At 40.9% G+C, this 134,483-nt stretch overlaps 1 protein-coding gene across 5 annotated transcripts; it reads left to right on the top strand.

Annotated features, from left to right (window-relative positions):
* Window positions 1–35,064: 35,064 nt before the first annotated feature.
* ENPP2 (ectonucleotide pyrophosphatase/phosphodiesterase 2) lies at window positions 35,065–130,935 on the top strand. Of its 5 annotated transcripts, none has more exons than XM_054590435.1 (26): window positions 59,893–59,979; window positions 60,176–60,278; window positions 68,056–68,211; window positions 72,120–72,245; window positions 74,798–74,858; window positions 76,635–76,732; window positions 76,953–77,032; window positions 77,808–77,927; window positions 84,889–84,944; window positions 89,851–89,916; window positions 90,596–90,668; window positions 97,414–97,522; window positions 100,315–100,440; window positions 103,791–103,822; window positions 104,532–104,659; window positions 106,696–106,783; window positions 106,932–107,019; window positions 108,080–108,264; window positions 110,754–110,805; window positions 116,563–116,637; window positions 117,929–118,065; window positions 119,074–119,209; window positions 119,889–119,966; window positions 123,628–123,760; window positions 125,207–125,363; window positions 130,342–130,935. In XM_054590435.1, the coding sequence occupies exons 1-26, from the start codon at window positions 59,947–59,949 to the stop codon at window positions 130,510–130,512; spliced, it is 2,667 nt and encodes an 888-aa protein (XP_054446410.1). In that variant the 5' UTR covers window positions 59,893–59,946; the 3' UTR covers window positions 130,513–130,935. The 5 variants fall into 5 exon arrangements, with proteins under 5 accessions (XP_054446408.1, XP_054446410.1, XP_054446409.1 ...); XM_054590434.1 differs by lacking the exon at window positions 116,563–116,637 and adding an exon at window positions 95,293–95,448; XM_054590433.1 differs by lacking the exons at window positions 59,893–59,979; window positions 116,563–116,637 and adding an exon at window positions 35,065–35,242.
* The last annotated feature ends 3,548 nt before the right edge of the window (window positions 130,936–134,483 follow it).

Raw genomic sequence — 134,483 nt, 5'->3', positions numbered from 1 at the left:
AGTTCTCTTGGCAGAGGAAACAGTATTTCCCAAAGCATAGAAGAAAGCAAGGGACGTTCAGGAATTGTTAGTCAGCACAGCTGGCCAGGAGTGTAAGTGCAAAGGGAATGTGAACAGTTGTTGAAGAGCCTAAAAGGCAGTGATTTAAAGGTTCCTAATAGCTAAGTGTTCCCTAACTGAAAGTTTGTTTCAGAAAATGGAATATTTTGTATTCAGTGTGCAGTCATCGAACACATACATGGAACCCCAACTTTGAAAATAGTAATGATGTATTTCAAAATAATAATTAGTGTTGTAGGGAGACAGTGGCAAATAATAGCTACCTGCATAATTTAAGCACCTCTTACATACCAAGCATTGTACTAGGAGCTATGTTATTTCTAAATTACATATTTATACTGTTTGTTTCTCATGAGGAACATCTTTTATGGCAAACTTTCAGTTATTTAAGCTGATGGTTAGGGGAAGACAATTCAAAAAATTCATATTTTTGAAATAGAATTCATCCGGAATTTATTTTGATAGGTGGTAGGATGTAAGGATCCAACTTTTTATTTCTCTTCCAGAATGCTACTCATTATCATGTATTTCAAACACCTTTTCTCTCTAGATTTCAAGTGTTATATACGGAATTCCCTAATACATTTGGGTCCATTTCTGGACTTTGTATCTGTTCCACGGATTCATGTACTCACCTGCTAGTACCACCCTGTTTAGATCATTGTAGCAATAGATACGGTAGAGCTAGCTTCCCCTCATTTCTTTTTCAAGTTTTTTAGTTATTCCTGAGGGTTATTTTCTTTTTCTGGTTGACTCATTGCTTTATATACAGAGATGCTCATTCCTTGTGGTGTGCGTTTCTGTGGGCGTGACAAACGCTTGGACTTGTGTGTCCGGCCTGCGCAGTTGCATCGCTCCAAACGCCCCTGCCGCCCCTTGGTCGTCAGCTCCCCCACCCCCCGGCCCCGGGCTTCCACTGGCCACTTTTCCATCCCTGTAACTGCCTTTTTGTGGGTTTATTTTCCTATTTAAATACTGGCGTCAGTCTTTTTACTTTCTCCTTGGAATTGTTTTAGTAGTGGCTATTGGTTGTGTATTAAATTGAGAGCTAACTTAGAATTGGTATCTTGATATTCCTCTTAAGGATGTTGATGTTACTACATTAACATAGTATTGCTTTTTAACTACATTTTTAATGTGGTTTATTTTGTTGTTGTTTGGCATTCTGTAAGGGGTGTTTTTTCATTATAAGTTTTATGTATATTCCTTTGGGCTGGTTTTGTACTTAGCTATTCCATTAATCAGGGTTCTCCAGAGAAACAGAAACACACAGACACACAGTGGTTACAGAGTATTGACTCACGTGATGTTGGAGGCTGAGGAGGTCTACAATGTGCTGCCTACAAGCTAGGGACCCAGGAAAGCTCGTGTGGAGTCCGGAGGCCTGAGAGCAGGAAAGCCCCCAGTACGGATTCCCTCCTGGCCCTGAAGGCCTGACGATGCAGAGTGTGAGGGCAGAAGGTGGATGTCCCAGCCTCCTCCAGTCAGGTAGACGGGGATTTAACCTTCCTCCACCTTTGTGTTCTGCTCAGGCCTCCAACAGGATGGGCGATGCCCACCCTCACTGGGGAGGGGCGCCTACTTCACTCAGTCCACCAATCCAAGTAAATGCTGATGTCTTCCTGGAACACCCTCACACACACACCCAGAAATAAAGTTCAGCCAGCCATCTGGGCATCCCTTGGCCCAGTTAAGCTGATATATAAAATTAACCAGCATAGCTATATTACTTCTTTCTCATTATTTGCAATTTTTTTATTGTATTTTTTCTATTACCATTTATCCCTCTTATACCTCCTCCCCTCCGTAATCGGCACGTTGTTGTCCCTGTCCGTGAGTCCTTTTTCCTTTTTGCTCAATCCCTCTACCCCCGTAGCACTCCCTGCTCCCAATAGCTGTCAGCCTGCTCTCCATGAGCCTGTCTCTATTTTATTAGTTTAGTTTGTTCATTAGATTGCAACATATGAGTCAGATCATGTGGCATTTGTCTTTCTCTGACTGGCTTATTTCACTTAGCATAATGTTCTCCAGGTCCATCCATGCGATCACAAGATAAAATTTTGCAGAATAGCCCCAAAATAAACCCACACCTTCATTGTCAATATCTGGTAGAGGACACAAGCACATACAATGGGCTAATGAGAATTTATTCAATAAATGGCTTTGGGAAAATTGGACAGATACGTGCAGAAAAATGAAACGACCACCTTCTTACACCACACACAAGAATAAATTCAAAATGGCTTAAAGACTTGAATGTTAGACCCCAAACTGTGAAAGTCCTGGAAGAAAACAGGCCACAAAATCTTGGTCTTTGCTCATAGCAATATTTTATCTGATAAATCTCCTCAGGCAAGGAAAATAAAAGAAAAAAATAAATGAGACTACATCAAACTAAAAAGTTTTTGCACAGCAAAGAACACCAGCAACAAAAAAAGACAACCCACTGAATAGGAGAACATATTTGCCAATACATCTAATGAGGGCTTAATATCCAAAATTTAAAAAGAACTTTCAAAATTCAGCACCAAAACCCCAAATAATCCAATTTAAAAAATGGGCAAAGGACCTGAATAGACACTTCCCCAAAGAAGACATGCAATATTATTTATGCATTTCTTGGGTTTTACTTGAAAATTATCACATTTGTACATGATGTTAATTTTCTCTTGCATAGCTTTTGTACACTTAGTTTTCTTTTTCCCTGGAAAATACAATTTTTAATTTATTTTTATTTTTTAATTTTTTTTTTGTTCAAATACATTTGTCTCCATTCTCCTGCCACCCACTTTCCTCTGCTCCACCCATCCCCACCTCCCAAGTACATTTAATTTTCTAATTTCTTCTGTCTGACTTCTTTGTCTTGCTGAGTGTGCCCGAGAATGAAGGGAAGGTGCCGCACCCCTTTATTCCCTCTGTATTTGGTTCCTGTTCCCTTGTGTGTTGTGGGTTTGTGTTTCAAATTTGTTGGAATTTGTAGTTGAACAGTTTTTGTTTCCTGTTCGCTCTTTTATTTATTTATTTATTTTTTGAGAGTTCATTTATGTTCGCATTTCTTTTGGATGATTCTGAAGGAGAGAATGGAGAAGTTACTTTACGACCAAAGTCTTGTAAACTTAAAAAGACACTTTGATCACGGTTATCATCCTTGCATTGAAATCCTTGTCTGGTAGATAGCTAGGAAATGACTTTGTTTTCCCATTCTCTTCTAACCCATCGCTTCTGCACCAACTTTTTAGTGTAAACAAGTGAAATTTCTTGGTATCAAATGTGCTCCAGCCCACGCAGAACTGTTTTTCAAAGCTCTTGACCTCTGTCACCCCCACCTTTGAGTGTGGGCCAGACTTAATGACTCACTTCCAAAGAATAGAGTCTGGAAAGGGGGAAATGGTGGCTTTACAGTTAAGACAGACCTACCTTAACCAAGTGACCCTGGTTAGGCATCGCAGTGAGAAGTCATGTGAATACCATGTCCTCCCTCCTCGTGAGGATGTGACGAAAAGGGCGCCTCTGTGGGGAGAAAAACCCACAATCCCAGTCTCCCCGCTCTAGTCATGAGAAGAAACATCAGACGAACCCAAACTGAGAGAGATTCTACAAAATATTCCTCAAAACTATTAAACTTATGAAAAACAGGGAATGACCGAGAGACTTTCACAGAACAGAGGAGACAAAGAAGATGGGGCAACAGTGCAATGCATTTTCCTGGATCGGGTCCCACAGCAGAACAAGGACGTTAGTGAAAAAAGCTAGTGAAATCCAAATACATGCTAGAGTTTAGTTAATGTACTGATGTTGATTTTTTAGATTTGACAAAGGTACTTTGGGAATGTAACATGTTCACAATAGCAGAAACTGGGTGAAAGACATACTTGCTGAGATGGAAATTTACTAATCGAATTGTAATCCTTCTCGCTACGAGTACATGTTCATCTTTTCCGTAACCTAAATTGTTTACTGTGATAATGTAGTCAAAAAGACAGGCAGTCCCTGTCCTCAAAGATCACACCACTGAGAACTAGTGCTTTCTCACTTTTTTTCCTCATGTCTAACTCACATCGTGCTCAAATGGTGTATTAGGTAGTATCCTTTGGTGTTTTACTATGATGGCATTTGTTTGGAACATCGATTAGAGTAATGCTGATGTGCATTCACTTAAGTGACATTCTTAATTTGATGAGATAGCTGCAAGTTTGCGTGCTGGTGTATACAGACTGATGTGCTGAATTTTGTACAAAGGAAAATTGCGTGAAGTACGTTATTTCATTTTCCTACTCTAAGAAATCAAGAAGCAGACTCTAGAGGGCTTTGCTTTATCCATAGGAGTATCTGGTTGCCTGTAGCAGATACTCTATGTAATGTTAAATATTATAAATGCAATACAGAAAGAGGAAAGGGCTCAGCAAATTGAGTGGATTGAAAAGTTGGAAAAACTTTATTATTTCTCAAGATATTCCTTTACCCCCAAAACACATTATTTGGGTGTGTGAAGTCCTTCTTGTTTATGAGTCACTGAGTGAGGGCGGAGTCGTCCCATTCCTGTTTATGATGCTTATTCTCCATTAACAGTCTTGTGTCACTGCAAGTGACTATTGGCACGTAACAGGCTCAGTTTTTATTGAATTGAATATAAAAGTAGAAGGTGATTTTATCAGCCAGAGAGTAAACAATATTGTGGAGAGATCATTGTTCTGGAAAACAGTAAACCCAGGTTTTATGTCCCAACCTCATGGGTGTTCAGTGAATAAATCTCCCAACCTCATCAGGACAAGTTTCCTTAAACATGAGAAGACAGAGTAAGGTTGTCTTAAAGTTCTCTTGCCAGATACCAAAGTCCTGTGATTATTCTGTTACCATTCCATGGTAAACATGTAGAGAAGTTCCACATTGTGGAAGAAAATCTAGGTAATAAAGTCTTTATTTCAGTTTTTACATTTTGAATTCGGTTTTGAATTTTCCAGAAAGAACTTGTATTTCAGCCTCAGACCATCTGTATATGTCCAGAGCATGTGCATAAAACATTAATATAGTCAGATACATGACCCTCTTAATATAGGCATGAATGTTCACAGTGATGTTCATCCACTATGCTTGACCTTTAGCACTTTTCAGATTTCATTATCTTCAAGGTCACACCAAGACAGTAGGTATCCCTGGGTGCCTGCTCAGGGTGCGATTCCAAGGATGATTTAAGGCCCTGCCTTCAAGATGTCTAGGTTCTGGTAGTAGACTTCAAGTGAATACCTAAGTAGCAATAATAAGAACTCGAACCTAGAGTCTACCCACAGTGTCCAACTTTTTGGTGTCTTGGGCCATAATGGAAGAAGAAGAAGTTGTCTTGGGCCACACATTAAATACATTGCAACATGTAATCACAAAAAGATCTCATAATGTTTTAAGTAAATTTATGATTTTGTGTTGGGCCGCCTTCATAGCCATCCTGGGCCACATGTGGCCCATGGGCTGCAGGTTGGACAGCCTGGAACTATCACGGTACTTTAAGGCAGGCAATGGGGGGAGTGGGGAAGCCTCGCCAAGTTATCAGCTCCGATTACAGATGCACTGTAAACATTTCTAGAGAAGACTTGTAATTGCATGAAGCCTGAAACTCTTGGGCCCTCCTGTAATGCCATCACACAGTCCTCTGTCCTTAAAGTCCAGGGTCCAGAAAGTCTGGGACTGAGACAAAAATGCTAAGATGGACACTATCATTCATAAATGTTAATCCACGCATATCAAAGGAGAAATGTTAGGATGAAGGAGTTTTAATAAAGCTCATTCCATGTAAAAGTACTGCCTTTTACTTTGAAAATAACCATGGCCACCCTAGTTGCTTGGTGTTAAAGAGTCCTATTATGAAATGATGACAATGGTAGGTGGTTTGTTGGCTGGTTGGCGGCTGTTATGACTGTCATTTTAATGTTCCTGGTTTGCAGTCAAAGCTGATAACCCTTGAATCCCCCAAGTCCAGCAAGAACTGCCATCAGTCCTTTGTTCCACAGAGCCTGGGTCTTTATGGAATGTGTCTTCTGCTCTTTTACCCTGTGGGAGGAAGTGAAGTCGGTAATACTCTGCTCATTTTATGGTTGAGCACACAGACTTGGAACCATGTGTTCTACATTTTCCATTAATGCAATACAGGCTTGTTCTGGCATTGATTAAAAATCTGCTCTCCAGATACCTCTGTGCACAGTAATTACATGCGTAGAGTTATTATATATGAGGTCACCAGACCTCACATGTTCCTTACACCTTGCAAATAGGGAACCAAGTCCTTTCATGCGGTAGGGGAGACATCGTTCTTTAAATATTGTGGTTTTAATTAGTAATGGTAAATGTTTATAACTGAAAAATAGAGATGTCTATTTTCCTGGTGGAAGCTTCTAACATCTTTCGAATCTCTCGCTTTGAGGGGACACTTCACACATCAGGTTTTGATTCTCATGCAGTTGTTTTCCATTTCGAGAGGAGCCAACCCTTATCCTAAGAGGCCAGTATTTGGTTTCCATGCTTCATCAAACAATCGAGCTTCACGGCTATTTTTCTATTAAATACAGAGTTTTGTGTTAAATACAGATGTCCTGCTGCCTTTTAGGTAGTTGCCTGGTGATTCGGAAGACTTCACAGGAGAGCTGGCTACCTCTTCCCTTCTTTTTCCACTAATCCCTGTGGGGGCTCCAGCCGGGGCAGACCTCAGCCTCCCGATGAAGGGGGCAGAGCGTGAATCTTCAGGAGAGTACAAAAAGCGACTCAGGAGTAGGGGAGCCCTTTCAAAGCATCTGCCCAGTTGTCCTACTGACTCTTTACACTGTTACTGCTTTCTAGTCCATGAGGCTGCCTTCCTTCCTTCGAACCTCCCCTTTCACAGAAACTGTGTGAGTTTCGAGAAGCTGTTTAACCTCTTCATTTACAAAATAAAACAGCTTCTGCTGGCCCTGGATGAGGACGCCAGACTGTTTTAACTGCTTAGCAGGGATTCTCTCACGTTTCCCAACCCCACTAAGTAGTGTGGCAGGAACTATTGATGTGATCACCCAATAATATTCATTCTCTCATCCCTCACTTATCGAGCCCCAATTTTGTGTGGATGAAAATGTGTCTCCTATGTATTTGCTTTTCTTTTCAAAATTTTTTTAAAAATTTTATTTTTGATTCTAGCCAAAGGGGAAGGGAAGGAGATACATAAGGAGAGAAACATCAATGTGGGAGAGAAACATCAATGTGAGAGAGAAACATTGATACACTTACCCAACCTGGGACTGAACTTGCAACCTAGGCAAGTGCCCTGACCGGGAATCGTGCTGGTGACCTTCTGGTTTGCAGGACAATGCCCAACCTGCTGATCCACCAGCTGTGGCTCTGTATTTGCTTTTCAAGCTTCCTGTAGTTCACGCGGCCACATGTGACAGAGTTCTGGCCATGCAGACATAAGCAGAAATCTTACGGGGTTCTGCTTTAGCTTATCTGATCAAGAGGACCTCTGTGGCTGGTACCCTCTTCTGCTGTCCTTTTCACCTTGAACAGTAACATGATGTCTGAAACTGCAGCAGCCATCTTGTGCTCCTGAAGAAAACGTTGAAAGAGTTACAGAAGCCAGTCCTGGCATTATCGAAATGCTAAACCAACATCTGCATTCACTGTTTACTACATTTCAATTATGTAGAAGAATAAATCCTAAAACCACTATGGCCAGAAATTCCTATACGTGTGGTTGAATACATTTCTGACTGCAACAGGAAAATACCATTATGGTCTCCAATCTCCAGATGAGGAAACTGAGGGCCAGAGACCTTAAATTATTTGTCTCATTTTTCCATCTAGTTATTAATGGGACCAGAATTTAGACCCCACGAGCCTGATGTAGAGCCTGAGTTCTTAAGCACTTACCTTGTGATTTGGGGGGATGAAATGTAATTACCTACATAAGGCTTTTTAGCTTAGCATGGTACCCATCTTCTTGTAAATGCTCATTGAAATTATCAAAACTTTCCTGCAACCAGAGCTTCATGTGAGTGTTCAACAGTGTGACTCCATGTCAAAACTTGAAGTTATTTTCCATTCTGAAAGGAGTCAACTTTTATCCTAAAAGGTTGGTATTTAGTTTTCACGCTTAATTAACTTCATTGAACGAGTGAATGAATCAATCCTTCTCTTAAAGAGAATTTCCTAAGCATCACTCTTAGGAGGTTACTCCATGCATTTTTGGTAAGGAAGTCAAAAATTTAAAAATATCAATATAGTACTAAGGTTCAGTGAAAGTTCTAGAAACTAACCTGTCTGGATTCCAATGCAGCCTTCACCACTGATGAGCTATGTGATGTTAGGCAAGTAACTTAACCCCTCTGTACCTTATTTGCTTCATCTATACTATAGGGATAGTGATAATCCAAACTGCCTCATTGTAATGTTGTTAGAATTAATTGGAATAATACATTTAAAAAGTTTTTTAAAAGGCCTGGCGTATGCCTTTAATAAATGTTAGCTTTACAACAGTAACTGTTAATTATTTTATTAATTCATGTGTTCACTACCAAAAGTGTATCCAATTATTGAAGCTGTGTTGAAAAGAAGCCCCTCATGTGATAAATGTGGAAAGTCCAATGTGTATTCATAGTGACTGACCCGCATTCCACTAGAGTCGAGTCAGAATAAACACTTGGGGTCTCGGCTTGGTAACCAGTGCCTACATGCTTGCTTTCCTTTGTGAAATATTAATTCACTTTAAGTCTCGATGTTTGCCTTTTTAAACTTAAAAAACAAATGTGTGTACTCTTAACTTGACAAATTATAAAATGTTGCTCCGAGTTGGTCCCTCTTCCCACTTCTGTTTTCAATTTTGCATACAAGTTTGTTTAGTTGAGAAGAGTCAAGTTAACTTGATCAGGAAAAAAATAGCATCTCTTTACCTTACTAGCAATCATTATAACTTAAAAATGAAACAAACAGTCAACAACAAAGACAACAAAAACTAGCAACTCCCATGTTAGCTTATGGGATTCTAGGTTTTGAAAGGGGCTAAAACTTCTGGAAAGGTATGGAGAGATCAGCAGACACCTCTCTAATGAAACAACCATAGCTAGCAAAAATGATCAAACAAGCAAACAAAACAAAACAACAACACAACACAACTATTTTTAAAGTCTCAGGACATTGTCCTTAGAGTGCACAGCAAATGGAGACTAGATGAAGCCAGCGGCACTCGGGCCATAACCCCACCCGCTCTCCCTCTCCCTGCCACCTGAGCTCGATGGAAACTCCACTCCAGGCAGGTGTGTCCAAAAAGAGCTCCTAGTCCTGTTAGTTCCCAGTATGCAAGGGACCAACAACCTTCCTGTCCCCTCCAACTCCCAGTCACAGAGGCAAAGTCCCTGGTGAACACAGTCATGAGGTGAGGCATCTCCTCCCCGGCAATGGTCCCTCTATATCTATTCCTCCCTTTGTTTAAAGTAGCCACCCCTGATGTTTCAGCAATGGATCTGTCCACTGAGAATAAAGCCATATATTTCAGACTCACTTGCAATGATTTGTGGCCATTTGACTAAACCTGATAAATTACTTTTTGTAGGATCTTTGCGTGATAGCTTCTGAAAATCTTTCCGTAAAAATAGCTGTTAGGCACCCTTTGCCTCACTTTTCTTCTTAGTTTTTTCCCTTCCTTTCTTTTGGAAATGAAGACATGTCGGCTGGCTTTCTACCTGCCATATTGGATCAGGAAGCAAGACTTCGTAAAACAGAGCCGCCGCCATACCTTCCCTGGACTGCTTGGCTCTAAACTTTGTGGTGAAAGGGAAATAAACATCTTCCTGGCTTAAAGTGCCATTTTTGGACACATACACATCACCATCCATTTCAGAGCAATTCAGTGGCTTCTCCCTAATAATTTTGCTTCTTCAAACCTTGATTATGGTCTTAAGTCTATATAAATAGTGTGATGTATTTGTTCATTTAGTCAACAAATACTATTGAGACCTAGGCACTGGGGACGCAAGAGCAAATTAACTGTTCAGTAGTCAAAGCTTACATTTCAGTGGGGCAAGAAGAAATAAAAGAAGAGGTCTAGAATTCATAAAGGGTGATACATGCACAGTTAAGGAAATTGAGAGGATAGGATTGTTAGTTTACATGGGGTGGGAGAGGGGAACTTCTTTTTGATAAAACAATATTTGAGCAGAGACCTGAATGAATGGAAGGTGTGTTGGTTAGTGTTGGGTGTTGGCTTGGCTGGGCCAGGGAATGCCCAGTTGTTTGGTTAAATGTTATGTGTGTGTCTGTGAGGGCGTCTCTGGATGAGATTAATATTTGAATCAGCAGACTGAGTAGAGCAGATTGCCCTCCCCAGAGTGGGTGGGTCTTATGCAATCCATTGACCGCCTGACTAGAGTGAAAGGCTTAACATTCTTTTTCTCTGCCTGGCTTTCTTCTAACTGGGTCATCATTTTCTCTCCACTTTGGACTTGGACTGGAACTTACACCATCAGCTCTCCTGGGATCCTAGCTTGCCAACTGCAGATCTTGCACTTCTCAGCCTTCATAATCACATGAGCCAATTCTGTAGAATAAATCTCTTTTTGGGCATGGGAAGGTGAGTAGTGGTTTCCAAACTTTTTCTTCCTGGGGCCCCTTTGCACTCCTGAAAAGTATTGAGGATCCCCAAGAGCCTTGGTGATAAGGATTCTATTGATATTTGTCACATTAGGAGTTAAAATTAGAGAACATTTACAAATATCTGTTGATGTGTTTAATATTGCAATAATAAACACATTACATATTAATAAAATATTTTTATGAAAAATAACTATATTTTCCAAAGCACAACAAATTTAATGAAGAAGGTAACATTATTTTGCATTTTTGCAAATCTCTTCAATGTGTGGCTTGCCAGAGGAAGCTGGGTTCTCATAGCTGCTTCTGCATACAATCCATTGTAGTATGTTGTTGTGGTTTTAGTGTATGAAGGAAATCTGGCCTCATTCAAAACTCAAACATCAAAACTGAATAAATGGTAGTCTTTTGAAGTGTAACCTAAAACTGTATCAATAAAGACTTTGTTCTGTCTACCCCCATGAGAAAACGGGCATGAAAACATTAAAATCTTAGAATAATTAAGATATTCAAATAAAATTAATTTTGATCTCAAGTCCCCTGAAAGAATATCAGGGACTACACTTTGAGATCCATTGCTTTAGAGAAAGTGAGGAAAGAATGGATGAGGAGACTACATGTGGGAACTTGCAGGTTGTGATAGGGACTTGGAAATGTATTCTGAGTAAAATGAGAGGTCATTGTAGGATTTTGAGTGGAGAAGGGAATTGGTCTGCCATTGAAAATGTTCATTCTCTCTGTATGTGGGGAGCAGACTGTGGAGGACGAGGGCGAAGAAGACAGGTCAGCCAGGGGGCGGCTGCAGTAGTGCCGGTGGGAGACGCCCGCAGCCTGGACCACAGAGGGCATGGTGGAGGTGGTCTGGCTTGCCAGGCCAACGGTCGGACTGACCTGGCGCATCTGTCTTAGGATGACCTTTTGGCAGACGTGCGACCTTGGAAGTAGTGTCTCTACAAGCCTCCATCTACACACCCCCAGGTCCTGGGACATTAGGTGCTTAACAAATGTTTGTGTTGCAATTGGACAGGGTCACACACAGCTAGTGTGGTGCCAAGCTGGAAGATTCTCTTCATCCTGAGGAAGCCGACCCCTGCACTTCTGGTCAGTCTGTGTGTGCGCGCGTGTGTGTGCACGCGCGCGCACATGCCGACGCTGCTTCTACGGCATAAAGAAGAGGAGGAGGATAAGGGGAGACCCAGGCAGAAGGATGATTTGAATTAAGGGATAGTTTGTGGCAGGACACATGCTTCCCTTTAGCCTGATGTTGTTTCTCAGGAGCATCTGTTTTGTCTTAAGCACGGGGTCCCTTTAGGGAATGTTTTTAAAGGAAGTCGATCTTTTCCTCGGGTTTCCTCCAGCCGTGCCATGGGCTTCGGCGGAGGCCAGTGGCGTTTGGAGTCTGTGCATAGGTGCATAGGGCGCCCTGCCTCCCGGGAGCACCAGCATAGCGAGAATGAGCGTGGAGTGCCGAATGGCTGTCAGGAGGGAACGATTTTCCATCAGTTCAAATCTAGAACAGATTTGAACTAATGCCCTGGAATTAAAAAGCCATCCTGTCTCTGGTTGAGTAGAGAATGATGTCTGCAAATGCAGTTTTAAGCATGTGGCTCAGATGGGTTTTACGTTGCAGTAAACCCATTTCTAGAGTGTTAAACACGTTATGAATATCTGTTGGGTCCAGTATGGTTTTGATTAAATGCTATTCACAGTTTGTGAGAAACATAGTCCCTGACATACCCACATAGTGTGGGCTTTCGGTATCTGAAAGGATATGCTTCTATAGAGTGTCCGCTCTGCCAATTCAGGACCTTGGTACTTGCAAATCAATCACTTATAATTATATAATTTTTAATGCACTTAAGGGCAGAGGCAGAAGATGGATGATGAAGTCAGAAGGACAAATTTCAGCTCTCAGCCTTCCAGACGTGCGACTTCAACAAGTCCCTTAACCCCTTCGAACCTCTCATTCTCCATCTGTCAAGTGGGCATAATAACATTTCTACTCAGGGCAGGCCTGTTAGGAGATTTAAATTGCATAGTGGAGTGTTGAATACTTAGCTCAGTGTCTGGGAATTAGTGAATGCTCTGAATACCAGATCACCATCCTCTGCTCTGTTAATGGCCTTGGGCAAAAGAAACAACTCACATTTATCCCGTCTGAATCCGCAATTCACAAATTAGACGCCTTCAGTTCAGGGGGAGCCATCTTTAGAAGTTTCTCTACCACGTGGCAAGTGCTGGGAGGCAAATCCTTCCAAGAACTGAGGATACCACCTTTCTCACTGTCCGGGCTTGCCAGGGATCAATGATATTTTTTTACTGGAAAAGTGAAAAATAAAAACGACAACAAAGGAAATTAATAACCAGCAATGCTAAAAAAATCAAGCCTGAGTCACAACTTTAGTAGGTAGAACATGGGCTAGGAGACAACTTCAGGGTGAGCTTAAGTCTCCTGAGAAGCTTTGAGAGCTAAGAGAGGGAGGTTTGAGATTCCTGGAGAGATAGGAAGAAAGGCCAAAGGGCCAGGCACAGTGGTTCCCTCAGAGGTCTGGGACCCAGACTGCCTGGGAGGATCACAGCCCCCGGCTGCACTGGGAGACCTGGGCGTGGGCTCTGTGTTCACCTGTTCTGCTTAATGAGACGGCGCCTGCAGGATTTATGAGCAAGTGCCTCCCAAGCTATTGAGCTCAGCCTCCAGTGCTTGTGCTGAAATGCTCCTGATTGCCTTGGACAGCCGCCTGTCCTTTACATGGAAGTGTTTTCTCTGAACCAGACACCTACGTCTCTTTCCCTCGCTACATTTCTGGGAGAGAGAAGTTCCCTGGTTCTTACCTCCTTCGCTGTGTTCGACTGCTGGTTCCCAGTGAGACAGCTAGCTGCGGAAAAGGATGCCTTTTGAAAGAGGAGGACGTGGTGCCCGACACACTGTCCTGGCAGTAAGTGTGGTCTGAGCATCTATATCGCAATCCCACCCGAACTGTTTATTAAAAATTCAGATTTTTGTGCTCAAAAGCCAATCTTTCAGCAGTAAGTTCTGGAAATCTGCATGTTTAACAAACACTTGGGGTGATTCGATCCCAGTGTAGTTTGACAGTGCCTGTTCTGGTGGAGAGACCCTGGGGTGAAGCACACGTAGTTTTAAGCAGCAGAATAAATGATGGATTGGCATACATGGTTGCTGTTGAAGACCAAATCCATCTACTGTACCTCACCATTTTGCTGGAGCACATGCTGGTACTTACTTCACCACGTGGGGACTGCCTGCACCAGAGGGGTTGGATAGAGGTGGGAGCAGAAGGAAGGATGCATTTTCTTATCCCCTCTACACTCCTTATTCTGCACTAACAAAGGCATCACTCGCAGGTAGAAATATACATGTCCTCTGACCCCAAGTGTGTTCGGTAGAGTACCACTCTGAGCTTATCTGCATTGTTTTGTTTGGAGAATCAAGGAGGAGAGAAAATATTCCTACAAGATCATCAGGACCTGGCAAAATGATTTCCAGTGATCGAGAGTTAACAAGTCTGCTGGAATGCAGAAACTTACTAAATCCCTGTCCAGTTTTGTAGGACTCACTTGTGTGGGTCTCAGATTCTGTGGTGACCTTGTTTCATTTTTGCTTTGTCTTGGCAGAGCTGAAGGAAAACTATAATAGGGTTGTTTTCCACACTTTTACCATAAATTGTTATTCTACCAGGAAAGAAGAAGAGCCATAAATTAAATGTTCTGTTCTTCAGAAAGACTCACACAGGGAGGAAGGAAACTCAAGTTCTTAATGACATAATTTACAAAAGGAAGTCTTTAGAAACCTTCTGTGCTGCCAATGGGACTTGACTGGTTGGTGTCTGAAGGAAATTAATTGATTCCTGTTTCCACATGAGAGTGAAAAGGGGATTAGACATAATGAATATTGGCTTTCACTTCAACGCCTGTCCTTTAACCTTGCAAACAGAAATAAATGCCTTAAAGCATTTTCTGAGTAGTTTAATTCAGAAAGCAGTTTAACTAAGTGAAGGGGTATAACTCATGGTCTTCATTTCTGGTTGGAAAGGGAGGATTTTTGTATCTTTAAACAATTTTTTAAAGAAAAGTAGTAATATATGAATTCTGAGGTTTAACTGTGTAGTTGTGTATGAAGAGTTCACATGATGTCTTTATATATTGTGATCTCCCTTAGAATTTTTATCTCTGTTTTTCATGTTGGTTAAATCAAGATCATATCAAAGCCTATGTATTTAAGTTGCAAATGTATTGAGCATTTACTTTATGCATTATACTAACCCTTTACAAGTCTAAGAAAGGTATCAGAAAGGTATGTGCCCTAATTTTTATTTTATAGATAGAGAATCTGTGGTTTGGAGATACCCAAAATTAACAACAACAATAAACAAGTAGTGGAAGATTTGTGATTTGAACCTAGACCCTCTGATTCCAAAGTCTATGGAGTTAGCACAACTCTAAGCTTATAGTTTTCTACACTACTTTGCTATGTATGTACATATATACATACATACACACATATACATGCATGTGCACTCACATGTATGGGCATTCACACAAAGAAGATGATTATTCCTTAGGGACAAAATATTCCTGTATTGTATTTCATTTTATAGGACCCAGGTTTGAGAGAGAGACAGAGGATATTAGAGGAAGGAAACAAAACACCCAGAAAGATGTTCGCACTTGGAAAAATAGGTCAGGACTCTCAGATGCCTGCTTCAACTCATCTTGGCTTTGCATTTTAATTTTGTTCCTTCATTAGATTAGTATACTCTTAGGAACAAATGCTAGTATCCTGGACTCTGGGTTTTCTCACCTGTAAAATTTGGAGTTGGATCGATTGATCATTACATTGCTTCAGTTTCTAACATTGTATTAGTATACAATACATGGTTCCTGCCTTCAAGGAACTTGTAGTCTCTAAGCAGGTGTAAAGTATAAGCAATGCGTGATGCAAACAGAAGCTCATGTGAACAATTGAAGTGTCTCTTAGATGGTCTTGGGATTGTTGTTAAGTGACTAGTAAAGACTGTAAGGAAAGTGAAAAGACAACATAGCACAGCTGTCATCAGAAAAGATTTCCCCAAGGGGGATAAAACTTATGCTAGACTTAAATATTTTTTTTAAATGAGACTGAAAAAAATTTACAAGATGAATCTATGCTCTCTGTGATGAGTCAATGTTACATAAGTAGGTGAAATTGAAGACAAGCTAGGAAAGGTAAGGAAAAAGATGAGAGCCCTTGCCCTGTAATAGTTTGGCTTTTCATTTGCGGTCTGCCCACTGACTCTTCACACACACTGCAGCCAACTGCATGTCCTATCACTGCCAGTCACTCAGGCACTCCCATGGGACCGGAGCTCCTTGTGACATGTCTGTATCACCGTATCTGGCACAGTGCCTGCATCGATAATGCACTTCATTAATAATTGGTTGAATGAATGTTGGCATATTTTCGAGATGCTTGTTCATTCATTGAAACAACAACTCTATTGAGTACTTTGTGGGCCAGGCACTGCCTGCAAAGATTAAAGTGATATTGATCATGTAGCCCTATAGTCCCATGGAGATGCAGTCATAAATGGTTGAAATGCAACGTAAGAAGGGAAGTATGTCCCAAGAGAAATTGTATAATTGCGACTGTGCCAATGTGGATGGGCTGGAAGGAGGAGCTCAAGTAAAATTTCAACCCAATGAAGCTAAAAGGGAAGACATGGAATGGGCAAGTATAGTCCCAAATGACTAGGTGATCGTTTGCTTGCTTGATCAGTTTCTCAGCTCTCAAGGTGAACTAGTTTCCTTAGGCCTTGGTTGTTGACTCTTAAATTTTCTCCACTATTCCAGCATCTTATAAGGCTATATACAAGAGGCTATGATCACATCCTGACTTTTGGGTAAAAGTGTGTCTAATTCTAGAAAGATCCAGAACATGTATGAAAACAATACAATAGGAGTATTGGTTGCTTTTGCAGACTATGCAAGCACTCAAATGGAAATGCTGGCCTGAGATTGAGGGGAAAAGGAAAGAGGAGGATGGAAGAAAAACCAGCTGGTCTTTTCATCCCCATTTATCACCTCTTGGAGAATTAAGCCTGGGAAGACTAGGTGAATGGTGGTTTCACTTTAAAATTAATTAATTTTGTTTGACAAACCAATGGAGTGTTTGCAATCCAAGGCAATGTGCTAAGCTCTGAGAGACGCCAGAGACTCACTATTTGTGTAAGTCTGAGATAATATGAAAAAATGTATTAGACTGTTAAGGATGCCATCGCCAAGTACCACAGCCTGGGTCACTGGAACAACAGACATTTATTTCCTCACAGTTGTGAAGGCTAGGAACCAACATCAAAATTTCACCACAGTGGTTTCTTTTGAGACCTCTGTCCTTGGCTCACAAATGGCTGCCTTCTCCTTATGTCTTCACGTGGTCTTTCCTCTGTGTCCTGCTCTATTCTTCTTACAAAGACACATTGGATTAAGGCCCATTCACAGGACCTCATTTCACCTTAACTGCCTCTTTATAGGTCCTCTCTCCAAATATAGTCACATATTGCAGTATTAGGGGTTAGGATTCAACATATGAATTTTGGAGGGACACAAACTAACCCATAACATGAAGCTTCACACTTTCAGCCTCAATTCAAGAAGGGGAGATGCTTAGGGGGTGTTTCTTTTATTAAAGCTTACGTTTAAAAGGTAAATAAACATATGTTCTTCTGGAAAATTGAAAACCAGCTTGAGAAAGCCAAAATATTAAAATTTTCCATTCACTCAGGATTTCATTGTTTGATAGAGATGGTGATTTTCCAACTTTTGGCACTAAGCTGTGTTAACCACCCCTGAGTGTTTTGTTTATTAAGTCCTTAGTTACAGCCTAGAGTTGACGTAGAATGTCTTTCTCTGGAAATGTGTACACATTGTACAAGCCCTAAAAGAGGGAAAAACATCATACTTTGCTGTCCTTAGCCTGAGTTTTAGTATAGAGGAGGATTTCAAGGGTGCTCAAAGAGGGGACAGATGATGCTGAACAACTTTATTCCAACGGATGGAGATGAGTTGTTTAGACTTGGAGAAGAGAAAATATTTTGACTTGAGATCCAGGGGAATAACAGGACATTAAGATTGTTGGTTATGCTTATCAACAAGAACTTCTGTGCTTGTTAAAGGCACTACTGTTTCTGTACATTTTTCATTTGTGATCTTAATCATGACCTATCAGGTCCTATGCAAAATAATGAAAGATAATGCAAAATTCCATCTCTGAGCCAATATTATTATCATCACAGGGTGATAACTTAAAAAAAAATCCTTATTCTGTGCATGGAACACTGGATTGGGACTATTTTAAATAGTACAACCTATAGATTTAAAATCTAATAATGTTATTAACTTGATTTTTTTCCCATCCAGAAAGAATAATTTTGCCTAAAGCACTCACAGAGTATTTGAACTCTACAAAATATTATAAGGCATCTTGTTCGATTCCCTTAACTTACAGGTGAAGAAGCTGAGGTTGGCTGATGTTGCACAGCTCTCTTGAGGTCATCAACTGAAATGAATCCAACATTCCCCACCTCCCTACAAAGGGCTTGTTCTAGCTGCAGAGTCACAGAGCATTTGTGATAAATGAGGCCTTAGGAGCCATTGAGTTCAGCTCTCTTGTTTTAGCTAATTAATTGTTATTAGTTAAGGACTCTGCAGGCCACAAAGGTGAGAGAGTCTGCTGGGGTCACAGGGAACTGAGGGCAGAGCCAGGACCTGTACCCTACATCTTCGTACTCCAACTGCCTGAGGACCCTCCCCCAGATTTCTTGCAGGGCACCCTGAGTTTATATTGTGCAAAGAGCTGGCAGAAGGAGTCCTGGTTCTTTATCTGGCAGGGGGAGGGAGCTTAGGGTTTGGTGCTCCTCTTCATGGATTGTCCTCTTCCTTTTGCACAGAAGGAACATGGGACAAGGCTTAGGAATTCCAACCAGAAGTCAGCCAAAGTGCCAGTTTTACTTTGCAGTGGATCAGTTAGTTAGAGTATTGAGAATCTGCTGGTTTTCAAGGATAAAAAACAAAGGCAACAGAAAAATGAAGACTCTGTGCTTTCTCTCTTGTCCATGTAAGGACAAGATCTATATTTAGTTAGATATAAAAACTCCAATATGCATTAAAAATGCACTATGCATAGAGCTTTTCTAGGTATACACCTGGTATTCCCTTTTTTATTGAATAAAGTTTTATTTTTCAAGATGTACAGCTGATGGGACCTGTTGTTCATGCATCTCCACCCCTAGCTGGGGCTTGTTGATGCGTCTGGTGTGAATGACTTGACCACTGTGCTTTGGAACAAGTTAAATAAATCCTTTACTGGACAATGCCCAACCTACTGAGCCACACCAGTCAGGGCCAGAACAAGTCCTTTACTGCGGAGCTCCTGAAAAGTTGTTCTGGTCAAGGAGCTGTGAATCTTCAGTCTCTCACAGACAACAGCCAGGGTTATAAGGGTTTAGTTGGGAACTTCGGTACAGAGTTTGTCCAATGTTGCTTTGTCAAACAAGACTAGGTTATTGGACTTCTCCTGAACATTGCTTTTGGACCACTTCTTCTTTTTGGTCTTGTCCCTAAATTTGTTCACTGGGTTTTTGTCTTCTTTGGCCAAATTCCCAGCATCTTTCTTCTTCTTGTCCTTGGGCAGCAGAGTGGAGCTCAAAGAGCAGCTGCTATGCCTGCAGCCTCACTAAGATGTTAGACAAAAAAGAAAAAGAAGAAGAAAAGAAAAACCAGGTATTCCCTTTATTATAGTTTCATGGACATGTCTCTCTCCCCTTCCAAACTGAAACCTCTTTGAAGCAAGACTGTATCTCAGTCATTTCTATCTACAGTACTTAGCATAGCCAATAGCAGTTTAACTTACATTCAACAACAATGCAAGATGTCATAAAACACAAGATGTCATGAGACTCCTACATTGGTTAGTATTAAATGCAACTGTGGGAAACTGAAATATATGCAGTAGCTTAAACAAGTAGAAATGGTTGCTACCCTACATGCAAACTGCCTGTAGGCAGATGCCAGTGCTTCATGGTGCAAGTGACTTAGACACCCTCTTTCTTATTACACTGCTGATTATGGCTTCCATTCTAAATTGGCTGCTAGATTACATGTAAATTCTAGCCGGCAGGAAGGAGGAAAATGATGAAGAATGATATATCCCCTGTCTTTAGGACTACTTCCAAGAAATTGCATATACCACTTCTACTTATATCGTATTAGCCAAAATTTAGTGATGGCTGTAACTAGCTGCAAAGGAGGCTGGGAGTGTAGGTTTTTTTCCAGAGGCAATGGGGACAGCTATGTCTCAGGGATTCAATTACTGAAGGAGAGAGATCAGGGAGAAAACTGGCAGGATCTGAACTAACTCCAGGCTCCTGAAAGAAATGTTTCCCTTCTTTAGGGCAACACTTTAGTTTATTTTTTAAATTAGGGGAATATCATTGGTTTCTAATCTTGTAATTAAGATTGCAGGTTTAATAGTAAACAGGGTTGTTCCAAGAATTAAGCCATGGTCCTGACACATGGGCAATGTGCAATAAATGATGGCATTTGTCATCGTTTTTCTTCTTATTAATGTCCCTGTTCAGAAATGTATATCGAAAAACATGTCTTGTAAAAGATACACTATCCACCAGCTGGAGGATGCAGGCTTTACAAGCTGCTATCACCATAGTGCCAAACACAAGGAGTTATTTTTTCCTTCTGATTAACTTGGCCTGGGGAATTGTTGCTGTGGATATTCTGTATAGATGGGTCTTGGTTCTGTGGCCCCAGGGCACATGCGATTGTTCTCAGGATTCTCCATGTCTGGGAGCAGGGTGCCCTGGATGAAGACGGCATAGGGAAACTCTAGAATTTTTAAGTATTTTCCCATTATAAGTATGTCCAAAAAACATATCTTTTTCCGATGTTGAGAGAAACTCAAAAGTTGCTGGTACCCCCTCCAGACAATGTCATTTGTTGGTTGGTTTTGAATTGAGCAACAAAGTCAGGCACCAGATATGTACCCCAGCCTCGGTGTTTTTAGGCTCTGTTTCAGAGAGGCAAGTGGGTTTTAGAAGCACCCACAGTGACCTCAGCCTGAAAAACGAACTCAGTAAAGCAAACAATCATTGAGCACTCACTATGTGGCAAGCGCGGTACTGGGTACTGAAGATCAATGAGGTCATGTGGCAGAGATAAAATCCAAGAGAGAGGATGGTGTCCTGAGAAAGAGTGATTATAGCACAAGGTCTCAGGTCCAGAAAGTTTGTACTGTCATCTCTCTACAGCGTATTTGGAAATGAATATACAGAACTCAGGATGCAGAAGTTTCTATTGAAGAATGAGCAGGGAAAAACATAAAAGATACCTGAATTGTTGCTTTTCTTTTGCCATTAATTTTGTGACCTTTGCTAGTTTGGTTACTATTTATTGAGCACTTACCATTGCCAGGAGTGAAGCCAATGAAAGCAGCGGGCAGGTGGCAAGTTAACATTTTACCAACTAGTCCAGGTGCAGTGACTATGTTTTGCACGACAGCCAGTATTTATAAAAGGAATCCAGAAACTATGTTCTAATAGGAGTCACTGAGAAACTATGCTCTTGAAGCATAGTTGTTAATTTACAATAATCTGGATTGAAAATTAACTTGGTGGAAACAGGCTGGTTCTTTGAATGCACGACAGGCTTATATGTAAACCTAATGGCAGCTTAGCTTCTGGGTGATGGTGCAAATCTTATTTCATGTCTTTTAGTCTCTGTATCCTTTTCTGGGGGATTTTTGTGGAGACTCATTGGGATGATATGTGCTAAACACCAGTGCATTTCTTGGTGTGTATTACATGCTTACTGTTAGTTTGTCATCTTCCCTTCCACTCTCCTTCCCACCCCTGCCCCCAGATTGCTGTCACCCATTGCCATATTCAGTGGACAGCTTTTAGTGCTTGCCTTAAAACCCTCTTCAACATCTGACACTGCTGACTACCCATCTTTTTATTGGTCCTCTCTTCTGTTGTTTTTTTTAAAATTCCACTGTGTCTTGTTTTCTTCTTACATTTACGAGTCCATCCTCCATGGACTCAGCTTTTCCCAGCAGCCCCCTGAGGGCAGATGCGCCCTCACTTCCATCTCTGCCATGGCTCCAGCTACCCCAGCTTTCAGTCTGCTGGAGATTTCTCAGTCCACACCAATTGCCCTGACTCCTTCCTGAATCTCGGTCTTGTGTTTCCAACAGCCTGCTTTGTACCTTCCTGTGAATGTCCCAAGAACTTCAACATACTGCAAATGGAACTTTTCCTTCTCCCGTATTCCCTCTCTTGACTGGCGCATGGCTATCCACTAAGTCACCTCTTCCTTTTCTACTTCCCCAACACTTCCCTTCTAATCAGTTACAAAGTCCTATCAGTTTGGCCTGCAGAATTCTTCCCAGGCTTTCCTTCCTCCCCATTACCGCTACCAAAACCCCAGTTCGCATTTGCTTCATCTCTCCTCTCTTTCCAATGACCACACTGGCTTTTCTGCCTCCCTTCCCCGCTCCAGTCCCGATGCCAAAATGACAATGAGCTTTATATCAATATATTCTCTCCTGCTTAAATGTCTTCAATGGAGACATTCTGGCTAAATGAGGGAGAGTGAGGCTGGTGTTTTTTGTTTTGGGTTTTTTTTTTTGTTTGTTTTGTTTTTACCTCAACTCTATCTTCCAAAACTAACTGAAAAAAAGGAAATTTTTATCTTCAAAGAACTTAGCAAATACAACCCCAAACTCTGAAGAATAATTGCTGAACACAGTAAATTCTGGAATTAATTGGGAGAAGACATAGTAAGTCCACGTTTCCACAGTGGTCTCCAAAAAAGAGGTAGTACATTATTGAAAAGCCAGCTGGGCTGGAATCAGCTATGCTGGGGATGTTGGGGAGACTAGGAATGTGTCCAAGGTCCTGTTTCACACATGCATGGTGTCATGGCAAGTGGAGCCAGAAGGAAACCCCGCAGGCGTGCCATCTTCCCAAGAATTCCCTGAATGAACAGGTGAGGTAGAGATTGTAGGTGACAATAATCAGAGTCAGCTGATACCTGCGGGAAGACCAGTCTACTCAAAATACTCAAGACAAATGAGGCTTTGTTGTGTGCCAAACAGGCTCCTTGTTCTCCCATCAAATAGTTCTCCATACGGAAAAGAGAAAAAATACAGATATCTCGAAGAAGATAAAAGCAAAAATGAGAAGACAGAGGAAGCATTAAAAACAGGAAACATAAGGAAGAGAACAGAGCTAAAAACATATCTGTCACGTTAATAGATTTAAATGGTGTTACAATGATCCATAAAAAAAACACAAGGAATGAATAATAAAATAAAATACACATCTAATAACTTATAGCAAAATTAACTCATGATTGATTGAAAATGTAAACATAAAATAAGTCAGAAAAGTAAGAGAGAAAACATAGGTTCATTAAAAAATAATATCGGAGTGGAAAGGATATTTCTAAAAACTGGCTAGGTCCCAGCAACCATAAATGAAAATCGTGGTCGGCTCGCCTATTTTCTTAATATATAAAGAGCTCTTATAAATGAGCAAGGAAAAGACCACAGACTAATAGAAAAATTGGCAAGGGAAATAAAAAAGCTCTTCCCAGAGAAAGAAGTACAAATGGTTTATAAACATATTAGCAGTTGCTCATCTTCACTCAGTTGTAGGAATGCAAGTTAAAACAAGGGAATTAAAAGAGGTTAACTTAACATATTGGCCAAGACTTAAAAGTTTGATAACAGAGAAATGAGAAGGGTATAAGGAAACAGATATGGTCGTACTCTGGGGCTGTGAGTCTAAAGAGGCACTTTTTAAAAAGGGCAAGTTGAAAATCTCGAATTTTAGAAGTACAAACCCTTTGATCCAGCAATTCTGCTTTTACTAGGTTTTTTTTTTTTCGCCCTGAAGGAATACTCATGAATTTTCAAAGATATGAATACAAGGCTGGAGTCCAGCCTTGCAATCGAATGTGTGGCCCCTCATACAGCTATTTAAAATACTGATGGTATTGTATATGCTGAAATGGGAAGATCCCTGTGATACACAGGGCCCGGCACAAATAACGCCCCCTATTTTTACAAACTCTTTTATTACAAAATCATAAGCATGCAATTCTGTAACATAACACTATCACACTCAAGCACACCATATGACATTTTAGGTGAAATGTTCCAATTAAAACTATAAATTATAACACCCATATTATTACCCTACCAACCACACTCAAGCAGGCATTACTTCTGCCGGACCCTGCATTGTAAAACAAGAAAGAGGCACTTACAGTCGAGTGTATAAATATTTATTCACAGGAAGATTTATAAGAGCATTTACATGTAAAATTTCTGCAAGGGAAGAGAATAAAGATTTACTACAGAGGAGCAGATCCAGTAGTCTGGGATAAAGAGAGAGATTCGTTTTTTTATTATACCCTTTTGTACTGTTTGAATATTTTTTACTATGTATGTGGTTTTCATAATAAAAATGGAAAACATTAAAAACAAAATACAGATGGTTCCTGACTTAAAATTTTTTGACTTTACGATGGTACAAACGCGATAGGAGCCAGAGGTCCCAAACCTGAAACCAAGGTCAGTAGACACTGTACTTCATATTTTGGATTTCGATCTTTCCCCGGGCTAGGCATGGGCTGATGCTCTATCTTGTTTGATGCTGGGCAGGTGGAGAGCTCCTCGCCCAGTCAGCCACATGACCGTGCAGGTAAGCCACCCCTGTCTGTGGTATACTGTGCGTTTGCCTGAGTTTTTCAGAGATTGTGTTCTGAGCAAGTCTAAGCAGATTAGATGTCTTGAATGCACTTTCAACTTAACGATATTTTCACTTAGGACGGCTTTATTGGATGTAACCCCATCATAAGTCTAGGAGCATCTGTAAAATAAAATGCAAAAGAGAAATTTTTAAAATACTTTAACGAGCCTGTGTTATTTATTGGATTAAGTCCGGAAGCACTGCCTCGCGTGGTAAGCTCTTGGGAGGCTCACCCAGCTGACCTCACCAGGCCTGTCTCCCAGCTTCTCCCTCGGATGCCTTTCCTTTAGCCACACGAACCAGTTCTTGTTTCTTGAGTACATCAGGGCCTCAGTGTCTTTATTCACTTACCCCTTCTGCATGATATGTCCCTGATACCCTCCCAGAAAATGATATTCATTGGTTAAGGGCCAGTGCAAAGGACGCCTCATCCGTGAGGTCTGACAAGACTGTCTGGCCAGATGGAGCTTCTCCGTCCTTGCTCCTGTAGCACTTTAACTGGAGGGAAGTCAGATTTGTTGTGATCTTGCCTATTCTGTGACAGAAGAACTAGGTGAATCTGAGCCCTTTACGGAGCACCCTCGTCAGGTCTCCAGTTACCGGGTGATTCGGTCCCATTGCCTCAGGACTTCCGTGAGTGGGGGCTGTGTTCAGTGACAGTCTGGGCTCCACACTTGCTCCATACAGGTCACCATACAGGAGGTAGGGGCAGGCAGGGTCCAACATGTGGCTGCCAACGCCACGCACCTGTAATGTGTTTTCTGTAAATTACTTCATTTGGTCTTCATCCTTCAAAGTAGGTCTTATTATCCTCATTTTATACATGAAGAAATCTGAGGCTTCAAGAGGTTAAATAAATTACTCAGAATAAATGGTGGAGTTTGGTTTCAAATTTGGGACTTGCTGGCTCTAAAGCCTGCGCCTGTTCCATTCTGGAATCTGTGTTCTGGGGAGGGAGGGAAAGAAGAAGGGAGAGGGAGAGAGAGAGGAAAGGAAGAAAAGAGGGAGGGAGAGAGACTCTGAATGAAACAGCAGTGTCCTCACTTGAGAGGCTAAGTGGCAAACTCCCTCTTCCTTTGTGAGGTGGAGTTGAGCATGGACGGGGCCAGGGTGGGGCTGTGGAGGGTAATGCAAAGAGCAGGGCTGGGGGAGAGGCGGAAATTGGGTGTGGCAACCTCCCCTCTGCATGGCATTTATTTGCCAGTTCTCTGTCTCTGGAAGTCCTGGGTTTGTGCATGTTCTCCCGACCCAGGTCCTGTCCTTCCAGAAGGCCAGCTGGAGTAATTCTGTTTTCTGGAATAACATGGGGAGGAGGATGATTAATACTTGGCAAACTTCAGCTCAGGAAATGGGAAACACGTGCCTGCCTGGGGTCCCTTCAAATGTTTCTAATCAACCAACCAGATTTCACTTGAATCTTTTATGGCTTCTCTGAAATTTGTAGTGAAATTGAAAGCCAAGCGTAGCCCTGGACCAATTTGTGGTTGCTATAATAACTATCCCCTTCCCTGACTCCTTCCACTGAGCAGTGAGAATTATTATTGCAGTGAAATTATTTAGTCATACTTTCCAGGGGGTTGACATTTCTTAGCTTGTCATATGGCTAAATCTTATGTTAATATCAGAGCTGTATGGTTGCATGGGTCCTTGCATGGAATTTGACAGAAGACACAGTTGAAATCATATATTGAAAATTCTGTAAGTAGGAGATACTATCCCTTCAGTTCAGTTCAAGAAGCATTTTGAGCACCTTCTATGTGCACCTACGATAAGGGATGCAGTTCCACCTTTATTTCTTATGAAAGTCTGTAACATAAACTGAACACATCTCAAAGTGACTCGTTATTGTTCTAGTCCCGAGCTCAGATGACAGCACCATTAGCGATCCAGTTGCTGAAGCCAGAAACCCTGGAATCATCCCTGATTTGCTTCCCTCCCTCATTTACAACTGTACTTAATCAAATCCAAGAGACCGTTCCTCCTAAATGTTTCTTGACTTTGCATCCTCATGGTCCAGACCTTCCTCACGTTCTTGCCCAGACTGTTCTAGTGGCTTTCCTTCTCATTTACCTGCCCCCAGACTCTCATCTCCCTTACCCTTGCTAGAACAGCTACTCAAAACACAAACAGGAATACATCCCTCCTCTGCTGAACACCCTTCACGGACTCCCTGTCACCCGCGGGACGAATGCCGAACTCCTCAGCAAGACATGCAAGGCCTTCTGCTGCGCTGCCTCAGGTGCTCTGCTGGGGGAGGTGGGCAGAGGCAGGAATGAAGACACTTTAGAAAGACCGGCATCTTTGCACTTGGAAACATCCATCAAGACTAAAAGGAAAGGTGCCTGGCATTTTTAGTCTGTAAAATGGGAAAGCTGCGGTTTCAGATGAGCTGAGATGTGTTCCCAATACCTCAAGGTCCATCTTTTCAAGTGCATTCTGTGAAGGCAGAAAATAAATACGTTTAAGTCAAATGCAATAGTCCCCCCCTTTGTCTTTAGGGGAATTATTCCAAACCCCCCAGTGGATGACTGAAACCACAGAGAGTACCCAATTTTCACCTTTTAAAGGAAGCACCTTCCGGCTTCTCTTTGGCATATCCAAATTGCCAGTATCACTAGTCTTGCACTTTGGGGCCATTATTAAGTCAAATAAGGGTGACTTGAACACAGGCACTAGGATACTGCAACAGTCGATCTGTTAACCTGCATAGTGGGTGGGAAGCACACATAGCCTGGATATGCTGGACAAAGGAATGAGTCCCATCCCAAGTGGGACGGGGCAAACTGTACAAACTTTCATTACACTACTCATAAAATACATGCAATTTAAAACATGAATTTTTTCTGGAATTTTTCATTTAATATTTGTGGACTGCAGTTGACTGGCTATGACTCATACCGTGGAAAGTGAAACCGTGGATAAGTGAGAACCACTTTACAGGACAGCATACAATAAGCTTTTGGAGCTCTTTTAGTCAAAATGTGATGTTCATTGGAAACATAAGTTCAAGTGTTTTCTAAGAACCTATTTATGTAGCTATACAGTTATTTATGCATTTCTTTGATCAACAGATATTTAATACCCAGATAAGGAGTATTAAGGCAGTTACAAAGTACGAGGGTACAGCCCCTGCTTTTAAGAAAAGACAGTTAGGCAATTGTAAAACGGTAGAGTAAGGGAGGGGGGACGGCGAAAAGGAAGGGAAGGGGAAAGTCAAGGAACATATAGCAAGGACTCATGGACAAAACCAAAGGGGAAGAGCTGAGGGAGGGAACGAGGGAGGGGGCAAGGGAAAGTGGTGGGGGGGAGGCAGAGACAAATGTATTTGAAAAAATAAATTAAAATAAAATTAAAAAAAAAAAAACCATGGTGCATTGAGAACACCTGTTAGAAGCTCTTAACCCAGTTCAAGAAGGTGAGAGTAGATGATGCCGAAGTGGATAACAGAAAGAAGAATGTGACTTACCTAGGAGAAGAGAAGAATAAAAAGAAGTTAAAGTGGAGGAGAACATGAGCAAAGCATCAGAAGCAAGACAGAGGGAGAATTTTGATAGGCTAAAATAGTGGGATTGTAGTGCTAAGGTTAGGGTGGAAGCAGGTGTAGAGGGGATTAGACATGAGCCTTTACTGTAGGAAGTAATGGAAGTAATAGGCCTTCAGGGGACACCTCTAGCCACTTTTAAAGGGTCGTAGGCAGAAGTGGGCCAGTGCCAGGGCTCATGGATTGGCATGTACAGCATGGACTGGGTTCCAGCTCACTAAACTCCTTAGCTATAGGCCTTTGTCTATAGGCAGCAACCTAGAGGAAGTTATTGCTAGACTATATTAAGGAGTTAATGCTTTAGCTTCAGGACAATCGGGATACCCTGCAGGGCATTAAGCAGACAAAGTAGGTGGTCAGGTTAGAATTTTAGGATGGTCTCTCTGAAAATCATGGAAGATGTGTTAGAGGACTTCAACCTGGAGTCAAGGAGGATGGCTGGGTGACGGTCCCAGTGGACCGGATAAGAGATGATGGTGGCCTGACCGTAGTGGCATTTGTTGGAGTTAGTGCCCTCATGAATAATTAAGAGAAACTCAGCAACAGCTTTCAAGGAGCTAGGCAGGAATTATAGTCCTGCTCTTTCTTATCAAAAGCCTGACTTTGTGAGGGACACAGAACATTGGGCGTGCTAGACTGTGGTTTTGACTCAATGAGGAAAGAAGTTCTTGTTTAAAAAAAAAACACATATTGAGGTATAATTAATATTTTATAAAACCACATCTAATGTATTTAGTTTGATGAATTTGGACATTTGCATACACCAATCAAAGTAACAAATATCCATCACCTCCAAAGGGTTCTTAATAATGGATATTCAACAAAGCTGTATGAACAAAAACAGACCAAGATTCTCTTTGTGCTTCAACCTGGCCCAAATAAGTGTCCCCTATGTCCCTTACTTATCTAATAATCTCACCTGAGTCAGATGGGGGCGTTCATGTGTGTGACAACTTGTTCTGTTTTCCCACCCACGGGACATGTTCTCACAAGGCAATTGAAGAGTCTCATTCATTACCCCCAAAAAGCAACTTGAGCTTTCACATGGTTGTGCAATTGCACCAAGTTAAATTTTTACAGGCCCTTGGTTGACCTGGTGTGGGTAAGAGCCAGCAGGGTGGGGCTATAATTAGCACAGAGTCAGACAATAGTGCAATTAGCCACATTGCAGATTTGGGTTGGTCTGTGTTCCTGTCTTCAGCCATCAACTCGAGAGGCTTCGAAGGCTAGTGCTTGAACTGAAAAACCAATAATGAACAAATACTCATTCACATTTCCTCCACTATTCTAACCACGTTAAAAAAATCTATCATTTCAACCAAAGGAGAAATCCCTGCCATAAAAGAACAAGGTGTCAGGAGAGTTTGATTCTATCCCCAGTATTTTTCCTTCTCAGGCCTTGGGAAACTTTTTAAGATATCTTCTCTGAGCCTCTTTTCCTTGTCTCCAAATTCATTTCAGACATAAAAATCCCCTGTCTCTATGAAATGTTTGCATTTTGAAGTGTCAGCTTACAGTAGGCTCTCATTATATGTCTCTAGAACGGGAGGCATGAGCACTGTGTCCTGGCCCAGGGCTATTTGTGGGAGACACAGAGGTAAATAAAGGAGGCCCCCGTGTTTCCCTCATTCACAGTGCAGCAGAAGAGAGAGTCATTTGTGCAGGAGATAACTGGATACCATCCAGGCGCTGTGGGATCGCAGAGGTAAGGAACGCAGGAAAGAGAGATAGTTGAGCTAAAGCTAAACAGAGGGTTGCCAGATGTGCAGGAAAGTCCATTCAAAGCAGTGGAGGTCTGAAGAAGTCCCACTAATTACCCCCCATGTCTCAGCACAGACTCTCATTGCTCACGGGGAAGAACAGCTCCCCTGGAGCTGGCACGGTGTTTGCGCGATCAGTTGGTCTCAGAGTCAGTGTATCCTGTGGCCACTTGCTAGCAATGGCATGTCTGACATTGGATTGCTCACTCAAATTCTGATTTCAGTTGTGCTTCAGAGACACCCCAGGAGGGCTCAGTGGAGACTTCCCCAGGCAGGTCTACCAGACAAGAATAGTAGAAGGGAAAGAAAGAAATTGCTGGAAAGAAGTGTAGGTGAACAGGCAAGACCCAAGGTCCATGAGACAACCTTTTCTTCTGATTAGTGGCACTGATGAACTTTTGGTGGAGAACACTAGGTGTTTTCTATCAGCGCTTACGCCAGGTATGGTCCTAACCCATCTCCTCCCCCCACTTTTCATTTACAGTTGCTCTCCAGCTTCAGCCAAATTTTGCTCATCAAGCAGAACACACATGACCATCTGGCAGTAGATATCAGGTGGTGTGTGAAGTTTTCCTAGCATATCCATTTGTCTTATTTTCTTTTAAAGCACCCTCTTTCGTAGTACATTTTACTTAGAACAACAATATATTAACAGTTGCAGTCAAACGTCAACAACTACAACAGCATAAGTATTTATCAGATATTTACAGGCATTTATAATGTCCCAGGCACTTGATATGCATTCCCTCATCATTTAATTTTTATAATAATATGATGACGTGGTGCTTGTAAGGTAAGGATTGTTTTTATCCTCTTTTTAGAGATGAGGAAACAGGGGACAAAGAGTTACAGCTATCTAGGCCAACCTGGAGTCTGACCCGGCTAGTTTGCCCTCAGCCCATGGTCCTAATGGCAGGAGGCGCTGCCCCTTGGTCCCACTGGGACGGGGGCTGCTGAGGCAGAGCTGTGCCATCCTCGGATCTGCCCCCTTTCTCTTCATCCTGTGGTAGCAGGTGTCACTAAGCTGCCCTATCTTCCTTCGCCTAGCTCAGGAATTTGGATGATTTACCAGGTTTCTGTGTAAACACGGTCTAAGAAAAACCGCCCTGGTTTGTGCTCGTAGGTCTCCACCAGAGCCCACATTCTGTCACACTGACTCAACATGAAAGGGATGCTTACAGCCAAATATGTCTTCACCAGTGGAACTAGATGCCAGTTAAAAAAAACCCAAACAGTTATTATATGATTCCACTTACATGCAATGCCCAGAATAGGCAAATCTGTAGAGACAGAAAGTAGATTAGTGGTTACGTAGGGCTGGGAGCCGGGGGAGACATGGGGAGTGACTGTTAATGGGCTTCTTTTTGGAGTGATGAAAATGTTCTAGAATTGATTGCGGTGATGATGAACTGTGACTATCCTATCAACCACTGAACCATTCAATTGAAACAGAGGAATTGTAACGTTATGTGATTTATAGCTCAATAAAGCCGTTAAAAAAAGAAAAAAAAAAACCCCAAACTGACCAACAAAAGAAACAAACGAAAACCTCTAGAGCATCTCTTTAAAAATTCATTCAGTGGGTTAATGCATTAATTTATGAGTTCATTCCACAGCATCTGCAAAATGCCGCCTCAGGCTGGGCCGTCTGCAGCACGTGGGATTCAAGGGGACGCAGCAGCAGGCGGCTGCATGGCCGCCCTAACAGGGACATGTGCAAGGAGAGAGGAGGCCAGGGCCCCGGGGCCCCGGGAAAGGCCCGGCAGAGAAGAGGGTCTTACGCTTGCACCCAGGTTTTACCAGGCCGTCCAGCAGGAGTCTCCTTGGTAGCCGAGCGGGGGGCTGGGTGTTCTGGGTAGAGCTAGCAGCCTACGGAAACTTGAAGAAATGAGACTGCACAGCTCGTTTGGGGGTTCGCAGGCCTGAATGACAGATCATGTGTGGAAGGATGAAGGAGAGGAGGATTGAAAGGTAAGTGGGCGCTAAATGATTTCATCCTTCGAATCATTCATCTCGCCGCTCATTTCTCTAGCAAGTGTCCCCTGGGTGTCAGGCAGATGTCAGGTCAGTGGCCTTAAGCTCGGCTTTTAGAATTGCCTGGAAAGCCTACAAAAGCGGATGCCTGGGTCTCACCCTGCAGATCACTGGTCTGAGGGGGTTTTGGGCATCAGGAATTTTCAAAGCTCTCCAGAAATCCTCTTCATAGTCAATGTGGAAAGCCAGTAGGCTGTGTGATGGAGACTTAAAAAACAAAAACAAAAACAAAAAATGATTAAAGCAAAGGTGGTCCTGGCACTTGGGAGCTGACAATCAGCAAATGTTTTGTGGATGTACTAGGTGCACCCTGGGCCCTGGGGATACGGCAGTGAATAAAAGGCAAGAGTCTAAACCCTCAGGAAGGTTCAGACTGGCTGAAGCAACAGAAAATAGGAAGTAAGACAACAGAGGGGTCTCCCACTACAACAGGGGGTAAGTGAATGATATGATGGAAATAGAGAAGGTTAACAGATACCAACAAGGGAGAGGATAGTTCTTTTTGCGGTTATTTTAAGGCAGGTTCTGAAGGAAGGAACCAGCCTTAGGAGACCCATGGGAAGTATGTTTCAGATAGTGGACACATACAGGGTATGTCACAAGGGACAGGTGCAAAAATGTAGTTCATTATATGGGAGAGACTTGAATGCGTTTATAGGATGTGGTGTTATATTTATCCTTTCATGCCTGGAATCAAAGATGCTGACTGTACATCGTTGTTTTATGAATGTTCACTGAGTAAATGAACTAAAAATGAAATCAGTGGAGAAGAAATTGGAAGCAAGGGGGATGGTCGATGAAAGAACATTCTAGATGGAATTACTGAGAGGATTCCAGAGCACACAGGAGGGACACCTCTGGAATGGGGGGAAGGGATGGAGACTGGAGATGTTTTCCCATGGGGGCCGGACGCAGAGTGTTCCCTTCTGCTGGCGCTGAGCTTTTCTCTGGGGAGGGCGAGGTGGTTTGCTGAAAGGGAGCCAGCTGGGAGTGGGCGTAGTGTCCTGAAGACCAGGGAAGAGTGACGGTGTGTGCAGCAGAGGTGGACTGAGCAGGGTCACTTGTACGGAGCACAGTGGTGCTGGGCACCCAGCCAAGCCTGCAGACCACACGTACAGGCGGTGACAGTGTGCACGGTTGTGTGATGGTGTGTGGCTCTAGCAGATAACTACCTCTTGGGCGGGGGGTTTTGCAGGTGGCTATGGCAGTGGTGGGACAGGAAATGAACAAACTGAGATGGAAGGAGAGAAAGATTGAAACGGATGTGAGAGTCTAGACAGGGACATAAAGGAAGTAATGTCGCGAAGGAGCCGGACGGTAACGAGTGGAAAGGGGCCAAGGACAAACTGTAATGAGTCAAAGGCCAGAAGTACGGTAGGAAGAAGGGAGTGAGCAAACTGGGAAACAGAGGGATTCCTTGTTACTCCATGGTAGGCACCGCACACATTAAATGACTGTGAAATGTAATAGCTACTCCTGACCAAGTGCTATGGTACGCCAGAGGAGAGGCAAGGGGTTTTACCTAAAGAATTTCACTCGATCCTCATAGCATAGCCCATAACCCCCATTCTACTGGTAAGAAAACTGAGGCTTACTGAGGTTAAATATACTGCTCACATTTTTATAGCTAGGAATACAAATAAGTTGCACCAAGCCGATGAAGCTAATGTGCCTTACCGCCGCCTTAGGTTGGTATATAAATATATATATGTACACATATATAATTTTTTTGTTGTAGAATGACATATGACTCCCGCATCGTTTTCTTGTGAGTTGATACTAACAGTTACATTAACCCACTGGGTGCTGCCGGGTGAATTCCGCATTCCTAGAGTGGCAGAGGGGGCTGGTCACAGCCCAAACACTTACCCTCCTGTCTGGACGCAGCCTCCCACGCCCTGTGCTCCCACCCACAAGGACTATTCTCAGGCCGCCCAAGGCTCCAGGACAACTGTTGTACTTGGTGATCCCTGGCTTGGTGATGTCCGTCTCCTCTTGGCAGACTTCTGCTAGTTCTTCCGCACTGAGTGTGAGCCTCACTCCCTTCCCTTTTCTCTAAGCTGAAAAAAAAAAAAAAGAGAAGGACACCACCTGACACACCGGGTGGCCCTCTGGCGTCCCTGCAGACTTCCATCAGGGCTTACCCGTGTCACATGGAAGCTCCGGGTTGCTGACTCCAGGTCGGGGCTCTCTTTCCCATCCCACAGCCCCATTCCCTTCCCGTTGGTGTTCGCCATCTGGAAGGACCCAGGAGAAAAAGGGGGAAAAGCTTTGAGGGTGGCTAGGGATGGACTCTGGTAGCAGCCTCAGGAACCCCTGGCTTGTAGCCACATCTCTGAATGGCCAGTCTGGTTCCCATGGCATCCTTTTAGCAGCTAGCGAAGAGGAAAATTTAGAGAGTTAAAAAAAAAACAACAAAACAGGGTAATCAATAAATTCAAGATATCTGTGGGTATCGATAACCAAAACAGCCCTTCTCTTAAGACAACTTCTGACCGTCGCTTTCATAATTCAAAAAATTAAAATAATTATAGCTATTCTTGCTTTGTATTATGCGCTGTAATTCTATGTTCTGCTCTAGTTGTGTTATAATCGTTAGTGTGGCCAGCCACTCAGCAGGGAGGAGGGTCGCTTGTGCATGTGGACAGGATGGTGACGGAGAGGACCCAGATTTCACTTTATGGTTGGGTGATCGGGAAAATGTCTTATTTTTCTGGAGCTTCTGTTTATTTATGTTGTGAAATGGCAGTAACCGCAGAGCCTCCCGGCATTGTTCCGGCAGCCAAATTACAGCATGACTGTGAAAAGCTCTTTGTAAACTGTAGCATGTTCTGGGGGGGCCGGGGGGAATAAATGGTGGTATTATTCCTGAGCGTGTTAGAGGAATTTATACAATATAGGCCTGCCCATGTTTAACCTGGAAATGCTAATTCCGGGAACTCATCAACAGCACAGCAGGAAACTTCTGCAGCAAACTCCTTTCGGAAACAGGAGAAGACTCCTACAGAATAAAGGAGAAATGGCAAATCAAATCTCCCAGAGGCTCTCCCTGAAAGACTGAGAATTGAAAAAATAACTTGGCGCTGCTGGGGATGGAAATGTGGACCGCTGCGCCGCGCGCCCCATCTTTAGCCTCGGGACACTTTCCCTTCCCCAAAGCCATTTTCGTCAAAGGTCATGTGTGAGTCTTGTCAAAGGCCAGCTTCCAATGGAATCATTGTCCCCCGGGACCGCGGCCCCCTGACTACATCTGCATTGGAGAAATCCCAAAAGCAAACGGCTCAGTGCAAACAAGAGCAGCCCGGGGCAGCCTTCCCGGGGCAGAGCTCACAGGTCCGCGGGCCGCCGCAGAGGCCGCGGCCGCAGCTCCGGGGCGGATCAGGCTCCCAGACGCCGGCAGCATGACCCGCCGCGCCGATCGGGTACGGTAGGCACCTCTCCTTCCCGTCCTCCATTGCTTGGGCTCCAGGGTCCAAGCTGCTGTTCTGTCAGCCCAGCAGCCTTGCAAAGGGCCTCCAGGTTTTCAGGAAGCCGGTCCCCGTGGGGCTGCGTTTCTGTGCAGTCCGCTGGGGCAGTTTCCAAGCGCGCAACGTGCAGAGAGCTTAACTCATTCCGAGTTTTCGTTGCCGGCGCCTGTTTGGGTTTGTAAAGCTGTATCTTGTTTCCTGAAAACGAGCCGGTAGAATGTGCAGCGAGGGGCCGTGGACGAGTCTCGAACCCGTGAAAAGTGGGAGTCCGCGTGGGCACAGCCAGTTACAGCGTGCTGTGAACTCTGTCCTCCCGGGGCTGCGAGCCGTTCTGTTTATTACCTGTCGGACAAGGGCTTTTTACAAGAAGGAAATTTTTTTTTTTTTTTTTTGGAGCCATCTGTTTCGGTAAAGTTCTCTGGGATGCACAGGAAATAGAATCATCTCGTAGATGGAGGGAGCCCCTTCCGTGCGGCAGGGTCCGCAGGGGGCTCCACAAAGGGAAGACGGTGATTCGCGTGCACAGAGGCGCGCGGCCAGTCTCTCGGCCCTTTGTACTTAACTGTTTGAACAAGCCTTTCCAAGGGACCCGGCTAATTTTGGATAGGAGTTGAAGGAGCTTGGGGTCTCAGCTGAGTAGGAGGGCTTTCGATACGGACTTGGAAAACTCCCAGGGCAAACAGAGCAGGTGGGGAGGGTCCGAAGGGGCAGTGGGCACCTCCCGCGCTCAGGTGCAAGCGGCGGGTCACAGGGTTTCCTGGCTGCCCTGCCACGCTCTGGTTTCACTTTAACGGGTTAAGCCCAGAGCCGGTTCTTACTGATAAAGGCAATGAAAACAAAAGCCTTTCTAAGGCTCAGCAGGACAGGAGAGAAACGGGCCCTGGTGTTTGTTTATGTGTTTATCACACACACCTGGTTCCACAGAGGATAGGAGGTTTTCCGCACTTCCATTCATTAGATGTTTTCTGTGCTTCTGCGCTGCTTCTCTTCCCCGCCAGCGGCCGTCTCTTCCTACTCTTTCCCATCCAATTTCTTGAAAGACTGACATTTGTTCTTTCCATGTCCCCGCTACTCGGTTCCTCCGCCCAGTTCACGGGCATGGGCCTCGGCTCCTGCGGACACACCTCGGCCAGGGCCGGCAAAGCCCTGCGGATAGCCGCCCGTCCCCCCGGGCTTCTCCGTGTCACCCTGCACTGCCGATCACCCCTCTCTAGTTGTTCCTGCTCTGCCCCGGACCCCGTGGTATGTGCTGCTCCGGTTTCCATCTGACCCTTTGAGTTACTATTTAATGCCCTTACAGGACTTCCCTTTGTCAATGTCCCGCTTGCTGTTCCGTGACTCTCCTCCCCTTTCAACCTGTAGCCTCCGTAGAAAATCTCATCCACTCCCTTGGCTTTGACCACGACATACCTATTTTTCTCCTAGGTACCAGCCTCCTATACAGAACATCTCCACTTGGATGTCCCATGGAGCACCTGAAAGTCACCATACTTAAAACTGAAATGTGTCTTCTCCCTTCTTCTTCCAGGCCGGTTGTCCAAGGCAGACACCAGAGTCATCCTAGGTCACTTCCTCTCTTTCACTGGTGACACCGTATCAGTCACCAAATCCTAGCTACTCTACCTGCTTAATGCAATTCATGCACACCCTGTGTCTCCATCCCTCCTGCTACTGTTTTAGGTGAAGCCAGTACCACCTTAAATTCTATTCTGGTCCTAACTTCCCATTAGTCCCATTTGGAGCCAGGGCTGCCCACCCCCAACCCCCTCTCTTGTTGCCATATTATGTCAAATGGTCTTTCTAAAGTGCCATATGACCATGTGGATCTTTTTTGAAAGGTCTTCAGTGAATTCATATATTTTTCCTTTTGAGAATAATGTTGGTATATACAGGTTTTAGCCTTTTACTTTCCTCTTCAATCTCATCTCTTATCATTCACTCTCCATATTTTGTGCACATTTTTATGCACATGTTATACACATTGCATGCAAGTTTAGGCATATTAAGCTATTTACTAAACATGACTGTCCTCCTCATTCTTCCCTTAGATCTGTGTCTAACTTTATTTTTCCTTAAACACTCAGCTGAGAGCCATTTTCTCTTGGAGATGACCCAGACCATCTGCTCCCTATCTTCCGGAACTTCCTTTATTCCTCTGTACCATTCTTCATTGCAACTATCTCTTTACTTGTCTGTCCTGCACTGGTCTGTCAACTCAAGAGCAGGAATCTGCTCTTTTTGCCTTAGCATCCTTAGAGCCTGGACCCAGCTGGGATGCTCAATGAAGTCTTGTGTATTCTTGTGCACTTCTTAATCAATGTCTGTTATGTTCAGGCATTGAATAGGATGGCAATGATATACAAGCATATCTGGAAATTATCATTTATAATACAAATTTTACATTTATAATACAAATAATTAAGAAAGATGAATGAAGATCAACCATGATTATCAGGAAAAAGCAAGTCTTCCACTTATATAACAAAGGAAAGGTTTACTCTTCCTAGGTATATGAGATGATGTTCTAAGTCTGTATTTACCAGCTCCCTGTCCAATTCATATCTCCACAGACGGGCTTCTCCTATTGCTACCTGCAGCTATCCTAACTTTGCTGAAGGCTGGGAAAACCTGCATGAAAGGCCTTTTGCAGTTTTTAATTGGCTTTGTGAAGGCAAAGCAATCTTTTCCAGGCTGCACCCTGTCATGGGAAGAGGACTGAAGGCCAAGAAAGATGGGTTTCTAAGAGAGCCCTTTGATAAGCCTTATCAAAGGTAGATGCTTGTATCTTTTGGTATCAAAGAAGATGTCCAGGGACATCCAAAGGGACAAGCAGTAAGATCTCAAAGGGCTTCTAGAGAATGATGTAGGCTGTGGGAGAGGTTTAGAAAGGCTAGAGAAAATTCAGTTTTGATTTTCTAAAGATAGAAATGTGCATCCCGAAACTATAGACAGAGAGGTGAATGATGATTAAGTTCTATACAGAGTTGTTTAAATTGCAAGTTGTTCTTGTTTGACGCCATGGTTCTTTTTAGATTTAGATGTACATTAATTTCAGGAAAAAATGCATGATATACAATACATGGCACTTTCCGGAAACTTTCAAGGAGGATCATACAAGTCTATTTTGGACCCCCTTGAGTTCTTAGAAGCCTCAGGTTAACAATATCTAATCAAAGGATTAATTTATTTAACAGATATTTGGGAGAGTAGATGGTGATTGATAGGAGCCAGCACAAATCCAATTCTACCTATTTTTCTCTTTTGAGGGGATTCCAGTGTAACATGTGGTGTTGACAATGAACTTGTAGTCACAAGATCTGAGTTCATGTCCCTGCTCTGCCATTTACTAGTTCTAAGTTTACTTTATCTCTGAGTGATAGTTTTATTGTCTATTAAAAAGAGATAACAGGTGTTGGGAATTTTAACTAAAATAAAGTATGGGATAACACCTGGAACATGGTTATACTCAATTCACATTAACCATTTAGAAACCTTGATTTCAGGAAGGGCCCAGATCTTGTGACTGCTTGAATGTATTTATTTTTTAAAAAGATGTATTTATTTATTTTTAGAGAGAGGGGAAGGGAAGGAGAGAGGGAGAGAAACATTAATGTGTGGCCGCCCCCCCACCATGCACCTCCCCAACCAGGCCCCGGTCCCTCCACAACCCAGGCACGCACCCCAACTGGGAACTGAACCTGCAACCCCCGACCCCCTGACTCCCCGACCCCCCGACCCCTTGCTTCACAGTCCGGCGCTCAATCCACTGAACCATACCAGCTAGGGCTGAATGTATTTATTAAAGGAGAGATGATTAACAGGTGGATGTCTTTGGTGGCATGCAACTGGGCTCTTCATTCTGATTTTATTAAATATCATTGACATCTAATGGTAATGGAAAAAATACAATTAAAAAAGTAAATAAATATTGACATCCATGGAGGTATAACACACTGATCACATTTGCTTGGAAAGAGGCAGAAGACTTAGGAGTCCAAAAGCTATCAATACATTGTAGCTTATTTTGACTTTGTGTTTTCTGAGGAGTGTGCAGAGACAGATATAAAATGTACTGTGCATGAGTCCTAAAAGTCAGTTGCAAGTTATTGGGTATGTGTTCATATGAGGAGAGAGAGGGGACAGGCAGCAAGAGATAGAGAGAGAGAGGAGAAGAGAGGATGAGTGGCAGAGAGAGAGAGAACAGAAATTAGCTTTCAGAGGCTGAGAAGTCCTGTGATCTGTCATCTACAAGCTGGAGAGCCAGAAAAACTGGTGGTGTCATTCAGTTTGAGGCCAGAGAATGACAGGGACCGATGGTGTCAGTCCTAGTCTGAGTAAAAAGGCCTGAGGACCAGGAGTGTCGATGTCCAAGGGCAGAAGATGGATATCCCAGCTCAACTGAAAGAGCAAACTCAGCCCTCCCCTGCCTTTCTGTTCTTTCCAGCCCTCAGTGAACTGGGTGGTGTGCACGCGTTTGTGAGGGCCTTCTTCCTCACTCAGCTGATTCCAGTGCCAATCCCTCCCAGAACCACCCTCACAGACACACTCAGAAATGTTTTAGTGCATCCCTTAGCCCAATCCAACTGACACATAGAATTAACCATCACAGAGTCTTCACAGAGGTAAACAAAGGCATCAGGTGAGGTCCCAACTCAATATGACTAGTGTCCTTGTAAAAGGGGAAATTTCACACAGAGGCTCACATGGCGAAAAGACGATGTGAAGAGTCACAGGCAGAAGACGGCATGTACAAGCCAAGAAGAGAGGCCTGGGACAGACCCTTCCCTTGCAACCCTCAGAAAGAACCTACCCTGGCAAACCTCAATTTTGGCCTTCTAGCTTCCAGCTCTGTGAGACAATCCATTTTTATTTTTTAAAGTCACACTGTTGGTGACATTTTGCTATGGCAGCCCTAGCAAATTAATACAGATTTCCTGAGAGCATAATCCCCTTAGCCTGGTTTCAGCTGGTAACATGCCACACAACATTATTTAGCCCTTCCGTCAGCAGAGATTTGGCTGTTGTTCCTGGAATGACAGATGACACTGTATTGCCATGTGTTAGTCAGCAAAACATTTCGTATCTATTATCTCCTTTGACCTGGACCAAAGCAGAAGAGACGGGACTTCTTGTAGCTCTGCTTTAGGAACAGGGAATGGAGGTTCAAATAGACTAAGTGACTTAATTATTTATGGTTGCACAGCTGGGGCTCAGGAGCGGTGACACTCCAACATGGGCCTTTTGATACTCTACTATTTTAATTAATTAAAACACAATGCCTTTCATGACTACATCATATATTATTCTTTCTTTTTTAACGTCTGAAAAACTTGGGTTGTGACATGCTGAGCTCTTTCTCCCCCCCGCCCGGCTCCCGCCAAGTCCCCTAAAAATGACTTCATAATCCTACTTGTTGGAAGGTACCTGCTACCCGAAGGCAACAACTCCATCCACATCTTCGCTGTCAAATATTTATCAGGTAATTAAGCACCTGTGTTTATGGGCACAGATGATTTCTTCTCCACTCAGGAGCTTTATTTACTGACAAAATGGCCTTTCTCAGTACACAGTTTGATTATTGACAAATCTGACTGCAAAACTTTGGACATGTTGGGTATAATTGAGTTTTTCCATCATTAATACTGTTCAAATATTAATTCAACATAGTGATGTGAGGGGCGCCTCACATTTTCCAGGAAGCTGCTTGACTTTAATCAGCAGGAACAAATGCAAGATTATTGCACTTTTTCCTTGAGTGACCTAAGCTTGTTCTTGGCACCCGTGTGTGCAGAGCACTGGGTGTCTCATAGAGTTTCAGTGGCTTCTACCCAGGGGACTTATTAGTTTTGAACCTTGGGGATAATTCCATAAGAATGTAATCTTTTCTCCCTGAAGGAACAAAATGTTGCTTGTGTTTGGTTATTCTTGTTGTAAATAAAGCCAGGGGTTCCCAAATTATGGAACTATAGAGGTCTATAGGTAGTATTGTCAGATTTTGAAAAAGACAAAAAAAGGCAACAAAACAAAACAGACAGTAACAACAATAGCAACAAACAAACCCAGGACATCCTAGTTAAATTTCAGTTTCAAATAAACAATGAATAATTATTTAGTATAAATGTGTCCCAAACATTACAAATACTAAAAAAAAAAAATTACTGTCTCTTGTAACCCTATTAAAGGTCACATAGGTAGTAAAATATTGATAATTTTTCAAAAGTCTAGGAAAATTGTACATTTACCCAGAAGGTTTTAGATCATCTCATGCTGACACCATAGTTAAATGACCATTTTTGATGACTTGTATTCTAGGGATCATGCAAAGCACGTACATTATCGCATGTGATCTTCAGAACCCGGAGTTGGCAAAAAACAGCTTGCAGGTCAAATCTGGTTACCACTTGGTTTTTTTTTTTTTAAGTTTTATTGGAACACAGCCAGCCCCATTTGTGGATGCTTTCACACTACAACAACAAGCTGACTAGTTGTGCTACAGTTAGTTGTGTGTTTGGCCCTCAAAACCTAAAATATTTATTATCCAGCCCTTTATAGAAAAAGTTTGCCTATACCCACTTAAAACAACCCTCTGAGGGAGTAACTGTTATTCCCATGTGTAGAATAAAAAATGAAGGCCTGATGAGGTTTAACTGGGCAAGGCCTCATAGTTCTGAGAATTCAAACCAAGGTCTGTTGACTTCCAAAACTTCTGCTCCTATTACAGCTGATCTGACGAGTGATTGCCAATTGCATTGGTCCTAAATGGGTCTAACAATGGGGAAGCTGATTTGTAATTCTTATTAAAAACCTCCATCTCAAAGACAAGTGTTACAGGCTGGTGTAGTGATTAAGCCCTGAGGCGTTGGGGCTACACTCTTAAAGCCCAGTTAAATCACCCAGTTTCTCTGTACCTCAGTTTCTACCCCATAAGTTACAGATGATCGTGGTCCACAAAATCCTTGTTTTTATTTCAAATAAGTATTATTCCAAAGTAGGGACAAAATAGAGAGTTTGGAAAGGTTGGGGGCCTCGACCGTGGTTGGGTAACAGAACACTTCAACAAGGAAGCTCCCAGAATGCAGTGGCTGCTGCTTGGCAGATGACAGCTAGTAAAGATGCTTTTCCAGCTCCTTTGCAAGAGATGCCTTTGGCCTGAGCATGTCTTTTAGTCCTTGGCAGGCTACATTTGCTTTGGGAAGGCGTGTTGTGAGATGTTACAGGATGTTCATCCAGTCTTTGCTGGACCCTAAACCTCCTATTACTGTTACTGCTGATATTTATAGTTCTAATATCCACTCCCAGTGGCTCCACATAGACTGAAAATGTGGTCAGGCTGCCAGAGAATGGCCTTCCTTAATAACATAAGACAAGCAATTTTCCTCAGCAACACCTCAATTTAAAATCTGATCCTTAGGCACAAAACAAGGGGGAAAATTAGTTTTTACCGGTATTCCTCACTCTCCAAAGCATATTTTGTTTATGGAATCTCTAGGAATAAAATCTGTATATAGTGCATATTAGGCATATGAGAATTGCACTGATCTTTGGAGAAGATGAGGAGGCAAGTTTGTTCCCTGAGAGAGATGGGAGTAGAAGGCTTGAAATGACTAGGAAAGTGTTCAACCTTGTAACAGACAATTCAATGACTAGTCAATATGGCGGCCGAGACTCCTGGGCTTTGCTGAGAGTGAAATGGCATGAATGTGTGTGGACACATCAACAGAATCTTATAATTTTTCCGGCATATCTAGGGAGCCAGAAAGTGGCATTATTTTCCTAGGGTTGGAACTTAGCATCTTGTAGGATCCAGAGAATTCTTGAGAACTTGGGTCAGACTGGGGAAGCAAGGAGGGAGCAGGCCCCAGCTACCATGCCGCAAGTTTCACAGAGAGTAAAGGTTCAGGACAGTTACCTGATCCCATTATTCCTCTGCCTCAACCCTCGATACTAGTTACATTTTCTTTCCTCTTTCTTTGCCATTCTCTTCCCTTGTTATTTACTCAACCGCTATTAATCGAGTGTCCCCGTGTGCCAGGCACTCTGCTAGACTCGTGGATCATTGGGAAGGGATGTAGACTCAGTCTTTAGCCCCGTGGAGCTTACAGTCCGGGGCGGGGCACACATGGCTAGAGTTAGGGTTAAGTGTCGCAAGACGTGGGGGTGGAGTGAGAAACTGCACCCTGGGGTGGGGAGGCAATGTGGTCAGGGGAGTCCCCGGAGCTGAGAACTGAGAAGTCCACTGAGTCCCAGTTTCCAGACTCAGCCAACTAATAAGAAGCAGGACTGAAGTTTGAACCTAGGTTTGCCTGACTGTAAGAACTATCTACTTTTCACTGAGTATCAACCAAAATACACACACACACACACACACACACACACACACACACACACACATACACAAACTCTCAAAATGTTTCCATTTAGCTGAGTTGTACTCCCACAAAGCAATTTGAGCAACAGTAAGGAGAACAATCATTCAGCCGTTCCGATAATTTATTGTGGGTTAGCCAGGATGTGCTTGTGCGTGTGAAGTGCAGCTGTGAGCATCCCAGCTGAGGAGTGTTGAGAAAAGCACTGTTGGCCGGGGGCTGGGTGATGCAGCGAGAGTCCGCACGCTCTTCAAGTTCATCACAATGCTCCCTTCACTCCCTCGGATTCTGACCTTGATTAAAATGCAGGGCATGTGCGATCCCACTTGGTTATCCCTTTCATTCTTAGACAAATGTGAGTTTAATAAAGAGGCAAATAAGTCTGTCCGGGTCACAGGTCCATGTGGAAAAGGCGGGTGTTTTGGGGGAGGTTAAGCTGATGCTAGCAGGTGGCCTTGGAGTCATCCTGAACTTGGAGTCATTCTGCGCTCAGGGGTCCAGGGTAGCATTGTCCTCGTTGCTGGTTACACGCAGCAAACCATGGCCGTGGGACGTTAAGAAGGTCTGAAGCCGCCCGGACAGCCTTCTCTTCTGCGCATTTGGATTTCTGCCTGTCTGTGGAAGGTAGCTGGTCCAGATGCAGAAAGTTTAACACTTTCTATGCCAGATATTGTAGAGCTTGCCGGAGGTGATGGACGTGCAGTCCCTGCCTTGGAGGACTTTCAGTTTAGTAGGAAGGATTTCCCCTCTAACCAACTCAACAGCACAGGCCAGATATGGTGGGAAGATGGAGGACTTGGGACTGCTCAGACTCAGTCTCAGTCCTTCCCTGCCACCTGAAGCTCGTTATTTCATCTTTCTGAGTCTTGGTTTCTTTACTCATAAAATGGGATTTGCTAAGTACTTCATGCAAATATACAACTATCTTAAGATGGTATCTATTATAATTATTGTTGCTGTATTTATTAATGTTATTATCAGAATGTGGCAAATCCCTGTTCTAACACTGACTGGGTGACTTTGGGCAAATTATTCGACTTCTTTTAAATAGGATTACCTGGGCTTATCTGTGTGGTTCAAGAGCTAACTGCATTCTCTCATCGATCTCACCTCCCTATTTATTCTTCCTTCATAGTTCTTACAACTAATTGATACGTTGTATATTTTGTGTCTTTTTCCATCCCATAAAATGTAAACTCTGCAAGCAGGTGTTTGGGTCCCCTTGGTACCTGCTGGTGTCTTTTGGGCCTAAAACAGTGACTGGAACATGATAGGTTCTCAATAAAACATTTCCTGCATAAGCAGATGAATGTGCGAGTGAATGAATGCCAAATCCTCTGCTAAATGTTTAGCGAGTGGGGGCTGCCGGCCCACAGTAGCTGTTACTGTGCTTAGTGTCATTATTATCAGAATAGGGTGCGCGTCGCAAGAAGAGTCAATACAGAACGATGGCTGCCAGCTCCGTCAGCTGCGACCTTCGTTCTTAGCCCTGGCATCTCATCAGTTGCGCTGCAGTTGCGGGTGAAACAACCAGGTCATTGGCAATAGTGAGGTCACATGAGCCTAAGTGCAAGGAAAAAAAAAAAAAAGAGTTTCAGAATATTTAAATCAATTCTCAGGAAGAAGTGGAAACAGCTGCAGAAAGGGAGGGAAGACTGGGAAAAGGAGAAAACAGCATCTTTTGCAAAATATGTTGTCACATGAGGCCATGGGCTATATACATCTGTGGCTGAGGCTTACCCAGCCCCAGGCCTGAAGGCAGGCAAACCAGCTGCGTCGGTCAGATGGTGCGGAAAGAGCACACGGGTATAATGGCTCCAGCCTCCAGCGGAAAAGCCCAAGTGAAAAACTTCACAGAATCTGCTCTGTTTCTGCGCTGTGAAGGCACGAGAGAAAACCCCCTCAACTGCCCTCCACATGTGAGATGGGAGGACTTTCTTTTAAAAGTAATAAAACTAAATGTACCATGACGGTGTAGACTGGGGTGGGGGAAGTGTTTAGAAGTGGGGCTGGTTAGGAAGAGCTGAGTTTGAACTTGTATGGACTTGGACAAATTACTTAAATGTCTGTGAGTCTCAAAAAGAGAAAGCAATATGTACTTTGCAAGATCGTTGAGAGAATTCAGGGAGATCATTTCTGTAGATGTCAGTCACATTCTAGGTGCTCAGCAGATGGTAGCTGTTGTTAACAATTACCACTACATGGATTGTTTGATTTAATCCCCACAACAACCCTGTGAGGAAGGTACTGGGATGATTCCCCTTTTACCCACGAGGAGCTGGAGCTCCAGAGTGCTCTCCTTGCTCCAAGATCACACAGCTAGTGCGCATCGGAGCCAAGACTCTAACCAAGCCTGACAGCCCAGGATTTTAGTAATTAACAAGTTGTATGACATCTCTTTTAAGAGCAACAGAAGCTTAGCAGGACGACGAAGGAAGGGCCAGAACTTTTGCATTCTCTTGCATAATACTTTAGTGGCAAGCTGAGATTGGATTTTAACTTCGAAGCGACCCTGTGTTCACGAAGGATTGAGAGAGAACTATAAGGCTGGGAGAGGCAGCGTAAGCTCAGCTTGTCTTAGGCCTGTCTTCTAGGTCAACCCAAAAGAAGGTTGCTTAAGTCTATCAAATTATTTTGTGAAAGGTGTTTCTCTCTCCTTTTCTTAGCCTAGCCCTGACCAGTGTTCCCTTTAATTGGCATAAATTAAATTGCATACTCCAATTATATATCGGTCTGCACTTTGATATATCTATATGTATATTTCCTTTAGGAGATGCAATAGTAAGAACAAGGTATGCATGAGGATCCTTACCTTTCTTTTGATTTATCCAGAAAAAAAAAATAAAACCGAATTATGGTTATTTAATTTGAGTAGCTCTTTGCTGGTCCTTACAGAGGGAGGCCTCATCTCCCTGGCAGTTGGAAAGGACTTTACATGCTGAATAGCTGATCTTCCTCTGAGTTTAGATGCTTTGTAAGAATTCCAACAGCGCCCAGCCTTTCCTGGATGGTGGCTGTGAATTTTCTTTCTGACAGGGAACTTTGGCAGCTCTCATTGCTAGGAAGTTCCTCCTATTGTGAAATGAAACACGCTTCTTGGTAACTTTTAGTTTTGTCCGAGGAGGTACACAAAATAAAACTCGTATGTCTTGCATTGCCCTTTGAATATTTAAGAAAGACCACCACACGCGCCTTCTCCCACCATCCAAGCTGCGCCCAAGCTGCGCAGTCTCAGTTTCCCCAGCCATCGGCCAGAAGGAGAGCTCCAGCAACATCCCTTCTCCAAACGCCAGAGTGAGTCTTTTGAAACAACATCAGATTATGTCACTGCCTGGCTCAAATCCCTCCAGTAGCTTTTCATCACACCCAAAATGACACACAAAAGTTCTGCTATGACCTTCAAGGTCCTGTGTGAATCAGCCGGCCCCGATTGCCTCTTTGCCATCGCTCGCTCCCCATCTCTCACTCTCCTGCAGCCACGCTGGCCTCCCTGATCACACGCAGGGCTTCCCTTCCTCAGGGCCTTCCGCTTGCCACCCTTCCGTTCCAAGGACACCTGCCTCTTCCCTCATTCTATCCACATTTGTGTTCCTTTGCCATCGCTTCAGAGAGAGCTTCATTGCCTCGCAATTGAAACGACTCTTTCCATTTCTCTGTGTTCTCTTGGTCTGCTTCGTTTTTATTTTTTTTAAATCTTTTTTTATCAACTACCTGACATTCTATTTCTTCTCCCACTAGAATATGGGACCCAGGGGACAGAGCCTTTATTCTGTTCACCCCAAAGCCTGAAACATACTAGGTGCTCAATAAAAGTTGGTTGAATAAACAGACAAATAAGGGAATCCATGAGTGGATTGGGTAATACGGGCTCCTCGTCACTCTGATCACGTCCCTCTCTGTGCTCTCTAGTACCGATGTCCTAAAATGAGACATCTGGCAGTGAACAGAGTCCAGATGGATCTGGGTAGTGATTGTTTATTAAAGGAACCTTGGATGAAATGAGGTCATGTAGAACTGTGGGCTCCTCTAGAACTTGCAGGTAACACAAACTCCCAGGTTTCTTTTACAAGAATTGCTGTCAAATCTGGACTCTCTCCTCATGTCAAATTGTATAACTGAGTTTTGTATTCTCTCTCAAGAATGTTATCCTAGATAGATCAGTCTGGTTCTCTCTCCATTTTTTATTTCAACTCTTGATTTTAACATGTCAAGACATTTCTGAATTTTGATTCAGTCCATCAAACACAGTGCGTCGTAGCTAGCTGTCGCTGGAATATTGAGTTCAAGAAGATAGCCCATATCCTTGATTCAAGAATCAGGAAGCTACCCTCTGTATCATCTCTGCAGACACCCGCTGATGCTTGGGAAGCTGAAGAATGGGCATTAAAATCATAGTGCAGAAAACCTCCCATGTCCGCAGTCTTGTTTGCCCAGAGAAACCTCTGAAAGGAGTAGGAAAGATGGATCCTCTCTCAATTCTGCATCCAGATCTCCTCTTGCACATAATGACAATATCAAGAGCAAAACATCTGTAAGACAGGAGGACCCCCAGAGGAGGGGTAGAGTAGAGACTGAGTGATCCGGTTCTTAGGTTCCTCCACACATACCCACTACACGTGTGAATGATGAAACTCACTGCAGGGTGACTTAACAGACTGTTGACTTCCCAGTTTCTCAATTAAAACTTGCTTTTTATCTCACTGTCCCTGAGAGCAAGTAGTACTTGGCTCAGACTAAGCTTTCAATAATCATTCGCTAATATAGTTAGTGCTTAATACATCTGTGTCGATCCAATATGTGAATTTGTAAAACGCTGGATTACCTAAGTTCACGGCTATTGTCTCACAATGACAAGCATTCTCTTCGATCTGTTAGAAGCTTTGAAATGACATGGTTATGATGCCCATAGTTCTGGTCACTTTCTTTTTAGTAGCTGATTCTTCTTTTTGGGGGTCAAACAAGGTTAGCTTAGAATAGGAGTTTATCTGCAGCTTCTGACATGTTCTGAATTAGGAAATATTGCCAGGTATTAAGGACTTATCAAGCATTTATCAGATTCTCTCCTTTTAATAGACTCAGGTTTCTTGTAGCAAACAGTTGAAATTTCTTTGAAATCTTGCCAGTTTTGTAATCCTCATTGGGAAGTCATGGAGAAAAGATGGTTCCCCCAATTAATAAGTACTTCAACATGAGCAATTTACCAGATATGTTTGAGCTTGTTTTCTCATATATTGACACTGACAATACTGTAAAGCGTTTTATGAAGTTTAAGTAAGGCAATATATGTAAATGTCTCTGGTAGGTTGGCTGGCAGAGAGCAGGCACTTACTAAATATTGGCTGCTATGTATGTATGGAGTATCTGCTCCATGCCAGGTACGGTATAAATTATAATACTTGTTTTTTCCTTTCCCTTCATCCTATTTGTCATATGAGCCATCTGATCTTCCTGCCAGAGATACTTTAGCTCTGTGACCTTGTCTATGAACAGCTGTTCAGCTTTATTGATTACAAAGTTGGAAGGCTAAGTGAGCCTTGATTCTTCTGACTCAGAGGGCTATGGGTTTGTTTTACGTTGTTTTTTGGGTTTTTTTTTTTTAGAAGAGTTCTTCAAATGCAAGGCATTATTCTTGTCTTAAATTGAGGTATACCTGACACATAAAGTTATTTATTTACTTTTAGGTGTACAGCATAATGATTCAATATCTGTATATATAGTGAAATGGTCACCGCAAGTAGTTGACATCGTTGCCTATAATTTTTCCTTGTGATGAAAACTTTTAAGATCTACTCTCTTAGCAACTTTCAAACGTGCAATACGGTGTTATTAACTATAATTGTCACACTACACATTACATTCTCATGAAATTTATTTTATAACTGGAAGTTTGTATGTTTTGACCCACTTTATCCATTTCGCTCACACGCACCCCCTACCTCCAGCAACGGCCACTCTGTTTCCTGTATCTGTAACCTTGGTTTTGTTGTTGTTGTTGTTTTTAGATTCCACACGTAAGTGAGATCATATGGACTTTTGTCTTTCTTGGTCTGACTTATTTCATTTGGCATATGCCTTCAAGGTGCATCCATGGTGTTTCAAGTCATTGTTCCTAAATTCCCATAACTGTGCCACAGACTCTGATTACAGTTTGTTGCCATTAAAATTCAAACCCCTCAAGATCTGTAGATGAGAACTGGGTTGTCCTCCCTCTTAGGCTAGTTTATTTGAAAGTAAAGTGAAACATGACACCTGATGAAGTGGCGTGGCCGAGGGCCTGGCGGGCCCTGAGGAAGTCCCAGAAAGTCCTCCTATTTTCAGGAATGTGGACAGTTTCATCATACACAGGGGCTGGTTGAAATAGGTCCATACCATGACTCAAACATTTCATCCTGTTAATTGTTAGGTTTGGAGGGCAATTGAGGTGACTCTGGAGACAGCTTCGAAAGCACTGACCTGAGAGCTGAAGGTCAAGGTTCATGTTCCTTCTGTGAGTGCAGGTGCTTTGGAATTTGCTTCCCTGCAGGGATAATCTCACTAGTTCTCTCTCTCTGTCTCTGTGCCTCAGTGGTTCTTTTTGGGATATGACTCTTAAACCATAAAGTCCACCCTTTAAAGCTGTACATTTTAGCAGTTTTTAGTATATTCTAAGAGATATGTAAATATCACGACTGTGTAATATTTAGAATGTTTTTATCACCCAGAAAAAATTCATACCCGAAGGCAGTCACTCTCACGTTATCTGACAGCCACTGAAACTCTATTTCTCTTGGGTTTGCCTGTTCTAAATGTTTCATGCAAATGGACTCATATAATATGTGGCCTTTATGTCTGGCTATTTTCATTTAGCATGATGTCTTCACTGTTCATGCATGTTATGGCATGTATGAGGACTTCATTCCTTTTTATTGCTGAATGCTATTTTATTGCATGAATATATTTCATTTTGTTTATCTGTTTATCAGTTGGTAATTCTGCTATTAATATTTATGTGCAAAGTTTTGGGTAAACATGTGTGTTTAGTTCTCCTGTATATATCTAGGAATGGGGTTGCTGAGTCATATGGTAATTCTGTTTTTACATTTTGAGAAACAGCCAGACTGTTCCCCAAATTGGCTACACCGTTTTACAATCCAACCAATAATGCATGAGGATTACAATTTTTCCCCATTCTTATCAACACTCATTATTATTTTTTTAATTTTAACCATCCTAATGGGTGTGAAGTGGTATCTCATTATAGTTTTGGTTTGCATTTCCCTAATGCATAACAATGTTGAGCATCATTTTATGTATTTATTGTCCATTTATATGCCTTCTTTTGAGAAGTGTCTATTCTAATTCTTTGACCATCTTAAAAATCGGGTTATGTATCTTTTTATTGCTGAGCTGAAAGAGTTCTTTATATATGTGAGATACCAGACTCTTGTCAGATACGTGGTTTGTAAATATTATCTCCCATTCTGTGGGTTATCCCTTTACTTTCTTGCAATCTTAGCAATAATGTCTTCCAATCCATGAACACAAACATCTTTTCATTTATTTCCTCTATAATCTAATTATTTCAGTGATGCTCTCTCGTTTTCACACTTTTTTTGTTAAATTGATCCATATTTTAAACATTTTTGAGACTATTGTAAATGCAATTGTTTCCTTAATTTCATTTCAGATTATCTATTGTTAACGTATAGCACTGCAACTGATTTTTATCTATTTATCTTGTATCATGCAACCTTCTAGGATTTATTCATTAGTTTTAATAGCTTTTTAATAGTGTCATTAGGATTTTCTACATATAAGCTCATGTCATCTGTGAATATAGATAATTTGACTCCTTTTTGAGTTGAACCCCCGTTGTTTGTTTTCCTTGCCTAATTGCCCTGGCTAGAAATGCAATATTGAATAGCAATGTTGAGAGAAGACATTCTTGTTTTTGTTCTTGTTCTTAGGGGAAAAGCATTTAGCCTTTCACCGTTAAGTGTGATGTTAGTTCTGATTTTTTCGTAGAAGTCTTTTATCAGGTGAGGAAATCTCCCTGTTGCTTCTAATTCCTGAAGGGCTGTGGCTGTCATTTGGTGGCCAGCAGAGCCACAGAAATGGCAGCTTTGCTTCCTCCCCGAGAGGGAACCATTGTGCTGCTGCGCCTGGGAGGGTGCTGTCCCAGCAGCCAGCGTAAGCTTCCTTTTCAGTTGGAGTTCAAACACGTTTCTTGAGCTATAGCTAAAATTCATGGGACTTTCCAATCCAAATAGAGGGTCTTTATTATTGTCGCTGAAACCTGTGCTCCCAAAGATGTCTCCAGAGTCACCCTGCCCTTTGCCAAGTAAGTGCTGTTCACTTTCTCCTGAGGTTAGAGAGCAGGTGGGAAGCATGATTCATAAGATTTCTAACTTTAATTTACATATAATCTCACCATAAAGAAAAGGAATTCTCCCAGGACCTACGTCATTACTAAGCAGCTATTATGTGCCCAGCACTTTGCTGAAGCTGAGAACATGATAGCAGATGATGTAGTCTTTGTCCTCTTGTATATAATAATGGCTAATATTTGTGTGTTTTTTAGGTTTCAGGCACTGAGCTACTTGCTTAATATGCACTATGTCATTTGGCCTTCATATCTACCCTGGGTGATAAGAACTATCACTATTTTTTTTATTGTTAAAAGACATCTGAGCAATACAGAATTTAAGCAAGGTCTCATGCTTGAAAGGGGCAGACCCAGGTTGGTCAGGTTCTACATTCTTAGTCTCTGTGTCAAGTGGTTCCTTCCTCCTGTTCTCTGGGAATTTATGCTCTTATTGTTAGCACAAGAAATACTAAAAAAAAAACCAGGGAAGCCTAGAGAGACAAGAGACCGATGTTTTAGGTAGGATGGTGCAAGGGGTGCTGCAGTTGTAAGGGAGAATGTCGTGAAGATGCTAAGGGTGGAGGAAGGCTGTGGATTAAAGATTAAGATGAGTGGATTGGAAAGAGGAGGACTTCAGGGCTGAGAATCAGCATGGGAAGCGTGGAGGCCGAAATGAGTCTGAACTCCTTGTGGGAAAAGTTTGACTAGAGTGAGGGTATCCATCACTCATAGAAGAAAGACCTCACCTGAGGCAATGTGGGTCAGATTTGGGGATGCATGTACTACAATGAAAGGTTGGAGTTAGAGTATTTAAATAGTGGAATTAACTTAGTTGTTGGTGGTTGTTTTGTTTTCACAAATTGCACTCCTTGAATTTTCAGGTTTCTGTGAGTGTGCCTTAGAGAGAAGGGAGGTACCCAGTTAGCTGGGAACCAGGCCCCTCCACCCCCACTTAAAGTAGAGCTGCTCCAAGTTTAGATGGTGCTATTCATTTTGAGATTTTATTTGAAAATAGGGTTTTAATGCTTAAAAAAAAAGGGTTACAAACCACTGAGTTAGCCAATAATTCTGCTTTACAGATGAAGAAACGTGGGCTTGAAATGACACAGCCAATTAGTAAGAGAGCAAGAATTCAAGTTCCAATTCAAGTTTCTTGATGCCAAGTAACTTCATTCGATAAACATTTATTGTCTGGTTATTATCTCCGAGGAGAGAGGCAAAGCTCTGTGGAGTGCGAGGATAGCTGGTCCCTGCATCCAAAGGGATCACAAGGGGTAGAGGTGCCTAAAAAGAGATTACAGACAACATAGGAACAGAGTGAAGGCGCCCATTGCTTTGCATGCGGAGGGGAAAAGCAGGGGGGTGGGGGGGCGGGAGGGGGAGTTCACCGAGGAGTGACCCCTGACCTTCAGGAATATGCTGGAGTTTGTCAGGGAGCTTAGGTGGAGACGGGCATTCTAGGCCAAAGAAACAACACATAATAAGGGAGGAAGGTATGAGAGAACACAACTTAAGGAATAGCAAATATTTCTCTAATTAAGAAAACTTAACATTTATTCAGCATTCTTCTGTGCCAAGCATTGTGCTAGGCAATTTGCATGGATTATTTCATGTAATACTCTTAAAAATCCTAGGACTTGGAAACCAGTGAGAAAACTGAGTCTTGGGATGGAGAAGGGTCACGTAAGGTCTCAGAGCTAAATTGTGGTAGAGCTGGGACCTGAATCCAGGAAGTTCAATTTCAGGTTTAGAGTCCTATGGACTTTGCTTCACAGTTTAGATTTTATCCTCTCGGTCAGTGGTTCTCACACTTGCATTGGAATCACCTGGTGGGCTTCCTGAACCATGGATTCTGGGCTCTACCCCCCCCCCCCTGAGTTTCTGATTCAGTGGGTCTGAAAAGGATTTGCATTTCTGACAAATTTCCTGGTGATTCTACCTCTGCTAGTCCAAGAATCACATTTGAAGACCTGTTCTAATGGGCAGCCATGGGAAGGTTTCCGGTGTGGGAGGCAAATCAATCAGATTTGCATTTTATGCAGGGCTCTCTGGTCAATGAATGGGAATAAATTACAGGTTGGGTAATAGAGGACTCAGTGAAATGGTGTTTGAAGGGGGCGGAGGACAAAAGAAGAGCAGGTAAGAGATGAATTTCTAATACACACCCAGAAGCATGAAGATAAAGGGATGGTTCTAAAAGTAAGAGGAAAATAATTTAGGCACTGATAGCACTCAGAAAGCTCTGAAAAATGATAGTAATCATTGCAATTAATAACTAAAACCTATAGGTAGAGTGTCTTGGTTAGAAACAAAGTGAAAGGACTATGGTAGAATAAAAAGTAGCTTTCAGATTTCCAGGAGCAGAAATGAAGGTGGGAGGGTGAACGGGTTGTTTAGCTGCTGCATCTCGGATGTGTCGAGGTGAGGCCCTCGTGTGGTGTGTGGTGTAATAGAGAGACATCCTGTTATCGTGGAAAGCTGACTAAGCTGGCTTAGGGGACCTGGTTTCTAGTCCTGGCTCAATTGCTTATCCTACCCCTTTGGAGATGTCACGGGCTCTTTGAACAGCCATTACTTCACCTGCAGGTGGAGTTGAGAACAGCTTCCCAGCCTGCCGGTGGAAGGCTGGAAGGTAAAGGATGAGAGCCTTCAACCCTGTGGGGAAACTTTGGGTAACACATTTTTCTCTGGTCATATATACCCACCCACTCGTGCTCATGTATTCCACAGTCCACATTACACAATAGACCCAAAGATGGAAACAAACTGTCTTGAGATTCAGACGCACGCCGATGGGCCATCTCCCCAAATGGCCCCAGCCTTCTTCCATTAACCGGGCATTTAGCATGCAGTTTTCAGAGCAGTTGAAAAGGGTGTAGACTTAAATTGCGCTTTGACTTTTAAAATGTTTTATTGCAAGGTAGACTTGGGGACAAAGCTGAGTTATTTCCTGGTGGTAATTGTTCTTGAAACTCAATCATGCATAAACATATTTAAGGTGTTTAAAGTCCAATATAACTTTATGTCGACTTCCTTAGTTGATTTTTTAAAAATTATCGACCAGCGTTTTAAAGTTACTAGCCTGTCCTTAATTTGAACTATTTACTTCTAGACTGCTGGCAAATGGCTGTGTATGTATATTGAATATATATATACCCATGTCTTTCTTGTAAGCCAATTAAAACTTAAGAAATGACTTTACTGAGTATGGATTTGGTCGCCATAATGGTTGAATATTTATTGACTCAGGAGTCCTACTTTACACCGTCCTGCCCCTCAGCCCGTTTACCCAATTCATTAGCAGGTCTCTATCCTAACTCTCCTGGGTCTCTCCCTCTCCATTACCACCATAGCCTTTTTAGGTGGGAGGTATGGCGATCTTTTGTCTGGATTGCTGACCTTGTTTCCAAACTGATCTGTTGTATCCATTCTTGACTCCCTCCATTTCATATCCACATAGTGCAGAGATTACTGCTTCAAAATCTGATTAAATTTCCACCTGCTTTTAAGCCCTTTTAAGCCATTCCATTGCTTTTGGGATAAAGACAATACCACCTACTGTGACCATTGAGGCCCCCCATGAATTGGCCTCTCTACGAACCTCTTCGGTCTCATTTCATTCCATGCTAACTCTTGCTTCCCCTACACTAGTCACACTGGCTCTCATGTCATCCCGCGCATGCGCTGAGGTCTACTACGCAGAACCTTTGCGCATCCTGTTCCCTCTCTCTGGAAACTTTTCCTCCTCTCTCACCTAGTTCCTCCCACTTCCCTTTCCATCACAGCTCGATTGATGTTCCACAAAGTCTTCTCCGACCCTCCTGACTAGATCGACCCTCCTGACGAGATCAAACCATGGTTTTGTTTTTTTACAGTTTCAGTTACGTGCAATCAATCTCGGTCTGAAAATATTAAACTGAAAATTCCAGAAATAAAAAATTCAGAAGTTTTAAATTCTGTGCCTTGTCCAATTATTTCTGTGTGTGTCTATGTGATGACTATGGAGGGCTCTGTTTGGTTCAGCTCCCTACACACTACTAGTGCCCAGACCAGTGCTTCATATCCTATGACTACGGGGCCTGTGAGTACTTGTGCAATGAATGAATATTCTTAGAGAACTGAGATTGTTCTGGTGTCGGGGTTTATGCTTAGATTCCCTGGGGAGCAAATGAAATGCGTCAAATTTTATCATATACGTTGAAGTCATCGAAAGATGTGACAGTGTTGATTTCCGCTCTGAATTATATAGTAACCAATAGCACAAGCCCTGTTTGCATTTGAATAGGTGTACGCTATTTCTCCTCCGGAGACCCCCCTGGGGACATAGATAGCTCATAGAACTTTGCATCTGTGGTTCAGAATCTTAAGTGGTGTGTACTTTCTACACATTTGCAGTCCTGGGTTGCAGGAGCATTTGAGCCGGCTTGTTTCTCTATTAGCTGTTAGAACGTTTTGCTCAATTTACATTGGCAAAAGACTGTTGTCCTGGTTTTGTTCTGAATTTTCTTATAGCCCTTCACTAGAGCAGAATTGAAAAATACGACTTAACTCAGTAAGTTTTAAAATAGACAAGGAAGAAAACACGTGGGTATTGTCTTCTTCCTTTCATAGTGTATGTGTTGTAGTTCTTGCCAATTGGTACCACTGAAAATAAGGTGGTCAGTAATTGTGTAACATCATAATCTTAGAAGCATTGTGGGAATGGTGCAAAAGTCAAGTCAAGGCATGTTAGTTCTGCATAATAAGAAACTGGATATAGATAAAGTTTGAATCGGTTCATGAAAGTTTCATAATTACTGTAGGAGGCATAAATGACCACCCTCAACTACATCCCTTTCAGATCTCACTGTTAACCTCAAGCCCTCTTACCTTAATCAGAGCTTGGGAACAAGGATTCACAGAACCGTTTCATGAAAAGGTAGACTGTGCATTTGTATAAATGCAACTACTGTATTGCAATTAAGCAATACACACACTGCTGCTTTGTACCACTAGCAAAGTAAATAAAAGACCGTTCTGCTGCTTACAGTTTGGAGATGCTTCCCAAGGAGGAGCAGCCATGGTTTGTCATGAAGAGATCTAAACTTTAATGTCCAATTCATAGTCAATGCTATTCATAATATATTAAAATTACATTATGAATCAGAGTGAGCAATTCAACCTTCAGGGCATAAACAGATTAACTCAGAGTAATTTATTCTGATGCTCTGTCGCTCTAAATGTGGTCCTTACGTTTCTTGCATCAGAATAGCCTATTGTGCCAGTTCTTGTCTGGCCCCCAACCCGCCCCGCCCCTGCCCTTTCCCTACTCCATACACCTAATGAATCAGAATCTTGGGGAATAGGCCACAGGCATCAGCATTTTATACAAGCTCTCGGAGTAGTTCTTATGCTTAGTAAAGCTTCAGAACAACAGAGTTATTTCTATGGCCCGAGACTGTCAAAAATTTGTTTGTAGTTCTGGGTTTTCTTCTGCCAGGGGGCAGTGTTTTCTGAAATACAGCTGGATTAGTAAACACACTGGAAGTTAATTTTAGTCTTCCTCATGTATTTTCTTATTACTGACCCAACCATGGATGAACTTATATCAAAATCTTAAACTCTAGAGTAGGTGAACTTTCTTCATTTGGTTTTGTTATAGAACACTTTGGACTACATTTCAGTCATTTTAGTTGAGTGTCTAGGCCTGTGCTCTATCAGACTTTTTAGTTTTCCCTGTTTTGGACAATGAGCAGTATTAGTTTTTTTTGTTTTTGTTTTTGTTTTTTTTTTTGAGAAGTAATTGCATTTTGTAGTTGATTTGATGCCTAAGATAAGCACTTCGGTCATCCTCCTGAGAATTAATTTATAATGATGTCTCGTAGTAACATTCTGGTTAGCTATGGCTAGATAGTGTGCGTGTGTGTGTGCACGTGAGCGCTGATGTGTCTGTTAATGAATTCCATACGCACAATGACCCAGTGGAAGATAAAGCTCCTTGGCAGAACGGGTAACAGCAATAGTGGCTGTGCTCAATCCTCTTAGATAATTGGTAACAAGCGCTGTACAGAAGCCAATTACGGATCAACTTGGCTATTACACTTACAGCTTTTTCTCCCTGCACAGCTACTCTGCATGTCCAAAAAAAAAAAAAATTAGACTATGTTCAGCTTCTGTGTCTAATTTTATTTTCAAGGGGAGCCTTCATTATCCTCAAACTGAGTTTCCACAATCAAATTTCAGACAGAATCTAAAGTTGTCGGACTCCAGCCAGGGCTGGGGAGGTCGCAGAGACAGGGAGCCAGGTTTTTAAGAACATTTGGAACACGGTGGCATCTGCTGCAGTCACAGGATTCCCTTTTTGGTTCAGAGTGTGTCTCTGTAAAGACAATCCTGCATCCTGAAATTTAATATAAGTAGTAGAGAAATCTTACATGGAGTTAACGTTTTTCATAAGCCTTGCTAAATGCCTGACTCCAAATCATTTCAGTATGGCACACAGACTACGGAAAGAGACTTCTATAGAAAAAAATCATGAGCCTACCATCTTGCAAGAGTGCACATCTAATGGGATTTTAGAAAAGCAACTTGAAGTTTGCCAGGGCTTTCTTTTTCTCAATGAGCTGTTACTAAATTCTAGAACATATAATGCAGCCCAGGCCTACTGTGCAACCCACTATAATGAACAAATTCTTGTTTTTGTGCTATCCTGTTTTATTTGAGCAAAGCCACTGCTCCGTTGCATGGTGGGTAGTGTATTTATGTACATGCGTGTGCTCTGTCCCCGAGTAATGGTCACTGCACGTGGAGAGAGAAAAACCATGGGCGAGACTCCTTCCCTCATTTGAATCTCTTCCCTCGTTTGAATCCTAAAAGCCAACAAATTTTATATAACTTTCAGATTCAGACGCCTTGATTTCTTTTAGAAGTCTCCTGGTTGCCAAATCGCTTAGAAAAAACTTCAACAGTCACAATAGCCTCAAAGGACGCAGTTGTGAGGGGCTGGATTATAATTTAACTGGAAATAAACCAGGGAAATAGTTCTTTAAAGCTATATTCTTGCACCAGGGAGATTTCCTTCCTAAATTCAATCACTAATAAAGCTTCCCCATCCACTCCCATCCCCCACCCATCCAAAAAAAAAGCTGACAGTTTTTTCGGGAAGAGGAGGCAGAAACTGAAATTATTTTGTCTCTCCTCATAGGGCAGAGGGCTTTGGGCTGCTTAGTTGGCATTCCCAGTGTTTTGATAAAACTTACTTCTCTAAACTCGCACAGCACAGGGGAAAATAATGCTATCTCTTGTGTTAGTTACAATCTTGGGAGATTTCATTGTGAGAAATATTTGAGGAGTCAGGAGGAGCTGAGAATGTGGCACTAGGAGCAGATCGCTTCAAAGGCCAGAAAAATAAATACATGAGAAAGACAGGGAAAGTTATTAGGGTTATAAATTATAAAACTCTCCTTGTTTTCTTTCTTTCTTTTTTTTTTTAAATAAAGCTGTGAGGTTGACGACACTGAATAACTACATTGTAAACCTTCAAAGCTTAAAGCTAGTACAAACCCCTTTCCAGTTCTGTCTCATTTTTATCGGATAAAATACATTTGGTTTCTTTTTGAAAAACCATGTTTTTGTGAGGGAAGGAAAATGAACATGAGCTGTTACTGGTAACAGCAACACAAGAAACCCTCAAGTTAGCAGAGGAAACCACATGAAAGTCTGTGTGTTAGGGGAGGGACCGATAAGGGGGTGGAGAAAAGGAGGGTGATGTTTCCAGCCTCTTCTGCTCAGAGCTGCGATTCGTGAACCAACTGTGATGAAATCAAGCTACGGGCAAATCAGAGCAGCCTGTCAACCTCCCAGGTGGGATTACTTGTAGTTAATAAACGGAGCTCAGAGCCCCAAAAAGCAGTGCATTCAGTGTAGGCAAAGAGAACACTCTGCAATAGCCTTTTCCAGAACCCTCTGTCATGGCCCGGAGCAGCATGTTCCAGGCCCGTCAGGTAGGAGAGAGGTGGAATCACAAGGGACAGCCTTGATCTTCAGAACTGGTTCCTGATTTGGGTTTTCTTTTTGTTTAAAAAAAAAAAAAAAAAAAAGACCAGCCTTTATGGTGCATTTTGGAAGCTGTGGGGTTGGGTGGTGATGGCGAAGTCTTGACTAGCTGCCTTTGACACCTCCATCTCTTTATTCCCTTAGGTAATATCTCTGTTCACTTTTGCTATTGGAGCCAATATCTGCTTGGGATTCACAGCAAATCGAATTAAGAGGGCAGAAGGATGGGATGAAGGCCCTCCCACAGGTAAGGGCAGCAACTATTTGCATTTTCAGCCTTTAAAAAAAATCAATAGAAGCTCATCGAGAAAGTCATCTTTAAATAATTTTGCAGTATATCTAATTTAGTCCTTGATTTCTCCATAAGAAAACCAGCGCTGTGTATAATGCAGGTGAGAGAACGTGGTTTTATTTAATTAGAGAACATTGAGGATGGCTTCATGATAACTGGCTGTTTAAAGCTTTCGACACTGAAATTCATACATGTTAAGACAAATTAAAACTCTTGTTAACAGACAAGGCTAAAATAGAAGCGGTGAGAACAGGTGCTGGTTTAATATGGGAGAGAGGTGAGTTTGATTTACTGTCATGTGGTATTGGAGTAAAAAAAGAGCAGTGAGCTGACTTCATGAAACTTCAGAAATGTAGGGCTCTCCGATCAAGAGTTATCTAAAATAGAAAAAATGCAACAGGAAGGAGGTGCTTAAAGCTTGATCTCATTGTTTTTTCTTTTTGGATAAAGAAAGGTAAGTTTTAACAGTGTACCTTGACTTAACTACTAGAACCGAAGTGAAAGGGTTTCCTTTTACAATACACTGCGCCATAAGCAGTGTGGGGTTCTTATAAAGGAGCTCCTTGTGCAGACGAGGGGGCTTAACTGACCAGGTTTTAAGTAATGAGTTGGTTAATTTCCTGGAAATTGGAGCTGCCGATGGTTTTATAAATAAAAATTACATATTAAGTAATGGGTACTCTAGGGGGCAATATTTTCTTGACTTTCCCTGACATCGCAGCATGTTTGTATGCCTTCCCGTGAATTTTGTATTTCTCTGTATTTCTTGCGCTGACTATTGGGAGACTATCACCTGTCTCTGCTTAGGCAGCATGCGCTTCTGTTAACCAAGTGATGATACTTGCGCTGCTGGAATACTGTCTTCTTTACATCAAGTAAATTGCTGCTGTGTCATGCCAGAATTATGTGAGAAGTAGCTGAGTGAGTCAAAGTGGGATGTGGTTGGGGTGAAAAGGGAGAAAACAAATCATAAAAATTGCACCCCCAGAGAACCAAATGGACACAATGAGTTGTCTTCTGTTGGGAAAGGAGAGGAGAGCGGACCCTTGGGCTGGAGAATCCCATTTTTATTGGTAACAAATGCTCTCTTCAAAGACCTCTTTCTCTTGTTCCAAACAAGTATAACTCCCGTTTACACCAACTGTAACTGCAGAGACTAGAAGGGGGACCTGATTCTTAGTATAGTCATGTGAGCCAGCCAGCAGCCTGAGAGCCCACTGCTGGTTCTTTCCAGTGTACCCCCAAAGGAACTTTTTCCCTGTTTTGTATAATATATCACTTTGGCAAAAACTGCTATTAAAGACTGTTTTCTTAATGAATGCATAAAATCCAGCCACTCATTATTTTCACAGTCAACTTTTTTGTTTTTGGAAACCAGTCATGAAAGTCTTGGACTTGGCATCCTGAATTCATGTAACTTGCTGTGTGGTCTTGGGCAAGTCACTTGTGAAGTCTGTTTCCTTAGCTGTACAATGAGGAGCAGGCCTGGATGATTTCTAATTTTTCTACTGGATTTAAAAAAAAAGCCAATGGTTCTACCCACTCTGTTTCATTGCCTCTGATTTTTTAAAAAATACTTTATTTATTAATTTTTAGAGAGAGAGAGGAAGGGAAGGAGAAAGAGAAACATCGATGTGTGAGATGCCTTTCACACACCACCAACTGGGGACCCCAACTGTAACCCAGGCATGTGTCCTGACTGGGAATTGAACCAATGACCTTTGGGTTCCCAGGCCGATACTCAGTCCACTGAGCCACACTTGCTGGGGCTTGCTGCCTCTGATTTTATGTGTTCAGACTCCATTGGAGAACTTGAAAAGTGTAAACCACATTTGTTAAACCTTGAATATATTTTGCGGATAATAAATTGCTTCCATATATTTTAAGAAACAGCTATAAGAACTAATGAAATAATGTAACTTCTGGGAAAAATAATATAATCTATATTATAATAAATCTAAGTGATCTTAAGTGTACTACAAAATACTTGCTTCTTGAATTATTTAACTAAATCATGTATTATTGTAGGCCTCTATGGAATCTTCTAAAGTAATTCATTAGTGAAAATTCTACCTATAGGAAGCTTAGTCTTGGGATACAATGCCATTTAAGTCTGAGTTTTAGGTTTTTGGTATGCTGACACACTTTTTATTTTTAATTTTTCTATTAACGTAGCTTGCCTTCTGTTTAGGCAAGACCAGAGCTGTACTTTGGCAACTGGGTGAAAGCATAGTGCAGAGACTTTAAACATTTTTTATCTTATTAAATGTCATATGTACCTAGAAAGGGCCTCCTTTAAATAACATGTGTGGCTGGTTATTCTGTCAGCAAAGATTTCACATCAGAAAACACTGGGTGAACTTTTATATACATATTAGAACAAGATACTAGGAAGAAAGGCAGCCAGGCCTGTGTTCAACAATACTTTTATGTTCAAAGAAATCCTGAGAAGCTCAGTGCTTCTAGGTTGTTTCACAAAATAGAAGGGACATAAAAGGTATTAATATATGTCCAGCTTCAGACTGGTCAGAGCAAGACCTCCCATTCAAACACATGCAATTTCTTGTTTGGTAAATGTAGTTCTTCAGAGTTCTCAACAATAGCCGGGAGCATCGTGCACGCATGCAGACCCTCGCTGCTGTACTATGGACTGGGGTGTTAGTTTCAAGGCTCTGGCAGTGCAAACACACTGTTATAATTAATTAACTAGCACACTTGTTAGCTGGATTCATTGTTAGAACCTAGTGATATAGTAGAAGTAATGGTGGAATAAGATATTTTCTACCAGATCATGAAAGATCTATAGGTTTATCAGAAGATATGAAAGGAGCTGAGCTAGTTATAATTTTGTTGGGTAAATAGGATGGGAAATCAGGTAAATGAGATGGCAGAAATAAATTTTCAAAGAAAATGTAAGGAACAAGTGCAATTTCATTGGACATCTTTGCCCCGTGCATGTATCTGATGTGGCCAGCCCGACTCATCTTTAAGGCTGCAAGAGACTTGATGTGTATGCAGGTGTGAGTATACTTCCGTACACGTGCATGCACGTGTGCCTATGTTGTTGTGGTGGAGTCGATTTCACTAAAGTTTGTGGTAGACACTCTTTCAGTCTCCAGGTGAAAATGGGACATCCTCTGAAATATAAGTAACTTTATACTTGAAGGATGAAGGGTAATTTGTGAGCTTGTGAATATCTGGTTAATAAACTTGAAAGCTCAGTTCAATTTATTATCACTTTTAGTGGCTTGAAGGTTTAAAAGTATGTGAATGTGAATGAAATTTATGGCTGTAAATGGGAAACGAATTTCTGTAACAACTTGATGAGCAAAGCTTTTCTTTGTGAATCACAGAGAAACCAGACAATGATAATAGGAATGAGATGGTTCATGCCCATTTGATAACGTTAGGAATCTCATGTTACAATGAAAATGGAAAGCTATTTTAAAAGATGGGCTAGTAATTTAGGAAACTGCAAAGCTGGCAGAAATATCAGCTCTGCTCTGCAGGGAAAACTATCTCATGATATCATTGGACTTTATGTTAAACCTAGGGTAGAAATCAGGTCTACTGACTGAAATGATCCGAATTCAAATCTAAAGAGGGCATAGATTTTTCAGTTTTTTGTTGCATGGAGCTTTGGTGTAGAGATTTTTCATTTATCTCAAAACTATACTGAATCCTCTTTCTTGTTTGTAGAAACAGAAATTTCAGTCTTCAGTAGAGTTCAACATAGATTCCTGAATCAACAACAAAATCAACAAATCTTGTACAATCATGTCTTAAAAAGAACATCTAAAATAATTTGGAAACTATGTACAAAATTTGAAAAATCCTTTGTTAATGAAAACAGTACTGTAGCTATAGTCCAATGATCTAAAATTTTAGCCATGCCTTTGCTAGTTCAAATTAGGCCTAGAGAGTTGATTTTCCAACCAGAAAAATGGGGATAATGTTGCCTCTCTATTGGAAAAGATTCTTGAAAACAAAATGTCATATTAATTCTGATGACATTATAAGGTTTAAGTATACAATGATATGTTTAATTTATCTTCAATTATGTTTGAAGGCCAGTCTTTACATTTTTATCTTATCGCTTTGACAATACCTGTGATTTAAGTACAACTGTGTTTCTCTGTCTGGCAGTGGATTTGCAGATCATTCAGACTTACGCTACTGACTACGCTCACAAATGCCGTTTGAGTGGTTTAGAAGTTACATTCAAATTTTTAATGTTTAAAATTGAAGTTTATAGAAATCCTTCTTCTAGTTTATAAGGGTTTTCTACATGGATATGCTATATTTATAAACACATAGGAAATAGAGGTGTTTGTGAACTTCCCAGGTGGACCTATTTATTTAAAAAAATTGTCTATGAAATCTGGCCCGGCAGCTGTGAAGAAGAGAGAACAGCAATGCTGGCAGGAATGGGTATTTCTAGAAAGCAGTGTGTTTAGGAATCAGGCCTACATGCGAGTGCTGCTTACTAAGGTAGGCTGTCAAAAATATCAAGAAAAAAAAATGACAACTACAATACAAGAAAGTATGCCCAGGAAGAATGAATCATATACTCAAGAAGAGGCATAAGACAGTATTAAATTCTTGGGTTGCACGGCATCTTGAATATCACCCAGTTCCTCTGCCCCCTTTCCCTGCCTTTTATGCTTGAGAGAGTCAGCAGACGCATGGGAACATGTTTCTGTTCCAATTCTTGGGATTACTGGATTCCAAGCGGTACATGGCCCAACCCATCTTCCCCCTTCTCTTCCTGTCTTTGTCACCTGAATCCACATCAGCCAAGAGTGAATTTTGACATTTGTATCCCTAATTCACACACACACATACACCTGGGAATTTGATCTGAAAGCTGTTGGTGACTCAGTCTTGAGTACAATACTTTTTAGGAGATCTATCTTGGCACTATGAGTGTAAGGGCGGCTCTTCCTTAACAAAGCTGTCTACAGTGTAAGGGTTGGTAAGGAGAATCATAACTGATAGGAGCCAGCTATTGAGTGAGATACAGTTATTTCCAAAAACAAAGTGAGGGGCAAGTTTAGAGAAGGATTAAGAAAACAGAAAACATCACATTGATAGAATGAAGAACTGTTAAAAGTGGCTAAAGATTCATATAGGGATTTTGAAAGTAAAGAAAGAGATAGTGAAGAGATTAGATGAGGGAAAAGCAAAGAGCATGAATGGAGGAAAATTTCAAACATACTCTGGGATACATGCTCTGAACAAGAGGAGATAGGCCAAGTGAACAGCCATAAACAAAGTATATTGAGATCTTTTCTCATTATCTCAGATATAAACTTGGCTAAACATATTTGTGTGTGCAACTCATGGGAATTTGTTAGACTACTGTTGGACTTCTGTTTAAGGAGTAACCTTAAAAAAGAAATAACTCAATTGTAAGTATTTTCCTTATCTTTATTTTTACTTTAAGACTTCCTATTTTTCCTTTTTTCACATCTCAGTTCTGCTCCACTACCCCCTGGTTTCTTATGGTCCAGTGTGTGCTGTTGACAGGTTGGCCAAAGTCAATAGAAAAATATGGTTTATGAACCAGAGGGAAGGCATCGCTTTGGAAACCTGAAATTATTTCCTAAACTGAACTGGTGTGGTTTGTATGTACTATTTCAACATCCCAGAATCAACCATGCAAAAGCGTTTCCCATCTCATGGTCTAGTGAATCTGTTTGCTTTAGTTGAACGGATCTGATGCCATAAAGGCTAAAATGAGTGCTTCTGACTTCAAAGAGGACAGAGGAGTAAAGGATGAACAGGATGTTCAGATAAATGGCTTTGATAAACCTAGAAATATCACTTAGCATCTGTTCTCTCCTGTGCATCTGTGTTTTCTTGATTTTAAAACTAATGCATGCTGATTATAAAAAAGTATAAACATGTAAATAAGGGAATCAAATTATAAATGGCATGTCATAAATAACATTTATTAGGATATTTTTATTTTATCTTTTTCCTTGTTGCTTTTTTTTTATCCCTGTTATAGATACTATTTAATTTTTTAAGCTTGTTCTGTACTTTAATCTTTAAAAAAACCCTGGTTATATATTTTGTAGATCTTTCCATGTTAGCCTACAGGGATCTAATCATTCTTTTAAGGGCTGAGCAATATTCCATTTATGACTAGAATGATTCTTTCTTGTACACACATATCTTGGCAAATTTTTGCAAATATATATGAGAGGTAAATTCCTAGCAATGGAATTTCTGGGTGAAAGATTCATATGCATTTTAGAAAGTGATAGGTGTTTCTAAATTTTGTTACATTTTACAAAATTTTTTTATTTCTAGCAACAGGTATGACAGTTTATATGTTCTGTTCACCAGAAGGTGATTATTTTGTAAGTGAGAATGAAGAGCCAGTTTAATTTTTTCCAGACAGCTGGTTATTCCAGCCCTACTCACTGATGAAACCTTCTTTCACTTACTGATTAAGTTTTCATTCTTCCTTTGATTTGTGTTACTTTCTTAATACAAAATAATATTGAATATAAATTGTAATTTTAAAAAAATTACAATGTTACCTTCATTATAAAATAAATTCTCATATATTTGGTCCTGTTTCTTGTCTCTCCCCCAACACTGATCTACTTATTTTCTAGTACCAAACTATCTTAATTATTCAACTTCAGAATATATTTACTATCTAGGTCTTCACCAAATTACTCTGTCTTTTTAGTTTTCTCTATTTTTATGTATTTATTTTTGATAAACTTTTAATATTCTCTCACTTCAAGTAATCCTCTTATTGTGAATGCATTGAATCTTTAGGTTTATTTAGGAAGAACTGATATTTTTATAATATGGATATTTTACCTTCAAGATGGTATGTCTTTCTATTGATTTATATCTTTTAAAACATCTTTGTGTGAAGTTTTAATGCATTCTTCATGTAGATTCTACACAGGTCCTATTACATTTATACCTAGGTACTTTATATTTTAGGCACTATTATGAATTAAACTTCCATTTAATTTTTTGAACTGATATTGACTGTATATTAAAAATTTGTGGAATTTTTATCTCACTTTCTTTCCCCCTCAATTTTAGTGACTCTTAAGATTTCTAGCTGTACCATTATCATATGAAAATACTGAATGAAGATTTTTTTTTTGACAAACTAGATTGTCAGATTTGTGTTTGTGCAATTCTAGTTACAGGTGTAGCTTTTATGGCTGGAAGAGATTTTAAAAGTCTCTATTCCAATCCCATATGGTCAGGCTGTTCTCAGAACATTTAGGCTCAATTTTCCTTACAAAAGGTTTTAAAATAGGGACATGAGCTCTTGTTTCTCAGTATAGAGATCGAAGTTCTCTTCTGTCCTGACATCATTGGCATCCACAGAGACACTAACCCTCACAGATTCATAGTCATAATAATTGTAAAAAGTAATAAAACCAACAGCCGACACTTGTTACACTTTCTCTATGTCTGACCGCCTGCTAAGGGTTTTGCACGGATTGTTTCATTTAATCCTCCTTATAACCTCAAGTTACTTTTATGAGTCCCCTCACTTTACAGGTGGGGAAATTGGCACACGGTAATTCAACAACCTGCTGAGGGACCATGGCTAGCAGGTGACGGAGCCAGGGTGCTCAGCCAGAGTCTGACTGTGTCACCGGACTGTACTGTTTCCCATGCCACCCCTCCATGGTGACATGACCCACTTCCCAGTCCCATTGCCTTCGTCTCCTGTGTCTTGCAGTGTTATCAGACTCCCCCTGGACCAACACCTCCGGATCTTGTAAGGGCCGATGCTTTGAACTTCAAGAGGTTGGACCTCCTGATTGTCGCTGTGACAACCTTTGTAAGAGCTACAGCAGTTGCTGCCATGACTTCGATGAGCTTTGTCTGAAGACAGGTATGCAGCTTTTGAGTCCTCCACCTTCAGTCAGATGACTTACCACCCACTGCTGCTGTATACCCTGGCGTGGACCCCCTGCTTTTGCCAAGCCAAACTGTAGGTTTTAGTTTTGTTTCTTGAGTGATTATCAACTGTATAATAAGTACACCCAGCATGGCTATTGTTTCCACACTAGGCCCACCCAGAGAAGGTTCTATGCAGCTACAGTCATTTCCTGGTTTTGGAAATATTTGTGGCAAGGTTTTTTTTTTTTTTTAATCTTCATCATTTCTGTCTTTTGCTGTCATTTCCCACATTCGCTGCTAGGGCATATGGGCTAAAATTGTGCACATTCTTAAAGCACTGTTGTTTTTTTTAAAAAATTGTATCTATTTCTTTTGCACAGTTTCTAGAATTTGCTTATTTCATACCGTATAGTGATGATTGGTCTACCCTGATGCTAGTCCCCACTCTCTGTGCCAGTGCAAAATCGCTCTGGGATTTTCCTTGGGGTCACATGCTCAGGGTAGCGCTCACATCTCTTTCTGGCCTTTTAAATATTTCTTCTATACTAAAACAGTCAGTAGAATATATAGGCTTTTGAATGAATGCACACGAGTTGAGACATGGCACCTTTGGAGACATGCGCTGTTCTACTGCCTCTCTTTGCAAAGCCTAACACTTTATGTAGAACTTTGAAGACACCCCGCAGGCTGTCCGCTGCTGCCTCTGGGCAACACCATGTTCAAACTCTCTGAGAAAGACGACAACCAGCCCTGTGCTTCGGGCCACTGGATGCAGAGATTCCACAGCTCCACGGACAAGCCATTACCTGGTTTTGGAATTTTATGATAAGATGATTCTTTCAAAAATCTAACTTCTATTATCATTGATATCACTCTATTCTTTCTAATGATATCATCAGAAACAGAGACATTATTCTCCTCTCCTAAGGAAACAGCCCTTCATTTATATGAAAATTGACATGAACTTCTTTTCTAGTTCTGGTTTGCGTGTTTCCCCCCAAATAAGGAAAGTTTTATTAGGTTGTGTTTTGTGCAATACATTTTCCAAACTATTGGCCCCCTTTTGGGGGTGGGAGGGTTACTTGTCTTTGGAACTCCTCCCAGTTTCCTTAGCTGTGAATCTGTAAATTTAAATCCTGAGAACCTGGCAAACTGAATATATGGATGGAACAGATGTTCCAGGGGAGTCCTTTGGCTTTAAGACATTATTTCACACCAGTGGTCTGTGTTTGCTTGGCACTGAAGAACCAACTAACATTGTACGCGTCCTTCCTACCTTGAGCACCTTGTCCCCGACATGTCATCGTCATCGCAGCCTTCTGCGTTCCTGACCGCAGAGCTCCTGGCAGAGTTCAATAAATCTCCTGACTCTAGCTTAGCTTTCTCTGACTGTCGCTCATAACTTCCCTCCAGGTTTGATACAGACTACAATAACATTTTTAAAGTCCTTTATTCCCTGTGTGCAAGGATAACATAAGCCACAGGTGGAAGACTCAAATGTAAAATAATAACAAAAAGTTTAAGAAAACAATCTTTAAGATTCTACTATGCTGACACATGCACTCTCTAGAAATAAGCACAATCAATGTTTCAGTGTAAACTCTAACCACCTTGTGTGTGTGTTTAGAATGTATGTGTGTATGTATATTTATACACATGAGTGTGTGTGTGTGTGTGTATATATATATATATATATGCCTTGTGATCAGCAGTTGAATTTCCCCCATTTTTGCTATTATTAATGTATCAATGAACATTATTCATGCATATTTATACTTTTGTTTATTATCCTTAAAATGAATTCCTATGAGTGGGATTTTGGGATCAAAATGTACATACATTTTGAAAAATTAAAAATATATTACCAAATTGCACTCTCAAAGTTTATATCTTTCTCAAAGGGCACAAGAGCTTTTCACTACTCTCTTTTCGCCAACTCTCATTTTAAAGATTTATACTCCCATTTTAAAGCCTTTTTCTGATCTGATAGGTAGCTTTCTTATTATCCAGTAATAAGAAAGGTTAAGTGCTTTTGGTTTATTCCCATGTTTGCTTCGAAAATTATGCAGTTGATTGACTCATACCTTGCTTATAGTTCACTCTTTATCCTGAGTTTTTAAAAATTTCATTTTAATCTGAAGTCAAGTAGTTCTTCAATAAATCTAACTTATTAATAGTGATGGATTTTCTTATGGAATTAGAGGAGGAATAAACAAGTATGTTGGTGGGTCAAATTATCCTTGAATTAGGGGGGAAACCCATGATCCCTGTAAGTCAAAGTAACCTTAGAAAATGGCTAACTGTTTGGAATAGAAGGTCTGGATAAAGGAATCCCAAGAATTTTATCTGCTTGGGAAGAGAAGGCAGTGAAAACAGGTGGGTGGCATCAGGGAATAGAGTCGCGGTGTGAAGGTAAGTCTAAAGAATGGAAATGGACTTGGCCATGAGGAACAGCTTGGTGATTACTGGGGTGAGAGGGGGAGATGGGTCTAGGCAGGACGAATGGTGATGGAAAAAAATACAAAAATAATAAAAAGATAAATACATAAATACATAATAAAAAGTGGAAATGAAAGAGTTGTGGCACGATTTTCTAGAATGGCAACTAATATCTCTTTATCTGTTTCTTCACCTAACAATAGTCTATCTTAGTAGAATATTCATAAGGAGCTGCATTGCTTTCTAAAATCATTGCCTTCCACTTAAGACGTATTTTAAGAGATGACGCGTTGGTGTCCTGTAGCTCAGGGGAGGCTTTCTGGACCCCCCTACCTCAAATAGTAGCGCCCCCCCACCCCCGTCACTCTCTATCAATGCCATCCTGCTTTGTCCTTTGCAGCGCTCAGCACGAGCTGACATTACCTTGTTCCCTGGCTGACTTGCCTATGGTCTGCCTGTCCCCACTGGAACGTAAGCTCCACGAAGACAGGACTGTGTCTTTCTTGTTCTTCACAACATCCCCAGCACCTAGGACATGGACAACATAGTAGAAGTATTTATTGAATAAATGAATTGACTATAAAGTGTCTCAATGTGGCAACCTTGAATTTAAAGAGTCGCTTTATTTTCAATTAGATGCAATAAATGCTCATGGAATACCGAGCATGTGCCAGGCACAGTCTCAGGCACTGGAGATTTAAAGATGAAATAGGTGAGCTTTCCCGCCTTGGAACTTACAGTCTGATGGGCAAAAATGGCACACAAAAAAATAAAATACTCTCATTAAAAGGAAAATAATTACTTTTCTGAAAATGTCCCCTTGGGAGAGTTGAGCTGTGAGCTCTCGGTCAAATCTGCTCAGACAGAAACCCCCTTTGCCTCCTGGCCGCCTCGAATGTGGGGACCCTGACCCCGTGTTGTAGGTAGGGCCCCATTGTGGTCAATGATTGGGTCTATGAATGTTTTTAACATCCATTTATAATTTGTATCTCATTAGGACTTTAACCTCCAGGTGCATCCTGTAGTAGGCTGAGGTCATTTAGTTGCACAATCATTTATTTTTAAATCAAGCTGATTTAAGTGAAGTAAACCTACTTCGGAAAATAAAAGAGCTGAGCTATAGTGACTAAGCCTACTATGGTAAATATCCCAATTACAAAACCTCAGGTACCATAGATTTTATTGGGTCTTTTAGGACAGTTCGCCATCCGTAAGTGTTCCATTTTTCCCCAAAGGAGCTCGATTGTGTTTGGCTTTGTACTCTGACTTAAAAATTAGGCATTCATTCTATTTGTAAGCCCTCCAAATATCGTCTGGGCTTCAGGCCAACTCTAATTTCACAAGCAGATTAAATGATGTGGGATTTTCAGCTCTTTTTGTTGGCAACCTTTGTAAGCAATTGCGGCCTCTTTCATTTGGTTTGCGTGAAGCAGTGAAAGTGTTCTCTTGTGCCGACTTCAGCTGGCGGCTGGGAGTGTACGAAGGACCGATGCGGAGAAGTGCGGAACGAAGACAATGCGTGTCACTGCTCGGAGGACTGCTTGGCCAGGGGGGACTGCTGCACTAACTACCAAGTGGTTTGCAAAGGTACATGTTTCTCTGGGTTGGCTTGAGCTCGCAAAGAACAAAAGCTGGAGAGGCTCCAAGACATCCTGGATATCGCGGCCGTAACACCTTGGATGTGGGCTCGGGAGGAGGCAGTGAAATGTGCCTGTCTGTTTCTCACGCTTCTCCCTTAGTTTTGCTTCCCCGCGTGTCACTGATCTGAATTAACTAGGCAATAACCCCATATTCTGTACTTAGACAAAACACTGTAATGAAGAGATTTCTACGGTGCCTGTCTTGGTCTCTCCTTGGTTTCCTAGAAGCAGAGCCGGAGAGAGGAATTCCATACGTAGAATTTACTGAGGGAATACTCGGCAGGAAAAGCGTGTGAGAGAGCAAGGGAAGTCGGGGTGAGGAGGGGGAAGCGAGCAAGAACGCAGTCACATGTAGTTTCACCTTGGGCTGCTCTACTGCAGGCTCTGGAAAGTAAATCTGAGTCCTTTTCCTTGAGGCAGGGGTCCTGGCTGGTGAAAGCTGAAGAACTAGCAACAGCCTGAGGATAGGGCACCAACAACTCCTGTCCTACCACAAAACCATACCTGCGTCTGCGCTGACTTTGGATGCTTGATTGTAGAATGTGATGGTTTTATTCTGATAATAAATACTAGTCAGTGGGCTACCAAAAATATAAAAGATGCAGTTTCTGTCTTCAAGGAGTTACGGTCACCATGGCACCTACTTATAAAAGTTAATGGGAAGATCCAAGAATCTTTATGAAAAGTTTGCAAGTCACTTTTTAGTGTCTAGCTTAAGTCCTTCTTCCTGGCTGTGGCGTGGAACATTTAAGAAGGGTTTCTATTAAGCATAGGGAATATAGTCAATAACATTGTAATAGCTCTGTAGGATGTCGGAGGAGGACTAGACTTACCAGGGTGATCACTTCATAAATTATATAAATGTCTAATCACTGTGTTGCACACCTGAAGCTAATATAATATTGTATGTCAACTGTAATTGAAAATTAAAAAATTAAAATTAAAACAAGGATTTTAGGGAAAATGCAAATCAGTTCTAAAACATGCATAGTGTTTGGTTTTGGCAGGAGGGCATTACATTAATCTTAAGTTTGGAAAATTTCCCCATCCAAACAATGATTTTTAACTTTTGATAACACATAACTTGGTGAATTTGTTTCCTCTTCCCTTTCATTTCCCTACATAGTAACTGTATTAAGGGCCACAAAAGCTACGAGATGAGAAAATAAAGAAAACGTCTTAAGTATCTTTGGTCATTGAGTCATTAAACACTGGCTTTTGTTGGTTTAAAATTCTGTTTTCTGTACTTTCATGAGGCCCACGTGTGTACCCTGGGTTATTACACGTGGGGTAAATCTTCCCCATTTTAAGGACAACTTCTCACACAGTCGTCAGTAGTAGGGTTCTTGTTGACCAGGGAGGTTGCCAATGCTATTTACATGGGAACAATTTCACCAAAGTCTTGGTCACAAATTTCACTTATGTTTAAGGCTTATGATTTTTGTATGTTTTACAATTTAAGGTACTGTACTGTATTTTGCCATGTATAATGTACACCCATGTTTTTGGCCCAAACTTTTAGGAAAAAAAAATCTTCTGTTTTAATTTTTTAATTCCATTTGTTATTTATTTCTATTTAGAAACAAAACCTAGCGTCATATTCCAGGATATTATTTTGCATACAGATATCGTTATTGCTTTCTAGAGTTACACTTTTAATGCATAAACATAAATAAAAATTAAAAACATTTATATAGATACAGAATTAGTACTACCTATGTATAATGTGCATCCATATTTTTCCCTAAAATATTTGGGCAAAAAAGTGCACATTATACATGACAAAATACAGTAAATGGTTTTGATAGTTTGTATTTTCTCTAAGGGAAGCCATAGTTTTGATCTGAGTTCTTTCTCTTCTCTGTTCTTGACAGGGGAACAGGAGAGAGAGGTTTACACTCTCAGATCTTGGTGGAAGATAAAAGTGAAATACAGCATTGTTTTTTCCCTTAATTTTTATTGTTGACACTATTACAGATGTCTCCATATTAAGCTAGCAGGGTTTTTATTCCTGAATTCAAGGGCTGTGCACAGATCCACTGGCAGATAATCTATTGCATCTTTTAGCTCTCATCCTTGTGGATTCTAAGCCCTTCCCCCCAATCTAAGGGAAGTTGTGCCATGCTTTCTATGGCTTTGAGATGTTTGGCGGTGGAGAAAAGGATGTTCCATCTAATGACCAAACAGTTTTTTTCTGGAGAGGAAAAAAAAATAACATTTTATTCACTGACGCCACTGGTGTTTTTATCTAGAAACCATTTAGACTCCAAAGGTTTTCATAAACACCACTTGGGGTTATTAAATCTTAGCTTTCTCATTGTGAATGAATGTACTTTAGGAAGCCAGATCAGACAACTAGGCTTTATTTCAGTTTCTTTTTAGATATTGTCCCATAAGGCAAGTATCAGCCGGGACACAGGTCCTGGAATGGTACTTGTCAAGCCTCTGGATGGCATTTATCGTTGGCTCCACCGTTAAATGTGCCCCTTTTCCTCACAGGAGAGACGCATTGGGTGGACGATGACTGTGAGGAAATAAAGACACCAGAATGCCCTGCAGGGTAAGTGTATGCCACAAATAGTATAAAATACACTTGACTAATGGATAAAATATTACAGGTTATCGAGGGATAAATGGTTAAAAAGGATGTAAAACTGAAATCCTCTTATAGAGGCCAACTTAGGAGGAATAAGTCAAAAGCCAGAGTGTACATCTTGAAGTAGTGAAATTTACAATTTTTTGCCCTAACACTTCTGCAGCTATCAGAGACCAAATAGCTCCAAGAGTCTATCTTAGCTGAAGATTTCACAAAAGGTATCTAAATATCACTGAAAAAGGAAAGAAACATTACCAGCAGTGACTTTCTCCTGTTTTTTCCCCACTGAAGTGCTGCTTTTGCCTTTTTTGGGAGGTGGGTGGCAGAGGGAGGGATGCTAGAACCTCTGAAAAATATCATCCGAGATGGTAACTCCCACCAGATGCTGCAGAAACTTGACAAACCACCAAAGCAGAGTGACACCCCACAGCTCAAGTGTGACCAGCATAAGGCGCTTATTATGCCTTCCAGGAAACTGTCGAAAATTCATGGCCCCTTCAAAAGCCTGGCAGAAAATAAATTTTCAACAAGTGTGTTTTCACAAATGCATTTGTTCGAGTGTATGTTTTGTTTTAAGCACAGCTTGGGACATGAAATCCAAGTATGTAGATACAGTCTTGATTTTGACCTCGTTTTTAATGTTAATGGGCCACCTGAAATTCTTTGGACTTTTAGAATGGAATGGCAACAGTTTCTGACTGTTTAAAATGTATTCAGTTATTTTTTGAGGAAAAAACCATTCTAAGTGATGCAAGCCTTGTTAAATAATAGTAATGATAGTAATGAACTCTTCTATAGTATTGTTCTAAATGCTTTCTTATGTGACCCATTTAAAATATGCCTTACCCGTTATGTGGCTTCAAATAAACTCATTCCTATACTTGCTGAATTATCATTAAGCTATTAGAAACAGTTTTGTACATATTTAGTATTCTCAAATCTGATTAAACAACTATACATTTAGAATATAACAAAAGGGCCTGTTTTATCAGATCCTGCTCTAGTTAGATGGGTAGTCTAGTCCTTTATTAGCTTTTTAGAGATTTTTAATAATTTTAATTATTTTTACAATTATTATAGAATTAAACCTAAATTACTTTTTTACTAGTGCTTAGTTCTAGTGACAGGAGTGCTGCTGCTCATAAGTTTATATCCATTCATTCATTCATGTAATAAATATTAATGAAGCACTACTCTGGGTCCAGAAAATAGAAAGATGAATAAGACAAAAACTGTGCTTTAAAGCTAATAAAGAAGATAAACATACTAACAGAACTGTATACTATGATGTCATATATGTAAATGGTAAAAGAGGTATGAATTAATATCTTTAAAACATTCAGAAGTATGAGCAACTAATATAGAGGAGGAAAACTTAAGCTGGATTTTAAAGGACGAGTAGAAGTTTCCTAGTTGCTAATGAGAGAAAACATAGTCTAGGCAAATATAACAGGTTTCTACACTGTGAAAAACCGCATTTGCTCTGTGAGAGGCAGCCATGACGAAGTACATTAGGGAGAATCCGCCCTTTCCTGGCTACTTTATGACATTTGGTCATTTAACTCTAAACTTCAGGCACCGCAAATGTTACGTGGCTGGAAGGAAGCCCAGGCATGTACAGATCTCTTCGCTTGAGGTTTCATTTTGGAAATCCTTGGTCCCAATAATTGAGAATGACTTGGCATTATGCAAACTCTGTGGCAATAATTTTTCTAAAGCTTTAATGTGTTGCTGTTTAAGGTTTGTTCGCCCTCCATTAATCATCTTCTCCGTGGATGGTTTCCGTGCCTCCTACATGAAGAAAGGCAGCAAGGTCATGCCTAACATTGAAAAACTCAGTAAGTCACTTCTGTACCATGTTCTCTCATCTGTCATCCATCATCTGCTAAGTGACTGCTCAGCCATGGGCTGGGAGACCTAGGGACACGTGGTTTGAAATGTATTTTATTATTCAAAAAATGAAAGTGAAGGTTGACACGTGCCTGTGATAGTTTCTAAAATGGGTTTCTCTACACGGAGTGATTTCTGTTGGTTCTCTCATCCCGACCTTGTCTCCAGGGTCTTGTGGAACTCACTCTCCCTACATGCGGCCTGTGTACCCAACGAAGACTTTCCCCAACTTATACACTCTGGCCACTGTAAGTATTTTTTTCAAATGATAGAGATTCAAAGAGCTGATTGCCTCCTGGAATGACTGAGAGGGAGATTTTTAAAAGATGTTCCTTAGTGGTCAAAGAAAATCTTTCTGTGTTCCATCTTCTCTGCCTCAGCTGTCCTCAGTAATGTCTTCTACAGCCTTGTAGGCGACCCAATGTCAACACAGCTTCAAAACTGAAACTGTGTCAAGTACCATTCTGTCTAAACACACACATTAAGTCTCTTTCAAATACCACAGCATCTATTGTGTATTTTCTGAATTTTCAAATAAAAATATTGACTTAAAGGCTGCTGTGTTTTAATTTTCAGATACTTCCAATCCTACCTTGCTTTCTTCTTTTAAAACACACTTAATTTATTGAATTATGATTATTTTTTGGTTTGGGGTTAGAAATAAAACTGAGAAAAATGTATTTAGAAGGAGTAATTTTTTTGGAGGCACATCAGTGAGTTTCAATTAAAGTTAATTTGTTGTAATAAAAATTGTTGTCATCATAGTAAATCTTAACAGTTCAAGAGACCCAAATGTTAAATTTTTTTATAATAATATCCAGTTTCTCAGATGGCTTAAAATCAGTCCACAGATAATATTTGTTTTCTCAGACACATATATAAAAACTTTATATATATGTATAATATAAATTTGAAAATTAATTATTGCTATAAAACTTTCTATGATAAGAATATTTATGGTGGAACTAATGGGTGTGGATTATTATATTGCTATTTTAGTGACAAATTTCCTTTTACTCAAAGGGGCTGTATCCAGAATCACATGGAATTGTTGGCAATTCAATGTATGATCCTGTATTTGATGCCACTTTCCACCTTCGAGGGCGAGAGAAATTCAATCACAGGTGGTGGGGAGGCCAGCCGGTAAGTTTTGCATTTTCTGTGCGTCTCTGTGCCCCGAAACATGTCGTCCCAGCACTGGTTGCCTGCAAAAAAGGTGCATATAACTTTTTCATGAGTAGCAATGTTTCCTTCCTTTGTTATTTGTATATATGTGTGCATGTGTGTGTGCATACTATACAAGGTGGGGTAAAAGTAGGTGTACAGTTGTGAGTATGCAGAACAGTTTATTCTTGCATTATTTATTAATTAATTATGTTATTTTCCATGCAAACAATTGTAAACCTATTTTGCCCTTCCTGTATATAGGTATGTGTGTATATGATGTGTATGTATATTCATATATGTGTTTATGTATGTATATATGTGCATCTATAATATATATTTTATTTCATGTGCATATATAATATATATCTATGTGTGTATATATGAGTATATGTTTATGTGAGTTTATGATCATCAAACTGTAAGATGATGTGTATCTTCATTATGGTGATAGTGGTTGAAATAGTGAAATAGCGATGAATTTCAGAAAACTTTTGAAGAAGGCATAGTCAGATCTTATTGATTTACTAGATTTGGGGCTAAAATTAAAACAAAAAAGTGAATGACTGTAACTACCCCCAAATTTTGGCCCAGGTGACATGTGAACAGAAACAGGGAAATGTGCTGAGAAAAGGGAACTCAATGAAACCTGCAGTATATTCATTAATTCTTTTGTTTAACCCATTTTTTAAAAAGTCTTGGAAGTTCCAAATAATAGGTGAAATCCTACCTTGATTCTGGACAAGCAACTTAATACTTTGAAAAAAAATCATCCTGTTTACTTCAGATTAAATGCCAGGGCAGACAGTAAAGAGGGGTGCAGGTAGCTTTCTGCATACTATTTCTCCTGTGACTGCGTGTATGGTGGCTAGGCAACTTGCTTTGGTCACACGTGAGCGAAGCAGCAACCTAAAACCCTGGCTGGTGAATGTGCGGGACTCAACTAAATGTGAATGCCCCTGGGAAGAAGGCACAGAATCCCCACAGGAACACATCCCAGTCAATCAGAAACCCGTGAAAGAAGGACGGCAAATTGTTGCATCTCCTGTCCGCTGGGATCGGGGCTGTGCGTCCCTGGGGCCCCGGTTAGGAAGGAGGGCTGGGAGACCTCTAGGCGACTGCTGCGGCAGGAAGAGGCAACAGCGCCTGCACACACCGTGTCTCCCACCCCTGAAGGAGCTCAGGCCTGGAAACGCTCGCTGCAATCTATGGGCAAGATGGAGAATATAAAGTTAGGAGAAAATGGTATTGCTCGCTGAGAAAAGGTCATTTGTGAAAAAATATTTATATTGCATAATAAATCAGTATACGAGGTTAAATATGGACTTTTCATTTAAAAAAAAATAAACACGGGAAGACTTCTTGTGTGTCTGCAGAAGCGTTTCTTTATAGTACAAGTTCTGATTCTGCTGTCTTTATTCGGGCTGGACTCCCAGACGTCTGTGATGACCTAGGTTGTGAGCTAGTGAAAGTTATTTACAGGGTGGATTTCACAAACAAAGTTTATGCTAGAGGATCAGTTTATGTGTAAATAAAATGATTGAAATTAGAGCTCCATCATGCTGTTGCTAGTTGGTTTTTTCTATAAATTTTGTTATGGAAGCCGGCTGGCCTGGAACCACAAATGATATAGAGATAAATAGTAATTTTATCAAATTGGATCACCTTATACCGAATGTTGACATTAGGTTTCCTCTGGGTTGACATGACTCAGAGGATGAGCCCACATATTCATTACCTTCGGCAGAAACAGGGCAGAGGGAACGCTGTCAAGTTGCCCCGTGAAGGAAAGTCTCTGTTTTGACTCTGTTTGCCTGTTTCCTTAAGAACTCTCAAAATCGACACGTTTGACCAAGTTTAGTACTTTCCTGGTGCTGACCAAGCTTTGTGGGGAAACTGATTTGTGCTTCTGTCTTCTTGAATAAGATGCCACCAAAAGAATTCCAAGGAAGATAGTATTATGATTTAAAGACTCATTGAAATTTGACATATAGGAAAAACATATGGACAGAAACTATAAGAAACTACAGGATAAGAGTGTAAGAAACTATAAATAGTATAAGTTGAGCATTAATAAATATTCTTAATCATATCATCTTCTCAGAAGTTTGTACATTTTATAAAATCAGTGAAAAAACAATTGGAGTAGGGAAATATTTATAAAACTATAATAAAAACGTTTATAAAAAATAAAAATCTTAGGTGATTAAGTTAAACTCACTTTTACTAAGCGATTACACCATGAAAGATATTTGGTTGAATAATTTAGGGGTCAGATTAAATGATGAGTAAGAACACTCTTATGCTAGTTTAAAATCTAATAGGTGGGATGAGGCATTTGTACAGTTTCCATCTGAAACTTTGAATCTCACCATTAGGCTCCCCAAAATAATTTCTATAATTTTATCTTTTTTTAAAATTCTGATATAACTACTTCTACAAAGTTGACTCTGCTTTTAATTTGTCAGTCTTTAAAATGTGCTATTAAAAGTTGTTACTCACTATATGACCCTATATTTCTTGTACATATTTTAATGGAATCCCTTTTGTGGTTGTTTTAAAATTGTATTTACTTTTTTTTGTATTTACTGAACTTATTTAAAAGTATGTTTAATCCTCTTAATGGAGTTTTTTAAGTGTGTTTGTTTCTTTGAAAAATCTCTCTACCATAGCTTTGCAATTTCTCATACTCAGGCATCTCGGTGGGGCAATTCCCCGTTTAGGTTAAATCTGGGCTCAGCAACGCAGAGAATGAATGAGGCTGCAAGGGGCCCACTACCTGCAGGGATCTGAGAAACCAGGCCCACACTCCGCCAGATGCAAGTCTCGTAAAGCCTGAATGTCTGCAGGATGGCATTTCTAAAAGGAGCAGATTCATTCTCATCACTTCTCAAGTTGGCAGGCCCACCTTTGCTCTCTGCCAGTGTTGTGAGCCAACGAGTTGATCCTGAGGAAGCTGGCATGTTCTCGAAAGAGATAGCAAAGAAGAGAATGACATTGGAATAGGAGTGACCTTCTAGGCCAAAGGGAGCAGCTTGATGGGGCGGCTTATGGAAAGGGCGCCATTAGGGTACCGCTTTTTGTCTATTTCATTATCCTGCTAGGGGGAGGCTCTGCTTTCTTTTCAGGAAAAGTTTATCTTTTCTTTATTCTAGGCTGCTAGAAATCTGTATTTCCTTCTCTTTTGATTGTATCTTAACATGCTTAGGACGGACTCTGCTCACCTGGCCCCTTTGCTACACTCTTATTTATCTTTCAAATTTCGGTTGAAGTATCTGCCCCCATGAAGCCCTCACTAAGCTCTTCAGCCCTGGCTAAACTCAGAGACCCTCCTTTGGGTTTTCATATTATTTCTGTCATAAATTTGACCATCCCCTTTTGAAATTATTCACATGCCTGCTCTAGACTGTGGGCCCCATGGGGGTAGGGCCTTAATGTATGTGTTTCATTAGTTTCAGGACCTAACCCATACCCTGACACATGGAGGTGCATCACTACTGTGTTTTCGATGAATGCATTGTGCACCCCCCTGTGAGGCCTTGTTTGCCGCTACTTCCTTCCTGTACTTCATCACTCACCTTCTTGGGCCCTCACCACCTGGAAAGAGCCACCTGGTCCACAGCCTCTTCTGCCGGATCATCTGACAACCCTCACATCCTTAGTTTGTTCTGCCTCACGTCCTTAGTTTGTCCTGCCTCTTGAGTCTCAGTAGTTGATTTACTCCTGCCTGTACCAGGGCCGCCCAGCCCTCCTGTCTCCCAGGATTCTATTTATCCTAGCTCTGGGCTTTTCACTGCAAAGGAATCATTTCTCCACAGAGAACTGCTAGAAAGAGTACAACAGTGATTCACGGTTTTGAAAAATGGTTTTTGCTTATTTCCTTTTTCAAAACAGTCTCCTTCTCTTACAGCTGCATCCTTTACTTAATTTGAGAAAGTGTTTGATTTCACATTTAAATCCTTCTGGTTGCAGTGAGAAAGCTTTTTTTTAAAAAATTATTTTTTATTCCTGATAACATGTCAAAAGGTACAATATTATTCCCATGCATCCCCTTTTTAAACTATAATATCTGAGACATAAATGTTGAAAACTCTGTCTCTAGGTCAAGCAGGGAAATAGAAGAAATTTTGGGATGAAAGTTGGATGTGTCTAAACCCAGTGTCTTCTCAGCTCATTTTTTAAATTTTTTGTTGTATTGTTTTACCAGTCTCTGAGGAAATTGCATTCAAGTTCAGAGAATCACAATTCTATTTCTCTGAATTAACAAGGAACTAGTTTGTCTCTCCCTCTCTCCTTTTTAGCCCAGAGGCTCTTTTTTTCATGTTTCTTCTTTTAGACCCACGATATAGTGTCTTTTTTATTTCTCTGTAATTACTAGATTTAACTTCTGAAATATAATAAACACCTATGACCTGCAAAGGAGCCTTTATAGCTGCTTATGATCTGATGTAACTTAAGAACTTTCTTTATGCTTCATTCTAGTACCTTTTGCTAAATCTTGACAGGTCAGCTTCATTACTGGTAGAATTCTTTGGTTTGAGGCTTTTAAATGTGGCTTTGTTTTTGTTTTTTTAATTTCAAGTACTGTCTCTTATTTGTTTTATTTGTTCTCTTTTCGCACTTTTCTGACCACGCTCCCAGTTTTCTTTTAGAGAATATGGTCAGCATAACTTTTACCAAGAAGCACGAAGGAATTTTTTGCTACTTTTTTTTTTTTAGAAGAAATAAAAATTTTGAACCTTTAAATTGTCTTCATAGTTTACATTGCTTTGCCCAGTTGGTTAATTTTTTTTTTTCTGATTATAGAGATGTTCCTTGTCAGTGTAAAAATTTGGGGACACGCAGAAAAGCATAAAGAACAAATGATCCTGATGTGCCAACAGGACACTTTTAGCACGGCCACTTCTCTCCTTGCTCGAGGGCTGCCTCCTTACCCGCCGCAAAGACCACCTCTTCTGGGGATCTTTTTTCTCGAGTGTTTCTGAGCCAGAAGTTATTTACAGGGCTTCCTGTTGCCCAGATAATGCCAACATCAGCATGCGTTCCACAACACTGTACAACGTTTTGAAGTGCAGGGTCATCATTTGACAAAGTTGCTTTTTAAAAAAAAAATCCATTAGAAAACCCCAGATTGATCTTCTATTTCATACGTGACGATATTGCCTAGTACAACTTTCTTGAAAATAGCAAGCCACTCAATTTTCAAGGAAGTTGTTTGGATATGAACACTCTAGGCTGTGTCCCTGAAATGAAAATAAGTAAGAAAATTGATCACTTAACATGAGAAACTGGTCTCTCCAGGGTCTGGTGTGGTTTTTGAGGTGCCTGTGGGGTGTTCGGTACGTACTTAGACTGCATCTTCTTGCTGGTGGAGGAGCTGGACCATGAATGAATGAAATTCCAGGACACGTTCTGAATCCTGGTTAGGCTGGGGCACACAGGCAAGCCAGAGATCGTACATAAGGTGAAAATATACTCTGGACAAATCCTGGAACGTTGCTTGGAGCAATGGGAGATCCTTATCTGTCTGATCCACCCCAATGGGACCCCACCTCTCCCATACTGATGATGTCCAGGATCTGAGAGGGTACATCTGCTCTTCTGCCTCATCCCTGACTTGCCAGCTGCAACAGCTGCGATCTCGGGGGCTGGGGATTTTCCGGCCCCACCAAGGAGCTGGGAATCTTCGCAGTGCTCTCCCACGCCCGGCGTCTCAGACCCTTCTGAAACCATGGGCAAGCTTCCCCGGGCCTCATGCCTCCCAATTACCCATTTGATGGCAAAAAACAAGGTTTTCCCTGGAGTCAGTAAGACCCTCTCAGAGTCTGGATGCAATGAAACCAGGAAAGGGAGTGGCCGCAATGCCTAGACCACTTTTGCTTCTGTGTACGACAAACAAGCCACATTTCTTCCCGTTTGCCTCCTGCAGTGAATGGTTTTCTTCTCATAGGCTCGTGCTCAATGGGACACTGGCCATCCTAAGCTGTTTTTAATGTCCCTGGAATAACTGGGCTGCAGTTATTTCCATTATAGCATAATAATTAAGACTAGAATTGATCAAGTGTTTACCAAACACTGTTAAGGACTAACACACTCTTTTAAGGACTTGAAATGTCTTGGCTCCTTAAAACTTAGAATAATCCTACATGTGAGGTCATATTATCTGTGTTTTAAAGGAGACTGAAGTACAGGGAGCTTAAGGACCTCGCTGGAGGACTGCATGGCTGGTGAAGGACAGAGACAAGGCTTAGAATCCAGCTACCTGATGCAGAGCTCAGGTTCTTCACTGCGCCGATCTGCAGCCTCTCCACAGCAAGGGCTGGAAAGAATATTTTAAAAGCCTTAATGAAATGCTTGATTCACCTAACTTATTCCAGGAACCCATTTCTAAAATTCCATTTACTAACAAGATAAGTAAGAGACACAAGGGAAAATCCAGAATAAAAATATAACTTCTTTTTTTCCTTTTCATTCACCTAGTTTAAAACAAAACAAGGCAAAGCTAGGTTCTAAGATCCTCACATCTGTGAACCAAACTGGGATTCTCCTCTGTAGCCTTTCAATAGTAAAGAAAACATATGGTCTACTCTTGGGTCTTTTGATGATCAGAATTCTGCCATAGAAGTGCTATTTTCAAAACAATGATCCGACAAGAAAGGTACAGAAGAGATTTTTGAGATGAAATAAGAGTTAAAAATGCTACTAGAATTATAGCAGAGCTTTTGAAAGCCTGTGCAGCAAACATATAAAATAATGTTTATGAAAATAATGATTCTGATTTCCAGATGTGGAAAAAAAATGGTTGTAAATAATGTGAAATTTATGGTGCGGTGTGGGTAAAGTGTAAGATAATTGATCTAATATATTTTAAAACTATTTTTCTTCTTTGACCAAAACTCAGAACATGTTCTAAAACTCTTAAATTTTTTTTTCTCATTAGCTATGGATTACAGCCACCAAGCAAGGGGTGAAAGCTGGGACATTCTTCTGGTCTGTGTAAGTTACCTTTATTTTGTCAATGTTTGTAAAATTATAATTATGATTCAGTTTATGAAACATCGATTTGATTTGATTTCATGTCAGTTAAATGTGAAAGAATCTGAACTTCTGAATGTTTCTGATTTAAAATAATCTTCCAGTTATTTTCTCTCAGAGGTCCTCCCTCCAACCCCGCTTCTACCCTCTCATTCCATCCTCTCTTCCTCTTCTCTCTCTCTTTTTTGCCATCTTTGGTTAATAGAATATAAGGGAGATTTTCTCTTTTTCTTCTATTCATTCTTCAGATTTTTCTGTCCCCTTTGATAGGTTTTTGGTAAATTGCCACCCAGGGAATGTATATTTCTTAGACTATTTATTGCTGTGTTTTGTATTATCATTTTCTATAGATATAATGCACTCTATTTATTTTGGCTCACAACTTAAAAAATCTAGTGTGGTCTCAGGCTGATGTAGGGGTTAGAGATTGGTTCTTCCAGACAGGAGACAAGGGGAAGCATCTGTTTTCAACCCCTCCTCCTGATGAACTTCAGTATTTCCCTTGTTAGAAAAAATGGGACCATTTATTTCCCCTACAGGGGTGTTGGGGAGATTAGCAGTTCATGTTCATTAAGACAGAAGAAACTGACCTCATACAAGCGTCAACATGTTGATTATTTTTAAGGCCCTTAGTTAAAAAAAAAACCAACGAATCAGTTTCAACTTTCATGGGGATTTTGTTCTCACTGAGATGTTCTTTCTACCTTTTTTATTTTTTTTAAACCACCTGAAGCTATTTCTATGTTTGCCTCATATTCCTTAACAAAAATCTGACTATTCCATAATGGTAGTGTGCTGACAGCAATCATAGATTTAAATTCATCCAGCATGGTGCTGTCTATATTCTCCTAATTCAGGAATAAAAGTAGCTTTTTCAGATTTGAATGGCTAAGTTGAAACTGGGTTTGGTGATTTGAAGCTAAGACAGAGTATCCTTTTTTAAAAAAGAGGTTTTCTGGGTTGAGAAATACACGTGGGCATGTTGAGCATGACACTGCTTCATGTAAGTGGCATGATGATTTACTAATTTGATCTTATGCAGTACATTTGTGTGTGTGTGTGCCTTGACAGTCACAGATGCTTACAGAAGTGATTTCTTCTGTTGGACAACATATTTACCTGGCAAAATGGAGAGGAGCCAACAACATAATTAATACTTAGTCCCACCCTTACCCCCCGAAACTGCTGCAAAGCTTCATTGAAAAGACCCAGTGTTCTGGTCCTGAATGGTGATTTTCTTCACCCATTTCTAACCACTTATAAGAAGGTGGCTTTTGAGTCCTCCAAAGATGTCTGTACTTGTGCTTTGCTTCTCAGGCCATTTTTCTTGTGTCTCTATACCTTGGAAGTGACTTGGATTCATTTTTTCCCTTTCTTTTTAAAACATCTTTTTATAATTTAATAAAAACATGGTCATACTTCCAGTTATTTAATGGAATACATGTGAAGGGAATCTACACATAGTGCATTTGGAAAAATTTGAAATTTAAAACCAGATTCAAGCCATGGACTTAGAAGGCCATCTTTCAACATGGTTCTGTACTGCAGCCTAGAATTATTCTTGCTTTTTAAGTGATAGTATTTCATTTCAAAATCCTCCTTAGTTGATGCTCCGTTACATTTTTTTTGGTGTCAGTTCATGTCCAAGGGCAATAATTTCTTTTATATATGAGTGTTTAGGTTGATTTTAATCACAGCTCTGCCATTTGATAGATTGTTGACCTTGGTCAAATGATTTAATCCCTCAATCAACTTGTCTCCTCACCTTTGAATGTGAATGGCAGTATCTTCATCATGGGGTGTTGTGAAGGTAGAATGAGTTAATTTATTTAAAGTGCTTAGCAGCATATTTAGCATGTACAGTACAGCCAATAAATGCTATTTTTCTTATTCACATTATCTCTTTCACTGTTGACTAGACAATGGCTACGTATGTCCAAAGGTAATTATTTTTCCTTTATCACTAAATACTTCATCTGGTCCTTCACTTTCCATTCCTCCTCTTTTTTTCTGACCGTGTCTAATGTACGAGGTCTCATGACAAATTCCCTATCAATCAGTGATGGTCAAGACAACAGCAAGAACCCCAATTCCCTTTCTGTGTGCACATACGTTCTCCCTTTGTCAGATTTATTTGTGTTGACTCTGAATTCCATTTTAAATGCTAATGAATAAGGGCCATGTCTTTCTGGTCTGTGGATATTTCATAAAGATAATCTAGAACTTCTAGGAAATTCAGAGACCACTTTGCCCAATGCCTCACTTTTGAGATTGGAACACTAAGGCTTAGAGGGTAAAATGCTGTGCTCAAGGTCACACTTAAGATGAATAGATACTCAGACCTCCAATGTTGTCATCTTATTCTCTTACCTATTCCTCCCTTCCGCCACACACTTGGCCCCTGCCCAGAAAAGGATAATGAATTGCTGATCTTTCCAAGCAGAGAATGGTGACTCCTCTGTAATAGTTTTTATCTTTTGTTTTGTTTTGTTTTGTTTTGGTATGACTATCTTGTGTCTTTATTTAAATTCCCACAAATGCCTTAAACATAATAATAAGCTTTTAATAAATATTTCATGAACAAGTGTATCATCTCTTGGGACCTGTGACTCTAGTATTTAGTGATAAAAACTAACAGTTTTCTAAACTCTTTTCTTTGTACCAGGCTCTATTCTATGTGCTTTATATATATTATGCTTTTTCATTCTTACCACAGTCTTCCAGGATAGGTGATAGTGTTACCATAATTTTACAGAGGCACAGAAAGGTTAGGTAACTTGCCAGAGTCTCGCCGCCAATACATGTGGTGTCTGGCCTCGGGGCTGATGGTTTTGTTCCCTGCCCCGTACTGGTATAGTGTCCCATCCAATGAAAGCATTGAAGGGAGAGAGCATTCTGAACTTGACACAAATTCTAACAGCTTATATTTTTCCACTGGCATCAAATGAGTTGATTAAAATCCATTTTTGTGACTTAACACCAACTACATAAAATAAAGCAGCCTGTAGATAGGTAGTGAAGTAAGATAAAATGAAAAGGCAGTCACTTTTTTATAAGTTAGGAAAGAATTCAAAATATGTAATTATTTTGTCCAGATACAGGGGATTTCTAAGGCTGAAGAATTAAATGTCTTAAGTGATTAACCTGACTTTGCTATGCCCATTTCTAATTCAATTATAGGATATATTAAACAAGGTCACATTTCTTCAAAAGCATTGGAATTATGGCAAATGTGATCTTCTGGGTTGGTAGGATAGTTTTCGACAGAGAGCAACCCAGAGGAGGGACAAGCCCCTGACCTACCTGAGGAAGCTGGAGCTGGTGGCGGCAGGGAGGGGCGCAGCTTGACTAGACACCCTGCCAGCCCCAGCCTTGTCCCCTGGCTCTGAAAACTTGTCTTTCCCCTTGCTCTCTCTTGCTCACACCCACAAAGAGAAAATGTTTAAAAGGCTTACCCAACATTCCGTGATACATTTTTAATAGTTTCTAAGAGCAGTTTCAGGTTTGCAGCAAAACTGAACATTAGGTAGAGAGGTTTCCTATATACCCTCTGGCCCTGCATGAGCACAGCCTCTCCTGTTATCAACAGCCTTCACCGGAGCAGTACATTTGTTACACGTGTCAAATCGACACTGACACGTCATTATCACCCAGAGACTGTCATTTACACTAGGGTTCACTCTGGGCCACAGTATTTTTTACTAACCACAGTTAAACTGGGGCTTTAGTTGGAACTCATCATAAACATGCCTCGAGGCCTAATGCTGGATGGAGGAGCAGAAGGGCATGCTGTGCGCCTTGTTAGGAAAGAATAAGCACATTTCCCTATAAATAAAGACATCACTCAGCTTGTGAGCATCTTAATGAAACTCAGCCAAGGATACAGGGCTATCATGTGAGCCAGGCGCTCTTAGAGTGCGTGCCAAATTTAGGGTCATTATATTTCAACAGAAGAATGAGACTTAAACACAAAAGTCATTGTGGATGAAGATTATACCCTTTTTGTCAGTCTCATAATTATACGTGCCCATTCCTGATAGATTTTTATTGAGCTTGAAGAGAATTTCAAGAATGCCTTTCTAAACCCTTTATTTATAGAGGAGGAAGTTAAAGTTTCAGATTAAATGATGTTTCTAAAGGCATATAACTGTTTAGAGATGGAACTATAACTAATTCTGATCATGAATAAAAATAAGGCTTTTTTTTTTTTTTTTTTTTTTTTTTTTAGCATTTACTATGGGCTAGAAACTGTACAGGCCCTTTGCCTGTCTTGTCTCATGTAACCTTTACAGCTGACCAGTGCAGTGTGTTTTGCTATTATCTTTATTTTACTGATAAGTAAACTGAGGCCCGAAGAGGTCAGAGGCCCAGAAGTCAGGAAAGGCCACACCACCCTTAAGAGGCAGACTGAGGATGTAGATGCTGGTCTTCCTTGGCCATGGCTAACCGTTGACCCGCTGCGCGGCCACGGTTCTGGGCCTGGGTCCTTTCCGCCTGCAGCGGAGTCTGATCAGCAAGGCAGGTTCCTCATTTCACTGTGAATCAGAGTTTCCAGCCTCCTCCTTGGTGGTTGAGCAATGTAATATGTTGCAAATGGAAATGGAAGTTCCAACACTGATTGGAGCAAGGCCCTTCTAGGACAATGAAGTGAAAACAGATGGTGGTAAATAGAGAGCGCACAGCCTGGGAACAAGGGCAAGTGCTCATCAGGTCGGAGTGTGTGGAGACGCAACCCCTCATCATTCTTCGCTTGTGATTGCCCTGCAAAACTCCCATCATGCTTGCTTTTTACCCTGCAAAACTCCCATCGTGTTTTGTTTATCACTCTACAAAACTCCTGTCATTCTTTGCCTATTTTGCCTTCCAGGGTCATCCCTCACGAGCGGAGAATATTAACCATACTGCAGTGGCTCAGCCTGCCAGACAATGAAAGGTATTTGTTTCTCTCTCTGTGACTTTTCCTCTTCTTTCTTCAGTATATTTTAATTTTAGGTTAGAATTGGGTGAAAAACTAGATGGACTGTGAAAAAGCAGCACAGCAAAGGCTCTGTATTATTAAGTTTTGTGGCTCTTAGCATTCAGCGTTACCTCCCTAAGAATGATCCAATAGATACATGTTATTGGGGAGCATGTAATAATGTGGATTACTACAGCTGTTAATCCTGGCCTCTACCCCAGAGTATAAGGGAGTTCCTGGCTTTGATACATGAACCAGCAGCATCCCAAAGATTAGGGAAGCATTAAGACCGACTGTTAGCTTTAATGGAGTTGCTCTTTCAGGCTGCAGATTGCGTGGCCAGTGTGAATTGTCACTGGGCTCTATTATCTTGAGGATCAAAGACCTGTGTGTTCAGATTTTCCTTTGTGACTTTTGATTCCTGAAGGTGGTACCAGGCAGTTACCACAGTGGGGGTGGGTGTCAGGAACAGTGGATATGGAAGCAATAGAAAACAAAACAAAAAAACAAAACGTCATGTTTTCCATGGTAAGACTAATAGTGGTTGGGAGATTAATTAACTAGATATAAGAGGATTTTTTAATGTGTAGCTATATTTGGTATTCTTCGTTGTATGTGGTTTGGGGAGATTCTGAACCCACCTATTTTCCCGTAGGCCTTCGGTCTATGCCTTCTATTCCGAGCAACCTGATTTCTCTGGACACAAATATGGCCCTTTTGGCCCTGAGGTTAGTAGCATATCATCTATCTGAGGAGAGCCTGTGTCCCCAAGCTACATGATCTACTGACCTTATTTCATGATTTATACGAAGTCTCTTGGGTGTACGTATCTGAAAGGTTTATACATAGCCAAAGGATTACACGACTGAAAAAGCTTTGAAAAATCTTCAACATCCTTGTTTCTCTTGCAGGAATCTGATTTCAGATTGATTTGATATTCAAATGTATTTTAAACTTAGTGTTCATGGGAAGGGCATGTAGGCACCAGTCAGAAGGTGAAGGATGGGGAAGAGTTGGCATTTTCCATCACTGGGACAGGAATGAAAAGGAATCTGGAGATAAAACCTGCAGTATAAAACACTGCAATGGACTTTCACCTCCCTTAAAATGATTACGTAGTTAAGATGTAGTAGATCAGCTAAGTCGCTCTACCAGCCTTAGCAGGTACAATCAACTGGGCATATGTTATAGCACTGGATGATTTTATATGATAAGTTTTGACATCAGTATATACCTGTGAAAGCATCACCACAATAGAGAATATGAACATGTCCATCACCTCCAAAAGTAAAGCAAATTTTTAATTGAGAGAAATACTGTTGAATGAATCTGGTTAGCAGAGCAGAGTGACACCCTTTATCAAACACTAAGTAATCTTAGAAGACAATCTGTTTGTAAGGTAGAAACCAATATAACTTCAAATTTAAAAAGAGAGAGTGATGCTTTATTATGTTCCTTTTTCATTTAGAGATGGGAATCTTCCAGTGTTTCAGCATAGATCATTTTAAAATACCATGCAATTTGCAAATCTAAACCTTTAATATTTTAAATATTTCTCACTACTTTTTCTAACTAGGGTGGTGAGGTCTTTACCAATGTAATAAAACTTGATTCTGGATGCAAAATAATTTCAAACACTTTGTTGATGGAAATTGCTTCAATTCCCTCTTAGGCCATGACAACACTGTTGGCTCTAATTAAGTTCATTGTGCTCAGCATAAGGATGCGTAGGATAAATATAATAGAGATAATACCTGGTTGAAGTACTTTTGAGCAAAATATAGCATGTTTAAGTGAAGGCAGTAAATACCAAGGAGCCATAAATTTTTCTGAGTGTTTTAACATTAATTCAGTCATGATTTTTTTTAAGCACAGGAAACTTAATGGCTATTTAAATCCATTCTTAGTTTGCCTTAAATCATTGAAGTCATATAAGTCTGATGCTCTTTTTCCTATCCCTTTGATGTTTAACCAGTGTTGCACGATTATGAAACACAAATGATAAAATGAGATAAACATCTGCATGCATGAAACACAAATCTTATTCTTGTCAGAACAAGCCTGGCCGTTTTATCTTTTGGATGACTTTATCTGAGATTAAAGTGAACAAAAGGAACCACACTTTATTAAAATGTTAAAAAAAAACAAACCCAAAACAAAACAGAAAGAAAACAAACCTCTAAACAGTTCCATGTGCCCCATTTAAAGGTTTGAATTTGCATAAGTAATATCCCCTAAAAGACCCTGTGGCACAGGCAAAAGAGGGATTTTGGGGGACAACTTGGTATAACCATGCTTTTAAAAACAGGAGGCTGACACTTAAAAGAGGTTGGAGGCTGCTGAGGGTGCGTGGCTGGTAAGTGAACTTAGAAATGGAACCTCAGAACTTCTGATTCCCAGACCAGGGTTCTTCCCATGGAGCCATTTAACCCTCCTTCAGTCCAGGAGGTGAGCAGAGTGGTCAGTTAATAACTATGTTCAAATTATATGGAACATTTTATGTCAAAAGCTGGCTTTTTACGGTAAGCTCTTATAATCTTCATTTCCTTAAAAGTTATATGGCTTAGTAATAAACATTCTTTGTCAACGAAACTCTTGGGATTTCTAATATGTATAGTTTAGTTATAATTATTTACTTGAAAGTGTGTACATGTTTTAATCAAGAAATAAACTAAAATTATTTTTAAAAAAAATACTGAGCAATGAGAAATGAAGTGTAATATAGGATGCTTCAATCTGCTGCAATGATGGTTCTATGCTCAGTTTGCTCATAAATATACAAATGGACATTTTTCTTGTACTACTTTTGAATTGGAAGTATTCATGCATGCTATTTTCTTTTTAGTATCAATACTTCTTGTAACTGGGATATTCTCGCTATCTACTGGGTAAAATAGTGTTGATTAGATATATTGGAATGTATCTTCAGTTATGATAACTGGATAACCTGGTCACTTTCTTCTCTTAATACAAAGGATATTTCCAGATGCCAACTATTTTTTATTTGGATTTAGGAATCTTATTTTTCTGAAAGAAAAAAAATTATATTTTTAAATATAAAACCAAAGCTAGCCAGCAAAACTTCTCTTCTGTTGTAGACTAATTGATTTATATACCTATGCATCCATCGTATATATTTATTGTGCATGCAAAGATCATACTAGCTGAATGAGAAAACACCTTGTATGTGAAATGATTCAATCTAGCAAAATAGTGTGTGCTACAACAAAGTCAAAGTTTGTACTTTCTTGCTTACTATTTGAGTATACTTTTTTTCAGGACAATTCTCAAGGCTATTCAATTAGATGACCAAACATTGGGCTGATAGTTCCAAGAAATAGTATATTGCTCCTGGTTTCATAGTGTAATGGTGAATGTTCAGAAATATGCTTGCTTTTGATTATTGGCGCAATCTTTTTCTCTTTGACCTTCTATGCTTTCTCTGTGACCCCTCGTTCGGCTGCTCTTCAAGGCCTGGAGGCAGAGCTTTGGCTGGCTAGTGACTACCTTCAGATGGCAAAGTATCCTTCTGAAAAGCAGGGAAATTTGCCCCTCTCCCTCCCATCCTCTTAATAACCTCAGGCTAAATCTTCTCAAGTCAGACTAAAGTATGGCTGGTCAGTGAAAACTTAGCTTCCGTCTACCTCTAACATTCGAAGAAGGAAATACATGCAATATAATCAGTGGATGAAAACTCATTTTGACTAAATCCTGTTCCTCCCGCTGCTCCTCTAACCCTGCTGCAATCGGAAGGGCCGCCGCCTTCAGAGTCTTCGGAATGTTGAGGTCTCTTGCAAAATGGCCGGGTGTCTGATGGGCAGACTTGAGCTCTTGCTGACTGTATTCAGTGACTATGAAATGGGAAACCTTTTATTCCTTTTGCTTCTCTTCTCATGGAGAATTGCCTAAAACTAGAAGCATTAAAAAACAAAAAACAAACAAACAAAAAAAACACCCCAACCCAACCAGAGTCTGCAGGGCTGTGTCTTTCAATCGCTCTGCCGGAGAGAGAGGATGAGACAGAAATGGAAGTGCCTTTGCAGTCGCTTGCTCTGGAAACAGTGAAATCGCATGGCAGGTGGCCTCCTTTGTGGATACACTAACATTGTTCCTCCTTCTGCCCCTTCCTGCATCTGAATGATTCTCCGGACAGCCCCACCGAGAGAAATCAGCTAGGTAGAGAGCAGAGCTTGCTGCTTCAATTCACCTTTGCACCATCAGCAAATCAGGGGCCCGGTTTTCTCCAGCATTTGGGAAGTCCCCAAAGGTTATCTTCCTTGCTCAGTTTATGTGTCGGCCTTGATTGCTTTCTAGATTTTCAAAATAAGATGCATAGTACTGCCACTCTTACCCCCGTGCCCCTCCCCCCCCCAAAAAACGGGGTTTCTGATAGGAAGAGTGTAAGTAGACCCTTTCATGATATGTGTACCAAGATGAAGACATGCTGATGACTTTTTACATTTGAAACCTAAATTATCAGTGACAAGTTTTTTTCTGCTGCTGAAAGTCCTGATTCGTGGAAATACATTTGTGAACAAGGAGGATTGCTTATTATTTATGTTTTATTCTCTCCTTGGTTTAAGATTTTTTCCTGGTCTTTGCCAATAAAGGTGATAGTTGCTTTGATAGCTGGTAGTGCGAACAGGTAGCTCTCAGAGTCTGAACTGGAGCTACCTCCATAAGTCCACTGTCACCTTGAAATGAACGTGTGGCTCATATTCTATTTAGTGTTCAGCTAGTAATTTTTTAAATAGGTTTTACTTATTTTATTTTTAGACAGAGGGGAAAAGAGGGAGAAAGAGAGGGAGAGAAACATTAATGTGTGGTTGCCTCTCGCATGCCCCCAACTGGGGACCTGGCCCGCAACCCAGGCATGTGCCCTGGCTGAGAATCGAACTGGCAACCCTTTGGTTCGCAGGCCGGCACTCAGTCCACTGAGCTACACCAGCCAGGGCTCAGCTAGTAATTTTTAAATGGAGAGGTATTCCTAAGCGAGGACCACTCTCTCCCTAATGCAGGAGTTTTGAAATGCAGAATTCTATGTCACCTTCAGGTGTATCCATGTGTGTCAGTAGGTTCCTTGGCCAAAAGAAACCAACATGACTAGATTCTCTTCAATTATATTCTGGTTCTCAGTGAAGAAGCTGTGACAGCAGCATCAAGACCGATTGCGGGGGCTTCTCTCTGTAGAGATCCCCGAATAATCCCTCATACCAACTTTTTCTCACTTAAGGAGCCTTAGTTTTTCTAACTAAGACTCTGCTGACCCCAGATGGCAAAGTGTGAGCTTTATTATCTGACCCGGAGGGACAGACGACTTCTGAGCCCAGACATCTCTATCCGCCAGTACAGGAGAGTAGTTATGGCTCACCTCTTACTCCGGCTAAGAGACCTAAGAGGAAGGTTACCCCTAAGAGGAGACAGGAAAGACCAGTTGCTCCTCCAAAGAAAAGAAGAAGAAAATTACATAGGATGGATCATTATGCCGTGGAAACTCGTCAGGACAAAGTAAGTTTCTCTATTGTTCCCAAGCTTTGTGGCGGGCAAGTCTGAGTTGAACGTTTCCATCAGTGCCTTGGCTTGAAACTCAGCTAAGTACGTTTCAGGAAAACTCTGGTGCATCTTCCTTGGCTTTGAGTCTAGAAGAAGCTGGCACTGCCGATGTTAACACCAGTGCGAAGACCTCCTGAACTTTCAGCAAGGCAGGAAAAAAGGGACTTCGACTTTAGAAGTAGTTGCACTGAAACTAGAATTTAAGTTTAGGCTTGAGTGAATGTTAAGAAGGCTACTACTGGCTTTGTTTCCCCTTAGTCACAGAATGTGTTACAATGGTTGGTTTGCTGCCTTGGTTCTTGGAAACAGCCCAGCAAGGTAGCTGGGGGATTCTTCAAAGATGATGTAGAGTAGAGCTCAATAGAAAATTGGCTTAGATTTGTGGTCTGTAACTTTGAACTCTGAAAAGGCCTGAGGTTATAGAAAGAGAAAGTAATGGGCAGATAGAATTGTGTGTGTTTTCACATTGAGATAATGAGTAGTGTCTAGTCTTTTCAGTATATTCATAACAACCTACAGGTTAATATTCCCAAAACCTTCAGGTATCTCCAAGGCACTATCTCATTTATGATGGTCTGAACTGACCCCTTAGAAGTAGGCTCAGGATTTTACCTAAGTTGTATGGTTTAGTAAAGGAAAATAAGTCACTGGCAAGAGTTGATATATGTTGCGTATTTAGTATTTCTTCATCCTGTCAAGGGTCCTAGAGGAGAGCATGATTTTCTAGAAGCAAATACCACTTAGTCCCCCATCTGTTAGTCCCTTCAGGTTATGCTGCATGTATCATTCTGAAACTTTCGCTTGTGACTTCCTCCTTGGGACAGAATTTGAAATACTGCCTCTCGTCATGAAGAAAAACAAGCTCACCACTGACTTTACTGATGACATGATATGAGGAAAGGTCTTGAGTCATCTGAGAAGATGCTAATGGGAGATAATATTAAGCATCTGAATGAAAAATGATATGTAGATCCCTTCTGTTCTTAGTTCAGTCATCATGGGTATATGTGTGTAATTGTAGTTAAATTGTGAAATTCATCCAAAGTACTGTCAAGTCTTTGCCTGATGAGATATTTCTTGAAAATCTTTCCATTACAGAGATGAAAGTGAAGGGCAGGTCTCTAGTATGTGAGAGAAAATAAGAGACAGATTATGTTTCTTAGGCTTTGGAAATATTTTCTTCAGAGAACTAAGTTTTTTTCTTTCATTTTGTTTTTGTTAAGCTAAATGAGGAATCTCCTAGAAAAAGATTAATGGTTCACTTCTGTTTATTAGGTCTCTTGTAGATTCCTATTTTACTCAAAATCAGCTTGAAAGGGACTAAATTGAGAAGCAGTAACTTTTTTCTCAGAAGAGGTTCTTCTATTAAGAATCTGTTAGTCTCAGATGTTGACATTTATTTGGAACATTAGATAGGTTGCATTGTGTTCGCCGTGTTCTAATTTAGCATCCAGGGCAGGTTACCTCTAAGCTCAGAATTTGTTTTTGATTCACTTAGCCTCCACCTTCGTGCTGGGGTTCAAAGCCTATTGAGATTTCACTTAGGGAACAACACACTTAAATGATCCATCTGATGTTCTGCCCTCAAAATTTCTGGGTTTAAAGAACATTGTTACATTTTAGAAAGGCCATTTTATCTCTAAAAAAAAGAATTGCCTTTTAATATTTCTCATATAATTTACATCACAATATTTTGAAAGGGGTTGGATGAGGAGAGATTTTATACCTGGGGAAGAATACAAATAAATAAGCTTATACTAGATTTCCATGAAGAATGGCAGGCAAATCTCCCTAGACAAAGCTCTGCCTCTCGGCCTGAAGTTTTCTTTCCAGAATGTTCTAGGAGAAGAAGATATATGAGAAACTGAAAGGGAAAAAAAAAAACAAAACTTGCAGGGACTAATTTGCTCCTTTTTCCAGATGACAAATCCTCTGAGGGAAATTGACAAAACAGTGGGGCAATTAATGGATGGACTGAAACAACTAAAGCTGCATCGCTGTGTAAATGTCATCTTTGTTGGAGACCATGGTAAAGCTTTGTTTCTTCTTTGCTAATAACAGGATATATTCACAGAGAGTGTTTCTGATGGTGCTGAGGAAATCAAGGAACGCTTTACCTCAGAACCGCAGGCTGTGTTCTTCACCTCTGTCTCTATTTTTCAGGATGGGGAGATATCAAGACATGATTCCAAACTACAAGACAACCTGGGGTGACCTTGAGTTCATTTTGGCCAAAACCAGGGTCTTCCTGTATCTTCCTATTCTTTGTAGGAAAAACCTTCCTCCAGAAATCCATCTCTTATTAAAATGTTGCAGACGACTTGCATGTTCTATTAATAGCTTCCTCTGTGAATGTGATGTATTAGATGATAAGACCTCATTCCTGATAGCCTCATCCCTAAAAGGAGCCCACAGGGTTTATGAGGCTAAAAAATAAATTTAAATATGATAAGGAGGCAGAGACATAGGATCCTTGACAAAAAAAAGGGGCACATGAGTAAAATTATTTCCCTGCATCCACTGCAGGAATTCAAGACAAAAACCAGAGGATCCTGCTTTAGTAGAATAGACAGTTGAAAGAGAGGAAGAAGCAGGTTTTCTAAATCACTGTATAAAGTAGAAAAATGCATGACCCCTTTCTGGAGGTGACTGAGAACATTATAAACATCATGAGAGGATAGAGCTGACTAAAGTCCTCAGAGAGCATTCTTACTTCACAAGTGCTCTGACTGAGCTCTGCAGAGTGCCTCCTGCGTTCCAGAGCCTTCAAATTGAATAGCAACCCTGGAATATGGGGCTGCTCGCCTCTGGGAGAGGGTTTGGAGGCGAAAAATTGGTTGACTCTGTGGTAGTTCTGTTAAGAACGAATGAGAGGCAAATATCCCTCATCAAAGTTCTGCTCTAGGCCTGACGTTTTCTTTTCAGAATGTTCTAGATGATCTACGAGAAGGTTTAAAAAAAAAAAAAAAAAGCTGTGGGAGCTGACTTGCTCTTTCGTAGGGATTATATTTGACCCTCAGCAAAATCATACTCCACAAGTTTGAAGAGCTTCAGGGAGGACAGAGTCTTTGGAGCAGGGGACATTGTTGATTCAACTGAAGTTGCCCAGAAGTGTCAAGAGCTTTTGGTTACATTTTGGAGCCAGATGTCTGAGCAGTAGATGGGTCTCAATGAGTCACATGCTAGAGCATTGTAACTCTTGAATTGATTAACATCTTGTCTTCCCAGTGTGTAGCCTTCTGAGATGAGTAGATGGCTTTGGTTTTGGGAAGCCAGAGCATCTCTTACTTAAAAGGGAGTATGGTCTAGCATTTCACAGCCTGGGCTTGAATGAGTTTCATTGGAGTTAAAATTGCACTGCACCACTTAAGAGCCACTGGACGTGGTATACGTTAGGTGACCTCTCCGAGTCTCAGCCTCCTCATCTGTAGACTGAGAGCAAGAACACCCCCTACATGGATTTAGCCTGGAAAGTGAAGGGCGATGATGCTTCAGAAGCACTTTACCTATGGTCTTCAAAAGCAAGAGAGTCAGTTTGCTATTATGTTGGCATAAGTGACTTCCTAGAAGTATAACAAAGGAAAGATTTCCCAGTCTTCTATTAATGTGTGTCTGTAAGCTTCCCCTTCCTGGGTTAACATTGGACTAGAACATAGTAGCTGTTTATTGTTTTTGTTTTTCTTCCTGAGTCTTTAAATGTTAGAAAGCAAACTATATAACTCTTGTACTGTGTTGGGATATGTTTATGGTTGTTTTTGCTCCTTTCATTTCAATTTGTTTATAAAACAAAAGGGCCTGGATCTGGGATCCCAGAAGGTGATAATTTGAATTTTACTAGATCCAGGACACTATGGGTTATAATTTTTTATTCCAAAATGTCAGGATATACTTTAGAGAATCACTTATTTCCCCCTCCTAGAGAATATACACCTACTGGACTGTGCACAGCAGTATCTCATCTCATAAATTCTGAAATGACACTAAAGGTCCCTACCAGCCGCCACGGTCTATCACTGGAAGACCTGAATTTGTTTTTGTTTTTTATTTATTTATTTTAAACATTGATCAAGAAATTTTCCTTGCAGGGGGCAGGAAACAAACCTTGGGTCAGGAGGCAGATTTGTTGGTTGAAAAAATTCCCTACCTAGACTCTTTTTTTTTTTTTTTTGTCTTTAAGTTGCTAGCCTTCAGCTTAGACTAATTACATTGTTTACGACTTGTTTTCAGTGTTATTTTGTTTTTCTGTTTGGGTGGTCATGGGGGCTGACATTTTTATTTCTCATCTCTTGTTGCCAGTATTGTTTTCTGAGTAACATCCAAGGCCACCAGTGGAGACAGACTGAGGACTGGTGATTATGTACTCAAGTCAGGAGATACAGTGGAGAGAGAAAGTTGGGAAGATGACATTTTGTAAAAGAGACATGGAACTATATATTCCAGTTATTTAACCACCCCTAGCTGGGAAAGAAAAAAGAATACATCTTTTTCATAATTACTGTGTAAATAGATTTTTAAAAAAAATAGATTATGGTTACTTCCTTTGTCTTGCTGTTCTTGCTGAATGACTTAAAATGATAATTGAGATAATGCCTTTTTAACCTTTTAGTGTTGCAAGATAATATTAAATCAAAGTCTGGTGAAAAGGTCATACAAAGATACATGAAAACATTGACATCGAGTTAAGAAATCTCAAAAGAGGGACGTTGTTGCATGAAACTGTTAAAAACTAATTAAAGAGATGCCCAGATGTTATCTTGAGTGGCTGCTTTAAGGTTTTAATTTTAAGATTGCTGAAAATCTCCCCCCCCCCCCTTCCCATAGGAATGGAAGATGTCACATGTGAGAGAACTGAGTTCTTGAGCAATTACCTGACGAATGTGGATGATATTACTTTGGTGCCCGGAACTCTAGGAAGAATTCGATCCAAATTTAGCAATAATGCTAAATGTAAGTCGATTCTTAAAATACTAAGTTGTTACAGTGGAAATATTGTGAAGCAGGCACGGGCTTGTCCTCTGACACTTCTCTGAATATTCGTGTAAAAATCCTCGCTCTGCAGCTCCTTAGCTGACTGACCGCGAGTAAGCCATTCGAACTCAGCCTCAGTTCTGCATCTGAAAAAACGGGAGTGACAATAACAGCTACCACTTAGGGTTGTTGTGAAAATGAATCTACGTTTATCACTGAGAGTGGTTCCTGGAACATGGAAGCATTATATAAATATTTGTTCTTGTTTTTATCATGTAGAAAATACAGTTCATTTGAGGCATGTGTATAACCATAACTTCTGTTTACAAGAAAAGGACTTTTCAACAAGAGGTTCAGCCTAGCTCTTTAGCTGAAGCTAGGGAGTTCATGGCAGGGTTAGCAAACCACATTCAGGCCCTAAATGTTCCTCAGAATCTGGTGGAAGGGGACTCTTCAACTTCGTAAAAGTGATCGACAGAACCCAGGAGGAGAAAGGATTAAGCCCTTGGGAAGCGGCGGTTGCTTTGAAAGGTTAGAAATAAACAGGAGTGATTTTATCACTTAAGATTCTCACATTCAGGTTATGAGATGCCATTGACAGGAACTTGAAATTATGGACTAAGATGTTGTAGGCACTGCCCACCCAGCTTTTGAGAAGCCCATAGTTTTACTGGAGACATGCTGCACTTTGGGGGAAAAAAAATCCTTTTAGAGTTTTTAGCCTTGAGAATAAGAAACCAGTGGCATCGAGCATAAAGCTTTGCAAAGTTAAGTTTTTTCCAAACTACGTGCCTGAGTCAGCACAAATGGGAGCTGGTCCAAGGTCAGGGCCAGGCAACATTGTGAAATCAAAACAGCAGTGTCTCTGCCTTCTCTTTTTTATGTCCTTTCTGTCCTCCCTTCTCCGGTCACTTGAGACAGGCAGGCCCTTTCCAGAGAAAGGATGCAAGTCACTAAGGTATTTGCACGCAAGAAAGCTCTTATCTTTTTTTAGAAGGTGTCTCAGACCTTAGCCAACGTAATGGGGAGGTTGTTTTGTGGGGAAGAAATAATAGCTACCAAATAATGATGTGATTATTTGCATATGTGATTCCATTTCGTGAGAGACGTCAAGTGGGTGGTTAAGAACCCAGACAACGGTGACAGGATGTCTGGGCTCCAATCCCCGATCCACCAGGTGCTCCCTGTGACCTTGGGCAAGCGACTTAAACACTCTCTGCCTCGGTTTCCTCGTCTGTAAAACAAGCCTTGCTGGGAAGAGTACATGAGAGGTACTTACCCCTTAGATTAGTGTTCCGCACGTTGTGCAACCAGGTGGGTGTTAGCCATGGCGATGATGTCCTGGTGGCATCGCCGCTTTAGCTCGGTACACACGCCGCCTCGTTTCATCCTCCCAATGGCCCTGTGCGGCCCCTGCTCTCCCCCTTCTACAGACGGTGGAGACCGAGGCTCAGAGAGAGGTGACGAAATTGGCTCAGAGCATGACAGCTAGTCAGTGGCGGAGCTAAGATTTAAACCCAGATTCTCTGACTCAAAGCCGCTCCGCTGTGCTGGGGGCGTCTTCCGCTCACACGCCGTGAGGGCTGTGAGCAGGAGGGGACACCGTGCTTCAGAGCTGACAGATTGGTGTCCCGAACACAGACTCAGGCATTTGGTACTTCCATGCTCTTTATTTTCCTTCATGACCCGAAGAATGAGAACTTACTCCAGGCCTGTTGAGGACGGTGGTTTAGGTGGCCACGGAGTGAAGAGGTTCCAGCATGGCGTGCTTAGTCTGTAGGAGGGTCCCTGGGTGTCAGTGTCTCCACCTCCTAAATGCCCGTTGACTCAGCGAGGATTCCAGCACCCACCTCCCAGAGTTGTTACCAATGACCTGAGAGAAAGTGCCTGCCAAGCTCGTATAGACGGAGCGCACGTGGTATGGACACAGTCGGGGTTAACCATTATTGCTACCATCACTACAGTCACGTGCTGCTTCACAACAGGGAGACATTCTGAGAACCGCACTGTTAGATGATTTCCTCGTTGTGCAAGCGTCACAGAGTGCACTTACACAGGCCTCGGTGGCTACGCCCGCTGCCCACCCGGGCTGCACAGTGCGCCACCGTCGTAGGTGCGGCCCATCGTTGACTGAAACGATGTTGCACGGCAGAAAACTGTACTTATTTGCTTTCCACGAAAACAGGCAAGTAAAATGGAACCCCAATTTAATTTAGCATGGAGTCCACATTTCAGCTTTGGATTTCATAGCTTTACAACTAAGATTCTAAAAACTCTCCTTGAACTGTGTATATTCATACCACAAGGCAGGCTTATTCATGCATTTTCAACAAACATTTACTTATATGTATTAACAAATGTTTACTGAGGGCCTACTATGCACAGGCCCTGGGATGCAGCAGGAGACAACACAGACGTGAGCCGTTCTGCCGGTGTTCATGTTCCGGGGTGGGGGGTGCACCCTGACAGCTGGTATCTCTTCTGAACTCCACTGTCCTTTTCTGCTGATTCGATAATAACATACTAAAGCAAATTTTTTGAAAACAAAACAAAGTCCAACCAACCTACAATCTCCTCTTTCTCTCCACACTCCCCCAAAAGGGGACCTTCAGATAATATAATCCTGTCCACAGTTTATACACAGCCATCATTTACATAGTTTTGCTTTTAGCTAGTTCGGAGTATTGACTAAAATATCCTTTGTTTGCTGGTGGTGAAAATAAAGGAGGTGCATACATGTGTGTGTCTGTGGCTGGAAGAGGCAGCTACCTATGTAATTAGACCCATGGCATTACCCAGGAAACAAAACTCCCTTTAGAAAACAGAACTCAAGGGATTAGATATCCATTTTCAAGTGGATGATAACTCGTTTTAAAGATCTGCACATAAATAGGAAGTTATATTAAAAGCCCCAAGTGCCCAGTTTAGTTCCTGATGTTAAATTGCAAATAAACTAAACCCAGGCTCCAGGGGGACCATATTGGACCGTTTGGCAGAACTTAAAGGAGCAATTTACTTGGCTATATCATGGTGCTCTCGAAGCAGGAATTCCCTCTCAGAAGCGGGGACGCAGACCCAGCAAGGGTGTTTACTATATGAATTGTTCCACTTACTTAACTGCTTTTCACTTACTGAAATAGTAAATACCCACGCACAATTCAAATATATTTGAAACAAAACTAAAGTGGTGGCCCTTCTGGGAGGGACAAAAAACAAAAACAAAAACAACAACAAAAAAACAAGGAAAAATTGAATCTCTTGCAGCAAAAATGATTTCTCTCATCAATTATTGCCATCTCTTTTGAAATTTTTCTCCTCTCTCCGAACAGATGACCCTAAAGCCATTATTGCTAACCTCACGGTAAGTACCGCAAGTCAGCAGGCCTCTGCCCTCGGAGCAGCTCCCACCCGCTCACCTCCCGTGTTCGCCTCCCCCGTGGGGCGGGAGGAACATTTTCCCCATTGCCCTGCATCCTGTATATTTGTTCTCCTTGGAGCTTTCACAACTTCTGGCCTGCAGACAGCTGCAGGCTCCCTAACGGTCTTGGCAGGGATACAAACTGACAATATTTGATCTTTCCATTAGTACTGAAAAGTATTCGTTCAAGATTAAACAAATCCTTACTCTCTCTGAACCAGATCTGCCTACTGCCCTGTTCCATCACTCCCCCACCCAGGAGAGAGTCCTTAAAAGCACATGAGGATGTGATCACTTAGACCCCAACACGTGTTCTCCTCCCTTCCCTTCCTCCCTCCTGTCCCTTGACTCAAAGCTGTTGGGAAAGGCCCTGGACCTTGAATGGCCCCAAGTGATGGTCATATGAGTCAGGAATTTATCTTAAAAATTCCTTACTCCCCTCTGATAACCCTCCATCTCCAAAGTTATCTAATCCTCTTGGAACCTGTTTGCTTTCCGTTTGTATTATTTGATAGGGGGTAACAAATTCCTTTTACTCACTAACCATCTTTTCTTTGGCCTAAAACGCCCTTCGGCTTTCTAGAGAGAGACTCTCTAAGCTTTTTTTCTGGAAGGCATTCCATCTAAAGTCCAACTTCCATTTATATTTCAGTGTAAGAAACCAGATCAGCACTTTAAGCCTTACATGAAACAGCACCTTCCCAAACGTTTGCACTATGCCAACAATAGAAGAATTGAGGACATCCATTTGTTGGTGGAGCGCAGGTGGCATGTTGCAAGGTAACTTGGGATTGGCTGGTCCTGTTTCTCATCCTCAGAACCGGTTCTTTGGCAACTGGCATGCCTATGATGTCCTTAGCTGTCATAAGAAGAAATGTCAGTTGGAAATCCCACTGTTTCTGAAGATCTTGTATGCTAGATAAACAATTAGCGCTGAGACAATACATTTCCATTACCTGGGCTGCAACATCTCAGTGTCTCTCCTTTTCAGTTTTTGAATTCATATCCTGGCCTCGACTCTTATTACTTGAGTTAAGTCTGAAGTGTGGCTGGGATGCCACTTTTCCACCCTGAACTGATTTGATCTCGGTTAACATGATGTAGCCTGTAGCAAAGTTTGTAGAGGAGTTAAGAAAGTGTTGTTAATCTTTAGAATGTTACTGTGGACATGCTTTATTTGGCATTAAATACCACTGTTTATCTTTTTTTGAACTACGAACGTCCCCAATATTGAAGAGGCTGTTTCTTGCTCTTGAATTTTTTTGTAGAATGTGTCCCCTGGAAGCTCTAACCACTTGATCATTTCAAGTTTATCCATTTTCACCCAATCCTAGCAGCAACCCCTTCCCACTCTTATTTTAAAATTTTATCTCTGTTGTGTTTTTTTTTCCATTACCAAATTTAGTCCCTTTTTACCCCCCTACCCCCAGCATCTGCTCTCTCTTATTCTGACTTTCTCCTTAAGTGTCAAGAATCAGTCTGTAGGAATAACGGAACAGTTTCTATATGCACTCTAGCTAGGTACTTTAATGAGTTTCCAAGGGAGAGAAAATAATGAGAAAATGTTCATTCTCTAGGACCTTGTGATAGTACAGAGCACACAGAGAGACAATGACAAATACCTAAATATCCTACTGTTATTTTCAGGGGGCACATAGAGTTAAGTGTGTAGGATTAGAAAGAGAGATGTAGGAAGACCAGAAATTATTGAAATCATTTAGAATAGACATGGGAAGTCTTCTTGGAAAAGTCACAAAGATACGACCAGGTGGCTTGGCTGACTATATCCCCTGCAGGAACATTGGCATATGAGAAAGGATATTTGGTGCAGTTGGTAGGTAAAATGGAGTAAAACTGGTTGTTCAGTGGAAGTTAAATCAAAGATGATGATAACTGAGCAAATTAGCATAGACCAAAGCCAGAGATTTTAATTAGCAGTAATCTTTTAATTAGAGTAAATCTTTTAAACTCCTGCGTTGTTAGATTATTATATGTGCATATCTTATTCACCCAGGCTGAAATTACTTTTCCTAAGGGTGAGGACCAAAATGACTAATTTCTTTATCTTCCCCCAAGCACTTTACTTTCATGTGACGTACCCTATAGGTACTTAGGAAATATTTGTATTAATACACATGAAAGTTTTTGGAACAGTGCTACATGACACTTAAACAAAGGGCATCTTCTTGTCACAAAGAAGGTCAACTGGTTTTGATGTATAGAGAACAATTTCCATTTTCTATTTCTGTATTGAGATAATTATCTAGGTGAGCCTGGGATTCTGTTAGATAGGCCACTATTTCTGTGAAGTTTACCACTCAGTTATAATCTTTAGTTGTTTCATATCATAGGTAAAGTTGTATGCAAACATTTTTATAGAACACAGATCTCCTTTCACTGGCAAAACATCATGTATTTAAGAAGTGCCTATTAACGTGTTTGGCATTGAGCCTAGTGAGGGATATACAGAAGTGAGCTTGGAAACATGGTCCTTGAGTCGAGAATCTTATGATCTCAGAGCTGAAGCACCTGGGTGGTCAGAACATTGACCGTGATGGGTGCTTGTTCCGTGCAAGCACAAGGTACAAGAAGGGCAGCGTGACTTCTGTTCAGAGGTCCACATTGCCCTGGGCTGATTGTCAAAGCAAACACTTGGAAGAAATGAAGAGCATCATCTTTTCATCTCCCCAGGACCGATGCAGTTAAAATATGAACAAATATGCTTGTAAAACCTCTTCTTAGAGATTCTTCAAGCACTGAAATTGGCTTTTTATCACAACAAAATCCTGACTGATTACACAATTGTTTTGATGTAGGAAACCTCTGGATGTTTATAAGAAACCATCGGGAAAATGTTTCTTCCAGGGAGACCATGGATTTGATAACAAGGTCAACAGCATGCAGGTATGAGAATTGAAAACGTGTTTTAGTGAATCTCGGGAGGGGTGGGGAATGGTGATGTGAGCGAACTTACACCATATTCATAAGCAGGGGAAGGGCTATACAGAATATTTGCAGTGTCTAATTGTTTTTGTTTTCTTATCTTTGGAAGACTGTTTTTGTAGGTTATGGCCCAACATTTAAGTACAAGACAAAAGTGCCTCCATTTGAAAACATTGAACTTTACAATGTGATGTGTGGTAAGTCACTTATTAATCAACACCAATGAAACAGTCTTGAGTTCACATATGAACTTCCTCAATGTCAGAGAAAGAAATGAGGTGTCTTTTTTCTGGGACCATCTCACCCCCCTGCAAAAATAATATTGTAACTTGCCCATTGGTTCAAAGAACAGAATATCATTCCCTTCTATGGATTCTTTGTCTTCCTCCACCAGTTGACTAATGAGGAGTTTTCATAGTGTTGCTGTTGGCAGCCTTTGGCTGATCCAACATAGCATTACAGTTTGACCCCACCGGTCAGAGACCTGATGAAGCAAGAGTTCGGCACAGAGCTTTCTCCTACCTCCATCTCTTGTGTTGCAGTCCTGTTAACATTCTGCCAGTTTGCATCCTGGCCAGCTATTTATGCGCTCCTAATTATTTTTCTTCCTTGAACCTCTCGTTGCTGAATGAGGACAACTTTTCCTATTTAGTAAGGGAGTGCCAGTCTGGTGGTTAGAGGGGGAGCCTGAAAGTCGGGTCTCCTGGGTTCTCTTCCCATCTTGGCTGTGAGCTCTCCCCTGCCCTGCCTCTCAGCTTAGGCAAGTCACTGTGTGCCTGCTTGGCAACTGTTCACTTGCTATGAAATCAGCCTGTTCATTTCACAGCGGCACTTCAAGGCACAAGGCCAAAGCCTCCTCTTGTCCCCATACTTCTGTGGAGTGCATTAGAGGGCAGGCCAGAGGTTATTTGTTGATTACAAGGCACATTTCAAAATTTGGGTTACAAAGTTTCATAGCGATGCAGAAAGGCATGACACTTTTAGCCTTTCGGTGCCTTCATTTTTTTTCTCTTTGGTTATGTCTCTCTATGAGTAAGGAATGAGCATGCGGCTTCAGAAAGCTGTGGCAGGACGTGGTCAGGCTAGAATGGTTCAGGGAGTAAGAAGGGAGTGCCTACTATCTCAAGTTGGTTTTATCCAATTCTGATTTGTGTTCAGAGTTTTCTGGCCCTTAGAAGGTAAATGGTTTTGGTGCTTGACATATCTCATCAAAAAATATTTACAAATCACCTAGCATCTTCTCTTTCTTCTCATCAGATCTCCTGGGATTGAAGCCAGCTCCTAACAATGGGACGCATGGAAGTTTAAATCACCTGCTGCGTACTAACACCTTCAGGCCAACCATGCCAGAGGAGGTCACCAGGCCCAGTTATCCCGGGATTATGTACCTTCAGTCTGATTTTGACCTGGGCTGCACCTGTGATGATAAGGTAGAGCCAAAGGTAAAAATAATCCTTATGTTTCTCATGAAGTAGGTTGTTGGGTATAAAAAGCAGTGTTGCCCACTGTAACCTCCTGTGATATGTAAATGGTTTATTTCTGTGCTGTCCATAATGGTAACCACTAGCCAGAAGTGGCTTTTGAGCACTTGGAACTGAACTTTTAATTTTGTCTTATTTCATTTTCTAAGTTGAAGGAGCCATACGTGGCTTGTGGCTACCGTGTTGGACTGCAGAGGTATAGAAGCCGATGGGCAAAAAGTAGAATTTATGATGTTATTTTGTGGGTTCAGAATTCCCAAAGATTCTCTTTTTCAACCTGGATCATGCGTTTATATGGTCCCAGTAGGAAACAGATGGCCCGTGCAGAAGAGGTTTTTAAAGAGAGTTTAAAGGATTGTTTCAATCATGCTTAATGAGAGGACTATGAATAAAGGCTGAGCAGGGTAGAGTGATGTCATTGAGGGGTGGTGATGCACCCTGGGGTTAGTGGGGGTCCAGGCCTAAGCCTAAGTGACAACAGGAGGGAGCAGTTATGAGAACATGGGGAGAGAGCTATATAGGAAGGGCCTATGGAATTTGGTAGATAGGTGCAGCCAATACACCGTAACCTTGTAGGGAGAAAGCGCGGGGAATCAACTGCCCCTGTTGTCTTTCCTTTAATTCCCTGCTGGTGCCCCCTATTGGTGAAACCCAACAGGAAGCCTGAGGGCAAGCTTGTTCTTTTGATGCTGTTCAGAGAGGTCAGTTCTCAGGCCACAGAGCAGAGAAGGGGAAGGTACAGCAAGGGTGGGGGTGGGGGCGGTGCAAATAGAGACTATTCAGTACATTCTGTTTGAACAGTTTTGAATACCAAACAAACTACTAGTGTTAAGCAATAATTTGTTCATCAAAGACCATTATAATTGCCAATCAGTGCTACTGACAGCAAGAAATAATGGTGTTACCCCATTCAGTGGATGTGATTCCACCACAAAGCAAAGAAATAGGTTATTTTTGCATGTGTGGTTTTATTATGGGTAAATCTGTGCTCTTTCTATTACACCTCGAAGAAATGTAAAACAGTTCTTCTAGTGTCTCATCCCCATTCCCTCTCATTGCCGCCTTCCAGAGTTCCCAGGGGTCTGGGAACCCCGGTTTGGGAACCTCACCACTGGAGGGATTCAGTCTTCCCTTCACCCCCCACCTCCCTTTCTTGTCCTTCTTACTTTTGCTCCTGACAAGAGCCAATGAGGGTAATTACTCTCAGACCTCAGCTGGAGAATTTGCATTGCAAAAGTCAACAGGAAGTGGTTTTTGAAGTGGATTCCAAAGATAACCTTAGAGGAGTCTATTAGTTGTATCTTGTTTTCTGAACTACCTTCCTTCTAGAGAACAAGAAATACTTTGGGTATGTTAGAGGAATGACAGATCATCTTTATTTTGTCTATGGTTTTCTCCAAAAGACTACCTTTCTTTTCCTTAAAAAAAAAAAATACTGAAAAGGTATAGGGATTAATTAAATGACTACCTCCTCAAAACACACATCACAGGAAAGAAAACATTACAGGTTCAGTGGAAGCTCCATGTGTCCCTCCCTCCCCTCAAGTGCACTTCGTTTCTATTCCAAAGGAACTAGGAACGTGAATATAGTGTATACTTGTCACGTGGAGCTCTATACTTTTCTCCCATGCATGTGTATCTCTTTAACTGATATTGCAATTACTCTTTGGTATAATGCCCTAAAATAACCTATAACGTAGTTTGTATATTATAGTTTTTATGCAGGTGCTATTAAACTAAATATGTCCTGAACTTACTTTGTTCATCATCATGTTTTTTGAGATTTATGCATGTTAACACATGCAATTTTAGCTCATTTGCTTTTACTTTTAATAGTTAATATTTAATTGAAAAACATATTATGGTCATTTTAATCATTTTCTTATTTGAGAACATTTGGTCAATTGCTAGCTCCTCCCATGCTGCTACAATAGATATTATTGCAAATGTCTTTTTGTATACATGTTTTAGATATGTCTGTGGGACATACAGTGAAGGATAGAGCTGCTGAGCCATTACTTTTCAGAATTCCTGAGTCATTACCTTTTACCTTTTCAGCTTTAGAAAAAGCAATTCCATAAATTAGTTTAGAAATCACTTTAATGTGCCTAGAGATTGATCTGAAATATGGGGGCACTATTCTAATTAACTTACATATATGCACGCAAATAATCATCGTTACCACCATGGGAGGTTGGTACCATGATTATTCAGTTTTTAGAAAAGAAAACAAAGTCATGGAAAGATGAAAGAACCATGGAACTACTAGAAAGTGGATGTCAATTTGAGATAAAATGGTTATTGCTCTCCAGAGTTTATAATACTGGCAGCGTTTAGTCTCTTGTTTTGAATTTAGCCAGCTTCTAAGTAGAGACAAACATACAGGAAAGAAGGAACATGTCTTACTTGCTTTCTTTTCTCTTTTCCTTCTCCGGTTTTCAAACATGAAGAACAAATTGGATGAACTCAACAAACGCCTTCACGTAAAAGGGTCTACAGAAGGTAAGGGGCTGATGGAAAAGCAGTTAGAAAAGTTTTTGTTGTTAGTTATGAAAAGGCTTATTTACTTCATAGTGTAAGCACAGTATTTTTTAAAATTTAAATTTTGGATTGCAAAATGATTTCAATATCTGTCTGGCAAAGGGTATTGGTTTATTCTATGTACACAGATGCCAGCTATGTGATAGAAAAATTCCATTCCATTTGTTTTCCTTAATAACTTTTAAGCCCTTTGAAAAACAAACATACAACAGTGTAGCTGATGGGTCATAAGTTAAGGTGCAGAGGGGAACTTCTATGAAAGGATTAAAAGTCACAATTATAAATAATAGCAGCTGGTACCTACACTGTAGCTCACGTACATGGAGAGTCAGTGTGTATGTTGTGTGGGGAGAGATGGATCGAAGGAACCAAATCAGAACTTACTTTTCACACAAGGACCATCTTGAGCTTTAACTTAATTTTCTTATTTTCTGTGCAATGATACCACATGTATTAGTCAACTTTTATAGGCTTGTGATAAAAAAAGATCTCAGCGATTTATACCAAGAAGGGTGCATTTCTGGCTCACATTTCAGTGTGCTGACTACAGGCTGTGTGTGGTTCTGCCTGGCGTGCACTCATTACTCTGGACTCTGAGCAGAAGGAACAAAGCTACGGGGAACCTGCAGAGAGGGAAGGAAGAATGGCAGAACCGTGTAATGGGTGTCAGGGCTTCGGCTCTCATGAGGCATTTGTTAACTTCACAGTTCACTGGCGAAGGCAGGGAACGTGAAAAAAACAGAGCAGGGAATGTTGTTCTTTGGACAGGGACACTGCTCTGTAAGTCACGTGGCAATGGGTGGAAGTAGTAATTCAAGACTATAATGCCTCTACCCCACAAGCGCTTTTATCTGGTTTTGAAATTCCAGAAAATTAGAAGAAATTGGAAGAAGAGCGAAGTGCTCTAATGCAATTTATTACAGTAGATGGGATAGTATCTTGTAACAACAAGGGAATGACTGAAAGTATATTACAAAGTAAACGGATCTCAAGCACAGCAGCCTGTCACGCAGTGAAGATGCACAGAGTCAATCTCTCTCAAGAGCAGTACATGAGTTATTAGTTTACATATGGTTCTGTTTATCGCATGCGCTGTTTCCAATCTGCTTAAGCAAAGGTTAAGGAAACCAGTAGAAGATTTTATTTACTTGTTTTCCGTCTTTATAAAGATTTTCATCTTCTTTCTTCTTCCCTTTCTCCATCACCCGCCCCCCCCCCCTGCTTTGATCATAGAACACACAGACTCTTTGACATGTAATTGGATGAACACAGCTTTGAAGATAGGACTTGGTTGGTAGAAGGTACACAAATCCTTCACAAACTCTAGAAGTGATTTGAAATGTTTGACATCTAACCTCTAGTGGACTAAAGTGTCATTATAACTAGTAACACTGGAATATTGACAGGGTCAAGGGTGCAGAGGCTCACAATTTGAGTTTTTCAAATATATGGAGGCATTTCTCTTCTAAAAGTCTCTAATGAAATAGGGAATTATGATAATTTTTAATTGACTGCCATGTTTTTGCTGATTCAAGCTCTGACTCTTTCTGACACTAAAACATTTCTGTCTGGTGAAAAAAAAAACAAACCCTGCATTTAATTTGTTGGTGGCAGTGTGCTCATGTGGCAAAGCCAGCCCCACAACTCAGCATAAACAGTAGCCTCAAACTTCTGAGCATGAAAATAAGGGGCATCTTCTAGGTGAGTCAGCCTTTCATAGCTGGGAGGACATATTGTTAGTGATTTTTATCAAGCAAAGATATCCATTCTCTGCTTGGAGGCGAACCCAAGTGCCTTATTTCAAGATGATTTTACATCACAGAAACTTTAAAAATTCACAAACTAGGCGCTGTGCACATTCCATTTGTAACATTCATATGTGACTATTCTCATGTCATATGCCATGAAAACACTCATATCTCTATACAAAACACACATGTAAAAACCTGTACATACCAGTATTGAAACAATCCAGTTCTATTTGAAATAACAAAAAAAGGTATACTAAATTAACCTTAAGCAATATTTTGCTGTAAATATCTTGCTATAAATATATAAAGTGTTATAGAATCATGTCCTTTACTAAAACAAAGAGGAAAAATAGATAATCTTCAAAAATAGTGGTCTAAACTGCTTGCTAAAGCCTTAATATTTCTAGGTATGTGATTCTGGATCTTCATTGCCTGACTGTTGTTTCTGAATCCCATGTATTTAATGTCTTGGCAAACTTACTGTGCAATGAAAGCTCACTGACACATTGAATCAATGGATGAATGAATGTACAAAATGGAAATTTAAATCTCTCACAGCAAGCGATTTTGGCACAGGAGCCAGGTCTAATCTTCACTATAATAATAATTGCACTATTTATTTTCACCTTAGTCTTTCTCTATTTACATTGCTATAAAAATGTTTTATATTTTCTTAGTCAGTGTAGTGAGAAGAGAGAGAAATAAAATGGAATTATGCAAAATCATTTTAACATCTATATATATTTGGCTCTTCATCACACAAAATAAAAATTCATTTGGGTAAGAAAGATGACTTAAACATAGCAATTCTTGTTAACTTTAAAGCACAGACTGAATATGGCTGGACAGGGAATCTCCTCTGTAGTTCTTTTCAATTCTGAAATGTTTCTTATTTTTTGGTATTTCTGGAGATGTTAGCTGTGCTGAAGATGTTACTTGTGTTAGGGTGTTTCTGTGTGTGTATCCTTGTGTGTTTTAGGAAAGACTTGGAAGAAATCAATACCTAGTGTGATTGTTTATAGTTTGTAATAGGATTCAAGATGAATGGAATGAAATAGACATTGAATTTTAATAAGTTTTATCTACCAATATTTATTTAATAAAACACTATAACTACTATAACTACAACTATTTTGGCTCAAGACTGGCCTTACATATTTGTCTCCAAACAGTGCAACACCTCAGTGAAATATAAGACTTTGGGAGGTTAAGTTACAGAATCATGAGCTATCAGGAGCTGAGCTGAGTTTTGCCTCTATTTCCCTACGGCACTAAAGGCCCTGTACTTTCCTGTTTAAAATCCTTCTTATTCTAAGGGATGGACAAAGAGACCATGTCAGAAGAGAATCTCGGTTCAGATAAGAGTTTGGAAGTTGTTTCTGAAGTACTAGATGCTTTGACACATGTTGCTGTCTTCCTTCGCTTTTCAGAAGGCATGACTCCATCAAACTCATGCCCAGAAATAGCTGGATCTTCCTTGTGATTTTTCCTCCATTAGAATATCCCAGCAGTCAGCACCCAACTGGAGGCTGCTCAAAATGCTAAGGAGAAGGATAAGGGGCCAGGAGGATGGAGGCCTGGCTTCTGGATGTTGCTACGTAGCTGAATTATCTTGTCCAAATCATGAAGCAGCTTCTTCTCAGTTAAGTGCAGATGATATTGATCTGCTTAGTCTATCTCTTGGGATTGTGTTTGTCAGGTCATATTAGAAAGCTAGTTCTTTATAGTCATAAAGAACAGTATTTTTTTTAAAAAAGGATAAAACAGGCAGTCAATGACTTACCAAGTAGATACTTATTCGAGAAGTGTTTACCAAGAAGGTAGTACGTGCTTGACATTGTTGGAGGTAGAGAGACAATGGTGCACAAAACAGATAATAATCTCTGTTCTTTTTGTTAATATTTTGTTGTGAGAGTTAGCCAGTTGGTGAATTACAATGTAGTGTTTTAAGAATTGAGGTAAGAAAGAAGTGGACGTGAATAGAGGCATTGAATCCAATCCCCAAGGAAGCTGACGTGGTAGTAAATGGTAGCAGGCACTTGCAAGGCGAAGGAGGAGAACGGAGGTAGGAAAAAAGAAAGATCTTGGGTAGAGATTTTGTGGTTAAATGTAAGAGAATGTTATTGTGGGAATGGACATTTTTAAAAAAACAAAAAGGAGACGTTTTCTTGTGGCTCCCAGATCAGCCAGCTGATCTGTGAGAATATGAGTCAGGAAGCTGAGGAGGGAGAGGAAACACAAACTCAAGTCTGGATGGCCAGATTTTGGATGGCAAGAAGAGTGAGTGCTAGGGAAGTCCACACCACTTAAAAAAGATGTGACTCACAGTATTTTGCCAAGTGTGGTATCTGGGAGAGAACCTTGGCATGTACCAAAAAAAAAAAAAAAAAAAAAAAAAAAAAGCCAGAAACTAATGTAAACAGGGAACTGGGTGTGGGATGAAGGCTCCGTCCAGAATTCCATGGAGTAGGAACGCAACCTGGGGAGACACAGCCTAAACAAGGTCCATATCAAGAAATCATGACAAAGGAATTTCAAAAGCAGAGGCTCTGAGACATGATTCCAGGTAGTGGGTCTCAGGATGAGGAGTTCATGTGTCCGAAGACTGAGATTCAGGTACAGCCTTGCTGGCTGAAGTTAGGGACAGTCGCTAAACAGAAGCACAATGGGTCTCTTGCCCAAGGTGTCGTAAGGAGTAGCGGAGCCAGGCTGTGACCCTGACCCAATGGTCCCTGGATGCTCTGATAAGCTGGAAGAGGGGAATCTAAACATCGACCCTGGATTTTAAAGCTTGTCTTTCTTACTGCAAAGATTATTTCATCTCTTTCTTAGATGAAATGATTATGCTTCAGGAAGACCCAAGGGGATTCTTTGCATCAGTTGGGAACCTCGGTTGGATTTTAGGAAACTGTTGAAACCACTACATTGTTATTTTTTCATGCCACGTATGGCCAGTTTATAACTGAGAAGAAATTAGTCCGTATGGCATATTTGTGCTTCAGCCATGTACCAACAACTGCAGTTGTGCATAGCCTAGTAGCTCAGAAGTGCACATTTCTGAAGAAAATGGAGTCTTTACACACAGAGCCGAAGAGTCACTAGAGATGGAGAAGCTTAAGTCTTTCAGGAGAAAGTGAATCTTAAGAGGCCTTCTCCCATTTTGTCCCCTCTCTCGTTCTCCTCCTCATGTCTCTTCCATGAGGGCTGAACGATGTGACCATATTATCTGTCATCGACTTCTGAGTATGAAAAGAGGTACTATTGAGAATTATGCCAGAGCGGCAGGCAGAGACCAGGATGTGGGGTCCACCTGGCTCAGCTTCCCCTGTTCTGTGAGGACTCTACTGATGCCACCTCACCCTCATCTGTGACATTTGCTACGCTCTGCGTTCCCATTAAACTCTGTAGATATCCCTGGTACAATAGCCATGTTGGTCCCTCCCCTTGAACTGTGAGCTTTTGGACGGCAAGAGCTCTATCTTAATTATCTCTGCCTAGTGTCTCTATCCTCCAGCCCAAGGGCTGGCACAAAGAAGGTACTCAGTACGTGTTTGATGAGGGGGCATACATCAATGAAAAATTCGTAGGTAGATAGCTGACAGGATTGGTGGAGAAGTTATTCCTGGTAGAGAGAAAGGGAATCACCTGTATAAGAGCAGAAAGTTCCTAGTGGTCATGAGCCGAGTATGGCAAGTAATTCAGCCTTCCTGGAAGGGAGTGGTATGTTGAGAAATGTCAATAAATGAGGACTGGAGTGGGGGCCGGAGCTGGTGGAGTACATCGATTGTCCAAAGCTATTGTTTGGAGGGGTACTGCACAGAGAAACATGGCAACTGCTGCCCCTTCATGGAATAGGCTGGAGGCTAGGTTTGCACTGGACTTTGCAAGAATGTGTTCGGTAAGCATTCAAACTTGAATGATAAAAAGAGAATAGCTGCTCAAAGAACTTTGATACTTTTGCTTCCAGCTGAAACCAGGAAATTGAGAGGCAACAAAAAAGAAAACAAGGAAAACGTTCATGGAAATTTTGAACCTAGAAAAGGTTTGGTTTGAATTTTGAAGGAAAGTTTGACTTGGTTTACTTGCCCCCCCAGTACTACTGTGATGATTTGCTGGCTATTTTTTGTTCATTATATTTCATTTCCATAATCCTAGCATGTTAAGTTCTAATTCTTAAAGATGGGTCCCCAGATTCAGCCGCTTAGCCAAGGCTTCCGCCTTCAGGGCGGCGCTGAAGCCCAGCTACCCGGAGCAGGCCCGCACGGTGACAGTGTGGGCCGCTTTGCCTCAAATCAGCAGAGGAGTATCCTCCATTACTTGCGTAGATGGATAATACTTTAATTAAAGCAACATGTATAAATAATTTAATAAGTGATTGCCAGAACTGGTTTTCTCTAATAAAAATAATCATAAAAATTTTTTTTGGATGATCACTAAGGGAACTGTGAATTGCCTAAAACTCAATACCTCAATCTTAAAATATTTTGATCTGTTAGACCCCAATTTCCAAGAATCGGTGGGGGCTCTGACTTTAGCCCATCCAAATTGGGCAGATCAAGCTCCAGGCAGTTACTGTGGGTGTGGAATGAAAGCTGGCACACTAAAGTCCTATCTCTTCCTCCTACAAAAGTAAGATTTCAGACCTAATATATTCGTAAGAGAAGAGCGATGTCTGAATCTGCATTCTGGAGTCTTACCTGAGTGCTTCAGTAACTGATGACCTTCCTCTTCTGGATTCAAAGGATGCTCTTGAATGCTCAGTGACATTGTCTATACATGTTTCTTTGAGTTCTTACCCAAAGAGTTTTCCTTCATGTGACAAAGCTGCTTACTTTAAATGCTCATTACTACTCACTGTTTATGTTGAAGTAATGCATATTTGAGTTGCTGTTTGCAACTGATGATTGAGATGCCTCCCTTTTAATTAAATCACCGGTGAATTTGATGAACCTTTTCAGGGGTCAAATGAATTAATTCTACACACAAAAAAAGAAAATCCTATTGACTGCTCATTCAGCCAAATCATTTCAAAATTTGCTAAGCATGTTTCCTTCCTATACAGATTGAGATTCTTTGCAGCTGAAAAGAAAGCACTAAAATAAGCACAGCATTTGCATCGTAGTTTTGATAACTGTAAACCTTGACCCATGCTTAGGTGATCAGATAAACCACAAAACTGTTAGGAAAACTAACTTGATTGAATTAATGAGAAGGCGCTCAATGTTATTAATAAGAAAGCACATTTTGGACAACTGGACTCTCTTCCAGTGTTTCTTTAACGTTTGATGTAAAGTTTAATTTGTCTTTAATACAGTTTATTTTTTCTTTCCTAGAGAGACACCTCCTCTATGGACGGCCTGCAGTGCTTTATCGGACTAGATATGATATCTTATATCATACCGATTTTGAAAGCGGTTATAGTGAGATATTACAAATGCCACTCTGGACATCATACACTGTTTCCAAACAGGTCATGGAGAAGATGGGGCTTGATAAAAATCTTCCTTTGATCGCGTTCCTTTCATTCATATAATAATTGCTTGCATAACAGAATTTTGTCTTAGAAAAGATTTTAATTGTTTCTGATGAAAAAACAAAATCCAGTATTGGATCTATTGCAAGATATTTTGAACTAGAATTTATGCAATGATTTAATAACTGTATGGCAATATGTTAAGTATCAAAGGGAGCATACTAATTATTTTCGTTTTCTTCACTCTGCCCGTTACTGACCAATAGTTCCAGAAGTCACCATGATTTGTTTGTTATAAGAGACTTTATTTTCTAGAACAGTTTTAAGCTTATAGCAAAAATGAAATGGAAAAAAACACAGAGCTCCCACATACTCACACTCCCTCCCCGCACATGTACAACTTCCCCTACTACCAGCATCCTGTTTGTTTTTTAATAAAAGTTTTATAGTGGGGTTTGAGTTTTGATGAAGATGAGATAAGTTTATATCAGGAATTAGAAACATTTATTTGGCAGTTGAGAATATGTTTTCAATTTCTGAATACAACTGAGTCCTTCCACTGCCCCAAACACAGCGTCTTACTGATTTGCACTGTATGCGTGTGTGTACGCTCTGGGACACACAGTATGTTTGTGCAGTTTTTCTTTCTATAGAGAGCAAGTCTATATTATTTTGGAGTGTTATATTTCTAACTGTCTTCTGTGGAATCCTATTTATTATTTCAACAGTGGGATACCTGCTTTATATATTGTTTTACTTAAGACTTTATGGAGGGAATTCTGCTGCTAAAAAGTTAAGAGTTTGAAAATTACTGGCTTACTGTATTTAAAACTGAGGTCCTTTTTTTTTTGTTTAAGAGTCAAGAAGATTGCAATATGAGCCATAGTAAAAGCTAGAGGGGTTTTGATTCCTGCTGTAACAGAACGATATGGGTTCAGTATTTCACTGTTGGTTTGACACTCCCTCTGCGATGACATTACTGAGTACCTCTGACTCACTGTGCAGGCTGAGGTCTCTGGCGTCCCTGAGCACTTGACCAACTGTGTCCGGCCTGATGTTCGTGTTTCTCCGAGCTTCAGTCAGAGCTGCCTGGCCTACAAAAATGATAAACAAATGTCTTATGGATTCCTCTTCCCTCCTTGTAAGTTATGGAGTATCAGCATCTGATCATGCTAGAGGGATGTAATTTTGTGGAGTCTGGAGTGTGCAACTTGGTATTTAAGACCTCAGTGGTTTTCAGGCTTTCTACAGGAGAGCTGCCCCAGAGATGGAAGATAGGAACTTCTATGGGATCCTTCCACAACCGGCCAGGAAAGAGACCGGCTTTCACAAAGCCGATTCTCCAGGGGAATTCTGAAGTGCAGGGGAATATTTTGTGTGCCCCTTCATATCATTGAATGAGAATCTGAAAGTGAAATAGCAAATCATTAAGACATTATTATTTAAATAATGCTGTAGAGGTAATTTCTTAGGAATACATGAAGTCATGTAATTACCTCTCATTGCCTTGATGAAATTTTTTTAAAGTCCAAATTACAGTAGTGAACCCAAGGACTTCTTTACATAATATTTAGCAGACCCAAGACTAGGTAGGAAGAAACAGCATTGTAAAAATTTTTTTGAGAGATAACTATGGAGTAAGGGAAAGAGACTTGCGTGAGAGGAGAAATTGGAAATTCTACATAAAGGAAGGATTGAGTAGGAGCAAGAGAGTAGACCCATCCACTTCAGATTGTTTGGACCAATTTAGAAGACTGCTTTTTAAAAGAAATTGATATAAGTTTTGATAAGTAATGGAGACTATTTTTTCTCATGTTTAGATTTGAGCTCTTCACCAGAAACTAAATATGATACATTCCTTGTAACCAACATGGTTCCCATGTATCCTGCTTTCAAACGTAAGTCCAATATTTACTTCACAAACTACTACTTATGAAAAAAATTTCTGAATTTACCATTTAACTTTTCTACTTCTACATTGCCTCTTGTGTTTAGCCTTTATAATTTTTGAAGACCTTTCATGTAAATTCTCTACCATTAATCCAAAATATTAATCTGTAACAGAGGTGGGCAGATTCTTTAGCCATTGTTTATAATTAAGAAATTGAAATACAGGAGTTGACCCAGATCCTGTGGTGGAAGCTGAACTAAACCAAGTTTGTGCTTTAATCTGGTGTTCTTTCTACTTCGGTGCTCCTTATATGACTGCTGAAAAAGGGGCTTCTTTGTATTTTGGAGGCCACTTGACATTTAACAGCATCTACATTTATTTATTGAATGTTCCAGTAAAAGCCACTAGTACCTCACTCCTTCAAGATGATGGTGATGATGTATTCTGAATGTTGACCCTGAAACCAAGTAAGAGCTTGTCTTCTGAATCATCGGAGGATTAAATCCAGATGTTTTTAGAGCTCTGCAAATTATCTTAGTTTCTCTGAACACTCATTATTTCTTTGTGCATGACGTAAATATTTGTGGGTGGTAGTGATGCTATGACTGATATAAGCACCAGGAGCTCTGGGCCAGAAACTGGGTTTTAGTCCCAGGAGGGTGATCATGGAAATGCCATTTAACCTTTCATTTGCAAAATTAAAAGATTTGATTGCATGACCTCTATGGTTTATATATATATATAAACCATATATATATATACATATATATATGTATATATAGTGTGTGTGTGTGTGTGTGTGTGTGTGTATAGATTTATGACTTAATTGTCCAGTGACCAAAACTATCCATTTTCTACTTCTGATAATAAGGAATTCCTTCATTCACCCATTTACCCATGCAGTTGCTCATCCATCCATGTATTCAAACATAGAGCAAACATTATGGAGCAGCTCTTACCTCTGCTTAGTTTACTTCCAGTGAGCAGTCCTATATGCCTACAGGGAAGATGGGAAAAGGAAACATCTCTGCCTGCTTGGTACAGGAGCACTGGGCTGTGTTACAGGACTCTCAAGGTTGAAATACAGTCTCAAAATAGGACTCACAGGGACAAATGATTGTGGAGTATCATCCGCAGTAGCAGACCTCCCCAACTTAGCATTGGTGAAATGGCCAACATGGTTTGGAGGAAGAAAAAAGTTTATTTGATGTCCTAGGTTAGTAAATGAAGGTTTATTCAAAGGTGGAAACCATGCTTATGGATGAAAAATTAAAGTGTGCTCTTAAAAGCTTCCTTGGTTTCTTCTCAGGCCCAACTGAGGAATGTTTCGGAAACCCACTTCGATCCATTTGTCATAATGTGTAGCTTCATTTAATTTCCACAAATCGGGGTTTCCTGGATTTCTTCATCCTTACTGTTGCCTCTTTGACCAAGCAGTAATAAAGGAAACACTCGGTGCCACCCTGAGGCTGGCATGGCCGAAGGCCGTTCACAGAGGGCTCGCTGTTCCTCGCGGGGGGGTGGTTTTTTCACGGCCACATTTCTGCGGGGTTGGCCTCTGACTGTCTTCATTGTTATTTCTCTCCCTCCTCGCCTCTCCAGTTTTTATGCGTAAGGTAACAGCTGAACTCCTCTCCCACTGCCCTCCTTTATTTATTGCAAATACTTACCTATAGTGTTTGGGCTCTGGGGGCCCGCTCTTTCTCACTCAGAGCAGACTATCAGGAGGTATCAAAAACAGTTGAAGTACTATGAGAAAAGGCCAAGTGCTTTTGAATAGGGGGAGGTAAGAAGGGATAACACCTGTGCCTCATCACCCCCATGGAGAACAGAACATAGTAAGTTGAATCTAACTTTTCGGAACCAACTAATGTTTGCCTTTCTCCTGTTTTCATTCAGCTCCTTTCCCAGTCCTCGGATTGGTTGTAATGCAAAATGGGGCTGGAGTGGACCATTTAGTCCTCTCTAGTGCATGGCCTTGAAACTGAGAAATGAGTAATGGAGAAGAAACGTGACTTGCATGGATCAGGGAATGAGTTTGCTGAGCAAAAGGAAGAGCAAATGTAAAAGTTTAGTGGGAAACAAGTTGGCCAAGTTAGGGACAGAAAGAAAGCCATGAACCTGAGGGGAAAGGGGGAGGAAGTAAAGCTGTGGAGGTAGGTAGGGGCCACGGTGGAAAGCTGAGATTTTATTCTAATTATATACAGTAAGAAATCACCCGTAGTGTTAGAAATGGGTGCTGGGCCCTGGCCTGGTAGCTTCATTGGTTAGAGTATCATCCTGATATGCCAAGGTTCCAGGTTCAATCTCTGGTCAGGGCATATATACAAGAATCAACCAATGAATACATAAATCAGTGGAATAACAAGTCACTGTCTCTCCCTCTCTCTCCCCCTCTTCCCCCGCTTCCTTTCTCTCTAAAAATCAATACTAAAATTTTAAAAACTTTTGTTTTTAAACTCTTAAAATGGGTGTTATGGAGTGTGATACAGTCTGATCTGTGGTGTAAAAGGGTCCATTTACTGTATTTCTGTGTATAATATGTGCACTTTTTTGCCCACATTTTCAAGGGAAAAATAAGGATGAATAGTACTAAATCTGTATAAATGTTTCTAATTATTTTATTTATGTTCATGCATTGAAAGTATAACTCTAGAAAGCAATAATGATATCCATATGCAAAGTAACACCCTGGAATACGATAACTGGTTTCGTTTCTAAATGTAAATAAATTATTAAAATAAATAATTCATTAAAATGAAATGATTTTCCTGAAAATTTGGGCCAAAAACATGGGAGTGCAAACATGGTATATAGAGAATGGTCTACAGGGACCTAAATGTTTCTTCCAAAGAGTCCAGGAAGTAGTCTTCCGTCGTAGTTTATTTCAGAGAGGGCAGTTACTCAGACCAGGGTGGCTGCAGCAAAATGCTGAGAAGTAGTTAGATTGGATGACTGGGGTGTATTTTGGAGGTGGCACTGATAACACTTGTTCACATGCCTATGAAGTAAGGAGAGAGGCCAGGGATGACCCCAAGGATTTTGACCTGAACATCTGGGTGAGTGCCATTGATATGAAGGGGAAGCCAAGAGCTGAAGCAAGGTTGGGAAGAAAAATCAAGAATTCTGTTTGGATGAATTTTTGCTCCATATGATTTCTAGGTACTCAAGTGGACCATGAGATGCGTGGTTGGGTAGCATGTCTGGAGCTCTGTCAGGAACCAGAGACACAAACTGGGGAACTAGCATATCTACAAGAGCATGAAAGGATAAAAAGTAGATTAAAGCCTTTTTTTTTCAGGCTCACAAACTCTACTTCCTCTTTTGTACATACTATTCTCCCTACCTGGAATGTTCTGTCTCCATCTCTTTGCCTAGGAAACACCCACTTGTCTTTCAATTCTCAACTCGGTAACCACTTCATCTGCAAATCCTCCCCTGAACGACTGGGCCAGGGTAAACTCCCTGCCCATGTCTCCATCGCTCTCTCCTTGCTGGTCCATAAATGATACACACACAGCTTATGCTTTAGGGTGGATTCTTCTCAAGAATCAACAGCTCCTGTTATCTCTTGGCTTGTGATATTTAGCTTGTACAATGCACTCTAGAGAGAATTTAGCCAAAGCAAGGCGTTTTATTCATGAAGAACCGATTTTGTTTTTGCACAGGAGTCTGGAATTATTTCCAAAGGGTATTGGTGAAGAAATATGCTTCAGAAAGGAATGGAGTTAATGTGATCAGTGGACCCGTTTTTGACTATGACTTTGATGGCTTACATGACACACAGGAGAAAATCAAACAGTAAGCTTTTCATTTCCACTGAGTGTCTGTTTTTAAGATTCCTATATGTCACTCAAGACTATTTTTCAAAGATTCATATACTAGAAAAGAGATGATACCCCTTAAGTCTTTTGCTCTTTGACTCTCCTTGTAATTTCTTCAGTTTTTGGGGGTCTTTGAGTAAGCATGGCATTGGTGGTTGGAATGGCATTGGGTTTTGTGGTAAATAAATGCACTTCTCCATTTCCATGGAAGAAAATGTATCAAAAGATTTAAATTTTTTTGTCATTTATTCTATAACAGCTCTTCTGTGGGAAGATAATTTTCACTTCTTATCATTATCTGGGGGGACTTTTAGAAGCCCTTAGATTTTCTGAGCTGGTACATCTCAGTAGGAAATTGCATATAGACTTTCATTGAATCTAATTTCTATCCCTCTTTGTGGTGTTATTGGAGATATAATAGGATAAGAATACTCTGCTCACGAGGAACTTACAGTCTCTTGGAGAAGGCAAGAAGATACAAATACAGCAAATTTATAGCGTGACCATTTAATTTTAGACATACGTGAGACAATCAGAGCAGCACAAAATATAAAAGGGTTTAGTCATGACTTACAGATAATTAGAGAAAATACTATTTTTTACATTAATAACTAGTAAAGTAAAAGTTATGTTACTCCCTTTCCAGTCATTCATCGTTTCATCAGAGAAATTTCATCATAACTGTACATTAATTTTATTGCTGATCATTGTTATAGTTTTTAGCCAACATGATGTTATCAGTTTAATCATAATTTCAGTATTTTGAAAATGATCAAAATTAAGAGAATACCAGGTAAGAAATTGTGATTTCTGTACTTTATTCTACTGGAAAAGATTTTTTTATACCTCTAGGCTTATCACTAGCACTCAGTCCTTGGTATTTCCTTTCATAAGCAAGTTCTCTGCACCCAGTTCAGGATTTTCTTGTGGTTTGAAAGGACTATTATTCCCCAAGCTTCAGTGTCTCCTCTCTCTGACTCATTTTACACAACTATGAAAGTTACTTCCCTGAAACATGGATTTCATAACGACAGTCCCTAACACAGACCTTTGGTGGAGTGTTGTTGCCAGAACAATAATGCCCAAACTCCACAACCTGGCACTCAGAACTCCCCATAATTTGGAATTTATTGACTCTTCCAGTCTTACTTTTCTGCTACATTGATCTATGTCCAGCATCCAAGTCTGGATTCAAGCTGTTTTCTTTTCCTGGAATATCTTATTTACTCTGCCAGGTTGAGAGAGAGGTTGGAGTCCAGGCAGTGAAAACATTATGTTCAAAGATAAAGAAGTTGGCTAGTGCTCAGAAGAGAAAAATGATTCAGTTGAGAGGGAATTAATTTTAGTAGCCTAGGCAATATTCACTGGTGGCCACTTCAAAAGGAAAGCTACTACATCAGTTGTAATTACCTTCCTGCTTCAGGTACGTGGAAGGCAGTTCCATTCCCGTTCCAACTCACTACTACAGTATCCTCACCAGCTGCCTGGACTTCACGCAGCCTGCGGACAAGTGTGACGGCCCCCTCTCCGTCTCCTCATTCATCCTTCCTCACAGACCTGACAACGACGAAAGCTGCAATGTGAGTTCAAAGAGAGCCTTTAGGATGTGCTGACAGAATTCATCTTTAGTTCTCAATTTATATTCCCCCTGTTGAACTAGAACACACTTATTATAAAACATTTGGACTATACAAGCAAATGGAAAGAAGAAACGACCCACGCAAAACTTTGCTTAACACTTGGGCACTGTGTGTTCTAATGGCTTTTTGTTTTTCAGTGTTAGAGTGTGGGTGGATGTGTGTGTGTTTGCATTTAATGTACTTCTATTTATGTGTTCGAGTTTGACAAATGATGAAAGTGCCCAAATGTTTTGAGTTTTGCAAAAGACATATAGATTGTATAAAAAGAAGGAGTAAAGTAGCAAGATTTTGATAATTATTGAAACTAGGTAAGAATTCACAGGAACTTATCATATTGTTCTCTCTACTTTTGTGGATGTTTGAAAATTTCCATAATAAAAACATTTTTAAAATGTACACACTCACAGGGGAGCATACATGTTACAAATCAGAGTTCATTTGCTAGTAGTTACGAGGGTAGGTGACCCCATTCTCAGACAGCACAGGTGACTCCTGATCCTCTTGTGCCCACCTCGAGGCAGAATGGCAGCATGGAAACTCCCAGGCAGGTCGACAGGAGCCATGCCACCTGCTCCTGGCCCTGAACTAACTCTGCACTCAGGGACAAGTCACGCAGTCACTCCAGGTCTCACTCATGTGATCCCGTGTCTGTGCTCCCATGCTGATTTTAGAGGTAATAGTCCCTATGCTTTTGCTTCATGTAATAAAAGGAGCAGGAATAAAATCTATCAATGAGTACTGTTAGTCAACAAGCACAACTCAATCCTCTAACTTGTGTAAGGTGCTCTGGGAGGAACACAGTGTGTTAAACAGTCACTACTCTAGGCAGCCTTCGGGGGTGTGTGGGGTGGGGGAGGGCAATGAGCCAGGCACAAAAATTGCTGCACTAAACGGCAAAGTGCCATTGAGTAACTTAAACAGAGATCACCAGCTTCATGGCCACTGCGAATTTTGGACAGTGGTTTCAAGTATAGGAGAAGACTGGGCTATGATACCCAAAACAAAATAAGGAATGCAGAAAACAAGAATGCAATTTGAAATATGGCCAAGAAAGCTAATTAAGGTTGGCCAGAATATTGGAAATAAGAGTAATAGTGGGAGGTAGGGTTTTTAAAAAATTTTTTCAATTACAGTTGACATTCAATATTATATTAGTTTCAGGCATAGAACATAATGATTTGATATTTATGTAACTTGCAAAGTGATCACCCCAATAAATCTAGTACCCATCTGACACCTTATCTAGCTATTGCAATGTTTTAGACTGTATTTCCTATACTGTACTTCACATCCTCATAGCTGTTTTTATAACTGGCAATTTGGATATGGTTTTAAAACTTGCTTGAAATCAATTTAAAATAAAATAAATAGGAATAATAGTCACAGTAGCAGCAGTAGGAGCTGTTACTGTTTACTGAGTACATGTGATCATCCAAGTACTTTGTGAGTCCTTGGTATATATTATTTCTAATTATCTAGTTACCCTATGAAACCAGTACATATATTCTCCCTGACCTCCTTTTATTAACTGTTGAGAAACCTATAGCTATTTTTTAAATTTTATTTATTTTTAAAGAGAGGGAAAGGAGGGAGAAAGAAAGGGAGGCAGACAGTGATTAGTTGCCTCTTGCATGCACCCCAGCTGGGGACCAGGCCCACAACCCAGGCATGTGTCCTGACTGGGAATCAAACTGGGGACCTTGTGCTTTGCAGTGTGATGCCCAGCACTGGTCAGGGCAGGAAAACTACAGCTATTAAATGACAGGTATGTTAGCTGGTTACCTGGTTAGTCAGTAGGAGAGCAGAACTTAAGATTCAAGGCCTCCAATGCCAAAAATCCATCCTCTTTCCAATTTATCAGATTTCCACAGTGGAATTGTGGGGATTTAGGAATTTTTCTTATTGCCCAGGCATTAAAAACCCATGGAAATGTTTAAGCACCAGAGCAATATTTTAAGCTCTGCTTTAGGGAGGTAAATTTGAATTGAAACAAGCCAAGTGTGGTGCTCAGTGGCCTTTGGCAAGCAAGATTCATTTCACGGGACTGGGATAACAACTTGAAATGGGGTTGTGGTCTTGGAAACTGAAAAAGTGGGGTGGAAGAAAGTGATAGTATACTGGAAGGATCATTCAGATCTTATAAATAATTGGATAGGAGGTAGAGAAGCAAGGGAACTGGAAGAGAGGTGAGTTCTCATCAAGGTTTGACCTTCTCAATTTTGATGGCTTATAAACCACAAGAGTGGCTAATTGTGCACCAGAAGAGTGTAATTCCTCTGAATAACATGATATACTTTATTTGAACTTCAGCTTCACTAACAACTTGTGGTGGGGATGTAAAATTTTTGCAAAAAAGCCAATACATATGTTATGGAGTGAATTTTCGAATTACCATGCATTTTTTAAGATAAAAGGGATACTACAAAGAACATTATGGCCTCGTAATAGGCCATTTAAGGTACACCTAGGTTTCTAGGGAGTACATGTCCAAGTTCCTCTGTCATTAGGGGTACTTGGTGATGAGAGAATTTTAAAATGTTATTCTAAATTCAGGTCAAAGCAGTCCCTCAAGTCACCACAAATTTTTCATCTGACAAATGAAATCCACTAATGTCCTCATGGGTCTTTCTGTCCTTCCTGGAACCTGATTTTGCATGGAACTCAGAGGTGTTTCTTGTAGAGTTCATGGCCAGCAAGCTTCTTATTGAAGACCTTATCCGCATAGAATCCTGTCTTTCCTTTGATGTTCATCTTAACACTGCCTGGGTTTGACTTCGTAAACTCAGTTGGGATAAAGTCAGGGAGAAAAGACAGGTGAACAGTAAATTCTCACAGTAATAGAGACAATAAGCAAGTTCATGGATTGTGCTTTTGGTTGCATTAATGTTCTAAGTTACTTGTTCTTAAAGTTTGTCTTTTCCTTCTTCCCTCTGTTGGTGCACATGACCTTTAATTTGAATTTTATTAGTTTTGCATTTTACACTAGAGTCTCCCTCAGCAAATACTTCTGCAGGTTGCCAGCTAACATCAGGGAGAAGACTTTTTTTTTCATGTGCAGCATAGTTAGTATTTCCTAGCAATGACTTGGATGCAAAATTTCAGCAGGTGAGAATGAGAAGAGAATGTCCCTCAAATGAATCTGGCAAGTCACTTCCCAAGGAAAGAAATAGCAAAAGACAGATTTTTCCCCTGAATTTTTATACTCCCAGTGGCCATTATTTAAGTTAAAAACAAACTTTTTGACCCCTTGTCCACACAATCAAATGACCGCATTTACAAAGGAAAAAGTATACTTACTGACCATTGAACATTAAGTAAATGAATTGAATATGAAAATTCTCCCAAAATATAGCTTCATGCTTCCTCTGCTTCCTCTGAAGGGGTCCTGCAGGGTTTGGAGACCTCCTACTTCGTTAATTATAGGGTCACATTGAGGATTGGTCAGTACCGTTGTGGGTAGAGTTATATTTAGATCTTTCCTTTCCTGTGAATCCCAGAGATCATGGTTAGCTTGGGATAGGAGGGTGGGGCATGGAGGGTTAAAATCCTTACTTCCCCAGTGTGCAAAGCAATTTCTTCCTATTCCTTCATTTTGCCTGGGATGGCCGGGCATCAGTTTCCTGAACCAACACCCTCATGGTACATATTTAGCGCTGGCACAAGCTGCCGCAGCTCCCTGTCCAGGTCTGTGTGGGCTGGAGCTTTCCGAGAAAACCCATTGCAGGTTCTTGGGCTTCAGTTCATTGAGAGCACTGGTGGCGAGAGAGCTGGCCGAGGGCACCTCTGAGCATTCTCAGCCCTGTGACATGCAGCCATCCTTCAACTCGCAGAAAGACTCTTGGGAGCCATTGCAATTCCAGGGGCATTTGTGAATGAAATTATTTGCAAATGTCCTCCTGCTTCCTGTCTGCTAATGAAGGCAGGCATTTCTCCCTAATTCTCAGAGCTCTCAGATGTCATCCTTGCTCTTGACTTCCCTCAAAAGTGAAAGAAGCTACTTTTAAAATGTAAGGGCTGCTTCTTCTGAATTGCTTTTTAGTTTCAACTTAGACATGAAATAACTTGATTGGAGTGGGACATCTGATCTGATGTCCTTCATCCGAAATGTGTGCTGACAAGGCGGTGGTTGGTAAGCAGCTAAGACAGAGATTTTCTTTCTTTTTCCCATAATGTTGCCTTCTTACATTATTCCCTGCTCCCCTCCCCCTACCCCTCTTTCTTACCTCTCAGGGAGCTCCTGAGTTAAACATTTTTATCCTTGTGAACCACTGGAGAAACTGAGGCCTAGAGAGGTCAGCTAGCTTGACCAAAGTCTCATAGCTGGGGGACTCCAGGTTTCTTGGGCCCCAAAGTGCCAGGTGTATCAACTAAAATGCTTCAAGTCAAACTCATATTTAACCATCAATTCATTGCAATCAAATAGATGAATGCAGTTGGCATAGCGGGTTCTTCTGGAAGACTAAGAATGTGCATGCATAATTTTGTGCATTGGGCACGAGCTCTTCCCTTCCCCTGGGGAAGCGAAAGAGCATTCCAAATGACTTGTGCTCTGAACTCAATGCTGTAATTTGACAGCAGGGAAAAGGAACAAACTACTGAGTTCTCCACGACCTTTGGTTTTCCTAATTTTGATTTATGTTCTGAGAACCTATTGAATCAAATGCCTTTTCCCACCACATGTCTTGTTTATTTAGTTCAGCTAATTGCTGTTGAAAATGTTTGCAGCCAAGGGCAGGTATTTGTGGCGCATTACTGACGGGAATGTTGTAGGGTGGCAGGGAGGCCAGGAAGGAGTCACACGTATTGGCCCTGGGTGCAGGAGTGTGTCGAGGTCATTTGTGGACTTGGACCAAACTGACCGTGTGGAGAACCTCCTCTGGAAAATTCTGACTTCGACTGCTTGCTGTTTCCATTGCAGAGCTCAGAGGATGAGTCGAGATGGGTAGAAGAACTCATCAAGATGCACACAGCTCGGGTGCGAGACATCGAACATCTCACCAGTCTGGATTTCTTCCGAAAGACCAGCCGCAGCTATTCAGAAATTCTGGCACTAAAGACATACCTGCATACGTATGAGAGCGAGATTTAACTTTCTGATCCTCTGCTGTGCCGTCTTGTCAACCGGTGTATATTTTTATATTGTTTTTGTATTTATTAATTTGAAACCAGGACATTAAAAAATGTTAGTATTTTAATCCTGTACCAAATCTTACATATTATGCCTGAATGACTCCGCTGTTTTTCTCTAATGCTTGATTTAGGTAGCCTCGTGCTCTGCATAGAGCTTGTAATAAATACTGCAGCTTGCGTTTTTAGTGGAAGCTTCTAAATGGTGCTGCAAATTTGAGATTTGCATTGAGGAAATATGAATTTTCCAATGCACAGTTGCTACATTTAGTCCTGTACTGTACTGTACTGAAATACTGATTTTGTAAAGTTGCATTTATTTACTGTTAATTATGACAGACATATTTAAGCCTTATAAACCAATCTTAAATATAATAAATCACACATCCAGTTTTTTTCTGGTTTTATTTGTCCTTTATTTTACTTATGAATTAGAGTGTTTGCTTCTGGTGTATTCATGGCATGAAAGGTATACATTTCCTGTATTGGGCCCTCTTCCCAGTTGGATGTAGTTCACACCAGGGGGCTGCAGCGGCCTGGACAATGTGTTTTGGGTGCCTGTCTATGGGAAGCCAGAAGGGCGGAGGGAAAAGGAACCAGAAAAAGTCCCTAACACCATTTCTCACTTAACTCTTTTTAAAATATTTTGAAGTTTGGGAGAATAGTTTCCTTTGATCACATTGGTTCAAAGCTCTAAGTATTAGACTCAGCTGAGGCTCTATTAAGCATATATTCTGTAGAAGGTATCCCTCTAAAAACAATGAAGGACATACAGAGAATGAAGACTGTGGAGTGAGTTACAGGCATGAAAGAATAATTAACCAGTCAAAGTAGTAAGTGCCAAGTGAAAAGTTCTAATAATGACACAAAATGACAGAAGGGTCCGAATGGTAGGTGGAGTGGTTTTAGAGGGACAGAGTTATGGCTTTAAATAATAATGAATCATGGATTAAGGACATTATTCAAACATTTTCGCCCTTCTGATTGTGTCATGGGCAAAGGCTCACCTTTGTGTTGTGATATCTATTAACAGTTGCTATTCCCCCTTTTCAAAAAAGAAAAGAGAACAGCCATACTGTTTTGTTTTCATTATGTTCATTTTTATGGATTCCCCCTTTGTTGTCAGTGAAATGGGCTTTAGATTTCTATAAATTAAAAAAAAATTTAAGAGAGAAGACATTGTGTCAAATAAAAAATAGGTTACAACAAAAGTAGAACAGATGGTACAGGGATATGGGAGAAATCCTGAAAGGGGGAAGAGAAAAACTGACGTTCGGGAGAGAGCTACAGAAATGCCTGGGGAGAAGAGAACATGGTACTACTACACGGTGATAAATGTGGCCAGGCTATATTTATCATGTCTCTGGCTCTTGATATGCCTTGTTTCACTGAGAGGTGAGAAACTCAGGAAACGTCTTATGGAAAGGGGAAGAACAAAGATGGGAATGGAGAAGAATGCTTGAATTGGGCTTTGTAGTTTGGGGTAGGATAAAAGCTTGGTAGGTGTGAATTGGAATATGACTCATTTTTTAAAAAATATTCAGTAATGATTTATTGAGCATCTACTGTATGCCAGTACCTAAACTTGCCATAGGGGATAAAAGAGTAAATAAGATAAATATGGTTCCTGATGTTGCAGAGCATACTTTAAGGGGAGAAAGAGGCCTCCTCTAAAATCCCCACGGTTTGTCTATGACATGAGCTTTGAAAGAATTGAAGCAGGCGTGGGCTGATGGGTTGAAAGGAGCCCTGTCAATGACATTACAGCAAAGACTGAGAGGATAGTACGAGCTGGACTAAAGAAGAATAGGGACAAGAAGTAGGAGTGTGGCCAAGGACAGGGGGTTGGACAGACCTTGGGATGTGTGACAGTTTGAAAGAAAACAGTATTCTAGAACACAGTGGCAAGATGGATGGGGACCAGGTCAGTAGGTCTTCTAGTCCCCCATTGCAGCATTTCATTTGATATTTCAGTGCAATGGAAAATAATTGAGAATTCTCAAGAAAGGTGTGATGGGATCTAAGTTTTCAGGACACTGACTTTGATATGCAATAATTACATAATATGATCTAAATAGAATTCTACATAAAATACATCTGATAAGAGAGGGTCCACCTATTAGATGCGGTAGTTCTGTCTCTCATCAGTAGAATTACAAGGGAGAAGGGTCAATTTTATTTTTCTTCATAGTTGCAAGCTCCTCGTTTAGCTATGTTTCTATATCACCTCGGATTGAACTCTTTTGAAAATAGGTTACACCCAAGGTTTTGGGGGAGAGCAGTTGTAAATTTAGTTGAGCGCTGCTGCTCTATTTTTATCCTTAGGCCAAGTCTTCCTTTCTTATAAATAAACTCCATATCCAGAGAGAACATCAGCCACTGTGTATTTCAGGTGAGTGGCTTTGCAGATAAACACATGTCATTAATTGTGAGGTTATTTATGAAAGTCTCTGAATGGACAGGGACTCTATTAAAATGAGGTCTAGGAGACTATTTTAAGTTTGGACATTTTTTTCTTTTTAATATTGAGACCGTGGTCCATTCATGCTTTCATTGAGCAAGTTGCCAAACTGCTTGCTAGCATGGTGGTCCTGCTCTAGTGGATGTATTCAGAAACCGCCTTTCTAAAATGAACTCATTGAAATAGTGTAAACCAGGAAAGCAGCCACATCATTTCCAAATGCAAAAACATTCTGAATTGTTTTTAGGAGAGATGCCTTAAAAAAAAAATCTCTGAACAAAAGTAGTGTTTGGAGTCATTTGGATTTGCGTAACTCCCCAAGAGTCAGCCTCCAAATTCCAGATCCCATTTTTCCTTGTGGGTTTTAGGGAAAAGGGGATGATTCCTTCTCTTTGCATTCATCTTACTTCATGTGTCTCTCACTATCTCTTTGCTGAGTCAGGGCCCGGCTGCCTTGTGGGTGGGAAGTGGTAAAGGCAATGGGAATTCTCCCATAGCTTTGAGCAGAGCGACTGCGTGGGACGGTGGGGAACAAGATTTAGATGTTAGAGTTTGTAGGCTGGGAAAGCACACTGTTGTAGGTTCAGCCTAGATTGGCGGTATTTCCTATTTGGGCTGCATTTTTTTGTGTGGGGGAGCTGCATTTCTAGGAAGCTCCGTCGACCATAAAAAACAGAATTGCCCAGGTACTTCATCATCAAAAGGATTTATTTGGCGGGAAAGAAAGGATTGCAATCCAGCATGCGGAGACATGGTGAATCATGAGTGCACTTCACCGGACAAAGATGGAGGAGCTACTTTACAGATGGGGAGAGGACGTTAAGGGGAGGCACTGTTAATATCACAGAGCTCTGCTGCAAATACAGAGTTCTTCCTCTTCCTGTAGGCTCTTCTGATGACACTGAATATGAGAACTCCTCCCATAAGCCCTAGCTCCTCCCATAGACCCTCCCGATTGGTTATGTCCCGGTTAAAGTCTCTATCATAATTTTACAGCATATGACCTTGACCTCTTTTGGCAAGGATGCCCCATTTTGGTCGAAATGTCAAAGTGGATATGATGCCCCCACCCTAGAGAATTTTGCACTTTGGCTAATTGGAACGGGCAAAACTCCAATCACTGTGGGAGCTCTGGGTACTGTTCCTTCAGGGGGTTCTTTCCCTGCCTTCAGGTAGTTTGCTCGCCCAGAGCCTGGGGTGCTGATGAGTGTTTCACTGCACACCTGAGGCTGGCTGCAGCATTGTAGAAGATGACCACCAGTATTTTAGACAGAAGCAAGGAGGCAGGCCATATTAGGCAATGGTTAAAAGCTGGAGATTTGTAGTTATGTGGCCTTGGGCAACTTGAAGTCTAAATTTTCTCATCTGTAAAATAGCAATGGTACTACCCATTTCTTAGAGCTTGCACAAGGATTATGGCAGGAGACCTCGCTGAAACATAAGTTGGGAAAAATTTCCCTCCATTTTTATCT

Source organism: Pteronotus mesoamericanus, unplaced genomic scaffold (assembly GCF_021234165.1).
Source record: "Pteronotus mesoamericanus isolate MK-2021 breed Mesoamerican mustached bat unplaced genomic scaffold, CSHL_Meso_final scaffold_174, whole genome shotgun sequence".
Taxonomy (NCBI): Eukaryota; Metazoa; Chordata; class Mammalia; order Chiroptera; family Mormoopidae; genus Pteronotus; species Pteronotus mesoamericanus.
The sequence above is the reverse complement of the archived record's forward strand: the minus strand, read 5'-3'. Positions and strand labels throughout refer to the sequence as shown.

Bases quoted from the DNA above. Each gene is read 5' to 3' on its own strand.
- ENPP2 (XM_054590434.1), top strand. From the start codon at position 59,947: ATGGCCCGGAGCAGCATGTTCCAGGCCCGTCAG. The intron at 60,279-68,055 runs GTAAGGGCAGCA...TGTGTCTTGCAG, and splicing joins GGATGAAGGCCCTCCCACAG to TGTTATCAGACTCCCCCTGG. The intron at 90,669-95,292 runs GTTAGTAGCATA...CCGCCAGTACAG, and splicing joins ATGGCCCTTTTGGCCCTGAG to GAGAGTAGTTATGGCTCACC.